The 122,840-nt window shown below is 42.5% G+C and overlaps 2 protein-coding genes and 1 long non-coding RNA gene across 5 annotated transcripts; all 3 read left to right on the top strand.

Moving 5' to 3' along the window:
• The first annotated feature begins 17,747 nt into the window (after positions 1-17,747).
• ERBB3 (erb-b2 receptor tyrosine kinase 3) lies at positions 17,748-91,376 on the top strand. Its single transcript, XM_069970025.1, has 28 exons — positions 17,748-17,945; positions 55,429-55,580; positions 58,280-58,466; positions 59,923-60,048; positions 67,582-67,647; positions 68,607-68,725; positions 68,816-68,954; positions 69,194-69,307; positions 69,535-69,649; positions 69,774-69,847; positions 69,939-70,026; positions 70,586-70,788; positions 70,963-71,095; positions 71,181-71,271; positions 71,363-71,517; positions 72,476-72,532; positions 75,587-75,728; positions 76,091-76,210; positions 80,538-80,636; positions 82,259-82,450; positions 82,923-83,078; positions 84,463-84,538; positions 84,670-84,816; positions 84,910-85,007; positions 85,198-85,374; positions 86,703-86,774; positions 86,892-87,159; positions 87,540-91,376. The coding sequence occupies exons 1-28, from the start codon at positions 17,870-17,872 to the stop codon at positions 88,112-88,114; spliced, it is 4,017 nt and encodes a 1,338-aa protein (XP_069826126.1). The 5' UTR covers positions 17,748-17,869; the 3' UTR covers positions 88,115-91,376.
• Positions 91,377-97,874: 6,498 nt separating this feature from the next.
• PA2G4 (proliferation-associated 2G4) lies at positions 97,875-110,679 on the top strand. The gene is made up of 13 exons (XM_069970026.1): positions 97,875-98,066; positions 102,577-102,705; positions 102,935-103,040; positions 104,759-104,828; positions 105,629-105,721; positions 106,225-106,288; positions 107,051-107,129; positions 107,722-107,800; positions 107,897-108,030; positions 108,152-108,246; positions 108,845-108,972; positions 110,104-110,157; positions 110,359-110,679. Exons 1-13 carry the CDS (start codon positions 97,979-97,981, stop codon positions 110,410-110,412), a joined length of 1,173 nt encoding a protein of 390 aa, XP_069826127.1. The 5' UTR covers positions 97,875-97,978; the 3' UTR covers positions 110,413-110,679.
• Positions 110,680-117,866: 7,187 nt separating this feature from the next.
• Positions 117,867-120,031, top strand: LOC138793520 (uncharacterized). Of its 3 annotated transcripts, XR_011363284.1 has the most exons (4): positions 117,867-117,887; positions 118,002-118,028; positions 118,448-118,470; positions 119,709-120,031. It is a non-coding gene; the product is annotated as an uncharacterized lncRNA (long non-coding RNA). The 3 variants fall into 3 exon arrangements; XR_011363283.1 differs by lacking the exon at positions 117,867-117,887 and having other exon boundaries at positions 117,955-118,028; XR_011363285.1 differs by lacking the exon at positions 117,867-117,887 and having other exon boundaries at positions 118,014-118,028; positions 118,419-118,470.
• The last annotated feature ends 2,809 nt before the right edge of the window (positions 120,032-122,840 follow it).

Here is a 122,840-nt window from a genome sequence, read left to right on the forward strand (position 1 = left end):
GCCCGGCCGGGGCTGGTTCTCCTCTCCTCCTGTACTCCAACTGTCTGGCATACCTGGTGTGAGGAGGAGAGGAAAGAGAGCGTGTGGTGACAGCCCCTCCCCCTTCCTGTACTGTACTGTCTGGCATACCTTGTGTGAGGAGGAGAAGACAGAGAGCATGTGGTGACGGGCTGGAGGGATGCTGCAGGGTTATGGCTGCCAGGGACAGGACTGACAGTGAGTGATTATTGTCAGTGTGTCGGGCTGCTGGAAGTTGTAAGATAGAGGCTGGACTGTGTAAGACTAAGCACAGAGCCCCCACACCCCCCTCTCTGATGCTGTAAGTTTTATTGTAAGTTCATGTTTTTTAGCCAATATCTGTGCTATGGTTGTTTTTATCTTTCTTCTCCCCCTAAGCAGCCACATACAGTACATGTATGCAACCTGTGCAGCCACATACAGTACATGTATGCAACCTGTGCAGCCACATACAGTACATGTATGCAACCTGTGCAGCCACATACAGTACATGTATGCAACCTGTGCAGCCACATACAGTACATGTATCCAACCTGTGCAGCCACATACAGTACATGTATGCAACCTGTGCAGCCACATACAGTACATGTATCCAACCTGTGCAGCCACATACAGTACATGTATGCAACCTGTGCAGCCACATACAGTACATGTATCCAACCTGTGCAGCCACATACAGTACATGTATCCAACCTGTGCAGCCACATACAGTACATGTATCCAACCTGTGCAGCCACATACAGTACATGTATCCAACCTGTGCAGCCATATACAGTACATGTATCCCACCTGTGAAGCCACATACAGTACATTTATCCCACCTATGCCCCAACAGTTAATAAAGGGCCCTTTTGTTCAATCCCCTAATAGTGCTGTTCTGGGGTCACTTCCACACTCTGACCTATATATTCTCATCCCCCACACAGCATCCAGTGTACAATGTACCTAGGACCCTCCAAGTACAACAGCTAACAAACACTACAACCCCCAGCATTTACTGCAGTCCTCAGGATATGCTGGGACTTGAAGTAAAAATGAGCAGACAACTCAAGGGGTTGTCCTCTTGTAAACTACAACTCCCAGCATTCTCTGAGAGGCAGCTGTGGTCACAGATACATCAGACCAAGATGTCTACATGTCGCTTCTGACGGGTTCTTTATTTGGGGGCCCCCATGATCAGTCCTATTGGTGGGCCACAGGTACCCCAGTCCCACACTGGGGCCTGCACAGACTGCAGTACAGTCCTATAGTGGGCCCTGGCATCTGTGCTGTAGGGCTCTCCCGAGAAACCAGGACACATGTACCAGATACCCGGGCTTATATATGTGTGCACTTTTAAGGCAGAAAGGTGGAGAAACGAATAGGTTATGGGGGCCCAAACACATTTTTTGACCAGGGCCCCTTTATCCGCCCCTGTAAAGCAGTGTTTCTCAGCTCTAGTAACCATAGCCACCAACAGGTCATGATTTAAAGGTTTCTTTAGTATGTCACAGGAGATATAATAAGACTCAGTGCATCAGGTATTATCATAGGTGTTTTTTGTATGGGATATCCTGAAAATATGACTTGTTGATGGGCCATGAGGACCAGAGTTGAGAAACACAGATCTAGAGAATAGGGAAGACGTGATTTCCAGTAGATCCAAAATGATTTCTACTTCTACCATCAGGTACATCGCTTTGCGTTTTTTTACATGGATTGGCGCGAGGATTCTGAATGCGGTCCTTTTTTTGAACCGTGGCCTGCCAGCCCCCAGTGTGACTAAACACCCTCCCCTCTGTGATGTGGCTCCATTAAAATGAATAGAGCCACATCACAGAGGGTAGGGGAGATTGTCTCACTGGGGACCAGCAGGACCGCCTGAAGTGCTTCATGCTAAGAACAGTGCCAGTGTATTCCCAAGCACCGTCCCAGCATGAAGTAAGGAAGGCAGGCTGACTGGCCCCCAGTGTGATGATCTACCCTCTGTGACGCGACTCTATTACAATCAATGGAGCTGCATCACAGAGGGGAAGGGGTTTCGTCAAACTGGGGGCCAGCGGGCCCGCTTCCAAGGCTTCATGCTGGGACGGTGCTTGGGAATAGACTGGTGCCATGCCAGGCATAAGGCACTGGAGGCGGGCCCGCTGGCCTCCATTGAGATGACCTCTCCTGATTCTAATGGAGCCACGTCACAGAGGGAAGGGGGTTTGGTCACACTGGGGGCCAGTGGGCCCACCTCTAGTGCTTCATGCCTGGTTGGTGCTCGTTTATAAAACCCCGTCGGCGCCAATCCATTCATGTAAAAAACATAAAGCGAGGTAACTGATGTACATTTGCTTTAAACTAAATACCAAAGTGCCTAATTAGTATCAAAAAAAGTACCCCAATGATTTTAATATATTGATTGATGATTATGATATTCTATCTTTCTTTTAAGTTTTATTTTATTTTTTTCATTTTTTTAAATACAAAATAATAAAAAGAAAAAAAAAGTACCACCTCTGCTACTACTGCGGTGTCCTACCATGGATGTTGCTATTGGTTACACCCTTCGTAATAGCCTGTACTTTTTGAGTGTAAGTGGTGATGTACTAGTTCCAGAGTTTCACCACAAGGTGTCATTGTTGAAAGTATGTATATTTAGTTATTGCACAGCTGTAGTATGCAAGGGGTTAATGGTTGTTTGTGTGTCACATGGCTCTGTATGAAAATGAGAGTGCTTTCCTCTGCTCACCTATCATGTCTCTCTTTACTTCTCTCATCTGCACTCCTTACCCACTCACAGCACACCTGACAGGGGCTGTAGGTAGGAAGTCACATGGGTAGAGGAAGTGTAGTGTCTTTTGTCGCTGGACTCTGTATAGAAAGGACTTTAGCCAGAACGCTTTCTACAGTGGTCTAGTTGGGCCCTGGCTCCTGCCAGGTCCCCAGTTTAAGCTGTGGTCTAGACGCAGAACCCATGTTTCTAGACATCGATACTTCTCAAGCAACCTCACACAACACTATGCAGTGTTAAGCCTTTACTAGAGAGGACAGGTCAGGGATCATCTCAACCCACGTTGTGAACCAGGAGAGACACAGTGCAGGACAGTATCCAAAAAGGAAGTAAAGGAACTGATCCAGATAGAGCAAAGTTGCTAGAAGCCTATGAACTCTCGCAGCGCTGGTGTAAGCAGGGTACCCTCAGCATTCCGCTTATCCCAGGTAAAAAGGTCTGGGGCTTGGGTCCCCCAACACTGGTAGGGCAATAGGTGGTGCAAAGACCAAAGAGTCAAAACACGGGCGCAAGTATTCTCTCTCTTTTCAAGTATTCATATATTTCTACCTCGGAAGTTCCGGCAGATAACAGTACTACTTGGGTTGGGACTCTCTTGACATCCTCCTCTCTACTCTTCTGCCCCGCTCTATTACTTCTCAGTACGCAACCCAGTCGGCACGACTGTACCCTCTATACTCTCAGTACAGATCTGAATCCTAAAGTGTTAAGTGTCTTATCAAGTGTGAAGTGTTATATCAGTGCAAAGCTGTATGACCTGCTGCATACAAGTACCTTCAAAGTAAACCAGATTTTATTTAGGCTAAAGAGACTTTTGTGATTTCTCGTCAGGCACCGACACAGTACACACACACACTCCTTGGGTCATTTCCCCTTTTTGTGGGTGGCAATGCCAATAGTCCGGGTGGGTCACTATTCCACTCCAGACCACCGTGATAAGTACCCAAGGGACCCCGCAACAACCCGGCAGGACACTGTCCACAGGGTAACAAAGTATAGCCAGCCCATTAAAATAAAAGTAGGTGTGCCACTATACCTGTGTGCCCAACCGGCACTGGCATCACGACATAACATCACTGGGCACGGCTATATCTCGGCCAACCACCATATAACTGGTGTCACATCCAACCATCTGGCAAGTAACCAGCCGTACCTCCTCTGCACCACCAAGGGAGGTGAACGCTACCACACTACCACCCTCCCTAACCTTAAAAAGAGAGTCATGTACAGTATAAGGCTCCTTTTAAAGAGACCAAGCCTTGCCTTTATAAGGGGCATGTCAGATTGGGCTTTGACACCCTTGCCAAGCAGGGACCACTGGGTGAGTAGTGTGCTAGTGTTACAAGTAGACACTACTCACCAAAACCTCAGTTTTTTTTTTTCTTTTCCTGGATACTTGCAAAGGGAACGTATTAGGAATCTTGCTTCTCCTTAGTGTAACAAAGAAGTCTTCTTGTCCTGGCAGACGTTCTGCTGTGGTCTATGACTACTACAATTCAGTTTGGGTATAGTGATGGTCTACGCTTCCTTTATGTGGGATGACCTTTCATCCCACTATTGAGTGATGTGTTGCTGCAGGACAAAAAAAAAATAGACAATTTACTTCTGTTCATTAATTAAAAGATCATCCTGCTGAGTAAGGGTTTATTTGCATTACGTTTCAGTAGTTTATTAGGTAGGGATAATGGGCAAAGTAGTGTGGATCAGCTGTGTATACAAGGTAAGGGTGTTCTTCTTCTGCCCTTTTCAACTGCACTGGTGTTCTTAAGGGGTCCAATTTTTGGGGTAAAAAACACTTTAAAATATAGATAAATATTAAAGCTGTGACAGAGCGAGGAGCCATTGGCTGCGGGCAGATACAACCCTATAGTCTTCATAAGGCTGGAGCTGTGCAGGAGCACCAAAACAGAGCAGGAGAGGGTTCCTGATGCTTTGTGTGGGGACAAGGAGAAGTTGATTTTGTGTTATTTCTTTTTTTATGTTGGTACATACCCAGTAGGAGAACCTACCTACCTGCAGCACCACTAGGGGACTTAACTAATGGGGGAAACTACCTAACAGGGGCACCTAACTACCTACTGGTGCTAATACTGGGTTGACGTACCTGATTTCCTATTTAATAATAGCACCTATTTACCAACTGGGAGGGACGTAGCTAAAGGGAGAAACTGCCTACCTACAAGAGGGACTCTGGACCTACCTACTGGCAAATCTCTTAATGGGGAAAATTAACTACCTACTGCGAAAACTTTACTACTTACTGGGGGACTTACCCATGTACTGGGGGGGGGGACCTTACTACCTAAAAGGGTAATTAACCTCAATCTAATGGGAAAATGTCCTTCCTAGTGGAGAGATCAATCTCCCTACTGGGGACCTACCTTTCAACTGGGAGGACCCACCTACCTGTTGGGGAGAACCTACTGACATAATAGGTGAGTGCATACACCTACCTTCTCTCTTAACCCACTTGACTACCCACACTTACTGTATAGGGCAACAAGGGGGGCAATATTACCATTTAGGGCAATATGGGTGGGGAAAAGGTGAGGAGGGTGCTGAAAGGGGAGGATCTTGCAAATATTATAAACAATGTAAACTATCTTGTTAAATCAGCACTCTGGTAAATTTCTTTATTCCTGGGCTACAGTGCACCAGACCATTAGCTTAAAGCTGTATTAGAGGGTTCGTCTGCAAACACTGATTTGCTGGATTGGGGCTCGCTTACAGAGCCTATTATATATATTTATGTGGCCAGGGCTGCACAAACATCGCTAGCAATGTTAGTGTAGCCCTTTCCTTTAATCAGCCGTCGAGCCGGCCATGCATCCCTTATTACACAGGGAGATCTGCGGCCAATGGAAGATTATTTTTTGACAGGTTAAAAGACAGCGATCAACCGACGAGCAACCTGATTATTGGCTCTATTACAAAGGAAGATAGTTGCCCGATTTGGCATATAATCTCTCCATGTAAAAGGACCTTTACTTTCTTTCCTCATTTTCATCCTCCACTTATCCATCCTCATCATGTGACTTGATCTTATTCTCCTTAGCCTTTTGGAAAATCCTTTCTTGTGTAGATGCTGCCACAGCCACAGGGTAAAACGAACTGGGAAAGATGGTGGTCGGACAAAGGGACTGATATCCATGGAACCAAGGATTATGCAAACATCAATAAGTTAATTTACATCAATTTATCATGCTGGCAAACTTCTAGAGAAGAGCTGATTTGCATACTTACTCACTAGGAGCAGGCACAGTGGGCTGGGAAGTGGGAACACAACTTCAGTGCTTATAATGTTGAAATAACACTATACAAATAGTTTCTGTCCCTTCCTGGACCCCACTAGTCAAGACAGTGGTAAAGCACTTAGCCTCTTCTTTACTGTGAACTGGGGGTCCACCATCAATTATATATTGTTAATCAATACAGTGTTGAAGCCCCTTTAGGAACAGCAATGCATGTCCAGTTATGCATATCATATATACATAGGATCATATGAACAACCATGCCTAAAACAGGTTTCTAGTCAAGTCTCTGCTTACAAGCACTATAATATAATATAATATAGGGCTATTCACATATTATGCTAGTGGTTTACCTAGCTAATAGGCAATTGTTAAGTCCCTACAATTCTATTTTCACCTGCTGTACAAAATGCTTTTCTGCAGTCACCTCCTTATTATCCCAGACTGAAGAGCTTAGTTTCAGGCCTAGTTGTTGTGAGACTGCAAGATTTCAGGATTATTTTAAAATATAGATTGTAAAATTGAAAATGTCAAAAAAAAACACCTTAATTTTGAAATGACTTATTCCCTTTAAAAAGACAAATGAAATGTCAGCTCTGTGTAAGTGAAGACTTAAAGGGGTACTCTGGCAAAAATATTTTTCTTTTAAAACAACTGGTTTAAGAAAGGTATATAGATTTGTACCTCCTATTTAAAACTAATAATACTCATCAGCTGCTGTATGTCCTACAGGAAGTTATATATTCTTCCCAGTCTGACACAGTGCCCTCTGCTGCCACCTCTGTCCGAGACAGTAACTGTCCAGAACAGAAGTTTTCTATGGGGATTTGTTACTGCTCTGGACAGTACCTGTCTCGGACAGAGGTGGCAGCAGAGAGCACTGTGTCAGACTGGAAAAAATACACCACTTCCTGCAGGACATACAGCAGCTGATAAGTACTGGAAGACTTGGGATTTTTACAAATTACAAATTTATATGAGTTTCTGAAATCAGTTGATTTGAACGAAAATGATTTTTGCCGGAGTACCCTGGAGGAGTGTATATGATTCGTCGTGCAGAATGTACCAAGCAAAAACTAAACACTAAACTAATATATCAAGAAACATTTTGAATACAAAGAAGAAATATTTTGTAAATAAACTAGATGATGGGATTTCACAAATACATTTTTACCATAGACACTATTCTCATCATGATGGTTCCTGAAACATAACAACACTAATATTTACATGTTGCATTAAACTGATGATCGCACCAAAAATGGTTTCCCCCACTCCCTTAAAGCGACTCTGTACCCACAATCTGACCCCCCCCCCCCCCCCCCAAACCACTTGTACCTTCAGATAGCTGCTTTTAATCCAAGATCTGTCCTGGGGTCCGTGCGGCAGGTGATGCAGTTATTGTCTTAAAAAACAACTTTTAAACTGACAGTTCCGTGCCCTACAAGCGTGGCTTAGAATATCTGTGCCCTAACTTTGCACCACCCCTCCATCCCTCCTCCCCACCCTCTTCATCATTAGGAATGCCACTGGAACATTTTCTTCATGCTGAACATTTGCACAGGTGTCTTAACAATCCATCCAGCCGATGTGCCGGGCTGACACAGGTGATGAATAGTAGACAATCTGCCTGGAGCATTCCTAATGATGAAGAGGGTGGGGAGAAGGGACAGAGAGGTTGTGCCAGCCTAATGCATACACAATCTAGGCCACTCCCGTAGGGAACGGGGCTGCCAGTTTAAAAGTAGTTTTTTTAGGACAATAACTCCATCACCTGCCGAACGGACCCCAGGACAGATCTTGGATTAAAAGCAGCTATCTGAAGGTACAAGCGGTTTGGGGGGGTCAGATTGTGGGTACAGATTTCCTTTAAAGTGGTACTCCGGGCTGAGGTTATTTTTATTATACAGCTGGAGAGGGGGTGGATATAGAAGGCGCCAGTCACTTACCTCCCCGGTTCCAGGGACTGGTCCCAGATCGCAGAGGGTTTTATCACCCTTTATTGTTGCCAATGTATAAATGTAAATTAATAAACGTTATATATTATGAATTTATATAGCTTTATGAAAAACAGGTAAAAAATATTTTTTATTTGCCAGAGTACCCCTTCAATTCTCTCAAAGACATAGACAGTTGTGATCTTCAGGACTTTGACATGGCAGATAGTGATATTAATTGGTTTCATTTTTATTCTTCCGTATGAGCATTCCATTCTTTCAGTTCTTTAGGCTATTACTGTTGATTCTTTTTCAATGAATCACCTTACATATATGAATCACCAGTCTTACAATTCCCATCATGTTCGGACTGCCAAAGTCAAAGCTGTCCAGGCATGATGGGAATTGTAGTTTAGCAACAGCAGGAGGGCCAAGGTTTCCCTACCCCTGGTCTATACAAAATTATTCAAGATGTTCCTCTGATGCTGGTTAAATGCAGTGATACAAAATCATCCACAGATATACACAGAGATTCATTAGATTTTGGGCAAATCTTTACCTGTGTTAATAAATAAGATGGGTGCAAGACTAGACTAATGGATGGGACTGAGAATCTTACGTGGATTACTGTAAATGCCATTTTGATGGGATTTAAACAAATCTCACACATTGTTGTTGGTTTTCCCCATTGCATTAAATGGAGAAGTCGTCTGCATGCAAATCCATTGTGTAATGCTTGAGAATTCAGAGCAAAAATCTGCACGTTCAGATGAAGTAAAAAAAAAAAAGAATACTGCACTAATCTTAGGGTCCTATTCCATGGGCCGATGGGGGCCCATTCAATAATGTAAACGAGCGCGATAATTGTTTAGCGAGGGCTGCAGGGACATCGTTACCGATGTCCTTGCAGCCCTTGTTTAAACACCATACTTTACCTAAACATGTTGCAGGTCTTCTCCTGCGCTCCTTCTTCCTCCCAGTCCCATGCGCAGGAGCAGCTTCAGTGCGGCCTGTCTTAGCTGACAGACCGCTCAGCCAATCACTGGCCCTGGCGGTCCTAGCCAGTGATTAGTTGAGCGGTCTGTCAGCTAAGACAGGCCGCACTGAAGCTGCTGCTGCGCGCCGGGACCGGGAGGAAGAAGGAGCGCAGGTGAAGACCTGCAACATGCTTAGGTAAAGTATGGTGCTTGTGAAATCGTCGGTCGCCGGCCACGCACCGCAGAATAGGACCCTTAGGCCAGGATGACACTGCGCCAGAGGCTTCATTAGGGGCCTTTGTCAGAGAATTTTGTTCTCCTATTAGACTCCTATTAAGCCACATTGAATCTGTCAGGCTGTGTTTGTGTACGTTGGTCCATTCAGCTCTGTTTGCCAGTGATGAACAGAAACTGCGACAGAGCCCCATAAACAGACCCTACAATGCAGTGTGAACCTAGCCCTACAAGTTCCCTTTGGCCTTTTTGCTTTTTGTCTGCAGCAATGACATGGTGTATGAGCACATGACCTCTGCAGCCAATCACAGACTGCAACAGTTACATGTTATAATGCCATGATTGCAAATTGGGTATAAAGAGACTGATGGGGGATCAGGGAAGCGTTGTCACCAAAGTACCTGTATAAATTTTTTTTTTTTATAACTTAACTTTTTATTTAAAAAAAAGGAAAAAAACTCAAGTCTAACAGTACTTATAAGCAGCTGTATGCCCTGCCGGAAGTGGTGTGTTCTATCAAGTCTAGTAACATAGTAACATAGTAACATAGTAAATAAGGTTGAAAGAAGACAAGAGTCCATCAGGTTCAACCTAGGAAAATCCTACTGTGTTGATCCAGGAAGGCGAAAAACCCCTATGGGGCAGAAGACAAACGCCCCACCACAGGGAGAAACTCCCCCCCCCCTCCCCCGACTGCAATGGCAACCAGAACAATCCCCGGATCAACGTATCACCAGAAATCTAATGCCCATAACTTGTAATATTATATTTTTCAAGAAAAGCATCCAGGCCTCCCTTGAACTTATTTACTGAATCAGCCATGACAACATCATGTGGCAGAGAGTTCCACAGTCTTACCGCTCGTACAGTAAAGAACCCGCGTCGATGCTGATGATGAAATCTTCTTTCCTCTAGACGTAGAGGATGCCCCCTTGTCATTGTTACAGACCTAGGAGTAAAAAGACCACTACAAAAATCTCTGTACTGTCCATTCATATATTTGTACATTGTGATCAGATCGCCCCTAAGACGTCTTTTTTCTAGCGTAAATAACCCCAAGCTTGATAACCTGTCCTGGTACTGTAACCCACCCATTCCCTTAATGACCTTTGTTGCCCTCCTCTGCACCCGCTCTAGGTCAGCTGTGTCCTTCTTATATACCGGTGCCCAAAACTGTACACAGTATTCCAAGTGTGGTCGGACCAGTGATTTATAAAGAGGCAAAACTATGTTCTCATCTTTAGCATCTATACCTCTTTTGATGCATCCCATTATTTTATTAGCCTTGGCAGCTGCTGCCTGGCACTGATCACTAAAGTTGAGTTTACTGTCCACCAATACCCCCAGGTCCTTTTCGGAAGTAGTTTTACCCAGTGTTTTATTATTTAGCACATAACTGTACTTATTATTTCTATGGCCCAAATGCATAACCTTACATTTATCCACATTAAACTTCATTTGCCATTTCTCCGCCCAAGCCTCTAGCTTCTCCAAATCCCTCTGTAATATGATATTATCCTCCTCTGTACTGATTACTTTACCCAGTTTAGTATCATCTGCAAAAATGGAGATTCTGCTCTGTAGCCCCTCTACAAGATCATTAATAAAAATATTAAAAAGAAGTGGACCCAACACTGACCCCTGTGGTACCCCACTAGTAACTAAAACCCAATCTGAATATGTTCCATCAATGACCACCCTCTGTTTTCTATCACACAACCAGTTACTTACCCATTTGCATACGTTTTCCCCGAGTCCCAGCATCCTCATTTTGTAGACCAACCTTTCATGCGGCACAGTATCAAATGCCTTTGAAAAGTCCAGATACACAACATCCACAGCCTCCCCCAGGTCCAGTCTATAACTTACCTCTTCATAGAAGCCGATCAGATTAGTCTGACAGGACCGATCCCTCATAAATCCATGCTGGTGCTGAGTCATAAGATTATTTTCATTAAGATACTCCAGTATAGCATCTCTTACAATCCCCTCAAATACTTTACCTACTATAGATGTTAGACTTACGGGCCTGTAGTTTCCAGGATCACTCCTTGACCCCTTCTTGAATATTGGTACCACATTAGCTATGCGCCAGTCCTGTGGAAGAATCCCTGTCGTAATAGAATCTTTAAATAATAGGAATAACGGTCTGTCTAACACAGTATTTAATTCTTGCAAAACTCTAGGATGGATACCTTCTGGGCCCGGTGACTTATGGATTTTAATATTTTTAAGGCGTTTCCCCACTTCTTGTTGTGTTAGGCAGGTGAGATTTATGGGAGGATTAACATTATCCCTAGTCATATCGTCTGTTATGGGATTCTCCTCTGTGAATACAGTAGAGAAGAATGTATTTAGTAGATTGGCCTTTTCCTCTTCCCCCTCCACCATTACACCCAGATTATTTTTGAGGGGACCAACATTTTCGGTTTTAAGTCTTTTGTTATTTATATAGGTGAAGAACATTTTGGGATTTGTTTTACTTTCTTTGGCTATCCTTCTTTCTGTTGCTATTTTTGCTTCTTTTATTTGCGTTTTACACATTCTATTCTTCTGTCTATAGTTGCTCAATGCTTCCCCACTACCTTCTTGTTTTAGTTGTCTGAATGCTTGTTTCTTATCATTTATTGCACCCCTTACAGCTGTAGTTAACCACATTGGATTTCTCTTATTTCTACTACGTTTATTCCCATATGGTACGTGTCGTTCACACGATTTACACAGGATGCTCTTAAATATGTCCCATTTCTCTTGTGTACTTTTATTTCTGAAGGCATTGTCCCAGTCTATGTTCCCAAGGTCCTCTCTTAGTTTTTGGAAATTAGCCTTCCTGAAATTTAATGTTTTTGTAGCCCCTCTGCTAATCATTTTATTGAAGAATAATTGAAAACTTACTATGTTATGGTCACTATTACCTAGGTGACCCCCCACCTCTATTTTTGATATTCTGTCTGGCCTATTGGTTAAGATCAGGTCCAGAAGGGCCCCCCCTCTTGTTGGTTCCTCTACTAGTTGGGAAAGGTAATTATCTTTTACTATTTCCAAAAACACGCTTCCCTTCCTGGAGCTGCAGGTTTCTGCTTTCCAGTTTATATTTGGGTAGTTAAAGTCCCCCATAATAATGACTTCCCCCTGCTTCGCTGCCGCATCTATTTGTCTTATAAGAAGATTTTCTGACTCTTCCACTATACTTGGCGGTTTATAAATCACTCCTATAAGAATTTTATTATTCTTCGTCCCTCCCCTTATTTCTACCCAAAGAGATTCCACATTATCATCACATATATCCTCCCGCAGAATAGGCTTATGACATGATTTAACATATAGACAGACCCCTCCCCCTTTCTTATTTTTACGGTCATTTCTGAATAGACTATAACCCTGGATATTAACGGCCCAGTCATAGGTCTCATCCAGCCATGTCTCGCTTATCCCCACTAAGTCTGACATGATACTCAATGATACTCAATGTTGCCACCTCTGCTCGTGTCAGGAATTGTCCAGAGAACAGTAGCAAATCACACATAGTAAACTGTCTCTTAATCAATCAGGGTCTGGGCATTCAGACCCCTAGTAATCGCAAGAAAACAGGAGAACCGCTTAGCTCTGCCCTTCTCCCTGTCACACTCATCGCTGCACAATATGAGCCCCATAGACTACAGAATGCTTTGTACAAGACCAGGAGGAAGCTTCCTCTGCCTTCCTCTGGGGGTCTGAAAATCCAGACTCCAGCCAATAAAAAAAACTTTTGACTTGTCTCTTTGACAGTGACGATTAATATTTAAATGAGGTTTACAACTTGATCTCACTTGAACATTAAAAGGAGGTGGATAAGCATACAAGAGAACAACTGACTATTTAGGGGAGAATTACAAGACAGGCCCATACCTGATGCAAGTAGACTGCTGCTTGTTTAAAGGGGTTTTCCACTCAAACATAACTTTTGATAGTTGAGACTAACAATTCATTCCATACTTGCTATTATCTATTCAGTCTCCTTACCCCAGCTCTGAGCTGCTGCTGAAGAGTCAAAAATCTGTGTGTACGCTTTTCTCTCTGTCTCCTCCTCCCCCCCTCCCTTCTGACACAGCTGATGTAAATAAGTCCCTGGCAGGCTTTATCTGCAACATTGTAGCTTCTGAGGTCAAGTTGCTGATGAACCCACTGTGATTAACCCTCCCAGCATTGCAAAGAAGCTACAATGTTGCAGATAAAGCCTGCCAGAGACTTGTTTTCATCAGCTGTCTCAGAAGGTAGGGGGGCGGAGGGGTATACAGACAGAAAGGCTTACAGATTTTTGAGTTTTCAGCAGAAAGCTGCAGCTGCGAACTTGGAGAAGAAGACTAAATAGATAATAACAAATATAGTCTCACCATGGGCAGCAACATATCAAAAGTTATGCTTGAGTGGAATACCCCTATTAAGGCTTTCTGGGTTGTTTGTCCGGCCTTTTACTTCTATCATTGTCAGATGCATATTCCCTATTACACAGTGTGATGTGGGTGAAAAGTAGTTTATAAACTTACTTAAAGGGGTTATCCAGTGCTACAAAAACATGGCCACTTTCCCCCTACTGTTGTCTCCAGTTTGGGTGGGGTTTTGAAACTCAGTTCCATTGAAGTAAATGGAGCTTAATTGCAAACCACACCTGAACTGGGGACAACAGTAGAGGGAAAAGTGGCCATGTTTTTGTAGCGCTGGATAACCCCTTTAAAAAGTGTTTGCTCGCTCATCTTCTGATTCCTGCGCCTATCAGCTGACACTCGCCCCATGTAATAAAGCCTTTAGCCATAATTGCTCATAGAATTAAATTCAGCTCCAACAGCCCCAAGCATAAGGGATTCCTTACCATCTTCTTGAAAATCAGGCTCTTCATGGCGGCTAGCATTTTCGAGAAAACCCTAAAGGGATGACATTCTAAATGGTCTATTCATGAGATGTGCAGACAAACAATAGACACTTATCTAACCAATTTACAGGACAAATGCAAGTAAGCAATTCACTCCTGCAGATCTAGTGTGAAATTTGTGACGACTAATTCAGTGAAAGCGGCGTCCCGGCTGATACCGGTCAGATTTCTAACCTGCCTGCTTGGGGTCAGAGCATTGGATCTGTGAGAGCAGATGGGAATTGCTGGTGTAAAGTTGTTCTGTACTAATTTCGAGAGGCGTTCATGTATATAGTAATTTACATGATGTGCTTATTTATATAGGTAGATACTGTAACAGGCAAAGGATGCAATGTACTAAAACAATGGCCTCAGATCAGTATAATAACCTAAATATTGGAGTAACCATTTCGGATGGCTACATAGGTGTTTATAGTAAATCCACCCTAGAACAATAATTTACAGTTTAAATGGACACATTTGGGTCTGGGTGTTCAGACCCCAACCAGCTTTGTGCAGGTGACGGATGAACTCCTAATGTAAAGGGAATGTGTAATTAAAAAAATGATCTATTGTTTAACCTTTTGCCACAATATAACATTCTGGGACGTCATGAAAAGCAGTAAGTTCCCGCATCATGACGTTGGGGCACATCATAATGCGTAGGGGCTATATCAAGTATTTCAGTACTTATCAGCTGCTGTATGTCCTGCAGGAAGTGGGGTATTCTTTTTTTCCGTGATAGGAACTGTCCAAAGAAGTAGCAAATCCCCATAGAAATCCTTTTTTTTTTTGCTCTGGACAGTGGCAGCAGAGAGGACCATGTTAGACTGGAAAGAATAAAACACTTCCTGCAAGACATACAGCAGCTGATAAGTACTAGAAGATTTGAGATTTTTAAATAGAATTATCAACCTATATAACTTTCTGACACCAGTTGATTTGAAAGAACAAAAAAAAAATTGCCGGAGTACCTCTTTAGGCTATTTTCACACATAATATTTCTGTCAGTCATTTGATCAGTATTTTTTTAACCAAAATAAAGAGTGGAACTGACAGGGCAAAATTATTTAATGGAAAGATTTGCCCAGCTTCTGTGTTTTCAACCCACTTCTGGTTGAGAAAAGACTGACAGAAATACTATGTGTGAACATAGCCTTAAGGTGCCTATACACTTTCAATAACTTTCGGCCGAGCAAACATTCAGCCGACAGTTATCTCTCCGTCCTCCTCATACTCATGAACGTTCGGCACAGCCATGTGTTCCTGTAATCTCTTTGGGGAGTGGTAAATTACATCCAGACTTCTCTAGCGGTGGCTTATCTCTCCGAGAACAAAGAGGTCAGGCAGGGAAATTCCATTGCACCATCTTATTGCATACAGGTATAGAATGAATGGACAATATGTATGTATGTGACAATTACTGTGTAATTCTCCAATGTCTGATTCTGTCTGTACATGTACCCTCACAATTGTAAAGGGCTGTGGAATATGTTGGCGCTATATAAATAAAGATTATTATTATAAAAAGAGACTGGAAAAACAACCTTCATTGTGAGTCAAGTATAATGTTGGTAGGTTTTAGGTTTTTCTTCTTTCTCCAAACACAGAAACAGACTCCAATCCTCCTTTTCAGGCATAATTGACCGACCCTTGAAACGGGTACAAGCTTTGCTGGCAACTGGGCAGAGTTACACAAATAAAGAACAATGTCAGACCGAATTCCTTTCCTGTTAATCAATAATCCTTTTGTGTTCACAAATTGGTAACATTAGTCTAGGTAAACAGATGGTTACTGCCTAATGGCTTCACCTTTTCTTATTCGGAGAAGACAGTTTGTACCATTGTCAATCAAACAAGGAGATTCTGATGACTCTATGTTACATGTGTATAACTGTACCTGTATACAATAGAAAACGTGTATGTGATGCTTATACAGTTAGGACCTCCCAATGGTGGCTCTAGGGTAACAAATCGATTTTTTTCACAGTAAAAATCATGGATATCCACTCATTAATAATGCTCCCTGTGCCCCAGTATAATGCGCCCACTATGCCCCAATGCGGTAATAATGCCCCCATGCTCTCTTGCAGTAATATTGCCCCCATACAATAATAGTACCCCCTGTGCCCCATACATTCATACAACGCCCTCCTGTTCCCTCACACAGCTAGGTCTTTAACCTGTGCACTGCAATGATGGGATCCCCCGAGTGAGCTGCAACATCTATGGGTGAACAGCAGAGCAAGGAACTGACAGCAGATCCAGAGGACGCAGATGCAGTAGATGGATGCAGTTGTCTGGACATCTAAGGCATCAGGCTAGCAACGTTTCTGGACAGGAGTTGTAGTTTTGCAATACTTTAAAGTGTCACTGACGTATTTTTTTTTTACTTTATTTTTGGCAGAAATCAATAGTCCAGGCGATTTTAAGAAACTCTGTAATTGGGTTTTATTAGGCAAATATGCCATTATCTGCATTTAAAAAGACTTTCCCCAGGTTCCCTCCCCCCTCCTCTCTCTCTCTCTCTTTTACATAAGTCGAGCCCTGTGTAACTTATGGAGAGGGGAGGGGGGAGGAGGGAGATTAGTCGCCAGCAGAGAGTAGAGAACAAAGGATTACACAGCGGGAACTGTGTGAAAGCTGCTATTCAGAGGTCAGAGAGGTTTGTGCTGACTTCAGAGGAGATAGCCCAGTGATGTAGCTGTAAATTAACTCTTTGTTGTCCTGTTTTGGTGCCTCATCTCCCTCTCTCCATAGAAGAACAATGAAGACAGGGGGGGAGAGCTTCAAACTGGTTTTTCATGATAAAATTGCATTTTTCGGCTAATAAACCCAATAACAAAGTTTCTTAAAATCGCCTGGACCATTGATTTCTGCAAAAAAAAATTAAACAACAGTGACACTTCAAATATAGAATTATTGAACATAAAAGGTTTGAAAATACATTGTATGACCTGTGCTATATTGATCCTATGTGTGTCACTTCCCTTCCCTGTTAGCACAGTGTCAGCTAGTGTAGGGGCAGCATACCCAAGTTACAATGGTTACATAATCATACATTATTGAGAAGACGCACAAGGGGGACAATGCAACTATAGTGATGAGCGAACATCCCGACATTCGGTTCAGATCCCGAACACGAACATAAAAAAAATTATTGTAATCGGTTTGTGTTCGCCGAACATTCATGAACAAATAAGGAACGTACAGTAGAAGGGTATGTTTTGGTCTACGCACATGTGTACAAATTATCAGGTGCAAAGCGTATATATTACGCAGTTGCGTACGTTGGCAAGTTCAAATATTTTCAAAAATGATCGTTATACCCATTCTGATCAAATTGTTAGTAATCGGCGAAGACAAAAAATTTGCGTCATAAAAAATTGCCACGGGGTCCAGCCTTTTCTAGTTATGCCTTCTCCCTCCAGCTTGGTGCCACCGATGTTATTGGCTCTAAGCATGACGTCACGGCTCACGTCATGACCGTTGTGCACAGCATGGGTCCGGCATTCTGTTATTGAGCAATCCAGGCCGCGTGCACCTGGTGACGTCACGCAGGTAGTTCGGGCAGCCGTTCCATAACTCGGAGTTGAAGCCATTGACTGCTCTCAGCCAATCAGGAGCGCGGTGGGCGGGGCCTTGGTAACTTTCTCGTGAATGAGGAATGTGGAGGAGAGCAGCGCTGTCACATAGTGCTGGGACCGGGCGCTGCGCTGTATACGGGGACACTACCGACACACACACGGCTCTGCTGCTCCACGCGTGACATGTCCACTGGTGGCTATTAGCCCTCACTGCCCAGGATGGAGCATTTACCGGGGAGATGGACTGTCCTATGTCTCCTGTGTCTTATGCTGGAACTGGTCTCCGCTCAGAACGGTAAGCGGCTGATAGAGGACGTTACCGCACAGGTGTATACAGTCACCAACACCACCTCTCAGTCCATGCGTGTCATTGGCCGCACAGCGGAGGGCATGGAGGTCCCTAGTGTGGCAGGAGCCCAGGGGCTGTGCCAGGCTGTGGATGGGCACTGCTGGCTGCAGATGGCATGGAGCTGCTCCGGGGAGCTGTGGAACCTGTTCTCTCCTCTCAGCCTTTTGATGCGATTGTTTTCGTAATTTACTCATTCTGACTGACCCGGCATTGAGGCATTGTGTGAAGCAGTTTCGGGAAGGTGTGTCTTAAAGGTGCAGGAGCTAGGTGCTGGGATGTGACAGATACAGGGGGCTGATGAGAGGAGATGATGATGATGATGATGATGATGATGATGAGTACATATAGTTGTGAGCACTCATGTATTAGTGTAATACATGCCATATATACAGGGCGGTAGTGTAATACATGCCATATATACAGGGCGGTAGTGTAATACATGCCATATATACAGGGCGGTAGTGTAATACATGCCATATATACAGGGCGGTAGTGTAATACATGCCATATATACACTGCAGTAGTGTAATACATGCCATATATACAGTGCGGTAGTGTAATACATGCTATATATACAGTGCAGTAGTGTAATACATGCCATATATACAGGGCGGTAGTGTAATACATACCATATATACAGTGGGGTAGTGTAATACATACCATATATACAGGGCGGTAGTGTAATACATACCATATATACAGTGCAGTAGTGTAATACATGCCATATATACAGTGCGGTAGTGTTATACATGCCATATATACAGGGCGGTAGTGTAATACATGCCATATATACAGTGCGGTAGTGTAATACATACCATATATACAGGGCGGTAGTGTAATACATGCCATATATACAGTGGGGTAGTGTAATACATGTTATATATACAGTGCAGTAGTGTAATACATACCATATATACAGTGCAGTAGTGTAATACATGCCATATATACAGGGCGGTAGTGTAATACATGCCATATATACAGTGCAGTAGTGTAATACATGCCATATATACAGTGCAGTAGTGTAATACATGCCATATATACAGTGCAGTAGTGTAATACATGCCATATATACAGGGCGGTAGTGTAATACATGCCATATATACAGGGCGGTAGTGTAATACATGCCATATATACACTGCAGTAGTGTAATACATGCCATATATACAGTGGGGTAGTGTAATACATGCTATATATACAGTGCAGTAGTGTAATACATGCCATATATACAGGGCGGTAGTGTAATACATACCATATATACAGTGGGGTAGTGTAATACATACCATATATACAGGGCGGTAGTGTAATACATGCTATATATACAGTGCAGTAGTGTAATACATGTTATATATACAGTGCAGTAGTGTAATACATACCATATATACAGTGCAGTAGTGTAATACATACCATATATACAGTGGGGTAGTGTAATACATGCCATATATACAGGGCGGTAGTGTAATACATGCCATATATACAGTGCAGTAGTGTAATACATGCCATATATACAGGGCGGTAGTGTAATACATGCCATATATACAGGGCGGTAGTGTAATACATGCCATATATACACTGCAGTAGTGTAATACATGCCATATATACAGTGGGGTAGTGTAATACATGCTATATATACAGTGCAGTAGTGTAATACATGCCATATATACAGGGCGGTAGTGTAATACATACCATATATACAGTGGGGTAGTGTAATACATACCATATATACAGGGCGGTAGTGTAATACATACCATATATACAGTGCAGTAGTGTAATACATGCCATATATACAGTGCGGTAGTGTTATACATGCCATATATACAGGGCGGTAGTGTAATACATGCCATATATACAGTGCGGTAGTGTAATACATACCATATATACAGGGCGGTAGTGTAATACATGCCATATATACAGTGGGGTAGTGTAATACATGTTATATATACAGTGCAGTAGTGTAATACATACCATATATACAGTGCAGTAGTGTAATACATGCCATATATACAGGGCGGTAGTGTAATACATGCCATATATACAGTGCAGTAGTGTAATACATGCCATATATACAGTGCAGTAGTGTAATACATGCCATATATACAGTGCAGTAGTGTAATACATGCCATATATACAGGGCGGTAGTGTAATACATGCCATATATACAGGGCGGTAGTGTAATACATGCCATATATACACTGCAGTAGTGTAATACATGCCATATATACAGTGGGGTAGTGTAATACATGCTATATATACAGTGCAGTAGTGTAATACATGCCATATATACAGGGCGGTAGTGTAATACATACCATATATACAGTGGGGTAGTGTAATACATACCATATATACAGGGCGGTAGTGTAATACATGCTATATATACAGTGCAGTAGTGTAATACATGTTATATATACAGTGCAGTAGTGTAATACATACCATATATACAGTGCAGTAGTGTAATACATACCATATATACAGTGGGGTAGTGTAATACATGCCATATATACAGGGCGGTAGTATAATACATACCATATATACAGTGCAGTAGTGTAATACATGCCATATATACAGTGCAGTAGTGTAATACATGCCATATATACAGGGTGGTAGTGTAATACATGCCATATATACAGGGCGGTAGTGTAATACATACCATATATACAGGGCGGTAGTGTAATACATGCCATATATACAGGGCGGTAGTGTAATACATACCATATATACAGTGGGGTAGTGTAATACATGCCATATATACAGTGCAGTAGTGTAATACATGCCATATATACAGGGCAGTAGTGTAATACATACCATATATACAGTGCAGTAGTGTAATACATGTTATATATACAGTGCAGTAGTGTAATACCATATATACAGTGCGGTAGTGTAATACATACCATATATACAGGGCGGTAGTGTAATACATACCATATATACAGTGCGGTAGTGTAATACATACCATATATACAGGGCGGTAGTGTAATACATACCATATATACAGTGCGGTAGTGTAATACATGCCATATATACAGGGCGGTAGTGTAATACATGCCATATATACAAGGCGGTAGTGTAATACATACCATATATACAGTGCGGTAGTGTAATACATACCATATATACAGTGCGGTAGTGTAATACATGCCATATATACAGGGCGGTAGTGTAATACATGCCATATATACAGGACAGCTAGACAGCTTTGCTTAAAATTATATATGTACCCCCAGAATTGTAAAGCTCTGCAGAATATGTTGGTGTTATATAAATATTATTATTATTATTATTATTATTATTATTATTAGTAGTAGTAGTAGTAGTAGTAGTAGTAGTAGTATTAGTATTATTATTGTTATCATGTGCATCTGCTTGCTGTTACTTGTGGTGCCACACATGTAGGGAAGGGTTTTTAATAAGAGTCTGAACACAAGAACAGGGTGTCACAATCTCAGGTTAGTTGGGGGAAGATCAGAAGCAACATAAGAAAATAGTATTAAATAGTAGTAGATACCTGTAACAAACTTCCAGCAGATGTGGTTGGTAAATCCACAGTAAGTAAGTTTAAAACCTGCCTGGGATAAACCTATATCTATCCTAAGATTATTATTAAGGAAATAATATAAGGGCGGACTAGATGGACCAGGCACTCTTCTATGTTTCTGATTCAATCTGGCTGCCTCAATACCATCTGCATTTGTTCAAATAAATGAAAGTCAGGGAATGCCGCATGAGATGAAAGAGTATGGTTCCACCACTTCCATACATGTGACTATAAGATAAGTCTTCCATGTGTGAACATATACTGATGGATTTCCATGTAGCTGCATCTAGAGCGTGGTTATAATGTGGATGTAGGTAACTAATATGAGATATTTGCAGCACAATCTATTGAAGAATCACTTAAAGCGTCACTTTGTCTCACAGTTTCGATCAGTCAGTGTCTGGATGTTCAGACTCTCACGATCTCTAGATAAAGGTGTCTGGGTGCTTCACTCTCTTGCTCACTTCTCTATGTGACATATTGCAGAAGATGGGCTCAGTAGAGTTACTATAGATCCTGACCTAGGGAGCCGAGGGGCAAATGCTCAGCCACTTTTTAAAGGGGCAGTCATAACATTCCAATTTTCCATATATTAACTTAAAGGGAAACTATCAGCAGATTCGGGTCAGTCTTCTTTTCTTTCTCAGTCCCGCTATCAAAATTGAATAAAAAAGAATTATATAAATGAACATGTTAGGAGCACTGGGCAGGGTTCAATAACAGCACCAATACATTTACCCACTAGGCCACTTGTGCCAGTCAGGTGCTGGCAGCAGCATGGGAGTTAAGGCCCTATTCCACTGGACGATTATCGTTTCGATTATCGTTAAATCATTCGAAATCTCAACGATAATCGTTCGTTTGAATAGCAGTTAACGATTAACGGCTGAACGAGAAATCGTTATAAGACCTGGACCTATTTTTATCGTTGCTTGTTCGCAAAACGTTTGCAAATCATTTGCATTGAATAAGACGTCGTTCGGTCGTTCGCAGTAGATACGAACGCAATAGCGAAGGAAAAAACGATCGCAAATACGATCATAAGTAATGATTATCGTTCCATGGAAATGAGTGAACGTTTTCAGGTATTTCGCAATAGCGGTCGTTTGAGATCGTTAATCGTTAACGATTATGCGAACGATAATCGTCCGGTGGAATAGGGCCCTCACAGCCAAGCTTTATGTGCATTACTGCTGGACACCATTACTAGGGAGGTGCTATTACCTGGATATACCTGTGTGTTTGTTGGGAGATGGTGCTGATGCATTTGGGTGTATTATATGTAACCGAAGAGGCTGCTCTGAGATTTCTTGAAACATCATCTGTTTACCTGTGTATTTCACATGCAAAGCATTTGTAATGCAAATGACTTCTGGTTTAATAGCAGCCAGTCTTCTCAAAGTGACCCCTAACATATTTACTGCAAGGGCAGATTAATCAATATTGATAAATGTTATGCTACGTTTACACGGAGTGATAACCCGCCCAATTGATTGTTTAATGATTTTGAAGCAACGATTTGGGTTTCATAACGATCAGCGTTTAGACAAATAAATCGTTAGAAAAATCGTTTGAAAATTCGTAAGAAAAATCGTTATTGCAATCGTTTTTAAGATCGCTTAAGCCCATCTTTTACATAGGGTCAATCGGCGAAAGACTGTTTACACGAAGCGATCTGCGAATTTTCAGCGAACGACAATTTAAGAATATGTTGAGAGATCAAAATGAACGATTTCTCGCTCGTCGTTTGATCGTTGGCTGTGTTTACACTGTACGATTATCGCTCAAATGCAATTGTTTATGCGAAAATTAAAACGATAATCATTCCGTGTAAACGCAGCATTATGGCACCTTTTCCATAGTCATTAAACTTCCTTTATAAGAAGTGATGTCATAATGCTAGGGTATGATATCACTTCATGGTCAGTGCTGGTTCTAAGCAGGCCCCACCTCTGGGACCCCCGCCAGAGGACAGAAGTGTGGTCCTCCACCAATTACTGGAATGAGGAGACTGCAGAGCTTAAAAATATTCAGAAGTGTTCAGGGTTCTGGACTCTCTCTTTCTTTTTTACACCTGTGATCCATTGATGTTATGTATGATGATAAAAGAAGTTAGAATGGCCTGACCCAGAATTTTTTTTTAAAGAACGTCAGAGTGAAAATGAAAAGGGAAGCCATACTCACCTGCCCTGATGCCCTCGCAGCTTCTCTTCCGACAGCTGCCAGTCACCACACTGTGCTGCTTCCTGGTTCCTGTGACATTTTGACCTCACCAGAACTGCCTTCTCAGTCAGTGAGTATAACAGGTCACCACTGTCTCCAGACAGGCAGTTGTGATGGCGGTTGATGTAGCAGGAACCAGGAAGTAGTACTGTGCAGTGGGGACACGGAGCCCTCAGGCAGTTGCAGGGGATCAGGGCAGGTGAGTATGCCTTCTTTTGTATTTTTAAAAGTTTTTTTTTCTGGGGTTCAACAGCCCTTTTAAATATTGGAGTGTGTGAATACATTTAATACATTTTATTAAAATAGAGTATGTTACCACTAAGGTTTTGATAAGGTGAGATTTGCTTCACAGTTTCACATTTTTTTTACAGTTTTGCCTACAAAGAGTCCATTAGTATAATAATTTATATGTAGGAGGAAGTAGTCTGTATTACCTATTATATAACAAAGGATTCAGAAAATAAAGACCACTAAATTATTGCTAGTGCTAGTATATTCTGTTTTCAACTGTGTTGGATCAACATTAACCAGGATATAGAAGAAAAATCCAAACTAACTGTTCTTCCTTTCAATGTCAGAGAGGACTCAGCAGAATAGTCCATTATTCTTTTCAGCACCACACAATATTGTGAGTTTCAAAGACTGAAGGTCCAGCGAATATTGGGAGCCTTGTTCTACTTTAAAAGCCTCATGTATAATACCGCTCCCTGTCTATCATATGGACTAGGAGCTACTAGAGTTCATCTGGATATTTACACTAATGGTGCGTTTACACAGACAGATTTATCTGACAGGTTTTTGAAGCCAAAGCCAGGAATGGATTTGAAAAGAGGATAGATCCCAGTCTTTCCTTTATGACCTGATCTCTGTTTATAGTCTGTTCCTGGCTTTGGCTTCAAAAATCTGTCAGATAAATCTCTCTGTGTAAACGCACCATAATCATCCATAAAATTAAAACCACCTGCCTTCTATTGGGTAGGTCCCCCCCCCTGTCTGTTGAGGCATAGACTACACCAGACCTCAGAAGGTGTCCTGTGGTATCTGGCACCTAGACATTGGTAGCAGATCTGAATTATTTTGTCATTTTCCTCAAATTATCCGAACAATTCTCTTTATCCTTCTAAAAGAGAACACTGTTATTAGAGAAAACCATTGCCACGAAGGGCTGTATTTGGTCTGTAACAGTGTTTGCAAGTTGGTGGTATGTACCATACATGTAAAGACCCATGGTTTCCCAACAGAAAATTGCCCAGTGCATCACACTGCCTCTGCTAGCTTGCCTTCTGTTTTTTTTATTCGTCCTGGTGCCATCTCTTCCCCCAGATAAGTCTCACACATGCACCTGCCCGTCCATTTAATGTGGAAGAAAAAATAATTACATTGGGCCACTTTCTTCCATTGCTCCATGGTCCAGTTCTGATGCTCATATGTCCACAGCAGTGGACATGGGTCAGCTTGATGCACTATGTGTTCTGACATCTTTCAGTAATTTATGGTACAGTAACTTTTAGGTGGGATCAAGCAGAGACCCTATGCAGATCAGTAAGCCGTGGGCTCCCTATGACCCTGTCCCTGGTTCATCATTTTTGAGAGGTCCTGTTGTACACTAGAAACAGACGACTTGACTTCCCATTTCGGAGACGATTGGACCCATCATGTAGTCATCACAATTTGTCAGAGTAATGGTGCGTTTACACAGACAGATTTATCTGACAGATCTTTGAAGCCAAAACCAGGCACAGACTATAAACAGGGATCAGGTAATAAAGGAAAGACTGGGATTTCTCCTCTTTTCAGATCTGTTCCTGGCTTTGGCTTCCAAAATCTGTCAGATAAATCTTTCTGTGTAAACGCACCCTCATTTCATTACACTTTCCCATTTTCAGGGTATGTCCACACAACGGAATCCCCGCTGTTGAACTCTGCTGGTCCTATAGGCTTCATTCTATGGTTTGACAGATTCCGCCGTCCACCCGAACAATGAACACTCTCATTCTTCGGGTGGACAGCGGAATCTGCCAAACCATAGAATGAAGCCTATGGGACCAGCGGATATGCCAGCAAGCGGGAGCGAGCTGTGGAATCCGCGGAGGGTGATCCGCCATGATTCCGTATTTTGGACATATCCTAACTGCTCCCAACACACCCGCATTAGGCACTGACTACTGTTCCCTTGAGGCCTGATATATCCCATTCCATGACTTGTCAGGAGATGATCATTGTTGCTCACCTTCCCTGTCTGTGCAGTACCATGTAAGCTGACTGTGGAGACAGTGGCCACTTTAGCACTGCTGTTGTGGACTCCTTATGGTTTTATTGCTCTACCTGCAGCATTTCCCCAGTGTATTGTGGGTATGAGGATGGCAGGTTTTATTGCTCTAGAACAGGATTGCTGAGTGATAGTACATTTATACACTTCATTTCCTGATCTCAGCTGCAGCGGTAGAAGGCTGTATGCAGCAGGTGGAACAGGTTTACAGCTTACTAAATGTTTTCTGTCACCTTGGGCAGTATTCTCACTTCTGGTTGATGGGACTCCAGAGACTTAAGGGCTTGTAGACAAAGTATATACTACTATTAAATGTTAGCAGCAGGTGTCTAAGATCAAAACATACTACTTAGGAACCTATGTATGAGGATATGTTGTGTGCCCTTTCTTTAGGTCAGGGATGGGGAACCTTTGGCCCTCCAGCTGTTGCAAAACTACAATTCCCATCATGCATTTGGATTCCCTATCACCTATCCTTTGGTTATAAATGTTCATTATAGGACAACCCTTTTAAGAAATACAGAATATTTGGGTTTGGTTCCTAACGATAGAAGCATAATGTGATGCAATACAGAAATTAAAGTGACTCTGTACCCACAATCTGACCCCCCCCCCCCCCCCCCAAACCACTTGTACCTTCGGATAGCTGCTTTTAATCCAAGATCTGTCCTGGGGTCCGTTCGGCAGGTGATGCAGTTATTGTTTTAAAAACAACTTTTAAACTCGCAGCGCTGTGTCTAACGGCCGGGGCTTACATTTGTATATGCATTAGGCTGGCACACCCTCTCTGTCCTTCCTCCCCACCCTCCTCATCATTAGGAAAGCTCCAGGCAGATTGCTCTCTATTCCCCAGCTTTGTGCGTAATGAACATGGGCTGGGTCGTTAAGACACCTGTGCAAAGCTGAAACAGCAGTAAATGTTCCTGGATCATTCTGAATGCTGAGGAGGGCGGGGTGGAGGGAAGAAGAGGTTGTGCCAGCCTAATGCATATACAAATGTAAGCCCCGGCCGTTAGACACAGCGCTGCCGGATTAAAAGTAGTTTTTAAAACAATAACTGCATCCCCTGCCGAACGGACCTTGGATTAAAAGCAGCTATCCGAAGGTACAAGTGGTTTGGGGGGTCAGATTGTGGGTACAGAGTCGCTTTAAGGTATATGCAGGTATATGGAGTTTGATCATACTATATCATCCGCTAAGTAACAATGAAAGATAGTCAGCCTGTGGGCACATTACTGAGCCGGGGTGGCATGGATACAGGGACACAGTGTATTTTACAACTAGAAAACATGTGAAGTATTTGGTTACATCAATAGATATAAAGCAAACAGCCTGACTTCAATAGAAATTGTAAGGACAAGTAGTACAGCCAACAGGATACTATGCAAATGATGACATTAGAACTAGAATATATATACGCTGCTATGTGTGACTTATAATAAGTGGGGCACTGGGATCACCACATGCTTCCGCTTTGTTCTGATGTGCATGGCACAATGGTGGGAAACACGATATATTCAATATAGAGAAAGACTTTGATCCTTCAGGAAAGTGCTAAATCACATATGCACTGAAGCATTGGAATAAAGGGCTCTTTGGTAACAGTAGTCTCTAATGGGATAACCCACGCGTTTCTGTATCAAGTGTAAAGGAACAACACAGAATCTGGTTAATAATATGGCTCGTGCACTACTTAGATTGGTTTCATACATTTCTGGATTATTACATTCACTTTAGTCTGTACAACTACGAGAATAAAGAATGGAGAAAAACATGTATGTGAAATCTAGAAGTCCAGGATTGATAATGGATTTAGCAGGGTGGCGTTGTGCTACTTCTAAAGTCACGCAATAGTCACGCCCATAGACAGGTCCTGAGTCATAATACTTTGTGGATACTACTCAGCTGCGGGACTGTAGTGATCCTATTGGAGAAGCTTCAATATCTCTATTCTATTAGCAGTGTATTTTTCATATGCATTATTAATATCATTGGACAACTGATCTGTAAATCATCTTGGTATAAAATATGCACTGTCTGGACAGACTTTCTTCTGGGGCAGCGGTTGGGGTTATCCTTAGTTGCACTTACAAGACAGAAAGCTATGCATATTGGTCGTTTGGTATTCTTTTTTTGGTGGAAAACAACGATTTTTGTCTAGAAGCAGGTCATATACTTGTTTCAGCTGAGCAATCCATATAAGATTATTTGTTAGTGATAGAACACATACAGAACTCCATATTACAGTTTATATATTGGAATTCACCGCCGAACAGTTAAGCATTTTGAAATGTTTGGCAGCTCTATAGAGGGCCCCCACGGATCAGCATGTTATCCACAGGATACAGGATACATAATGAAATGGGAATAGCCCCTTAAGCTGGCCAATGTGGCTGATCAGTTGTGTGTATGATAATTTGTATACATGATCCCACCAGCATCATGCCAGATGGCCATTCACTGTGGTTAAAAGAAAAAAAAATCAGCCAATCATTTGCTTAAAATGGCAAATTTGGGCCAGTAATAGAATACATTATGAGGCTATGTTCACACAACGTAAGGTTCATATTAATCACGACCGTTGTTGGCAATTTAAACAACGGCCGTGATTTATACAAACCGTACATTGTGCTTCTGAGGGATCCCGGCCGGAGTGTTTACACTAAGGGGGGATTTACGAAGCGTACGCCACAGGGGTACACCAGGGATAAGGTGCAGACTTGCCCCTTCTCCCTGGCGTACGACTCCCGTACGCCCCGCTCACCCGATGGGCAGGCTGACAGAGCTTGCGGGGGCTTGATGAGGCGGGGAGGAGGCGTGTACTCCTCCTGACCTCATTTATCATTATTTACGCCTGCTTGCAGGCGCAAATCATGACGCAAATCTACACCTGCTGGAAGCAGGTGTAGATTTGGTACGCCGGGCGCAGATTTGTGCACCCAGCCAGCGTTGTGTGCAGTGGGGAGTTCTAATGCAAGCAGCAGGCGCGCATGGATGCGCCCGCATCAGAACTCAGCGGCGCTAAAGATCATCCGTCCGGTACTGCAGTACCGGCCGGGATGATCTTATCTGACACCAGCCGCTCCGCGACCCGGCCGAGTCATGGAACAGCCGGTGTCATACAGCGTCTGAACATAGCCTTAGGCTATGTTCCCACACAGTATTTTGGTCAGTATTTAGGTCACTATTTTTCAACCCAAACCAGGAGTGGATTGAAAACACAGAAAGGCTATGTTCACACACTGTTGACATTTTATAACTACAGCCATTATTTGCCCTTCTTTTTATCCAGTGGGAACATAGCCTGATTGTTACTTTTTCCTTATAGGGCTTTTACACGGTTACATGATAAGAGGGTCCTTTGACACAGTGTGAGCAGCCAGGAGGTGGAGAATATCTTCTCCCATGTCAGGATTAGGCACATTTGGTTAGCTGTGAATGGAGCGGCCACACGTCACCTCTTAAAGTCACAATCACTTCAATGCTCTTTCCATAACAGGTGCAGTGAACTGTAAATGTGGAAATCTGATTCTGATATAGGGGATCCTGGCTCGGAGGGGAAGTGGGAGGCTGTAATGTGTATTAGAGGCTGTAAATTATGGCATTGCTGGCACCTTGAACAGCAACTGAGTTGGCAGACTTTAAAAGAGTAAGTAACTAAACCCCTGTCAGACCTCACATAACCTCCAGCAATACATAGTAGGAGTGTGACAGCCCAGGAATCAAAGTATCACAATTAACAGATGACTCGTATTAGTTCCATAGATGTTATTTAAGGCATGAATGTAAATCTACTATGTGAAATAAATTGCAACCGTATAGCTTTATACACAGATTTGTGCTTCTAAGAATAGGGTAGATCTCGGTCTCCCGCAACAGTTGTTTGTATGTATAAGAACTCTGATTATAGCATGTAGGTCAGGATATGGGTGGAATTCACTCATATAGGTAAGCTGGCTGAGATCATAGGGCACAGTCATACATGAACTCTGTTTTGCAACAAGTCATCTTTATTGGAGGTTTTATGACTCCTATCATTTGTTTGCATCATCCAATAACAGCTGTTAAACGATATGTTGCAAAAGGGATTATTTATTATAAGAAAGAACATTCTAAAAATTCTGGAAATACAAAGGAATGGGAATTCTTTTGCTATTTCTTACTCTCTCTATTTTAGTGGATGGGACTAGAGGTGAGTTTTATGTAAGTAGTACAAACACAGGGCTTCCTTTCCCTTACTTCTCTGGCTAATCAAAGCACTTGCTTTTCAATACTATGAGAAAGTGCACTGGGATAAACAGGATGCTTTGTGCTAGGGGACCATTTACACAGTACACAACTATAAATGGCATATGGAGGAGAAGGGGGTTACTCATGCAATAGGTTTGCAATGTGCAATGTAAGCAGAAAGGAGAGAAACAGCAGCATTTCAGCAAAGGAAGGGTTACACTAAGCACTGAAGGCCTACTGTGTCTACTGCTGCTGCTCAGAAGCTAAAGTTAAGGATGGATCACACTGCCGCTCAGTCAATATACAGCAGGTAATTTACCTTTGAAGATGAGTGTGGATCATCCTTTCAGACAGGACATATAACCTTCCTGTGTTTGGTCCTGCTGTAGCTGTTACTAGAGACAGATTTTCCCTGACCATAATCAGTGGACAGCAGATTGCAGGAAAGGAAAAGACCAAGTCGCTAAGATTTTAGAGCTGTTTTTTCTGGGATAAGGAGTCTTTTTTTGGAGTGATTAACGAATATGTTACTAATCACTAATATCAAATGAACGGAAGTTGTTTATTTAAGGGTTCGGAAAATTTATTGGCAGCATTGTCTGTTTAAGTTTTTGCTACTCAGAGTCCATAATCACATCTTATAACTTGCAGATTTCTGAAATGATCTTCCCGGGGTTTGACCACGATGTGATTGCTGGTAGATACAAAGTTTCAATATGTTAATAATAAAAGTTAACATTTTAGGAAAAGGAAGTCGTAAAGTGATATCCAGTAGCTCGTATTCACTTCAGGTTGATATTCTGATTGCAAGAAGGGAGAACAAACTTTAATTTGATAAATTCTAAGAAAACAATGGTATATATAGCACACACAGAATAGGAAGACATGGGTCAATATTATGAATATGGAAAGGCGAAGAGTATAGAATAATAGGAGGCTCTTGTGCAGCACTTGGGTTGTATATGTCATACCTGCATACATTACAACCAGTGTAAGAAGCATGATTTTTTGGGACTTTTGTGAAGTCAACTAACGTGGGAACTAAGGACACCTCATACCTTCTAGGTACCACATTACATTTCAAAGACAATGCAAGACAACATTCCCACCCACACAGTAGCAAATTTCAATCCAAGCAATGACTCCTTTATATGAGTAATATTGATGGGAGCATTTATAAATAATCAGGAAAAATGTGTTAAAATACAAACCACCCTCTAACACTAGGTGCAGTTGTAGATACGCCCCTGGGACAGTCCACTTTTTCGTTGATTTATGGACCCACATCAACCACATGCCACATATCAAGCTAACAGATACAGATAATTCATTCATTAATGTATCACATTCACTTACAATTAAAGTCAAGAAAGGGAAAAGTCAATGTATTGGAGTTACTATGGCTAGCTGGGTGGCAATCAGTTTCCTCTTTATACACTGTATTATGTCCACGTCTTGCTGATATATACATTCCAAAGAAAAATTCTGTTCAGGGAAGCAATGTATTTTTCACATTATCCTTAATTTTGGACAACACATTTCGAGATAAGATTCTTCCTCTGTACCCGAATGAAAAAAAGATAGATTTTGCCATTACAAAGTAGGTAGTTAGATGGAAATAGTATTGCAGAATATACCTACCTTTCATAAGAATTGTTACTTGGGAGCACAAATGCATGGGCTCACCAAATGTTCACGTTTACATTATAGGAATCTGTTGACTCTTTAAGTTTTAATTTTTTTTTTTATAAGAAAAGAGAACTATAAAATTCATCTATTTATATCTATAAAAAGTATTTTGTTCTAGTTATATTATTGATTCCAATTACAGCTTGTGTAATAGTCCAGAGATGCATTGACAATTCTATGAGCTTCAGAGTTGATTTCTTACAGGATGTCTTAGGGTCCTATTACATGGGCCAATAGCGGTCCAATCAATACTGTAAACGAGCGCCGATCTGCTAGATTGGCGCTTGTTTACTGGGCCTATTACACAGCTTGATAATCATTAATGATGTCCATAAAGCCTTTGCCCAAACAGTAAATACTTCACCTGTCCACACTTCTGGTCTTCTGTGCTCTGTATGCGTCCCGGCATCGCACGCTCCAACTTAAGAGCAGCCACTGGCTGTGGTGGTCCCGGAAAATGATTGGCTGAGCGGCCTGTCAGCTCAGATACGCTGCTATAAAGCCACAGGGCACTGTGCTTGGAAGAGATCAGAAGGTAGGAGAAGACCGGGAGTGTGGACAGGTAAAGTATTAAATGTTTAGGCAATCGTCAGCCGTCGTACGCACCTCTCTATTACACATAGCGATGCACGGTCGGCAGCTGATGATTTTAGGTCCGACCCTAAAGAAGAATCATTTCATCAGCTGATCGTTGTCTCTATTACACAGAGGGATACTCAGCCGAATCGGTTTTACCGATTAGTGCTCCGTGTAATAGGGCCCTTACTGGTTGAACATTGCCTGCAGTATGTCTTGAATTCTAGGAAGTGTAGTCTTTACACCAGTCACTGTACAGTAATATCCCTACGATGCTATGGATTTATCTCATAAGAAGCTCCTTGATTGTTCCTCCTGTCTAAAGGAATATTAGTATAGCTATAAGAGGGCTGTAGCTCAGCACCAGTGCAATATAAGTAATGTAATGTGCTTCATTCCACTTTTGATGTTGATAAGTATTATATCTAATGTCTAATGATCACCACACAAAATCCTTTAACTAGACACCCGTTGCAGCAGGCTGTAAGTTGGAGTTTTATCATTTCCTCTGGACGACTTCAGTTCTTTGTCCAGAAACGTATACATCATCCATGTGATCAGATCTATGACTTAGAGTCGGAAGAATTGCTATATGTTGGACGCGTAACGTCCATGCACAGTCACAATGCATTCACAGAAAACATGAAGGTTTATTGTAGCAATTATGGGATCTGATGAATGACCAGACTTGGGAAGACGATAAGGTTTTCAATCAGCTGTGCTGGCTTTCCACTGTCTGTAGACTTTCAAAGTCACCCCAAGGGGGGCCCCGTTCACTCAAAAGGCACTTTGTAGTAGTGACACATTCTGCATCCTCTTGTCTATTTTTACCCTCCCCGCCACAATGGATCCCTAGCTGAGCCTGTTCACCCTCCCCCTGTCTGTATCTGAATCATTGGTCTTTCATGAAGTCAGGACACAGGCTCGGGATAAGAAGCTGCTTACACCCTGTAAGGATCACAATGTAAAAAAAAAACATGTTTATTAGGGCTTGGATATGCAACAAGGAAATAATTGATTTCAATTGACTTTGGATGCAAAACGTAGACCTCCTGGAAGATTATTGAATAGAGGATGTTACATTCACTGAAGTTCTTTAACCCATTGCTTCTTTTCTTATAACTTCTATGGTAGCATGACTTTCTTATGTACTTAAAGGACAAGTGCCATGAAAAGCTTTTTCCCAGTAATTGAAGCACATTACAAAGTTGTATAACTCTGTAATGTGCTTCAATCACCTATCTGCCTCCCTTCCCTGTCTTTTCCCCCCTCCACCCCCCCACCAGGAAGTGTCCTAACTCACACAGACCTGATTACTGTCGTCACCGTCACCAGGCAGCTCCTTCTTGTGGGGATGAGTCATCAGCAGGAGGGCTGCTCTAGGTCCTGTTACACCAGCCCCCCCTCCCCAGTCCAAGTTATGGCTTGCAGTTGTTCAGCCAATGGGAGCTGAGCAAGCCTGTCACCTGACAAGGCAGGGGAGGGGGGAGGCTAGTGTAACAGGAGAAGGAGCTGAGAGAAGAGCTTGGTGACGGTGAGGACAGTAATCAGGTCTGTGTGAGTCAGGACACTTCCTGGTGGGGGGTGGAGGGGGGAAAAGACAGGGAAGGGAGGCAGATAGGTGATTGAAGCATATTACAGAGTTATATAACTTTGTAATGTGCTTCAATTACTGGGAAAAAGGTTTTCATGGCACTTGTCCTTTAAAAGGATAAGCTTGTTTGCCCCAATCATAAAAGCAATGTAATTATTGTTTTAAGAGTTAGAGGAACAGAATTTTTTACCAGCATGTTTTATATTTATTTGTCCATCCAAATATCACCATTTTGGTGACAGTTTGAAACTTTTTTAAATTTTTGCCATAGCTGATAAATGGCATCCCTTCATACTGCTTAATATGGCCCTGGAGTTTTCTTAATAATGATTGAAGTTATTGATGTCCTGTGAATTATTAAAGGAGAAGTACAGCGAAAATTTTTATTAAAGGATTGTAGTACCCCCACAAGTTATACAAATCACCAATATACACTTGTTACGGGAAATGCACATAAAGTGCTTTTTTCCTGCACTTACTACTGCATCAAGGCTTCACTTCCTGGATAACATGGTGATGTCACTTCCTGGATAACATGGTGATGTCACTTCCTGGATAAAATGGTGATGTCACTTCCTGGATAAAATGGTGATGTCACTTCCTGGATAACATGTGGCTGCTGGAGAGGATGATGGCAGAGGGATGCTCAGTGTCCCTCCAGTGCCCAGTGTCCCTCTACCATCATCCTCTCCAGCAGCCACAGCCCGCACAGCTCTGGGAGTCGGGTCGTGATATCACCATGTTATCCAGGAAGTGACATCACCCTTTTATCCAGGAAGTGAAGCCTTGACGCAGTAGTAAGTGCAGGGAAAAAAAACACTTCATGTGCATTTCCCGTAATAGGTGTATATTGGTGATTTGTATAACTTTTTGGGGGCAATACAATACTTTAATAAAAATTTTCGCCTGACTTCTTTTTTAATCTTATAGAAAAAATGGAGAGTGTGGAACTTGGTTGGTACAGGATATGTTGTTATAAGGATGAGAAACACAATCATCTGGAGAAGTTGAGCTAGGAGCGTCAGGAGCGCCTAAATGCTGTAAGACCAATTGGTCAGTGTACGATCATGGATCGCAGGGGATTAGGAAGCCAAAGTGTATGCTAAGTGGTTTGATGTATGGACCCTTGATTTGGCGCAATCACAAGGTACCAATAAAGTTGACATGTATAGATGATCCCCCTGACAGACACATTCCAGTACCAAGGTTAGTTATGTGTTAAATTAAGAGAATTATCTATCAAGCCCAAGTTTTCTGGTACCCTGTGACTGTGCTGAAGCAAGTCAATGGCATTGTGCAATGTGAAAGGGTGTCTCTACCAGTAATATAGGCAGTAATATCTCCTAGAAAATCTCCTAGAAAACTTTTTTCAAGGTCATTTAATATTAATATGAACAAGTCTCAGGAGGTTTTTCTAACCATTAACAAGGCTATGGGGTAGATCTTCTAGATTTGTTCAGCGAGGGTCACATTCAATGTTCAATGTTGGTGAGCAGTGATTCTGAGGCTACCCGGACAATCCAGGCACTTGTCAGTATGTACAGGAAACAGTAGAAGACCACTTTGAAGATTCAAAGGGATAAAGGGAAGGTTCCCTGTTACCCATCTGACATCATTGCTGGGGGTTTGTACAGTGAGACTCCTACACTCACAAAGTACATGACACACAGGATTGATTGTCGTGATAATGGGGAATCCACCATTGGCGCAACAGTAATATAGAACCAGTACAGTGCAATATAGTATGTACTGGGGCAGCAAGGCTGCAGGTAAGACTGCATACATATAGTCAGACTGCATTCAAGGTGTGAATAGCCCCTTAAAGTAACAGTCTTGTGGGTTATACTAGAGCTGTCACAGTGTATACTCCATTCTGCACAAGTCTGTTACCAGGTAGACCCAAGTGTCCATTGGTCCCTTGAAGAGGTTATATATACCACAAGGCAGCATTGCTTCAAAATGGGGAAAATGACTGACTAGTAGTATGCACTGTGTCTCTAGCCATAATCCTCTTGGGAGGCCAAACTAGCTTTTCTACACAGAGTCAGGGGAGGAGAATGTTTTTCTTATAACACAAAGCGATAGTGCAAAATTCCAGCTGTCATTCATCACAACTTGTGATATGAACACACCTCACCCCCACCCTACTTTGTGGTAGAAATACCCAGACAGCACATTTAATGAATGAGATCATCCCGCACACTGTATAAAAAAAAAGCAGGAACACAGATACAAGATGCCAACTATCCTCAAAATCTGCAACGGGGGTAGAGTTACTGCCTGAAATAACGCTGTGAACTGGAACTCTTTCTACAATGCTGAATGAGTGGTGATGTCATCATTCCAAATAAATATCAATCATATACTGAGAGGCGTCATCAATAATCACAAGTTAGGAAGGTCCAATATATGTTACAGTCCATAAATATTCATCAGTCTCTAATATTAACTTTTTGGCTTAGCAGGTGGTCTGCACCATGCTGGGAGTTGTAGATCTGGTACAGATTTAAAAGGGTTGTTCACAATAAAAATTTCTTTCAAATCAACTGGTCCCTGCAAGTGCCAGAGATTTGTAATTTACTTTTATTTTTGTTTTTGCGTTTTCGTTTTTTCCTCCTTGTGTTTAAAAGGCCATAGCACTTGCATTTTTCCACCTAGAAACCCACATGAGCCCTTATTTTTCACGTCACTAATTGTACTTTGCAATGACAGGCTGAATGGTTTCATAAAGTACACTGCGAAACCAGAAAAAAATTCAATGTGTGGTGAAATTGAACAAAAAACGCATTTCTTTTATTTGGGGGGACTGTGTAATTACGCCATTCGCCCTGGGGTAAAACTGACTTGTTATACATGTTCCTCAAGTCGTTACGATTAAAACGATATATAACATGTATAACTTTTCTTGTATCTGATGGCCTGTAAAAAATTCAAACCATTGTTAAATATACGTTCCTTAAAATCGCTCCATTCCCAGGCTTATAGCGCTTTTATCCTTTGGTCTATGGGGCTGTGTGAGGTGTCAGTTTTTGCGCCATGATGTGTTCTTTCTATCAGTACCTTGATTGCGCATATACGAATTTTTGGTCACTTTTTATTACAATTTTTCTGGATTTGATTCGACCAAAAATGCGCAATTTTGCACTTTGGGATTTTTTTGCGCTGACGCCGTTTACCGTGTGAGATCAGGAATGTGATTAATTAATAGTTCGGGCGATTACGCACGCGGCGATAGCAAACATGTTTATTTATTTACTTTTATTCAAAACATGGGAAAAGGGGGGTGATTCAAACTTTTATTAGGGGAGGGGGCTTTTTACTAACAACAATACTTTTATTTTTTTTTAAACATATACTAGAAGCCCCCCTGGGGTTAGGGTTATCCCCCCTGGGGGACTTCTAGTATATACACTTTGATCTCTCATTGAGATCTTTGCTGCCGGGGTTGGTGCCATCTTGGAGCGGTCCCTGGCCGGCTGCAGACACGGAGATCGCTCCTTTGGGACAACGTCCCGGAGGAGCGATCTCCCCCACTAGACACCAGGGAACGGCTGCCTCCAGTAATCGGAGGCAGCTGTCAACTTTGACAGCTGCCTCCGATTACTTGATTAGCACGGCACCCGGGATCGCGGCGGTTCAGAGCGGGGTCACCGCGCGGCCCCGCTCTGAACACCTCCTGGGGACATATGACGTACGGGTACGTCATATGTCCTTAAGAGGTTAAAAAAAACCTCGTCTTCCAGTACTTATTAGCTGCTGTATGTACTACAGGAAGTGGTCTTCTTTCCATTCTGGAGAGCGGGAGAGGTATTCTAAGGGGATTTGCTACTGCTCTGGACAGTTCCTGACATGGACAGAGGTTACAGTGGAGAGCACCGTGTCAGACTGGAAAGATTACCCCACTTCCTGCAGGACATACAGCAGCTGATATGCACTGGAAGACGAGATTTTTTAATAAAAGTAAATTAAAAATCTCTGGCACTTTCTGGGATCAGTTGATTTGAAATAATTTTTTATTGTGAATAACCCCTTTGAATCTGTACCAGATCTGCAACTCCCAGCATGGTGCAAACCACTTGCTAAGCCAAAAAGTTAATATTAGAGACTGATGAATATTTATGGACTGTAACATATATTGGACCTTCCTAACTTGTGATGATTGATGACGCCTCTCAGTATATGATTGATATTTATTTGGAATGATGACATCACCACTCATTCAGCATTGCAGAAAGAGTTAGTTGACCTTAAAGAAAAAAAGAAAATTGGGTGAACTACCCCTTTAAATATTTGAAAGGCCACTGGGTTTAAATAAGATTGTCCGAATTTCCAAATAATCAACCTGAACACATTTTAAAAATTGGATATATGTTTTTTTTCTCTGTTTCACTGTGCGTGGTTTATAAGTGCACATAGTCCATGGTCGGTTGACAAATAAATACCTTTCTGATCTGATCTTCCCTCTTTGTTATGTTCATTGTTACACTATTTTTGCTACTACATAGCAACAAACATAAGGTTTCTGTTCCGTGACACCCATCACAATGGGCCTGCCTTCATACGTTACTTGTACTTTGACATGTAGACAACTCTCCCGGTAATCTCTGGAGCAGAGTGCGTTGTGGGAACATTAATGAGTAACAAGTTGTTCAGCCAGTCATGTAGACAGATCTCTGCCTGGGATTGATGAGTTTGTTATAGGATCAGTGGAGACATTTTGCCGTGTTGGGTCTCATGCACGGTTTGCACGAAGCTATAATATGGCACCCATGGAGTCAGTATTGTAGTTTGCTATTCTTACTATTTTATGGCAGTTTTCTCAGTTGGATTACATATTAGGGAGTCATACAGTCTCCATGCATACTATAATGCTCAAGTCTATGCCTAGTGTATGAGCCCTTAGTCACTAGTCACATCTATACAACATACCTTCGCATATCTCACCCATAGATTCCAACTTTAAAAACAATGATATTTCTTTGTATAGATTTCTGTAGAATACTCTTTTGGTATACATCCATTCCATTATATTCTATGGATGCATTGGACAAGCCTTAAAGGGGTTATCCAGCGAAAATCTTTTTCTTTCATATCAACTGATATCAGAAAGTTATATAGATTTGTAATCTACTTCTATTAAAAAATCTCCAGTCTTTCAGTACTTATCAGCTAGTGTATGTCATGCAGGAAATGTGTTATTTTCAGTCTGAGACTGTGCTCTCTGCTGAGATCTCTGGCCGAGACAGGAACTCTGTCTCGGTTTTCTATGAATCCTGCTCTGGACAGTTCCTGTCTCGGCCAGAGATGTCAGCAGAGAGCAATGTGTCCGACTGAAAATAAAACATTTCCTGCATGACATACAGAAGCTGATAAGTACTGGAAGACTTGAGAGTTTTTAATAGAAGTAAATTACAAATCTATATAACTTTCTGACACCAGTTGATTTGAAAGAAAAAGATTTTTGCTAAACAACCCCTTTAAAGGGAGTAGGGAGAAACCACTGGAGATTGCCCCATTGACTTGTGGTACAAGCGACATGAAAGTGATAACAGGTTCCTTTTAAAGGGGAACTCCAGCTTTTCTTTTTCTTTCTAATCAACTGGTTTCAGAACATTGTACAGATTTGTAATTTACTTCTATTTCAAAGTCTTCCAGTATGTATCAGCTGCTTTATGTCTTGCAGGAAGTGGTGTATTCTCTCCAGTTTGAAACTGCTCTCTGCTGCCACCTTTGTTCATGTCAGGAACTGTCCAGAGCAGTAGCAAATCCCCAAAGAAAACCTCTCCTGCTCTGGACAATTCCTGTCACAGACTGAGGTGGCAGCGGAGAGCATTGAGTCTGGCTGGAAAGAATACACCTCTTCCTGTAGAACATACAGCAGCTGATAAGTACTGAAAGACTTGAGATTTTGAAATAGAAGTAAAATATAAATCTATATAAGTTTCTGATACCAGTCAATTTGGAATATTTTTTTTTGCTGGAGTACCCCTTTAAATGAGTTGTCCCAAGATAGAGCACCATTCAGCTTCTCTATCAGTCCCCAGAGATTGAATGGAATGGAAACACACAAGCTCCACTGCTGCTCCACTCAAACAGATCCCAGGACCTCTGTTATCATGATCAGTTATAGCACCAACGATCAAGCAGGTGGATAGATAATAAATGTTTGTCATGGGACAACCCATTTAATTGTTCAAAACTCTAGAACTTGTGAGCACAAAAATTTGAGTATCCAGTAATATATTTCCTCTTATAAAAGCTTTTGCCTAGTTATGCACTATATATTTGGCATGGTTCTGAGTCACTACTATGGTACTACTAGCAAACTAAGTGCAACATGCCCTAGAGGTTAACTTTAAGCTTCACTGCCCTGTGCAAAAAATCCCCCTCCTCTAATCGCTTATCTACAAATCAGGTCATGTATTCCCGTATACAGAGTCATTGGTTTTGCTTAAGGGGAAAACAACTCATACAGTTTTATGCTGACACCATAGTATATTCTATATTGGTAAACCTCACCTAAAATAAACAGATCATAGTTTAAATCTAAGATGCATTAAAGGGGTATTCCTCGGCTTGGCTCGGCTGGTTTTTTTTTGGCTTCCAGACCACCCCCCACAATGCAACTTCCCACAAAAGTTGCTTATTTCCGAGTAAATAAGCCATTGCTCAAAAATTTACTGTTAAATTCAAAAAACATTAATAAATGCCCCCTATGTCCATGCGTGTGCCATGTGTAGAGAAATTATACAGTGTGAAGTGAGAAGAAATCTTTTGGCAGTGTTATAGGACTAGGTTCACACACTGTCTTTTTGAACGTCCGTCATTTTGAGGCCAAATAATGCCTGTTATTTTGCAATGATATCTGTGATATAAAATACAGACATTATTTGGCCTCAAAATGAGGGATGTCCAAAAAAAGACCTAGCCTACTGTAAAAAAAAGACCTAGCCTACTGTAAAAAAAAAGACCTAGCCTACTGTAAACAAAAAAACAACAAAAAAAACCTACTGTTTTTTCAACGGCTTTTTATGATTTGTTTTACATTACAGCCATATTATTTAGTTCGTCACTTTCATCTTTAGGGAGGGGCAATTCACTTGTTTTTAATTGACCCGTTAGAACTAGGTAAAAATAAAAATGTGGGAGAAAGTGAAAAAAAACCAAACATTTTTTTTCTTTTTTTTAAGGAAAACAGGTCGTAAATAATGAGGCTATGTTCACACACACAGTAAAATAAAAGCGAAAGAGGTATAAAATGCAGCTGTATTTTGAATTTATTAATGTGCTACATTAAAGTCTATGAAAAAATGTCTGTGCACACTCTGTAAAAAAGATTTATCAAACGTGGTATAAAGTGAAACTGGCTCAGTTGCCCCTAGCAACCAATCAGATTCTACCTTTCATTCCTCACAGACTCTTTGGAAAATAAAAAGTGGAATCTGATTGGTTTCTATGGGCAACCGAGCCAGTTTCACTTTACACCATGTTTGATAAATCTCCCTACATGTTTGATAAATCTCCCCCTTTAAGTGTGCACATACTTCTGTTTTTTTTCCCCATAGACTTAAGGCTATGTTCAAACATTTTAAAGAAGCGCACGTTATTTGGCTGCAGAATAAGAACCATGCAAAAAATGGCCTTTAAACGGCCATAAAAGACAGTGTGTGGTAGTGGCCAATAACAGCATTGATACAAAAATAGCCATTATGGAACGTGCGGTATATACATAAGATAGTTGTATCTGAAAATGACCAAGTTATGGCAGGGAAATTCCCACACCAATTGCCAAGCCTTACTATAGAATTACTTTCTCCCTGAGTCAGATCTCTGTTAGCTGGGCGACATGTGTTTCTCTAATAAGGCCGTTGGCATCTGGGTATGGACGGTATGCGGCAAGAATCTGACCTGACTTCAGGCACAGACTTAGTAGCATAGAGGGGGGGTAGCTAAGAAGGTGGGGGTATATATCCCCAGCATAAAGTCTGATTACTATCTTGGTTGTTAATAAAAAAAAGTCAGCCCAATCAAAATGATTATTTGTCCATTTCCAATATAGATTCCCGGATGACTATGAACTTATGCAACATAAAGTGACAGAGTCCAACTCTCACGGCATTCTCAATGGCTGCCATTGTTACCCAGAGCCCTTAATCAATACAGGCATGTGAATGATTAATGGCCGTGTCATTGGCATTTGCACTGGGGGAATATAAAGGGAATAGAACGCATGCAAACACCAGACATATTCAGAGAAATACAAGACAAAACTGCAGGTGCAGCTCCGATTCTGGGAAGGCGGCTGTGGTTCTTGTGCAGCTTGTTTGTCAGACCATCGATACTATGTGTATTTTACAGTTGTAAAACCTTTTGTTGTTATTTTCATTTTTTCCCTTGAAGCAACAATGTGACAGATGAATATTAAACTTGAAAAGAAGACGTGTTTTTTTGAGCATGTTCCGTGAACCGAATAAGCTACACAACTCATTTGTGCAACCGGGAAAACCAGTATATAGAAGTGTTGTTTTTATACGTCTTGTCCATCCCCTAAGAAATGTTTTCAGTCCTGCCTGAGTGTTATCGCTTCCACTAGTTCGGCATTGTTAGAGCATTTGTAAAACAGGTAAAGGAGCCTTTCTTGTGTAAGGTTATACACAAGGTCACCACACCATGTCTGGTCCTGGGGTCTGCCTTTCTTGTGGAGCTGGTATTATGCCTAAAAACAAGTTTTATTCCGCCAGCATGGCGAAGCGGGGTATCAGTAAGGCGGGGCCTAGAGTATAATACCAGCTGCATGAGAAATACATGGTGTGGTGAAGTCTAGAAAATGGTACTGGAGGTCTCGGTTGGCTGGTGGCCAGTATAGATTTGCTTTAAGAGCGGTATGGGTAGATAATTTTATTCCAAGAGGTGATATTACCAAAACCTTAAAGGGAATCTGTATATTATGCTCAGAGCTGTAGACATAGGCAGGTAGATTATAAGGAGATAAAACAAATAATACCTGTCTCTTAGCTGATGGCTGTTTGCAGAGATATAAAGTCATGTTTTCTGTCAAGTTCAATCACCATAGTGGCTGGGCTGAGCTGCAGTATGCACACTTCCCTCCTCCCTTACCTCTCTCTACCCTGAGGGATTTATGTACACGGCTCAGCGCTAAAAATCAAAGCTTGTACATCAATCATGCAGCACGGAGGCTTGGAGGAGGCATGCATGCTGCAGCTCAGCCCATTCTCTTGCTCTTACAAGGAAAACATGATTTTATAACTCTCCAGTCAGTCATCAGCTAAGAGACAGGTATCATATGTTTTATCTCCTTATCATCTGTCTGTCTGTATGTCTGTATGCATGATATAGAGCTGACAGATTCCCTTACATTTTTTTGGCAATATTCACCGATTGGTATAAAATGATCTTCCCATACAGCCCTTTAAGATAACCTCATACCCAAGAAAGGCTCCTACAACTCTTGGGCTCAGAAAAAAATGATTGATGAAAAAAACATGATTTTAGAACTTTGCAAATAGATGTCAGCTAAGAAACAAGTTTTATTTCTCTCCCTATAATCTATCTGTCCATCTTTGCAGCTCTGAGTATGATATAGAGCTGATAGATTCCCTTAAAGCAGCGTTTCCCAACCGGGGTGCCGCGGCACACTGGTGTGCCGGGAGAACCCACCAGGGGTGCCGCGGGATCCCGGTGGGAAATAAGCGCTGTCGGGATGCACGGAGCACTTTCATGTTCCGCCCGCACTATGAGCGGGCGGAACATTTAAGTAAGCAGATTATAGGAGCAGGAAGTGTCAGCATCCTGCTCCTATATTCACTCCCATAGGCCGCCGGCACTTCATGCCAGCAGCCTATGGGAGGCTGGGACGTGACCTTTCCGGCAGGCGTGATGATGTGACGTCATCAGGCCTACCGGAAGTCCCGTCCCTGCGGCTCGCAAGATGGAGCCAGAAGAGGAGGAGAGCTGCTTCCTGCAGCCACAGCGCGGATTAGGTGAGTAGGATGTTTGTTTTTTTTAAGGGGCAGAGCAGGGGGCATTATTAGTTCATGGGGGGCACCTCTGGGGGCATTATTAGTTCATGGGGGCACCTCTGGGGACATTATTAGTTCATGGGGGAACCTCTGGGGACATTATTAGTATATGGAGCCCACCTCTGGGAGCATTATTAGTTATGGGGGCACCTCTGGGGGAATTATTAGTATATGGGGGCACCTCTGGGGACATTATTAGCTCATGGGGGCACCTCTGGGGGCATTATTAGCTCATGGGGGCACCTCTGGGGGCATTATTAGCTCATAGGGGCACCTCTGGGGGCATTATTAGCTCATGGGGGCACCTCTGGGGCATTATTAGCTCATGGGGGCACCTCTGGGGGCATTATTAGCTCATGGGGGCACCTCTGGGGGCATTATTAGCTCATGGGGGCACCTCTGGGGGCATTATTAGTATATGGAGCCCACCCCTGGGACATTATTAGTATATGGGGGCACCTCTGGGGGCATTATTAGTATATGGAGCCCACCCCTGGGACATTATTAGTATATGGGGGCACCTCTGGGGGCATTATTAGTTCATGGGGGCACCTCTGGGGGCATTATTAGTAAATGGGGGCACCTCTGGGGGCATTATTAGTATATGGAGCCCACCCCTGGGACATTATTAGTTCATAGGGGGCACCTCTGGGGGCATTATTAGCTCATGGGGGCACATCTGGGGGCATTATTAGTTCATGGGGGCACCTCTGGGGGCATTATTCGTTCATAGGGGGCACCTCTGGGGGCATTATTAGTATATGGGTGCACCTCTGGGAGCATTATTAGTTCATGAGGGCACCTCTGGGGGCATTATTAATTCATAGGGGGCACCTCTGGGAGCATTATTAGTTCATGGGGGCACCTCTGGGGGCATTATTAGTTCATGGGGGCACCTCTGGGGGCATTATTAGTTCATGGGGGCAACTCCTGGGGCATTATTAGCTCATGGGGGCACCTCTGGGGACATTATTAGTTCATGGGGGCACAGCAGGGGATCCTACATACAGGGGACATCCCACATTCCTACTCGCTTTACTGCACATAACACCAAACAGCGCAGTTACTTTGGGAGCCTACAGGAAGGAGAAAGGGAAGGAAGTTGCTAGAAATGTGCGGAGCCTAAATTGTTTGTCTCGCAGGTTCTGAAGAGATGAAAAGTAGCTGGAAGAAATCATCATGGCGGATGGAGAGGAAAAGGGAAAGTGACTCCTCAGATCAAAAAAGACGTCACCTGTGAGTCACTGTATGACGGTTTTCTTATTTTGTAGAACATTATTTAGTAGGGGTGCCCCGAGGAAATTTTTTTTTCCGAGGTGGAAAAGGTTGGGAAGCACTGCCTTAAAGCTTTAGCTAACACAATACCCCCTCCCCAAACACACTCTATAAACGGTAAAGTTTATTGCCAGTTATATGAACCTTAATAGCCAGCAGAGAAGGACTGGCTCAGCTTTCTTTTATGAGGATCAAGAGCCCGGTCCAGATCCCCATTGGACCGGCGCTCTGATCCTCAAGATTCCAGACAGACAGAGGAATATGTCAATCAGAAGACTTGCTCAGCTGCAGCAATCAAGTCTAGCAGAGCTCAGTGTAACTCCTGCATTGCCGGAAGCTGAGAAGCAAGCGGGTGTGTCACACAAAAATAGAAACAGGCCCAGTTCACACCGGGCTACTGCACATTCCTGACAGAGCTATTATAAAATATAGATATACTAAACCACAGGTCAGTCTGGAGACTTGTTCTGCAGCCCAGCATTTGAGCATTGACCCTAGAGGTACTGAGTACTGTACAGAATAAAATTACAGTATGAACATTTATTCAGACTTGTGGGATTTGGGCATAATCCTCATGCCAAGATGTCACTCACCCTAATCTATTTACACATACTGTACAAAGACATGAGCTCATAGCGAGACATGTACGTTTGTAGGTGCTAAAGATTTTCTGGGCAGTGGATTTCTGTCCTAGGGTCATGAATGTTTTCCTCTTCCATCTATCTTATATTAGGATGGCTTCCACCCAGGAGAGCCGGAGCACAGACTGCCCTTTGTGGAGCACAGCCCCATTGCCTCAGTTGTGCGTTTGGCTACTGTGCAGAGAAATTAATTAGATGGTAAACCACATCCTACACTGCGTGAGTAACACAAAGATGAAGGCTTTAATCTCTCCTGCTGCTTTCTGCCAGTGCTTAGGAGGCCTGGAAAGTAGACAAGGTCTGCTCTGTTTTCCCTGTCACCTCCATTGGAGGACAAACAGGGACACTGTACAGAGACCCATTCCTTATCTGTTGACCCAGGAATGCCACCAAACCCTTAAAGAGACAGCATGCAATAGAAGAATTTACCTCAGGGCGTGGAGGCCTGGAGTCAAAATCAAAGAACACCCTGAAAACTATTTTGTTAAGTGGTATATAAAAGATTGGTTGGTATTATTATTATTATTATTATTATTATTATTATTATGTAGTTATGAGATGCATACATACAGTATATCCAACAGCTTTAAAACCACTTGCCTGATATCTCTCGTCTGCTATGAGAGGCTCTTAATCAGGCAAAACACATTGGATCAGTCACAACATGTCCATTCAATCAGATCAACAATTCTGCAACATACCAGACCAATGGCAGGTCACTTTCACAGTCAGCTTGCACAATGTGGCAAATAATCAGTTAAATTTAGTCATACCATATACTAATTTGTTATTTTAAGCCCACCATGGCCAAATAATCCATTCCTCAGATAGAAGTCTGTCACTGATGTTAGCAAATTTTTCACAATTTGAGGCTATGCTCCCATTATCAAAATAGGCTATGTTCCCATTACTAATAAAGGATATGTTACCATTATTTAGAGAGGCTATGCTCCCATTATTAATAGAGGCTATGCTCCCATTATTAATAGAGGCTATGCTCCCATTATTAATTGAGGCTATGCTTCCATTAATAGAGGCTATGTTCCCATTACTAATAAAGGTTATGTTACCATTGTTAATAGAGGCTATGCTCCAATTATTAATGGAGGCTATGCTCCCATTATTAATTGAGGCTATGCTCCCATTAATAGAGGCTATGTTCCCATTACTAATAAAGGTTATGTTACCATTGTTAATAGAGGCTATGCTCCAATTATTAATGGAGGCTATGCTCCCATTATTAATTGAGGCTATGCTCCCATTAATAGAGGCTATGTTCCCATTACTAATAAAGGTTATGTTACCATTATTAATAGAGGCTATGCTCCCATTATTAATAGAGGCTATGCTCCTATTATTAATAGAGGCTATGTTCCCATTATTAATGGAGGCTATGCTCACTTTATTATTGGAGGCTATGCTCCCATTATTAATTGAGGCTATGCTCCCATTAATAGAGGCTATGTTCCCATTACTAATAAAGGTTATGTTACCATTATTAATAGAGGCTATGCTCCCATTATTAATAGAGGCTATGCTCCCATTATTAATAGAGGCAGGCTATGTTCCCATAACTAATAGAGGCTATGGGAAAAATTTACCAAGGGCTATTGCACCTATTTTTTGGCGAATAATTGGATTTTTCACCCGTTTTTGGTCTAAGTTCTATTTATGAACCAGTATTTGATGGGCAAATATTTTTTAGATGCAGCTTTTTTTATCTGCCTGTTTTGAGTATTTACCCAAAAGTTCCCATAATCCGGGATTACCACCCAATGTATCATTTGCGACTTTTTAAAAAGTCGCACAAACAGGTGCGGGTCTACGTCTGGTCAGTACCAGGTGAAAATGCTTGTGCAATTTTTGCAATTTTACGACTTTTTGTGCGACATTTTACTTAGATACAGTCACAATGGCAGCGCTACATGTTAATGAATTAGTCAAAAGCTATTGGAACAAAATACACCAATCCTCATTGGAATAGTTGCACACATTAGACTCCTTAGTAAATGTCCCCCTATGTTCCCATTATCAATGGACGGCTGCCTTTTGCTGTAAAATGACGGCCCATTCCTGTAGTGGGAACATAGGGGGAGATTTATCAAACATGGTGTAAAGTGAAACTGGCTCAGTTGCCCCTAGCAACCAATCAGATTCCACCTTTTATTTTCCGAAGAGTCTGTGAGGAATGAAATGTGGAATCTGATTGGTTGCTAGGGGCAACTGAGCCAGTTTCACTTTACACCCCCCATAGCCTATAGGCGATAGCTGAAAAAGCCAAAAGCAGTCACATTCACAGTCAGGTTCCAGTACTAATAATATTATATTGTTATGAAATTTCTAAATTAATCTCCATTGTTATGTAGATTAAGTCACCATCAGGTTCAACCTAAGGATACCCCACTGTGTTAATCCAGGGTGTAGATCTTAATGTGTGTGTTACAACACTTTACAGTCTTATGAAGCTACTATTTGGCTGTAGGATCTAAGGCTAATTGTAAGTAGATTGGAGGTAATCCGTTGTGATCTTTTATATATTAGATAATTCCTATCACATAAGCTGGTCCAGGCATTACGGTGATTTATAAAGTAATGACATAGAATAGGCCTTATGCCGCTGCCTAAAATAATGGTACACAGCAGTCTATGTGAGGAACTGGAGAACAGAACAATGTCATGGCAGCCATGTCTTACATTCCTTACCCCATCTGTCAGCTGTCTCTATGCTTGGGTGGAGGACATTATTTTCAGAGACCTCTAGTATGCCACTCTTCACCAATGTATAGATAGTTTATACAGATTTATATAGTTACCAAGGTTTTCTAGCTTTGAGCCAAAATTACCCATAACAAAGACTGGGGAGGGACAAAAAAGACAAACATACTCTTCTTTTTGCCTCCTATATAGCAATGCTGCTGCCTGCAGTCCCAGGTGAAGGTGCCCTGGCGATGTCATTATACACTGTACACAAGATGCTGCAGCAAATCACTAATCTCAGTGCATGTGATCACTGAGGCCAATGACTGGCTGCAGCATACTGTGCATAGTATACTGTACACACACAATTCCGAGAACGATGCCAAAAATACTATGCATTTCCCCCTGAATGGGACAATAGTACATGATGGAGTAGACCATTCAGCTGTACAGCTGTCAATGCAGTACATAGACACACAAGTAAAAGCCCCTCTATGACGCCATGTGCCCTTAATAGGGCATATAGACAGGGGTTGTCCGTCTTGCGCTACTTTACATACCTTGCACATTATGGATTCTGCTTTGGGCGACAATCAGTATGAATGAAAATAACACTCTCACAGAGGTTGTCACCACAAGGGGGGCTCCTTATAGGCAGGCAGCAGTATGGGAGCAAGGGATGCATCATTGCTCTGCTCTTTAAATGACTCATCAGTAAGCAAGGTGACCTTTTTTCTGTATTTTATAAGTTTAAGAGTTATTTGGTACAATGCAGTCTATAAATCTTTGTGGAAGTGAGGACTAATGTATTGGTCATTGCTTTGTGTTACACTAGTGGATTTAGACTGCTTAAAGGGAGCCTGCCACATTGAAAATGCAGTCAGCATGTTATGGAGCAGGAGAAGCTGAGCAGACTGATATGTAGAGTTGTGGGAAAAGTTCCAGTATTATTTGTAATTATTCATGTAAATCTCTGCTCATTCTGAGCTAAATAGTCATGTGAGCGGTCCTACTCAGTGACTGACAGCTCACTATATACACACAAGCTGCCAGTCACTGGTTAGCACCGCCCACATGACTGTGTAGCTTAGAGTGAGCAGAGATTACATGACAAGTTACACTGAAGCTTTTCCCACAAAACTACATATCAATCTGCTCAGCTCCTTCTGCTCTATAACATGCTGCCCGAAGATTGCATGCTGCATGCTCAATGTGACAGGCCCCCTTTAAGTTTATAGGCAGTGAACACTATAGAGGACATTTATCAAGACTGGTGTACTCGTATGGCGATCTTAAATAAAGCCCCGCCCCCTTTTCACAGTCGGATTTACTAAGAGGCGCAAACCTCTTAGTAAAGCCAGCCGGCCGGCCCTGCGCTTGGCACAGGTATTGTGTGACACATCTACAACTGATCAGGAGCAGGCGTACATTTGTATCGTGATTTTTGCCTGCAAATGGGCATAAATGATGATAAAGCATTTTGTGGGAGAAGGCTACACCTCCTCCCCACCTTGCTGTGCCCCTCTGCTCGCCTGATACTGTTGGTGAACGTCTGGGGGTATCTTACTAACTCTCCCCCTATGAGCCATCCCTCTCTACCTCTAGGTAGAGTATGTTGTAGCTTCTCCTGGGCTTATATTCTTTTGTACACATCTGTTTTTACTAGTTCTTCTCCTCTCACCCAGGCCCTGCTGTCATCACTAGGTAAATCATGACCACATACAGGTTTGGCAGGAAGATCCCCATATCTCATTTTCTTCCGCCCATAGGCACGGCTATTATAGTGCTGACTGGTACTCCTCCCTTCGCTGACTTGCCACTCTTGTAAATCGACCTACACAACAGATGCTTCCAATTTATTTTGGCACTGGGTTCACTACAAGAGAAGGCCTCATTTATCGATGACTATGCCTTGCATGGGTTTCCAATGCTTGCTATGTTTTCTGCAGATTTGGGGGCTTCTTGATTCCAGAAGCAGAATAGTGACTTGTAATTGAATTTGGACTTTTACAAAGGGCTTTTTGTTAAATGTAGTAACTTAGTGATTATGCAGTAGTGATGTATACGCTGTTACCCTGGTGCACTATATGTCCGTAAACAAATGCATTCCCTATGGTGAGAGCTGCATGCATGTTCTTTACATACATAGTGCATAGTACAACAAGCTCTGCATTTAGATGTCCCAATAGATATTCAGAATTTTTGAGTTGTAAGAAATACATTACTGTCTGAATCCAAATCTCCCTCCTTCACAGACCCTGCCCTTAGAGCCCCCCATCAAATTCCAGCCCCAGGCACAATGAGATGCTGTGTCCAGCTGCAGAGAAGGACACATTGTGTCCTGCACAGAGAGAAGCCATTCTCTCCAGGATAGGCAGAGGCGGGGGCAGCATTGCTTGGACGATTGTCACTGCTCTTGGGTTTGTTTGGATCCTTTCTAATGTCTGACCTTTCCCAGTTCTACGTCTGGAGGGGGGGAAATCGCCCCTATCTGTCACTAAGCTTCTCTCATATTTTCAGTATTAACATCAGTAAAGAAAGTGGGGGCCAAATCCAAGGAGGCCGTTTCCAGAATTAGACTGTGTTCCGGTATTGTTCAGGATTGTAAAAAATATTTGTGGGTAAAATGGTACCTTTGTTTTACTTTATAGACCTGCAGCTGAAAAATTTACTATACACAGCTGTGAAAACACAATATGCCGGAACGTTTCTATGCTATATTGTCCTAATGTAGCGGCTGAGTGTCATAGTGGTGCACTTGTACTCCTTGGCATTGACCTTACTCCCTCAGTTGGTTAGTTAACTTCTAGATAGCGCTAAAAGAATTCCCTAACCTGCTTTGTAAAACAGAGGTGACACTTTAGGCTATGTTCACACTACGTAAGTTTCCGGCCGTAGCGCGTTCCGTGAATAAGCGGCCGGAGACTTACGTAGTTTGCGTATAATGGAAAGTATACGAAGTACGGCTGCACAGTTCACACTACGTACGAACCTACGCCCGGATCGTACGCGGCGGCGTAAAAAATGAACCAGACCATTGTTTGCGGACGAAAATGCCGTAACTTACGCCCGTAGCGTTACATGCGGTCCCGTACGTAGTGGTGATTTCTTCATTTTTGCAGCTTTTTGTGCCGATCCAAAAGGTTCTGTGGGGTGTCCAGGGCTAGGCGAAGCTTTCCAAGTAAAAAACCGCTGTCAGATCGCTACGTAGGGCGCTCGGGAAGCGTAAGTAGACTTCGGGCGTAAGTTCGCGGTACGTACGTAGCTGGCCACAAGTAGCGTAAATCTCCGGCCGGAGTTTACCGCGTATATGTCCGGCTGCGAAAATATGCGGCCGGACATATACGCAGTGTGAACATAGCCTAAAAATGTAAATTCTTTCCTTTTTTTTTTTTTTTTTTCTAAACTAATTTAAACATTAAAAAAATTAAAACTATAGGGAGATATGGGTCATGTGACCGTCTACATTTTGCGACAGAAATATTTGTGCAATTCACAACTTTGTTACAGCTGTGATCTGGCCATAAAAATTACCAAATCTTTCATGCAATTTGCAGTCCCAGGCTAGGTTCACACAATGTCTTTTTTTGGCCTTTCAATGCCCATCTTTTTGGACGCCCATCATTTTGAGGCCAAATAACGTCTGTTATTTTTAAAATCACTGACTTCATTGCAAAAGAATGGACGTTATTTGGCCTCAAAATGACAGACAACTAAAAAGACAGATGTCGAATTGCCAAAAAAAAAGAAACGTGAACCTAGACCCATGCAGCCATGCATTGTTTCCAATACTGGCAAAGTCGCATGACTTTAAGTTGACTTAAATTGTGTGTTGCAATATCAGCACATTGACAATCACTAGATATAGTTTCGATGAAACATTGTGATCTTCATGACACGTGATGAAAGTCACCATGTAGTCGTAGCCTAAATTACAACTAGATATTACGATTCTGCTTGCCAAAAGGGTGCGTCACTTCTCACCATGTGGGCAGTGATTGGACAAGGAAGTCTATGTAGGGACACCAACAGTGATTTAGGAAATGGTAATGGTTATCATTTTATTCTCAAATTACCAAGGAGAATTAATGGACGCTGTCACTTTTTTACTTTTCTCAGAGATAAATCAAAAGTCTTGATCAGTCAGTGTCTGGGTGTTCAGAACCCTGGTGATCATTTAGCACTTCACTCCCCTGCCCACTGTCTTTTTCTATCTCGCTGCAAGAGACTGTCTCCATTGCTCAGCTGCATTCTTCTTCCGGCTCTGCCTAACAATCACTGGGGTCTGAACAGTCAGATCCAAACTGATTAAAACTTTTGACATGTCTCTAAGGGTGTTATTACACGGGCCGATGGGGGCCCGATAATAACTGTAAATGAGCGCCGATCTGCTAGATCGACGCTCGTTTACTGGGCCTATTACACGGCCCGATTATCGTTTAACAAGGGCTGCATGGACATCATTACCGATGTCTTTGCAGCCCTTGCTTAAACTTTAAACATTACCTATCCAGGCTGCAGGGCTTCTCTTATGGTCTTCTTCTCCCGGGTCTTGCGCACTCGAACTTTAGAGCGGCCTGTCTCAGCTGACAGGCCGCTCAGCCAATCACTGGCCGTGAAGCGTGCAGGACCTGGAGAGGATAAGCCCGCAAGAGTAGCCCTGCAGCCTGGATAGGTACTGTAAATCGTCAGCCGCCTGCTGCGCACTGCTATTACACGTAGTGAAACACGGTCGGCGCCCGACAATTATAGGTTCAGACCTATATTAACGATCAGCCGATGATCGTTGTCATCAGCTGATCGTTGTATTTATTCCACGGAGCGATAATCGGCCGAATCGGGGCTGTTTAGAGACGTAAGCGAGTAATGATCAGAGAGATCGGTGCCCGCTTGCAGTGCACAATACATCACATGGCCGGGCCACACAAACGATCGTAGTATTGTTCGTGCGGTCATTAACGTTCATTGTTACCAGTCGCACATCTCCTGTTTCCCGCTCGTTGGGTGATTGCTCGTGGTGATTATTGTCCCAATGAGCGTTTCTAGGAAAGCTCATTGCCAATAATCAACCCACGTTAAAAGGGCCTTAAGACATGTCAAAAGTTTTTCTTTAAGTGTCACTTTAAGAAGGAATGGCACAACAAACAAACTTTAATTTAGTATTTAGTAAAACAGACAGGAGACCTGACCAAACTAGTGTTATTTGGCCGATATGTTATGTGTATAGCTGGGTTTACACACACACATGTGACCAGTCACACCAATTTCAGTATCTATAATATCAGAGTCGGGTCTTTACACGCTCAAACAAGAACTAGCTTTCTAGTATCTTCATCTGTCTTCATCTTGGTTAGATCCATTCTGTATGTGGAAAGGCCTGTCCTTAGCAGCACATTGTAAATTACCGCCCTCGGTTTTTCTAACATTTATTGCTTTCTTACAGACTGTAGTTTTTATTTTTTTACTATGCAGCAGACATTTATTATCCCTACTGTAATCCCTCCTGCACACTCCAAAGAGCGCATCCATAAACCACTTGTAAAGCCAACCATTACCTTCAAAGTTAAAGTGTAACTATGGTGTGGTTTATTATATTACATCTTTATATTTCATCTAATATTCTCAGACACATTTTGAGATAGAAGTTACATGATAATGTTTGTTTCTTGTTGGGTTCCTTTTGTATTTTGAAAGTGTGCAACCATTTCTTAAAGGGGTACTCCAGAGAGAAAAAAATTCAAATCAACTAATGTCAGAAAGTTAGAGAGATTTGTAAATTACTTCTTCTTAAAAATCTCAAGCCTTCCAGTACTTATCAGCTGCTGTATGTCCTGCATGAAGTGGTTATTCTTTCCAGTCTGACACAATAATCTCTGCTGCCACCTCTGTTCATGTCAAGAACTGTCCACAGCAGTAATAAATCTCCATAGAAAACCTCTCCTGCTCTGAACAGTTCCTGTGACGGACAGAAGTGGCAGCAAAGAGTACTTTGTCAGACTGGAAAGAAAACACAACTCCCTGCAAAACATACAGTAGCTGATAAGTACTGGAAGATTTTTAAATAGAAGTAATTCACAAATCTGTATTACTTTTTTGTCACTAGTTGGTCACCAATTGTAGAGAATCTACAGTAAATATACATCAAAATATATACAGTACTATTATGCAGAATTTCTGCAAATAACCTGCAGACCACTCCTGAATATGTGTGATTTCCCAGTTTTTCCAACCAATCACAGCTTAACTATCATTTGTCAAATTGCTCATTCACCTGCAGTAGAATCACTGGATTAAAGGCTTCTGCAAATTTACTTGGTCCTATCCTTTTCTTTATGAGTAATATTTACCAGTGAAGGGCTCCAGTGTCAACAGCATCTGGAGGTCCTTCTCAAGTGTTGTCCCCTGAAGAAGCTCCTAGGAGCAAAACATGTTGGGAGACTGTGTGTGAATATTAAATACATACCCATTTTTAAGGTGGATATATAAAAGGGTATTAGTAGGCACAATTTGGATGTTTTTGTGGTTTGATTATACCAAAACCTGGGGTACCCCACCTAAACCTGCAGGACTTTAGTATCCCTAATGAGAAAGGTGCAGTTGGGTCTCTCTGTCCTGGGATGGTTGTAGATAGAACTTTTACACATTTCTCCTTTTCTCTTCCAGTCTGTACTGGCACAATGAATGGGCTGAGTGTAACTGGCGAGGCCGAGTACCAGCATCATACCTTAAAGAACACCTACAACAACTGCCATATTGTGATGGGAAATCTTGAGATTGTGCTTGTGGAGAACAACAAAGATTTATCCTTCTTAAAGGTAATACACACCGGAGAGATCATCGTGGGAGACTGAAATATATATACCAATGTTTTAGTTTTTTTGTTTTTTTTATAAATTGTTGGCGTGCATTGTGCATCAGCAGGCACGCTGAAATAACACGTATCTTGTTATAGTCACTAAACACCTCGATCACAGATGTCATTTTTATATTTCGAATAGTGTGAAATGCAAATGATTTCAATGCTTCTGTCATTGGAATGTGGCTCTAGCCTGTCCTGTTTTACCGGCCTTTTCACCTCAATATTGCACAACTGGTTTCCCCTCCCTGTTCCGCCTACAGAGTTTAGGAGGTGAAGTGGTGCTGTCACTGGGAGAGGCTTCCTGCTGCTTTCAGTGAACATGGCCAACCTTGTCCTACACAGACAGACGGCATTCCAGGGGTTTAGCAGCTGTACACCAGCTAGCAATATATTATGCTTAGGCTATGCTCACACACAGTAAAATAAAAGCAAAATACAACAGTAACAGAGGTATAAAATGCGGTCGTATTTTAAATCCAAAGTTCCATTGAAGTCTATGGAAAAAAGTCAGTCTGTGCACACATTGTACAATTTTTTTTTTACAATGTGTGCACAGACGGCTGTTTTTCCATAGATTTTAATGCAGCTAATTATTAGATTCAAAATACGGCTGCGTTTTATACCTATTTTACTGTTGTTTTTATTGTTCGGTTTGAACATAGCCTCAATATTCTCATGTATAATAAAACATGGTACTTGCTTTTATGCATTGAATGCTATTTTGTGGAGCTAAAGGGGTACTCTGCCCAAAGGTTGTTTTTTTTTTTCTAGCTTCACTTCGTGGATAACATGGTGATGTCACAACCCGACTCCCAGAGCTGTGCGGGCTGTGGCTGCTGGAGAGGATGATGGCAGGGGGACACTGAGGGACACAGGGCACTGGAGGGACACTGAGCATCCCTCTGCCATCATCCTCTCCAGCAGCCACAGCCCGCACAGCTCTGGGAGTCGTGACATCACTATGTTATCCAGGAAGTGAAGCCTTGATGCAGTAGTAAGTGCAGGGAAAAAAGCACTTTATAAGCATTTCCCATAAAACGTGTATATTGGTGATTTGTATAACTTTTGGGGGCAATACAATACTTTAATAAAAATTATCGCTGGACTTCTCCTTTAAGTCCACAGAGACGGCCACAAAATGACAGCATGTGGACATAGCCAGGTATATCCAGGTATCCAGGTATAGATAATTGGCTTCTTTGTGCAAACATAATAAACTTTTTACTATATTTGTTTTACTGTTTAGCTGTCTTCTGATTTATGCAACCTATTATGGTGTATGTGTACTGTAAGTGTAAGTTCACACTGGTAAAAACCTCGCCTTATGGCAGATTGTGTCATGAGGCTCCTAAAGAGTTCAATGTAAAAACGTTGGTGTTTTTTTTAGGTGAAACTTTGCAGAAATCTGTGTGTCAGAATCTATGTAGCTTTTACCTGTGTGAACATATCCCAAAACTATTGCAGGAAGAAAAGCGGCCTATTACATGTCCTTATATACAGGATAAGCGAACGCCGATCTGCTAGATCAGCGCTCGCTTACTAAGCCTATTGCACGGCTTGATAATTGTGCAGCAAGGGCTGTATATATGTCGTTAGCTATGTCCATGCAGCTCTTGCCTTAAAGGGGTTATCCAGCACTACAAAAACATGGCCACTTTTTTCCCGAGACAGCACTACTCTTGACTTCAGTTTGGGTGGGGTTCTGTAACTCAGTTCCATTGAAGTGAATTGCAAACCACATCTGATAAGAGTCATGTTGGCTCTGGAAGAATGTGGCCATGTTTTTGTAGTGCTGGATAACCCCTTTAAGTGTAAAATCAAAAAACTTACCTGTCCATGCTCCACACTGAAACTGGCTCTAAAATTCCAGCGGTGGCTGCCGGCAGAAGCCAGAAGAACACTGAGGAGCGTGGAAAGGTATGTATAAAGTTATGATTTTCCTTACACATTCATCAGCCAATGCCCATTCATCGTTATTACACGTAGCGAAGCGCAGTCGGCGGCCGATGATTTTTCAGCAATTTGGAAGACAGCGATCAGCTGATTGATAATCTTTTCTTCGGCTGATCGTTGTTTTTATTACGCCGATCAATAATCTGGCCTAATTGGCCTGATTGGGCAGATTATCGCTCCATGTTATCGGACCTAAAGACTAGGAGAAATAACATCAGAGAGAACTGGGTATTATATGGTATGGAAACCAGACATTTCCTGGTTGATTCAGAGGAATTACATGGTATTACATGGATGACTTAGCAATGGCCTCTATAATCAATAACCATGCCTGCAACAAGCATTTATTATCTGTGGAAGCACGCCATGCTAATAAGTACAACAGCTTCAGTAGTCATGGTTCCTTATATCTTATTGCTCTCGGGGCCAAATGGCTATACAAAGTGTATTGCTAGTGCACTTAGTTCTCGTCTCCAGATATTTCCTGTTATAAGCCTACTGCTCTGACCCTCCTCCACTTGCCTTTTCTATTAATGCCTGGAAATAAGCTGCCATTCATCACTGGTTACTGATCCATCCACCATGAATGTCAATGGTCGTTTTCTTGCCCATAATGTCTGCTGTTTAGTTAACCTTTTCAGCTTCCATACATTTAGATGTGAATTGTTGGAGGTGACAGGTATTTCTTTGCTTTACTTTCAGTCCATACGTGAAGTGACTGGATATGTGCTGATCGCCCTGAATATTTTTACCTACTTGCCACTAGACAACCTTCGTGTCATTCGAGGACAGAGTCTTTATGAAGACCGGTACTCACTGTACATGATACTTAATAACCAGGTGAACGGCACTCGTGGTATCCAGAAGCTCAGCTTCCACCATCTTACAGGTAAGACAACATGACGTGTAGTTTCTACAAGGATGGGGGGTCTGTGTATGGCAGACATGTGATAATCGATACAAAATACATTAGGTGACACAAATACCTATTGACAATTCACTGTACACAATGAGAAATGACATAATAAAGGTCACCAATATCATGGTGGGTCACTGGAGATGAGCAAACCTTGAGCACGCTCGGCTTTGTCTGAAACCGACTGTGTGGCCTTTGATTACCCGTGCCTGAAGAAGTTGGATGCAGCCCTAGGGAGTCCTGGAAAACATGAATACCGCCTATGGCCACATCCATGTTTTCCAGCCAGTCTATGGGCTGCATCCAATTTCTTCAGCCACTGGTAATTAAATGCTACAATCTCATGCCCAATCTCATTTCTATGGGTCACTTGTTATCCATGTACAGCCCATGGACAAGAGTGGTGCCACTTTTGGTAAAAAGCAAAAACATTTAACAACTCCTTTTTACTTTTCCCTACATATTTACATATTCTATTCCATCAATGTATATAAACCATCACTTTTCATTCAATCTTTCTCATATCTGCTCCAAATAGTCTGCAAAGTCATCATCCCTATCCTATGTAGACAGTGCTTTCAGCGGTCCCACCTCATTAGAAAACGTTTTTCCATGCATTTATTATCCAATGAAATAAAGAAATAACCTATGCAATAGAATGAATGTGTACTGATCTCCATTCAAAGCCAGAGCAGCATTTAGCTTTCCTCTTTAGACTGTAGTTGCATTGAGCGCCCCTTCGTGCATCCATCACTCTCTGTCAATTAGAGTTTGGGAAAATTAAAAGAATTAATTTAACTATTGTGATTTTTTTTGGGGGGGAGAATAAAACAATTGTTGTTTGCAGAATAGAGACTCATTGAGGACACAAGCTGACTTGCCTAGTGGGGAGAGCCTCCTACAATAACCTCTGTCACTGGCGATCAAGTAGTACAGCTTCCTTGTGCCCAGTATTATTAGTCACACAAGCTCTACACCCCCCTATTGTTGACCCCTTTGCATACTCCTTACTCCTTCCCGACTGTGAAACTCCGTGATGGACTTTAGACCTTTGTTACGGTATTCATTGCTTTACTACTAGTGGAGCTCTGCCAACACTATTATGTTTTCTTCCCTATCAGACAAGCACATAAAATAAGAACATGCCTCTTTCTTTGGATAAGCGCACTGGTTATTCAGGTTTAAAACTTTAGCAAACAAAACCTGTTCACAAAAGAGCATACATTTTCCCATATGAACAGAACACATTAAATGTCAATACTTCTGTGTATGGGATCCTGGATACCGACTAGTTTAAAGTACACATGTCATCTGCACGTTACGTCGTTCGGCACCATTTTGTACATTATGTACAAGTGAATATTCAAAATGACAACATTATTATTTCCCTTGAGCGAAGATTATAATTTTCCATTGTGTTTGCTTTCAGAGATTTTAGCTGGAGGTGTTCATATAACGAAGAATGAGCAGCTGTGTTACACCGACACCATTGACTGGAAAGACATCATACGAGATCCAAAGGCGCAAGTGGAAATTAGTGACAATGCTGTAAATTGTGAGTCTCTACATTGTTTCACTTTACATGTATTTGACTTAACAATTGATTCTGTGGAACTTACTGACTTTACTTCCTTCTTTGACATCTATCATTACTCTTGTTTATAAGCGCCATTATTAGACAACACAGGTAAGAATGAAGACGACAACAACAATAACACCCACAAAGAGTCATTCATGTCACAATGACTATTATATCATAAGAAAAGCTTACAAAAATTCAAAAAACAGCCATGAATTTGCGGAGATGTAGGCCCCTAAATTGCCACTGTCCAAGTGACCATAGTATAATAATAAATGTATATGCAATAATAAACAAATACATAAAATTTCAGAAAACATTCACTGGTATGCAAAAGTACCTGCTAAATAGGTATATAAGATGAGAATGAACTTACAAAATTCCCCCAAAAACCTGTATGGAGGTATGGCACAAATCAGGGGCACATCAGACCCCAACACACATTCCACCTGCCCAGCTTTTTCAGGAGGTATGGGGTGTTTTGGGAGGGGGAGGTAGGTACAATAAATGTATATGTAGACCCTCATTTACCTTTTGGAGACTAAAAGTTCTGGCTCCTGTTTTGAATGTATGTGTTGGGTTTGTTGAATAGTGTTACAGATCTCTTCCATTCCGTTCCATTGAGTTAGAAAATTCACCTTTTTTAGCGCAGTGCTTTCTGCTGCCACTGTTGGACATGAACTGTCTAGAACAATAGGAAATCACTATAGAAATAGCAATTCACATGTGGTAGAATTCCATTCACCTGAATGGAAATTGTTGCTTATATGAAAGTAAGAAAAATTTCGGTCGCCTTCCGACAATATGTTCCCATCGTGGGACCATAGCCTAAAAGCCCTTTTTCATGCTGTCATGCGTATCTCGGAGGACACCACATTCAGCAAAATACTCTTGTCTCTGACCGCAGTTATAGCCGTTTGAATATAAGTGGAAACAATACAGACCAGGAGTTTATACACAACACTGAGCCTGTAACTATGCATCCCAGAAGTGTCTGCAGCCATTACTCTTTAGAACTTGGCAGTCTTACTTGGGCCAAGTCCAAATGTCTTATCAATAAGATTAAAACTGGCCGGGTAGAGATTTCAATAGAGGAACGTGCAAATCTTCATATTCAGGGCTAGGTGTAGAGGGAAATAACCTCCGCCCTATATGACTGATTTCAAACAAAAGGTGTATTTGAGTGTCAGGAACCTGGGCAAATGTGTATGAAAATTCACACTCTCTCGTATCTACACACCTCTGTTTACTCTCCTGTATAACATACCTCATTGTCAGAGCTACATCGAGTAGCAGATCGCCGAAATTATATGTCACTAACATATGGTACTCAGCTGTAGTGTTACACCTATGCTTCCCCTGGATCATCCATGGGCTCCAGCTTACATAGTCTTTAGGGCACGAATGACAAAGCCACGGCAAACTGTGGAAGTCCGCTAGCTCTGTAGTTGCCCAGGAACTAAGGAACTTGCAGAATATGCAGAAAAAAATAGCTATACATTGGCCACCAACTTATTGCTTGCAAAGAACACATCATCACTTCTTCATACATAGAGAAAGCTTTGGATTAGGAGTTGTTTTACAGTTATTTACATCTACGATTTTCACTCAACGCATGTGTGGATTGTTGCTATACCATGTCCACAGACTTCACTGGTTTCTTTGGTATTACTTTGGGGTTTATGGGAAGAAAAATATGCAAAGCAGCTCTCTGACGCCACCTCTTAAAGGTAACTTATCTATTAAAGACTATGTTTGACTTATATAAGAAGCCTTAAAACATGACTTGGAATTTAGAAAAAACTACTTAGAAACAGAGGTTACCCATCTATAGATGACTATTATGATTCTCCTTATGTAGAGACTTATAGGCCATTCATGGCCCACTGTGAATTCTGGGAATACAGATATGCAAAGCAGCTTTCTGATGCCACTTTTTAGAGGTAGCTTTCCCTTCAACAGTGTTTGACTCAATTTCATTCTCAATTGTGTTCTTAGGTAGGGATGTGAAACTTTGGCACTCCAACTGTTTCAAAGATTAGCCATCCCTGTTCTAAGGCTTCTTATAAGTCAAACACTGACTTAAAGTAAAAGCTACTTCTAAGGCTATGTTCACACTACGTAAAAAACACGGCCGTATTTCATAACAACGGCCGTATTTGCGCAAACAACGACCGTTATTTTGCAAATAACGTCCGTTGTCTGCGCAAATAGAGCCATTGTTATGAAATATGGCCTTGTTTTTTATGTAGTGTGAACCCGGCCTAAAAGGTGGCATCACGGAGGTGCTTTACATATCCTTCTTCCCAGAATAGCCAGTGAAGCATGAAAAGCCTATAAGTCTCCACACATCCTCAGTGTTTATGCGAGGCCTTGTATTGCCATCCATGGGACCAAGTGTCCGCCATGTACAATCCCTCCTGTGTAAGATGGTCCATGAGTGTATAGTAGATTGTGGGATGAAGGGTTAGGTGATACAGTCTCTGCAATTTTCCTTGCTGTGAAATCAGTCATATGTAATGCACCGATACAGCCTCTGCTCTTTGTATCATGAAAGAGAAGCCTTCCTTTTAGCTTCCATATGACCTGGAAGGGCAAGTGTCCTATGCGGTGGACTGTCTGTAGTAGTCACAGGAAAATGGAGGATGGATGAGATGGAGAAAATTTTATAGAAATATATAAGTGATCCTAAAGTTTGTATTTCTCTAGAACAAGGTTGTATTTTACTTCCTTTTCAATTATGCTATGCTACGCTATGGCAAGCCTTTCACTAAGTAAGGGTATTAATTATCACAGAATGAACATGCAAAGAATAGCATTACTACAAAGCACTGACCCTATCCACTATGACCTGGAACTTAAGGTTATGCTAAGTATATAGGAAACAGGAAAGTGGCTGACAAGAGCCCATGGACGTGACAGAGATCAGCGCTGTAACTATTGTCACAATTGTAACACTGTCATTTGTTACTTCCTCAACAACATTATGATGGATAGGTTATGTAATAATATTATTATAATAATAATTACCTTTATTTATATATTGTGCAGTATTTTCTAATTCAGAATACAGGTATATGTACACACAAAATCAGAGATTACATAGTAACAAACTAAGTATCATCTCTAACAAAAGGAGTCAAGGCCCTGTTCACAAGAGCTTACAATCTATGACGAAATAGGAACACAAAAGGAGTAACGGCCCTGCTCACGAGCTTACAATCTATGACGAAACAAGGACAAAAAAGAGTGACAGCCCTACTCATAAGAGCTTACAATGTATGACAAAACGGGGACACAAAACGAGTGACGGCCCTGCTCACAAAAGCTTACACTCTATGATGAAACAGGGATATCCGTCAGTCCATTGACTTCAATGCATTACACTACGTTGTGTGAACATAGTGTGGTGTCCCACCACTGGTGTTTTTGTCTCTCCTGTGCACCTGTCAAAAAGCCTTTTCTCTCGAGTTAAAGTGGTGATTTGGCATTCTAAAGTTTCACCACTAGGTGTCAGTATTTTCAGTATTGCAGTGCTAAGCACCTTAGAGAGAGAGGTAACCATGAAGTACCCTGACCCACGCCAGGAACACATCAGAACAGAGTAGGGCAGTATCCTGACAAAAGAGGAACTATCCTCGATAGGACAAAGTTACTGTAAAGAAGGTATACATATCCTATCACCCAGACACCTCCCTACACCCAGATAACCACGGCTGGGGCTTGGACTACCCTACTGGGATAGGTTCGACGATACCAGGGGGCAGAAGGTAGTCAGACTATAGTCTATACACAAGTAAGTCTTCACTACAAAGATAATTTCAGGTTCCAGAAAAGTACATTGGTACACTGGGTTGGGGCTCCTCTGGCCAACTCCTCTTCTCTATTCTATTCTACTTCACTCTACCTTACAAGCACCGCTACAACTACCTCTCTTACTTCTTCTAAAGCACCTCCTCATGGCGGTACCAACAGTACAAGTGGGTTAGTTGCCACTAAGGACTGCCGTGACAAGAGCCCAAGGGACCCACAACTACCCGGCAGGTCACCGACCATTTGGGAAACACAGCCAGCCAGTCAAACAAGCAGGTACCAACATCACACCTGTGTGCTGGACAAGCACTGTTGTCACAACATTAAAGGGGTACTCTGGGTGGGGGTTATTTTTAGGGTATGGCCGGGGAAGGGGCGGGAATAGAGGCCGCCGGTCACTTCCCCCCCGGTTCCCGTATCGCGCTGCCCTGTTCCCCCGTCCGGCCTCTGCTACGACCACTGAATGGCTGAGCTGCCTTGAGACGTCACGAGACGAGCGGCGGCCTCTATTTCCACCCCTTCCCTGGCCATACCCTAAAAATAACCCCAGCCCGGAGTACCCCTTTACACCATTGGCTGAGCTGACACAGGCAAACACCTGAGCCATATACCATCTAGCTCCACCACAATAGCCTATTTCTGTATTAATCTTTATTGAAGAATAGCCCATATAACGCAGATATACATGTCTCCCCATTCTGACGGTGAAGTTTCGTTTCCCTCTTTTTGGAATCGAGAGCTGATATCACAAATAGATTTATCACTTGTTTATATCTTCTTTCACCTCAATGTTAGTTGTTCCCTTTACCTGTGACTACCTTTCCTGGAATGCTCCAGATGGTTTCACAATCTTAAGGGTTTGCAGTGGATTAGTATATTGTTAGCCCTAGAGCAGACATGAGCATTTCCTGCTATATACTCAATCCAATGTATGCAGCATGTTCTATACTTATTCCATGATAGCGTGACATCTTTATTTTTGCCAGTGTTCATAATAAGATGTCACTGTTCCTATGTGTACTATGTGTAACTCCCCATATACGTCTGTGGTGACAGTCACAAATTCGTTTCAGGTGCCATATAGTTTAGCTCTACAAACCCTTTTAACAAATATTAGCTCATGCCATTGAGGTGCCAAGATAAACCCTGCTTTGGCAAAACTACTGCCATCCTTATCCTGTTTCTAGAGGCCAGCCGTATTTCTGCGTTCATGTAAACACTTTACAAGACACACAAGAGTCGTTTTTATTATTAAAACCCAGTAATAACCCTAAAAGAAATGTGACTTGCACCAGCTGGTGAGTGTAGTGCTGAAACACTAAGGGCCCTATTCCACCGGACGATTATCGTTCAGATTATCGTTAAATCGTTCGAATCTAAACGATAATCGTTCGGTTGAAATGCAGTTAACGACTAACGACCGAACGAGAAATCGTTGATCGCTTTATAAGATCTGGACCTATTTTTATCGTTGCTCGTTCGCAAAACGCTCGCAAATCGTTCGCATTGAATAAGACATCGTTTGGTCATTCGCAGTAGATACAAACGCAATAGCGAAGAAATAGCGAAGAAAAAACGATCGCAAATACGATCATAAGTAACGATTATCGTTCCATGGAAATGAGTGAACATTTTCAGGTCTTTCGCAATAGCGGTCGTTTGAGATCGTTAATCGTTAACAATTATGCGAACGATAATCGTCCAATGGAATAGGGCCCTAAGTCACCATTTACTGTTGTTTGTATAACTCTATAATGTGCATAACCCAAACAGTTTAGGGATATCCCCAAATAGGTAAGGTTTGGTGCTGTACATTACTCCAGGGCAAATCACCTGCCCGTCCTGTATGGAACAATTATTTGTGCTCATAGCTGAGGGACCGACATTTCTCATTTTAACAGCTTGACCTGTAAACAACACCCTGGTTTGAGTGCCAATTGAGTTGATCGCCACTTGTTAAACAGATCCTTTCCACAGTTTATTGCATGTGAAGAACTGCACGAACCATTGTCTAATGGCTAATGCGACCATTTAGTTAGGGTCCTTTTAGACAAAGCGATGATTAACGATAAACGATTGCAAACGAGAGCTACCTGAAATCGTTTAGCATATTACACAGAACGATGTTAGTTACTATCGCTATTACCGTGTTTCCCCAAAAATGAGACAGCGCCTTATATTAATTTTTGCTCCCAAAGAGGCACTATGTCTTTTTTTCGGGTGATGTCTTATTTCTCTCCCCTCCCCCCCCCCCCCCCCTGGGAAAACTCAGCAACGTCCTCAGTGTGAACAGCAGCGGGACCAAGGGTGTGTAGCGGAACGTGGGTTAGTGACCTCCGGCATGCGTCTGCCCGTGCAACAGAACGTGGGGGCCATGGACCAGTATACCTGTGGTGCCGCCTGTGACGTTCCACAAGGGGATTAAGTGTGTATCGGGTGGCGGGTGGTGGCAGGCAACCTTACTTTCAGGGGTGCCTTAGGTTAGGGTAGGGGTGCCTTTTTTTCGGGGAGATGCCTTATTTTAGGCTAGTTGCTAGGCTAGTTGGGGTGTCTTATTTTAGGAGGATGTCTAATTTTCAGGGAGACACAGTATGATTGTTTACGCCATCTGATCCAAGCAACAATGTGGAATTGCACTGAACGATTAGTGAACCATTAACAATAATCTACGATCAGCGATTTCTCGTTCGTTTGATTGTTACCTGCATTTACACTACACAATTATCGTTTAAATTATAATGATATAACGATATATCGTATGATAATCGTCCCGTGTAATAGGGCCCTTAGATTATTCTCAAAACAGAGATGTGCTTTCGACAATCAGTGATTTACAGGGCCAAATGATCCCAGCGATCAGCATCTGTGGGCTGATCTCTGGGTGTTACAAGGCCAATAACCAGCCTATGCGGCCAATAATCAGCCAGCGTAAAAGGTCCTTTATGGCTTGTTCACATCTGGCAGATTTGATTTAAATTTTTAAAATTCTACTAACGACTACGATGCTATGCACATTATGCTGAATTATCTCCAGTTAGGCTGGGTTCAGTGAATTATTGGAGGCTCCATTGGTCGTCTCCAATGCATGTTCCATCCAAAATGCAGGACAAAGTTAAGCAGCATGCTGCACTATTTTGTTGTGTGAAATGCCAAACACCATGACCCTATTAAAGTCAATGGCATCCATTGGATACAGTTAGTATCCGTTGTGCAGTTGATCCATTGGTGCTGTTTTTCTATTGTTTTTCCTTATCAGAATATTGTTCTGATAAGGAAAAACAATGTAAGAGTGAAAAACAATGGAATGAAAACAGAAGTGTGAACCCAGCCTTAGATATACGGGATGAATTTTCAGCTGCAGACATTTCTGCAGCAAATCTGTTGACCAAATTCTATCAGCATGCGCTACATAATCCTCCATATTGCTATTGCTAAGTGACATCCCACACGGGGGAAGACTTCAATATCGTTATGTATCAGACCTGTATCAGTAAGAAAGGTGTCTTTGTTCCAAGTTTTCTCAGCAAGACATATTTGAAAAACAACACTGATAGGGGGTTAATAGGACCCCCTTTATGCAGAGCTAATTGTAATTGATGAGACCCTAAAATCATTGGGTATTATATGAAATATTTTTTATATGTTCAAATACCAGTTTATTTCTTTTAAAAACGGAACAATTGTTGTTTGCTGCAGGTAAACCTTGTCATCCATCTTGTAATGGGAAGTGTTGGGGACCAGGAGAAGACGACTGTCAGAAATGTGAGTGTTTATATTTTCCATGTCACCCTCATAAGGCAGCAATACCCTTCATTAGTCATCCATATATTATAGCAAATTCATAAAAAGTATATGTATCCATCACCATAATAACATCCTAATATTTAAACAGCAGCGGTGTATGATAATGTTATTCTTTTGTGTTGATATCAAGGAGAAATTGTCAGGAAACCTGACTTGTTAATGACTTATTGGTTGGTAGGGAACTGTAAGGCTATACACTCCCAAAACTATTATATAGTATAATTTTAGTATGGGGGCCTAAAACTCATAAATTCAAGCAAACCATGAGCATGGGCAATCTTGCCATTGTAATGCCCACACAATAGAATTACATGCCAAACTTGCCACATGGTATATTACAAAGTGCCCACACTGTAGTGCTCCACTAAAGTGTGCATAAAGTAGTGCCATATAGTGCACAATGGTTGTTCGTGCAGTAATAGGATACAATGCAGTAGTGGTCACTCATGACTGCCACACATTCCATCTATATAGTAATTTACAAAAAAAAAGTACCCACACAGTCGTTCCATGTAAGTTGTCGCGCATGATAGTTGGGCCTTTCATCTGGTGGTACCCCAACCATAGATAATTTTTTTTTTCTCGGATATATAGTTTTACCATGCATACAGGTTGGCCATGGGCAGCCATGTAACTAAAGAAGCACTCCGGTTTTTTTCTTAGCCATGTAATGCATACCCATCATCACTATTCCTACAGTACCATCTGTTTCATGCCAGCTCAGCTGCATCCATTTCATTACTGTAGCTGGATCATGTGACCAGCAGCCTGATCATCAAATATTACATGACTTTATGTGTCTTGGGAACCTTTCTCTGAGAGCTTATTTAACAAATAAAGTATTGCTACTATGGCATACAGTATGGTTTTAGCCATTACTAAATAGATCTTTGGGAAATATGTATTTTTTGATGCAGTGACAAAGAACATCTGTGCAGAGCAGTGCAATGGACGTTGCTATGGACAGACCCCGGCCGAATGCTGCCATGATGAGTGCGCGGGGGGCTGCACAGGTTCCCTAAACACTCAGTGCTTTGTAAGTAATGATCAGTGAATCGCACTAGAAGCATGACTTGTATCCCACACTCAGCAATTTCCCATATTCATAACCATTTTTTATTTACAGTCATGCCGAAACTTCAATGATAATGGAACCTGCGTCTCACGATGTTCACAGCTGATTTACAACCCTCTGACCGGTCAGATGGAACATGGCCCAGACGCCAAATTCCAGTATGGAGGATCATGTGTGAAGAACTGCCCCCGTAAGTATGGGAAGACATCAGTATTAATGTCTGACCCTTACATTTCATTATATGTATGGATAGTCACAGGGAAGATAAAATAAAATAGGATAAAATCTTCATTATAAAAAAACCCAGCTCCTTATATATCAGTGTCATGTTATATTTTTAGATATATTTTTATTAATTTATTTTCATTAACTGCACAATTATTTTGTTACATCTGTATCCTTCACTAATTATATGCTTCTTCTATTCAGATAATTTTGTGATCGACCAGAACTCTTGTGTCCGTGCTTGTCCCAGCAATAAGATGGAAGTGTCAAAAAACGGAGTGAAGATGTGTGAGCCGTGTTCTGGCCTTTGTCCCAAAGGTGACCTTTAGTTTTTAGGCATGTTACATAGAGGATGTGATGATGTCAGATGGTCTAGAGTATGTTCCAAATGTTTTCATCCTGATTCTTCTTCCCTAATTTAATGCAAATAATATGCAAATAATTCTGCTTTACGAGGAAGAAATGCTGGACTGGAGGGAATATCACACAAACAAGGTTGTGTATGTGTCTACTTCACTTTTTCTATTTCCTCTCTTTTTGTCCAGCATGTGAAGGAACCGGCGGCAAATACCAGACTGTGGATTCTAGTAACATTGATCGATTCATTAACTGCACCAAAATCTTAGGCAATCTGGACTTCCTTACCATTGGACTTGATGGGTAAAGTGAAAACTCTTATTTAGTACATTTACATTCTAATATATAGATTTTAACAACACAACTATAGAAATATATTGCAGGTATTTCTTATCCTTCTATTGTCTGACTATATGTTTTATTCTAGGGATGAGTTTATGAATATCACTGCTCTGGATCCTAACAAACTGAATGTCTTCAGAACAGTGCAAGAAATAACAGGTAGGAGGAAGACCACTAAGATACTGGATAAGTAAGGTATGGGGTATGTTAGTATTAGTTCTTCTAACACTGACCACACTTCTTACCACAGGATACCTAAACATCCAGTCTTGGCCAAAGCACATGAATGACTTCAGCGTCTTCTCCAGCCTTACTACCATTGGTGGTCGGACTCTCATGTTAGTATATGTTGTAATAAAAGCCTGCATACACCATTTTGGTAGTTGTAAACTAAATACATAAGACTTTATAGAGTCTAAATGATGCACGGATTAAGCTTAGGTTTGCTGGCAACATTTAAATTGATATTCCAATCTAAAGACGTTACCCCCTATCCTACGGATCACTGAACTTGGAAATGTTGGTTGGCCCCTTAGAGAATGAACGGGGCACTGGCCATGCATGCAGATTCCCTTTAATTCTGGGGATAATTCTGCCCCTGTTTTTGGAATCTGCGGAGGTCCCAGTGGTTGGCCCCCAACAATCAGTTTCCCTATGCTGCGGATACAAGATAACTTCTTGAGAATGAGCTATAGATGGTTGTCTTCATGCATAATGTACAGTGCCATCCATCACCAGTGGCTTATCTGCTAAATGTCAGTGCTGATTTGTGGTGTCCATAAGGTGTTTTATGTGCATATTACTGTCATAGCGTTGATATTCTGCCCCTATATTACTTCTCCTTTTCTTGTCTGGTGTTTTTGACAAGAGACCTGAGCTCTGACTTATATATTACAGACGTGGGGTGTCACTTCTTGTGATGAAGAACAGCAACGTGACGTCTCTGGGGTTTCGTTCGCTCCGTGACATCAGTGCCGGAAAAGTTTATATTGCAGAAAATGAGAACCTTTGCTATTATAATACAATTAACTGGAAATCCTTATTCCCAACTAAACGGCAGAACTATGACATAAAGAATAACAAGCCTCCAGCCATGTGTGGTAAATCCTTTCTCTTCTGTGCTATCTTAATCATAATGGAGATTATATTTTTATTTGTGATAGTAGACTACTATGCTTTTGCTTCCCGTAGACAAAATGTATACATTTTTTAACCTGGCCAAACAAAGTTCATTTAAAATGAATGACAATGTATACATCTTTTCATTCTTGCAGTAAGTGAAGGAAAAGTATGTGACCCGCTCTGTTCCGATAAGGGCTGCTGGGGTCCTGGAGCGGAGCAGTGTCTGTCTTGCAGGAACTTTAGTCGAGACGGGATCTGTGTACCATACTGTAACCTATACAAAGGGTAATTTAAGAGTCATATTTATAATATTAATGGCTGCATTATATGGCTCCGCAGTGTGACAACCTTTCATTTTTTTTTTTTATAGAGATAGCAGGGAGTTTGCAAAGGATGGTGTTTGCTTGCCATGCCACCCGGAATGTCAGAAGGTGGAGGGTTCACTAACCTGCAATGGAACAGTGAGTCCTGACTGCTGATGTCCCCCGCTTTAAACTATTGCAGACACTCTTCTACATTTGCTCCAAGTCATGTTCTTCTTCCTTCTGTCAGGGTGCAGACTCTTGCACACTTTGTGCCAACTACCGAGATGGAAAACATTGTGTGGACAAATGTCCCCATGGAGTCATGGGAGAAAAAGGACCAGTCTACAAGTACCCTAGTGTGAATAAGATCTGCCTGCCCTGTCATGAGAACTGCACAGAGGGGTGAGTGCATCCTCTCCATGATCATTATATCTCCAGTATACATATAACCTATATAGAATCAAGGGCAGATAGCATAACCCAAGATTCAGCCCCCTAATGTGCTAGATCACTGTTTCCCACACTATTACTAAATAAGCAGTAGACGTTTGTACCTATCAAGTACATTAAAGGGAAACTAACAGCAGGTTCGAAGCATTTGACCTAGTGATCTCCTTAAAGTGCACGGGGTGCTGAGGATGAAGGTAAATTTGTTACCTTCATCCTCTGCACCGTTTCTGTGTAGATAGCAGTTGAATCTTTATACTAATTAGGCAATTTGGTGCCCTTGGGGCGGGACTACCACCTCCATTGCACCAATTTGCTCCTGGCTGGCCTGCCCTCTGTCCGGCCCATTCTGCTGATATAGAAGGAGGATAGGGTAATAGGGGGATGTCAGCAGGTTAGATGCTTCTAACCTGCTGATAGTTTCCCTTTAAATAGCAATAGGAGAAAAACACTTAGGCTTCTCCTGGCTATATCGAGAAGGAGGCGGACGTCAAAGGTGTTTTTTTTTAAATAACAGTAACACTTTGGTAGACATTTATTAAGACGCTTTAATTAGGCCCCGTATCCATTTACCCAGCTGGATTTACTAAGAGCCACAGATAAATTCAGCAGGACCTGTGCCTGACACGCAATGGGCACAGAAATCTACACCTGCTCCTGAACAGTTGTAGATTTCTGCCATGATTTATACCTGCTAGCAGGCCACACCACCTCCCCACCTTGCCATGCATAGAGGGGGGGGGGGCAGTATCACTTTAAGGACTACAGGTTAGAGCCCTACTAATCCTAATGCCATTTTTGGGAGTGAGAAGTTGCCTCTGAGGTAGTCTGGTGTCATGGCATTTATGTGACCTGAATTCCTCCTTTTGCTCTTAGTAATGCAGATAATGACAGTAATCCTCTCTTCTGGCAGGTGCGTAGGCCCAGACATCCAGGACTGCATTAACATTGTTCTGCGTGCAGCTGAAAGGTAAACTTACTAAATAGTGTTTGTTCTTTATCTGAGTCGAAACTATCATGGAATTTATAGCATAGTCCTCCTGAAAGACTAAGAAATAAGATCTCTGTCCATATATAAGGTATATTGCACAAGAATACAAATAGTAAAACAAAAGTAAGAATTAGCAAAAGGGATTTTGTCCAGTGATGACTATTATTTTCTTAGTATCAGAACTGGGCCAGTTAAGAAACTAATGTGACATTGTAGATCTGGACAGGTATAAAAAATATATTTAGCAGGTAGAGGGTCTTTGTTCATAGTAGTAAAAACAGAGATAAACAGAGTTATACTACTGGTGTATAAGTCAGCGTAGAACAATGAAGAATTAAAGTGCCCACATTGTTGAAAGTGTCCTGGTATTTCCCTAATCCACCATGTGGGACAGAGAGAAGTCGCGATCTCTGGCTGGAGTACCAGTCACTGAGAGGGACTGTGAGAACAATCACCCTGTGTTCCCCATACAACCAGCACATGACACGTTCAGCAGACTGAAAGTGTGGTTTGTGGTGCAGGAATTGGGAGCAAAGTAGCATCCATTACCTGAGCCGTCCACCCTTCCTGCCTCTATCATGCTGCTTCAGGCGCCGGCATAGGAACATTACTCATCAAATGACATGACTGTAATTATATTTTCTCCTTTAAGGTGATTGCTTCCCTCAGCTAAACACTTTGACTCCTGTCCCCTAAGGTTAAAGAGTATATGGGCTATACCTACATATCAGCGGCCAAGCAAAGCTCTGTCTATTTTTACAATTCATAGAGTGGACTGATAAGAAAACTTGGTGACTTTGGCCACATAATATTAAGATCACAATGCTGCACTGCTAAATTGCAACTAATGATAGTGAATGTGGATGCACTGCAACCCACAAGCAACTATGACACAACAGTCAGCAGATCCAGACTTGCCAGATTTCACTATCATAAGTTGCAATCTTAGTAGGGCGACAGTGCAATTTTAATTTGCCGCCAAAGTGGCCTTTAAGTCTTAGGGCCCTATTCCACCGGACGATTATCGTTTGCATAATTGTTAACGATTAACAATCTCAAACGACCGGTATTGCGAAAGACCTGAAAACGTTCACTCATTTCCATGGAACGATAATCGTTACTTATGATCGTAATTGCGATCGTTTTTTCTTTGCTATTTATTCGCTATTGCGTTCGTATCTATTGCAAACGACCGAACGATGTCTTATTCAATGCGAATGATTTGTGAACGTTTTGTGAACGAGCAACGATAAAAATAGGTCCAGGTCTTATAAAGCGATCAACGATATCTCGTTCGGTCGTTAATCGTTAACTGCATTTCAACCGAACGATTATCGTTTAGATTCAAACAATTTAATGATAATCTGAACAATAATCATCCGGTGGAATAGGGCCCTTATGGTGCGTTTACACAGAGAGATTTATCTGACAGATTTTTTAAGCCAAAGCCAGGAACAGACTATAAACAGAGAACATGTCATAAAGGAAAGATTGAGATTTCTCCTCTTCTCAAATCCATTCCTGGCTTTGGCTTAAAAAATCTGTCAGATAAATTTCTCTGTGTAAACGCACCATAAGGGCCCTATTACATAGAGAAACAATCTGCCAAATCAGGCCGATTGGGCAGCTCATTGCTTTGTGTAATAAAGACAACGATCAGCCGATGATGGTGCTTAGGGAGAGGAAAGGAATAGCCACTATTGCTTGGGGAGAGGTTAGGAACAGCCACCCTGACTCATTTCATTAATGTTTTCATAGTTTAAGCATGCCAATGTGACATGCAAATAACATACAAAAACTCAAAAAATTAAAAAAAAAAAAAAAAAAAAAGATATCAATATTATAATGTTAACAAACTGTTCTTCCTACAAATGTACACAGAACTGTACAGAATTACTTACGTGCTGGATGAGTTATGATCTGTGGTTTGCTGCCCTCTAGAGGCTGTTAGCATCTTGTCTATACGTTGTACACTTAAAGCTTGAAAAATGTATAGAGCCATTACTCAGCACCATTAACGCCTATGGGCCTTTACTGTACCTTTGTATGCTCATATAGAACCATTTGGATGTCGGTTCTCTAAGGGTATGTTCACATCTTGTTTTTAGCCGCACGTCGGGCTACACGGCAGAAATCAGTGAAAAAAGGATGCTTCCGTGCAGCCTGACGCGCGGCCAACGGCCACATTGACTTTAATGAGCAGGATGGAGTCATTATGTGACTGTGTTCTGCTCATTTGCGGGACGTACACGGCTTTTGTGCAGGACTCAAAAGCGTGGTCGACTACGCTTTTGAGTCCTGTACAAAAGCCGTGTATGTCCCGCAAATGAGCAGAACACAGTCACATAATGACTCCGTCCTGCTCATTAAAGTCAATGTGGCCATCATGTGGCCGTCGGCCGCATCCTTTTTTCACTAATTTCTGCCGTGTAGCCCGACGTGCGGCTAAAAACGAGATGTGAACATACCCTAAGATCCATAAAGAATGAGGCAGTAAGAATGGTACCATGTCCTACTATACTGTATGTCATATCATAGAAAAATACTAGGTGAGAATTAGAGATCGCCAAACCTGATTGCTCTGCATCTGATAGAATTTGGATGCAGCCATAAAGCTGCCTGGAAAACATGGATACAGCCATAGGCCACAGGCAGTATTCATGTCTTCCAGGACATCCAACTTCTAAAACCACCGGCTATCAAATGCAGAGTCTTGGGGTTAGGACCAACTCTAATCTCTAGTGAGAATATCTCTGTAATATGCAGTTGGGAGGCACATAGTGATGGGATATGGCATGGCAGGGCTCCGCACACACAGCTCTCCACATAGCCCAAATCCATCACCAGTACATATTATGCAGTATATATTCAATATATTAGAAAAGCTGCCAACTCATCACAATATATAGTAGTTTCCATAAGGGTTGTCCATGGCCCAATTTTCCTAGAATCCTCAACACTTCACCTCATAGTCCTATCCCTTAACATCATGTACCTAAATGTATAAATAGACTAATTATTTTTTCTTTACAGTAAAACCCAGGCTATGGTGGCAGGAGCGGTGGTGGTGTCCATATTTGTTCTGTGTTGCTGCAGCCTCCTGGCGCTTCTATACTGGAGAGGACTAAGAATCCGAAAGAAGCGAGCTATGAGACGCTACCTGGAGAGAGGCGATGTAAGTATATCTAGTCTGTGGCAATTATATTAAATTCTGACACCTACAGTACAGTTATCATGTGTCTTGTAACAAGCTGCGCATCTATGTGTAAATGATCTTTCTATTCCATGACGGCGAGCAGAGAACTGTAAAGATTGATATTAATTTGCTGAAACTGGAATACAGCTTCTGCTTTATTTATGGGATTTGCTCTATATAAAATCACATGTAGATTTGTATCCATTAGGAGTTAGGAGCTTATAATTCACACTGAAAGATATTAAATCTGAGCATCAAATCTCTGTGGTCAGCTTTAGGCTACAAGGTGAATGCAAGAGGTACAAAGTGGAGATCAAAATGTGATTGCTATTTCTTCTCAGGGTAATGAAATGCTGGATCCATCCGAAAAAGCCAACACTGTGCAGGCTCGAATATTCAAGAGCACCGAGCTGAAGAAACTCAAAGTTCTGGGATCTGGGGTATTTGGCACTGTGCACAAGGTATAATATGTGTTACAGCTACACCTCATGTTAGGGCACATATCCTTAACCTACTTATTACTCTTAAGGGTGCGTTCACACGTACAGGATCTGCAGCAGATTTGATGGCGCTGATTCAAAGCAAATCTGCAGCTTCAAATCTGCGCCATCAAATCTGCTGCAGATCCTGTACGTGTGAACGCACCCTAAGGGTAGCTTCACACACACCGTATCGCAGCGCATTTTCTGGATCGGATCTGCAGCAGATTCGATTTAAATAACTGAACATAACATCAAATTTGCACCATCAAATCTGCTGCAGATCTGCTGTGGATCCTGTATGTATGAATGCACCCTCAGGCTGGATTCACACGCTGTAACTGTGCGGCTGTATTTTTTATGCGGCTGTAAATGTGCGGGTGAAACTCCGGCCGTGGGAAAAAATAGACATGCGGCTCAAAACATACGGTCATTTACTTGGAAATCTGGTTCAACTAAAAATAACAAATAAAATGTTAAGAAAGTGATGGAAACACCTCTGGATGCATCTGGGAAAGCAGGGAACACAGTTTACATGAATCGCTATTACCGGGGTTTGCGATCCTCTGCACTATAGCCGATGTCTCTCATGGTTAATATATTGAATTAATAAAACACATTTTCTGTCTAATAAAGTCCCTTTTATTGTTCAATAATTAAATGTAAACGATTCCATCATTTTGCAATTAAATATACTGTTAAAATAAATATATATATAAATAAATGTATATTTATATATATATTTATTTTTTGACAGTATATTTAATTGCACAATGATGGATTCGTTAGAATTAAATTATTGACCAACGAAACTGAATTTATTTAAACGAAAATTTGTTTTCTTAATTAAATATTAATTAGTACAGGAAACTCCATAAGCCGGTAATTCATATTGCCGGCAATAGAGCATTCTGTACTAATCATCACTTTACTTTAATGAAAACATCAAATGTTTCTTCTAATTATGTTATCACAATAGCATTATTAGAAGAAACATTTAGAATTATATGTGCGCTCAGCTGATTGGCTGTTCGGCTGAGCGCACATATAATTAGCTGGTCCGCAGCACAGTGACTTCATTGTGCTGCGGACCAGCGAAGAGGACACATCGGGGTGAGTATAGAGCTCTCCCCACCCCCTCCCCGGCACTGCACCCCTCCCAGCAAGGAAGGGGGGGTCACTTAACCCCTTCCTTGCTGGGATGGGTGCAGTCTGACATCAGTCTGGCCCCCAGGGGGTTAAGGGGGATACAATACATCCTCCCTTAACCCCTTGGGGGTCAGACTGTAAGCAGCGATCTGTAAAGATGCTGCATACTGTAAGGAGCACAACACCGCTCACAATGATGGGTGTTGTGCTCCTGTTTGTGTGTTTTTTGTGTGTTTCTCCCTTTTTGTTTTTCAGATATCGGTATCCTGTGGATTACGTCGGATTCCGTGGACTACGTCGATGACCAGCGTTTTTTTACTGTTTTTTTTAATAAAATGGTCAATGAGGGGTGTGGGGGTGTTTTTATTTGAATAAAAAAATTTGTAAACTTGTGTCTTGTCTTTATTTCTTTACTTTATAGACTTAGTAGTGGAAGCCGTCTAATAGACGGAATCCATTACTAAGTCGGGGCCTAGTGTTAGCCGGTATAAAATGGCTAACACTAACCCCCTATTATTACCCCAGTACCCAATGCCACCAGGGGTACTGGGAAGAGCCGGGTGCCAGTGGTCCCGGAGCGTCAAAATTGGCGCTCCTGGACCGGGCGGCAGCAGGCTGGTAAGATTTAGGCTGGGGAGGGCCTAAACCAATGGCTCTTCCCACCCTGGTGTTACCAGGCTGCTGTCGTTTGGTTTTTAACCCGGCTGGTTATAAAAATAGGGGGGACCCTATGCGTTTTTTTTTAATTATTTATTTATTTTAAAAAAAAACGCATAGGGTCCCCCCTATTTTTAGAACCAACCGGGTTAAAAACCAAACGACAGCAGCCTGGTAACACCAGGGTGGGAAGAGCCATTGGTTTAGGCCCTCCCCAGCCTAAATCTTACCAGCCTGCTGCCGCCCGGTCCAGGAGCCAGGACCACTGGCACCCGGCTCTTCCCAGTACCCCTGGTGGCATTGGGTACTGGGGTAATAATAGGGGGTTAGTGTTAGCCATTTTATACCGGCTAACACTAGGCCCCGACTTAGTAATGGATTCCGTCTATTAGACGGCTTCCACTACTAAGTCTATAAAGTAAAGAAATAAAGACAAGACACAAGTTTACAATTTTTTTTATTCAAATAAAAACACCCCCACACCCCTCATTGACCATTTTATTAAAAAAAACATTAAAAAAAACGCTGGTCATCGACGTAGTCCACGGAATCCGACGTAATCCCCAGGATACCGATATCTGAAAAACAAAAAGGGAGAAACACACAAAAAACACACAAACAGGAGCACAACACCCATCATTGTGAGCGGTGTTGTGCTCCTTACAGTATGCAGCATCTTTACAGATCGCTGCTTACAGTCTGACCCCCAAGGGGTTAAGGGAGGATGTATTGCATCCCCCTTAACCCCCTGGGGGCCAGACTGATGTCAGACTGCACCCATCCCAGCAAGGAAGGGGTTAAGTGACCCCCCCTTCCTTGCTGGGAGGGGTGCAGTGCCGGGGAGGGGGTGGGGAGAGCTCTATACTCACCCCGATGTGTCCTCTTCGCTGGTCCGCAGCACAATGAAGTCACTGTGCTGCGGACCGGCTTATTATATGTGCGCTCAGCCGAACAGCCAATCAGCTGAGCGCACATATAATTCTAAATGTTTCTTCTAATAATAAGAAACATTTGATGTTTTCATTAAAGTAAAGTGATGATTAGTACAGAATGCTCTTTTGCCGGCATATGAATTAACGGCTTATAGAGCTTCCTGTACTAATTAATATTTAATTAAAAAAACACATTTTCGTTGAAATAAATACAGTTTCGTTGGTCAATAATTTATTTCTAACGAATCCATCATTGTGCAATTCAATATACTGTCAAAAAATAAATATATAGATAAATATACATTTATTTATATATCTATTTTTTTTTACAGTATATTTAATTGCAAAATGATGGATTCGTTAGAAATAAATTATTGATCAACGAAAGTGTCTTGATTACAAAGAAAATGTGTTTGATTAATTTAATATATTAACTATTAGAGGCATCGGCATTCGGCATCATTGCCGGCTATTTTTGAAGTACTCCGTACGGACCGCCTGTCAATCCACGGCCGCATATTCAGCCGCAAACAATGGTCTTGTTCATTTTTTACGGGTCCGTTTACGATAGGGCCGTAGATTCATACATAGTGTGCACTGTGCAGCCGTATATCCTATACTTCCAAGCATACACACGAACCACCAAAAATACCGCCGCACAATTACAGCCGCAAATACAGCCGCACTGTTACAACGTGTGAATCGAGCCCCCGGCTGCGTTCACACTACGTATATTTCAGTCAGTATATGTATATTTCAGTCAGTATATTTCAGTCAGTATTGCAACCAAAACCAGGAGTGGATTAAAAACACAGAAAGGATCTGTTCACACAATGGTGAAATTGAGTGGATGGCCGCCATTTAATGGCAAATATTTGCTGTTATTGTAAAACAACGGCTGTTATATTGAAATAATGGAAGTTATTTACTGTCATATGGCGGCCATCCACTCAGTTTCAACATTGTGTGAACAGATCCATCACAGAGCGTCACACACAGCCGTGGCGCCGAGCAGGTAATCTATGCTCCAGGTCGGGGCTGCGGGCGGGCGGCGGGGGGGTTAAAGGGGCCGGGTGCCATACACGCAGCGGATCCGCTGCGTGTGTGGGAGCCATTCAGCTTTCACAGTACAGGATCCGCAGCGGATTTCGCTGCAAACTCGCAGTGTGAAATCCACTGCGGATCCAGTACATGTGAAGCTACCCTAAAGGAGAGACTAAACATTATTCTATGGGATAACCCCTTAAGGGTGCGTTAACACGTTCAGGAATTGCAGCAGATTTGATTTGCTTTAAATCTGCAGCTTTAAATCTGCGCCATCAAATCTGCGGCAGATCCTGTATGTGTGAACGCACCCTTTAGCTGAATAGAAACAAGATGATTTACACACTGTATGAATGTATCCATCCGTAATGATATTGTTAATATCTTTGATGCTTTGAATGCATTCACATCATTTGTAGTGATCCTTGTAATAGTTCCAAAAAATCTGCCACCTGATGAATGATGTGGTCTTACATCCTCAACATTCTTACCATATTCTCACATACTGTATACTTTCCTCCCTGCAGGGTGTTTGGATCCCAGAAGGTGATTCTGTAAAGATTCCTGTGAGCATCAAAGTGATACAAGACCGCAATGGTGGTCAGACATTCCACGCCGTCACTGACGTAAGTGCAGACAACTTTTTTGCAGACAACTTTAGGATTACATTTGACAGGCAAAAACATTGCAAACGTTTAATATTTTATTAGTTCTAAGCTGTTCTTCTGACTAAACTAAATAATCAGTAGTTTCCGCACTGCAGTGTGTTGTATCTGTATGTTTTTTTTTTGTAGAAATCATTAGTACAGGCTATTTTAAGAAACTTTGTAATTTGGTTTAGTAGGCACATATACCATTTTTTGCATTCAAAAAGACTTTTCCCAGGTCCCCCCCCCCCTGTCCTCTCTCTTATTCACTGCTTATTATCAGGAAATCTCGACTAGTTTACATCAGTCGTGCCCTGTCTAATCTATGGAGAGGGAAGGGGAGAGGAGGGAGATTAGTCGCCAGCAGAGAGCAGAGAGCAAAGGATTACACAGTGGGAGCTGTGTGAAAGCCGATATTCAGAGGTGAAGCAAAAGTAAAAACAGGAGATGGCTGGAAACAGCCGTACCCGAATGAAAACCAGCGCTGCCCAACAAAGTATTCAGGAGTAGAGTGAGAGTAAAAAATGTAAACATTTATTAAATAATGCACATATTACGCGTTTCAAGAGTACTAGGCTCTCTTCATCAGATTGATGCACTCAATCTGATGAAGAGAGCCTAGTACTCTTGAAACGCGTAATATGTGCATTATTTAATAAATGTTTACATTTTTTACTCTCACTCTACTCCTGAATACTTTGTTGGGCAGTGCTGGTTATCATTCGGGTACGGCTCTTTCCAGCCATCTCCTGTTTTTACTTTTGCTTCTCGTCCACACGGGCCCCTCTTTTTGGGAGCATCCCGTTCATGTACCCTCAACTAGCTTATGCAGCCTGACACCGCATCAGAAGGATCCTTGCCTGGACCTACATTTGGATCACCTTTTTACTTACCTACCCTAACATCAGGGTGATACGCACTAAGCCCAAGGGGCAACAAGGTGAGCCTTGCAACTTCCCTTTTCTTATCACCACCAACATTTGCGGTATCACACGAGGCGCCGCCCTCTGCCTGTTTTTTCTCCCTCTTGCTCTAGATATTCAGAGGCCAGAGAGGTCAGTGCTGACTTCAGAGGAGATAGCCAATGATGTAGCTGTAAATTAACTCTTTGTTGTCCTGTTTTGGTGCCTCATCTCCCTCCACCCTCCCCTCCCCTCTCCATACACAATGATGAAAACACGGGGAGAGCTTCAAACTGCTTTTTCATGATTAAAATGCATTTTTCGGCTAATAAACCCAATTACAAAGTTTCTTAAAATCGCCTGTACTCATTTCTGCAAATTCTGCAATATTTAAATGATAGCGACACTTTAAGGTCCTTTTACACACAAAGAGTATCTGACAGATTTTTTAAGCCAAAGCCAGGAACATTCTATAAACTGAGAACAGGCCATTCCTGGCTTTGGCTTAAAAAATCTTTCAGATATCTGTGTATGTAAAAGGGCCCCTAGAGAAGTGAAAGGTTGCAGGAAGCCCATGCTAATACCTGCAAACTTAATGCACATGTAGAACAGGTCCAATGAATCCAATATTTCTTCTATCAAATAATCCTTGTGCCATGACTGAATGATCACTAACAGTATTACCTGTCTACTCCACAGCACATGCTAGCCATGGGGAGCCTGGATCATGCGTGTATCGTACGATTGCTGGGTATTTGTCCTGGAGCACAACTGCAGCTGGTCACACAGCTTCTGCCTATGGGCTCACTACTTCAGTACGTTAGGCAGAACAAGGACACTGGTATCATTGGTCCCCAAATGCTGCTAAACTGGTGTGTGCAGATTGCCCGGGTGAGTCTTGCTATTCTCAAACATAAAAAAATTTCCATTATCCCTAACATATTCAGGTTCTATGTGCATATTAATTCAATAGGCAGCGTACAGACACATCCAACTTTAGGCCGGGTTCACACTCCGTAAAAAACACGGCCGTATTTCATAACAACGGCCATATTCGCACAAACCATGCCATAACGGCTGTTATTTGCGCAAATACAGCTGTTGCTATTAAATACGACCGTGTTTTTTATCTAGTGTGAACATAGCCTTACTAATATAAATATGTTTGGATATTTGGATGAATTGAAAATCCAGCCCCTCAGTGGTAGTGTACCTGCCTTCATGTATATTAGACTGTTAACAGATAATGAGCCAATATGGCCACTAATATGGAACGTGTAACTTCGTATATAGTGTAGAGTCCTATTTATTAGTGTGGGTACTGGTTTTTTTATGATTAGTTAATGTCTTTGTCTCTTTCCAGGGCATGTACTACTTGGAGGAGCATCGCATGGTTCATAGGAACCTTTCAGCTCGCAACGTCCTCATGAAAAATCTCAATCACGTGCAAGTGTCCGATTTTGGCGTGGCAGATCTGTTGTACCCAGATGACAAGAAGTACTGTTACAATGAGATCAAGGTTGTGTTTTTATACGTTCGGCTTCATATCTGCTGTAGAATTATTTCTGAGGATAAAAACTAGTGCAAAGAAAAAGTGGAGGAGATGCCCATAGGAACAGATCATACGCCAGAGGCTTTTGGTAAATCAGAGGCACCAATGTATTTACCACCTCCACCTGTACTCTGTACTAGTTTTGCTTAATCCCTCTGATCAGTTTATACTGTAATAAATCCTTACAAGCATCAATCTACTGTATTATTTTAGAGCGCCAGTGGTAAGCTGCAGATGAGTGCTTTGATCTAGCGGCCAGTCATCACTCCTTATTCAGGGTGGACTGAAATATTATAGTGTGACTTATTGTGAATTGTCCTTCTGTTATGGAAATGAATACACACTGGAAGTCGTACAACACCTGGCTCAGAAAATAACAGGGACTTTAATAAGATCGGGATTTCTCCACACTGGTGTTAATACAAAGTATACTGGAATAAGATATAGCGCTACATGCCTTTTTGTTAACTTTTTTGTAAAGAAATAGTTCTCGTAAAATGTTCTCGGAACCGATTCTATGAAGAATAGAAATTGCAGTGCCTTGTGATGTTTTTCCATGATGTGCTTTTTTACCCATTAATGCCAATAGGGGAAAACACGGTATAAGGCTATGTTCCCATACAGTATTTGGCAACCAAAACCAGGAGTGGATACAAAACACAGCAAGGCCATGTTCACACACTGTTGAAATTGAGTGGATGGTCGTCATTTAATGGCAAATAACGGACGTTATTTCAAAACAACGTCTGTTGTATTAAAATAGCAGCAATTATTTGCCATTAAGTGGTGGCCATCCACTTGATTTCAACAGTGTGTGAACATGGCCTTTCTGTGTTTTCTATCCACTCTTGTTTTTAGTTGTAAAATACTGAGTAAAAATATTGTGTGGGAACATAGCCTAAGGGTGCCATTACACAGAGATTTATCTGACAGATTTTTGAAGCCAAAGCCAGGAACAGACTATAAACAGAGAATAGGTCATAAAGGAGAGACTGAGATTTCTCCTCTTTTCAAATCCACTCCTGGGTTTGGCTTTAAATATCTTGTCAGATAAATCTGAGTGTAAAGGCACCATAACAGTGATGGCCACAGCAGGCCCCAGAAGTTCTGTTCTTGAATTGTAAATCACTTCTTCTCTACTACTACATGTATGATAGACAATAGAACCTTTGTATTTGTCATACGGGTTAAACATTAGACAAGATTTAGTATAGTCATGTGCTTAATAATCTGTATAGTCATATATAAGGGTCATTTGTGACTGGCGTTACATTTGATGTTACTGACTGTGGCTGTGCATGCTTTCATTTTTGCTTCCTTACCGTTGTTTTTTTCCTCGTACTTCATACAGACCCCAATCAAGTGGATGGCTCTGGAAAGTATACACTTTGGAAAATACACTCATCAGAGTGACGTGTGGAGCTACGGTGAGTCTAATGTCTATCAGTGAAATTTCATCTTTGTTTAATCTTTGTCTGTAAAATTTCAACTTCATCACTTTTTATAGGATTATGAATTCCCAACACTAATGTCATGTGCTACTTCTGCTTCCCTCCAGGTGTGACACTGTGGGAAATGATGACATTTGGAGACGAGCCATATCCAGGCATCCGTCTGTCTGAAGTACCAGATCTTCTGGAGAAAGGGGAGCGACTTCCGCAGCCTATGATCTGTACTATTGATGTCTACATGGTCATGGTGAAATGTGAGGATCAGCTTTTGAGTTATCAAGTTCCCTGTTGTCTCTGTTCATCTTCTTCCTGCAGCTCAGCTCTGACATTTCTGACTTCCATCTTAGGTTGGATGATAGATGAGAATGTTCGACCTACATTCAAGGAGCTGGGAAATGAGTTTACCCGTATGGCCAGGGATCCTCCCCGATACCTGGTCATAAAAGTGAGTATTTTGTCATTGTTTTCTGCTTATCAATGACATTCTATCAGTCTTGGATATTGCAGCTACTGTAACCAGTCACATCATGTATTTCATTTAATAATTTGCAGTTTCACATATAATGTCTATATTGGCATCTACCCTGTACTGTCCTGACCTATCACTAAGCTTATCTCTGCCTTCCTTCATGTAGCGAGACAGTGATACTCCTCAGTCACCTCTCCCTGGGGAAGCGCCACAACTGAGCGATAAAGAAGAAGTAGAAGACATTGAACCTGACTTAGGCACAGAAGATGATGAAGATCTGGGACCGCACCCTAAAACTCCAAGCACTGTCTATGCATCCCGACAAAGAATAGACTATTCTAGGGTAAGGGTTTAACCAACACATTTTTAGCCATTAGTCACAATTTCCTTTGGATTATTTGCTCTTTTCCTGCTTTCCCTCTTGTGTGTTATAGTTCTTCAGGTGCTTTAGTTTTCAAACATAAAGTTATCCATACAAATGTGACAGCTGTTGGATGAATGTGACAGCATTGGTTTGGCTAATAGCCATCGTTCCCGGTCCCTTCATACCCTTCATGAACGTTTGGCTAAGCTGGGCATTTATGTATTCTATATCTAGAAGAGAGGCATAACCAACATTCCTGATTCCTCTCTCTCCCTACTTCAGCTGTTGACTGAGAATCGGCCCTGTACATATTGGACACTCAGCCAGTCCTGTAGCAATCCAGTTTGTATGGGGCCTTCAAGACTTTGGCCTTTAAGCATACATTAAGCTATGATTGTTTTTAGTCATCTTATTACCAGTGCCAATATGTAAGGTTCTATGCCAACAGCTTATACTGTTACTTTAGTGGTAGATCATGCTACTTGTGACTCTGCTAAAAAAAGACAATGGGGGAGATTTATCAAACATGGTGTAAAGTAGAATTGTCTTAGTTGCCCCCGGCAACCAATCAGATTCCACCTTTCATTTTTCAAAGACTCTGTGAGGAATGAAAAGTGGAATCTGATTGATTGCTAGGGGCTCTGTGTTGGCCTTGCTCCTAGCACCAGTGATCTGCTAAGCAGGGTGCTCTAATGCCCCTATTCCACTGGTCGTCAGAGGAGCAAACGATCGCTCTCAGCGCTCGTTTGCTCCTCGTTCCCCGAACGCTGCCGCCGCTATTCAGCGCGGCTGCAGCGAGCAGGTGAGTGCGGGAGGGGCGGCGGGGAGCTGCAGGGGGGCTGCCCGGGGGATCGCTAGATCGTCAGGGCAGCCCATAGGATATAGCAGCATCTGCTGCCGACGCTCCTATTCAACGGAGCGACGGCAGCAGATCGCTGCTATATCAGTCGCTTGTTCTTCAACATGTTGAAAAACAAGCGACTGCAACGATCAGCCGACATGAACGATGTCGGCTGATCGTTGCACTCTATTCCACGGGACGATTATCGTCTGTAGCGGCCGATATCGGCCGAATACGAACGATAATCGTTCCGTGGAATAGGGCCTTAAGAAGGTGCAGTGGTATAAGGACCTGAATGTAGGAGGTTCCCATCTTGTATTCAGACACTTACATACTTGGGATATCGCAGTAACACCATTGCTCAGGAGAATGCAGGGAGGACATAAGGATAAGAGACTAAAAAGTTTATTGTGCATGTTATATATTCATCGTAGGAGACCTTATGGCATTTCCATTTGTGTTTTAGAGTCACAGTGTGCAGAGCTCACTTGCTGGATACCTCCCCATGAACCAGAGCATTGGTACCATCAACAAAAAGGTAACTATGGGACTGTGAAGCAAAATATTATGTTGCATTGCAGTATATAACTATAGGTATAAACTGTTTCGTGATGTTACTTGCCATATGTGCAAATGAATTTTCCTTCTGTTTCAGAGTTCAATGCACCGCACTGATCCAGGTCCCAGACGTGTGAATAGGAGGAGGCAGGACTCTTTAGGCCGAACGGTGTCAGAGTCATCTGAGGGCTGTTGTACTCTGTCTGACATGGAAACACCGGAGGAAACATCATTTGGGTTTGGAAGCCTAAGTCGTAGTCCTCGCTCACGTTTAGACAGTGCTTATCGCTCCCAGAGGGAAAGCCTACTTGCCGCTACACCAGATACTGACAGCGAGTACATTATGCCTGAGCTTAGCCAGGGAGGTATGTACATCTAAAATTATATAGAATTAATGTAGCTATAAAAACAGTAGAACAGATATAATATAAACTGTAGAAAGTGTGGCATTCATAAGCAAAGAAAATGAACAAATGTGAATAATTATGGGGAACACCTCCTGTGCTTTTACCGTGTTGGGGAACACCTCCTGGGCTTTAACAGTGTTGGGGAACGCCTCCTGGGCTTTTACCTTGCCGGGGAACACCCCCTGGACTTTTGTGCCTTATTTACATGTTAACAAAAAGGCTTATATGTCAAAGAATGATTTCTCAATGAATTTAATACATTGATTCAAGTGTGCTGTATGAAAGAAAGCTAACTATGCACACATTCATCTTGCATATCTCTTTATATTCTTGCATAGATCTATCAGAGAATGGAACATTGATGTCCCAAGGATCCAGATCACTAACCCCATGCATTGCCAGTGCCACAGAAGATGATGATGATGATGAATATGAGTATATGAACAGGAAGAGGCAGCCGTCAGAGAGGTTGGAGTATGAGTATATGGACATTCGAGGAGCAGGGGATGGAAACAGAGAGCGCACAAGCTCTACACGGCGGGACAGTAAGGATAAGTACTATGAGTATGAAAACAAGGAGGACTATGAGTATATGAATGAGCAGGGAAAACGCAACCAGAGCCAAGAACTAGGTGATCAAGATACAGAGTACACCTACATGAACCGAAGTAGTAGAATCAGGAAGGACAGCAGTTCAGATGACAAACAGGGCTATGAGGATATGAAGTTAATCACAAGCCAGCCAAAGTCCTTGGACAAACCCACAGTGGTTCCACAAACATGCCACAGAGAGGCCTTACAAAGAGCTTACATTCAACCTCTGCGAGAACTGGAGGTAAAAGACTGTGCATTTGATAATCCGGATTACTGGCATAGCCGTCTGTTTGTTAAGAGTGACCTGCAGCTGACATAGAGATGACCGATGTGCCAGGCAGCCCTATTCCTTCTTCACTGTTCACTTCAATGTGCTTAAGTAGCACAACACCCTGATATGTACTGTCTGCTTGTGAAGTCCGCTGCAGGAATATAGTTCTTCATTTCTGAGACAGAAGGGATGTTCCTTGAGCCAAATGCCACTATCAGACTACTGTGGACAGGGAAGATTTATAAGCGTGTTGTTCCAAACAGCAGTCACCTGTCTGGCTGTTCCTAAGTGATCAGATTCCAGTAACGCAAGTTATGAAGGATGTAACATGACAAGAACACTAACAAAGAAGGCCGCTGCTCATAAAAAAAAACAAAAAAACTATAAATGAGTAAAGTGGCATTTCCTTCCTCTAGAATTTGGGATTACAGATAATGCATGAGATTACATGTCAATGGGGATATCGACAGATAAAAACATTTGTCTTCTAAACCAGGACTTTTACCAGCGACGTTATGAAATATTATAAATGGGTAGAACTGGTAGTTGCACAGAAAGTAATGTAATGCATTGTAAGAGGAGCAGGTTCTGTTATATGAAGAGTTCAGCACCCTCCCTGCTGCAGATGACAAGGGATATTGTATGAGAAATTGTCATGACATTCAGAAGTTTTGGAAAGCTGTGTCATGTGTGTGAAAAGCGTAAGCGCCATGGCATTACACCAAGTCACAGGAATCCTCTCTTGGAAGTCCCTAAAGCTTTACCGTCATTTTTAGTAACTTTTGACATGTCCTGAGATACAGCCGGGTGAAATACACAGCAGTGCTCCATGGAGTCAAATGAAGATTTGATTGATGGCAGAGGTAGAACCATGCTGTGGGCACTGCCCCTGGCTGTATCTCTGGATTGCAGAAGATTTCATAAGCGAATCCCAGTGCAATCAGTAACTGCAGGTGCCAGTGACCCTTTAAATCTGTGTTATGAAGATCATCTCAGCTTATACATAACATCAAGTATAACTTATAATTTACGCCATGTTCACACAGCGTATGTTTTACATAAATCACGACCGTTGTTGCAATTGGCAACAACGGCCGTGATTTATGCAAAACATATGTTGCATCTGAATGCCATTTGAATCCCGGCGGGAGCGTATGCACATAGTATACGCTCCGGACGTGATTCCATGCGTCCAAACCAAAAACTGACATGTCAGTTTTCTGTGAACGTTATTCATTGAATAGCAGCCGCAGAGAACCTGTCAGTTTACACAATGGCCGCACGCTCCATTGTGTGCAGCGGTGAAATGGGGTGCGGGCGCATCCCAATTCATCAGAAATAAAGATCATCTGGACGGTACTGCAGTCACAGAACGTCCGGTGTCTTGCGCCATGTGAACATGGCCTAATACTATGTTTTACTTTTGCTTTTTGGGTTCATTGGGTAATGTGTAACCTTGGAGAGACTGCCAAGATGACAGAGAGTCCAAAAGAAACTTTGTCATGCTGCCCTTTGAAGAAGATTCTGGCTTAGCTGAGAATACCTAGTCCATCCCAAGGAGAAAGATTTTTGGCTTCAGACAATGACATATAGAGTAGCTACCTCCAATAGGTGACCCAAAAAAGCAAGCTCCATTTAAAATAAAGGAGAATTACTTACCCATACCCATCTGGATACACTGGAGCCTTGGGTGACCTTCAGGCTCTCAGTCATCCTCATGCCCATTGAAGCACTTATGCTGAGTACTCATTTGTGTGACTATTACCAAGGAAATGCCTATAAGAACAAACACAATAAATTATAATACTGCACTGCCATAGTAAATGAAACTTGACGTGTCCCAACTAGACAATGAAATTTCTACTGTATATAAATCAATTTTCACTGTATATAAAAACTATTTTTTTACTGACTATATCCAATATTACCATGGGTTAAAGACTGGTGGCCCTTAAAAAAATGCTTCTGGAACTGAAACCACAGCTTGTGGTCTCCATTATTCAATTTGTACAGGGACGCCACACCCTCTGCATGCTCTACTACTGCAACACAACTGCAGCGGTAAATGCAGTATGTGTCTATGGGAATTACTCTGTCTCCATTCACTACAATGGCTTCTCTGACCTTCTATGTAATTTGTATAGTGACTGCAGGGACTGATTTGTCCTTTGATAACTTATTTTGCCTATTATGTTGTAAACTATTGGTTTTAGTATATGAGAATAATGTGGACAATGTAGTTATTGTAGAGTATTGGCACACATGAAAAAATGCTGCACATAGTAGATTTCTTCTAGAGTTGACACAGAGTAGTTCATACTTGCACCCTTTTTTTCCACTGACACTTTCTAAGCCAGGGGTAGGAAACCTTGGCTCTCCAGCTGTTGCAAAACTACAACACCCATCATGCCTGGACAGCCTTTGGGTGTTGTAGTTTTGCAACAGCTGGAGAGCCAAGGTTCCCTTCCCCTGTTCTAAGCTAAGCTGATCCTAAGCAAAGGGTTCTACAAAATACAGATTTAGGCTATGTTTACACAACGTACGTTCTGTAGAAATCATGGTTGTGATTACTACAGAACTTACATTGTGCTGCAGCTGAGGGAATCCCGGCTGGAGTGTATACACATAGTATAAACTTTGGCCAGGATTGCTAGCGGCGCAGCAAGAAACTGACTATTCCCTGTCAGTGCACACAATGGATTGTGCTTCTCCGGCCACACGCTCCATTGTGTGCAGCGGGGAATTCGGATGCGGGGGCACACTGATGCGCCCCCATCCGAATTCAGCAGTAGTAAAGATCATCCGGCCGGTACTGCATTACAGGCCAGGATGATCTTCCCTGACACTGGCCGTTCCGTGACCCGGCCGGTGTCTTACGCCATGTGAACATGGCCTTAGGGTAGCTTCACAAACACCATTTCGTAGCAGATTTGATGTAAATAGCTGAACACAGCATCAAATCTGCTGCAGATCCTGTACGTGTGAATGCACCCTTAAACTTACTTGTCTCTTATCCACAGGCTCCTTTGTTACGATCGGAGCCGCGGTTTGGTGGGTGACCCATAGCTCAATTTATTCTCTATGGAGCTATGGGAGAGAGCTGAGTTCTGTACTCGGCTCTGTTCTGTGGCTTCATAGAGAATTAATGGAGCTTCAGGTCATGCGACGAAGCGCAGCTACATTCATAACAATCTTAGCAGGTGCCAATGTTTCTACTGTAAAGGGCCAGTTCACACTGAGCAAGACCGTCGGAATTCCGCGGCAGAGATCTCGGAATCCCGCCGTGCTCAGTGTCCCGCTGTAAGTGAATGAGGGGGCGTGCGCTCGTCCGCTGCCGCCGCTCTCCGCTCGGAAGATCTAACATGTTAGTTCTTTGAGCGGAGAGGAGAGGGAGCGGACGAGCGCGCGCTCTCCCATTCACTTACAGCAGCACACTGAGCATGGCGGGATTCCGACGATCTTGTTTAGTATGAACTGGCCCTTAACTATTGCTATCACTCTGCTGCATCTTAGTATGATGAAAGGAAACAGAACAGTCTGAACATGCTGACATTACCTTCTAGCAGGAGCTTGCGGTTAGCACTGATAATAAACACCACTATAAGCTGTATTTCTGTATCCATTTGACGACAATGTGGATTTTTCCACTGAGATGGACTTGGAATATTGTGTGAACCTACTAATAAGAAATGTTTACTGATAAGAAAAGGAGATATATTCAGCATGTATGCTATTGTTTGCTACCTGGCATTGACAAACTGTACTAATACGTAATGGTGGATACTGTATGCATTTACACACACTAGCAACCATCACCAAAACAGTTAATTTCTTAAAGGGATTATCCCATGAATTTTATTACCGTTTGCAAACTACAGGCATAGGCAAATGGTAGCTGGAGAATCCTCTTACATTACTCTCTTTCACCTCATCATTTTCTGTCCTCCATAGCTGTAATGTGGCTGGCAGACGCTCCATATTATGTGCCTCTTTCTCCACCCAGTAATCCAGTACAGTGCTCCCCCAGGTTATATACAGAATAATATGTTCACATAATTTGGAGGAGCTATAACTTACATAACCCAATCTTTTCTGCTATGCCATTACACTGGCTCAATGTCTCCCGTGACAAGCAGAGATGGAATCAAAGACTATTAACCAACCTCTTCACCAGAACAAAGATCCCTCCACAATGTGAAGAGCTGACAAATAGCACATGATGCACTATAGAGATGAAACACTAGATGGTGCTATAATGCATTTACATATTGTATATATTGTTAATTCAAGTTTTTCTTTTACTTAAAGGGGGAAGATTTATCAAACATGGTGTAAAGTGAAACTGGCTCAGTTGCCCCTAGCAACCAATCAGATTCCACATTTCTTTCCTTACAGTCTCTTTGGAAAATGAAAGGTGGAATCTGATTGGTTGCTAGGGGCAACTGGGCCAGTTTCACTTTACACCATGTTTGATAAATCTGCTCCAAAGTGTCAATGTCACTTTACAAAACTTTTGACATGTCATGGAGACATGTCAAAGGTTTTGATCGGTCCAGGTCTGAGCGTTCAGACACGTACCGATCGGTAGATAGAGCCGGGAGAAGATGTGCTGCAGCGCGTCCTCTCCCGGCTCTGTGTTACATAATCAGTTGAATTGATCAGTCGGGCTACATAGAGCTCTATTATAAATCCGACTGATCACATGACTTCTTCTCGCAGGTCTATCTCCCGATCAGTATGGGTCTGGACCGTCTCTATGACATGTCAAAAGTTTTGTGAAGTGACAGTGACACTTTAAATACAACTCAAGCCTAGAAAACAAATTTTATTCATGGGATAACACCTTTAATACAGTACTTCCTTGTGTCTGTAAAACATTTGCCCCCATGTAGTGCACAGGTGACAGACACACCACATGGCGTCTGCTATAGCTTGCACTTTCCTGTGTATACATTCTAACAAGCTGTCAGCTGGTTTTGTACATGTGTATGAACATTGTTATACAGAGTCTATTTTTGTACATTATTTTTCTACCACTCAAACAGGAATGAGAATATGTAACATTTACATTTGGTGCATACGCCAAGGATCTGTCAGAAGCAGGTGGCCTCGGCGGCAGAAGCAACCAGAGATCACCTTTAGGTTTCTGAATTTCACAGGAAATTGAAACATGGACGCTGGTTGCCATAAGTCACAGGCCGCTTTGTTCCTAACACTTTATAAAGGGAATTGTACAGGAGGGATTACAATTGTAACTGGTCTCTGCCTACCTGTCAGTCTTTTAATGTATAAAGTAAAATTTATCAAATAAAATGTTTTTGTTTTTTTTATAAACAAGAAATTTACTGATTTCCACGTGTTCTTAATTAAGGGCCGCCATACACCATCAATAATTGTTAGAACATCCATGTCACCTCTGTGAGGAGTGGTAGGCCGCCACGGTGAACAGGCCTGGTCTAAACAAGCTTTTGGGGCTGCTTTGTATAAAGAAAAAAAAAAGGCTACTTTTGGGAAGTGAACCTCTTGTTGGGAAATCAGTGACAGCCAGTGTAAGTCAGTGGTGGAGCCAATCTATTCACTGGCCACAAGCACAGGACTAAGGGTGGGTTCACATTAAGGAATTCTCGCGGATAAATTCCGCGGAATTCCGTCGCCTGTACGCGCTCACATCCGCGCGCCTCTCCGCCCGTGCAATAGACACCATTATATGCACGGGCGGAGAGGCGCGCGGATGTGAGCGCGTACAGGCGACGGAATTCCGCGGAATTTATCCGCGAGAATTCCTTAATGTGAACCCGCCCTAACAGTTAGTTATAAGGCTATGTTCACACTTAGTATAACACCATGTTATACTGCTGGACACTGGGCAGCGTTGGGTATGTTCCTGCAGCCGATACCACTGTATGGGCTGCAGGAACATTATTGAATTGCGGACATGCCCAACGGTGCCCGCAATTCAATTGTAAAAAGATAATGTTCCTGCAGCCGATACCACTGTATGGGCTGCAGGAACATTATCTTTTTACAATTGAATTGCGGGCACCGTTGGGCGTGTCCGCAATTCAATTGACCATTGACTACACTGTAAAGTATGGCAGCCGGCCGTACTTTACATTGTGTGAACAGCTATTGTTTCCGGGTTGCTGCATCCAGAAAAAAAAGCCATGTTTATTATTTTAACGTCCATTCTAAAGAATGGACGTTAAAATAATAAAGTGGGTACACAGTGAATTCAATGCAATTCTGCCACTGCAAAAAAGAACGGACGCTGATCTCATTGCAATCAGCGTCCATTCTTTTCTGGAAAAAAAATGTAGTGGGAACATAGTCTTATGGTATAAACACACACACCGTATACGCAACATATACACAGCAGATTAGATCTAAATAACTGAACACTGCATCAAATCTGCTGCGTATCTGCTGCGTATACGGTGTGTGTGTTTGTACCCTTAGGGTACAAACACATACACACCGTATACGCAGCAGATACGCAGCAGATCTGCAGCAGATTTGATGGTGCAGATTTGATGCTGTGCTCAGTTATTTAGATCTATTCTGCTGCGTATTTGCTGCATATCAAAGCAGTAAATACGCTGCTTATACGGTGTGTTTGTACCCTTAGGGTATAAACACACACACCGTATACGCAGCAAATACACAACAAATACGCAGCAGATTAGATCTAAATAACTGAACACAGCATCAAATCTAAACCATCAGATCTGCTGCGTATTTGTTGCGTATCTGCTGCGTATACGGTGTGTGGGTTTGTACCCTTACACAGATTCTGCATAGGTATATTGCGTGGCGAGCTCCACACTCTCTGTGGATTGTAGAAGTTTCCTGTTCAATGCACAGAGATGGAAGCAGCTGTCGCATTAGCATTGATGAGAGCAGCTTGGAGGGGAGGCCCTTAGGGTACAAACTCACTGGGCGGAATCGCAGCGAGTTTCTCGCTGCAAATTCGCAGCGAGACTCGCTGCGGATCCCTGCCCTGTGCCCCCTATGGGCAGACAAATTTGCAGCAGGATGCACATCACACTGCGAGTATGTCCGCAGCCCGCCCTGTTAATCCCCCGGCCGCCTGAGCCTATACGTCACCTGCTCCCCGCTCCGGCTTCGGGGATTCCCGGCAGGTCCCGCTCAGCCAATCAGTACGCTGCCCCGCCGCAGCGCACTGATTGGCAGACCGGGACGTGAAGACACTAGGAGCCCGAAGCAAGCCGGAGCGGGGACCAGGTGACGTATAGACTCCGGTACTTTATTATTACCATTATTAGCATATAGATCGTGGGAAACGGGTGAAAGCTAACCCTAGCATTATTTATAGCTTTTAAATGGACTTTGACCACGGATAGTGAGGCCCAGGAACCCACTTGGTCTGTTTGGTGAGGCCCAGGCATTGCCTTGGTCTGTTGGGCGAGGCTGCTATAGAAAAGGTTTGAGGAGCACTGCTCTATTCTAAATGAAGGTGCCCATGCAGATATGGACCGTTATGGATGTGTTATACATCTGTAGTCTTGTCCACAGCTGCAGATCCGCAGTATGGAAAGAGCTAAGGATGTGTGCATGTGGGGTATTATGGATGCGAAGTCTGTATAGAAGGGGGGGGAGGTGCTTGAAAAGTAAGGAGCCTAAAGTGACAGAAATGGAGAGGAAAAGGGAAAGGGAACGACCTTGATCAGACAAGGTCCAAATTGGCCCCAATGAAGGAGATATTAAACATACATTTATAGAAAGCAACAATGCTAATCATTATCATTGCCTTTCACTGACACACACGGATTCATCAATCTGTCAGAGACAAAAAACTGACCCTTTCTTTATATATAGCAACCAATCACAGCCCATTTTTAGAAATGGAAGCTAAGCTGTGATTTGTTGTTATTTGTCTGAAACTGAATGTTTGAACATCTGGGCTTCTGGGCAGCTTATTTCACTGCCAACGCATAGGATGTGCTACAAGGGGGCCAACTAAGGCACTGTCACCAAAGGGCCTACATAATGCAGACCTCACTCTAATATCCAAGTACACAAATAGGTGGAAATCTATCATTCAGCAGCCAGTAGACAGAGGGAGCATGAGCTCATAAATATCAAGGACTGCTAAGCATCCACTCATGGTGAGAAAGATTACTTCCCAGTGCTTTGGGTTCTGGTTATACTCAGAGATACCATCAAAGAATGATAAACGGGACAACACAAGCTTGGTGACAGTCTTTGGAAAGTGTCCCTGTCACTATAAAAACTTCCCACGCATCATGGTGGCACCACAGAAGTATTGATCATCGGGGAGGCCTCTGCATACCTCCCAACCTTTTGGATGGCCAAAGAGGGACACTTGTGGTTCACTTTAGCACATTTTTTATACTTTTTAATGTCTCCACACCTAAAGGATCTGCCGCAGATTGATGAATACATTTAGTTACATTGATGTCTCCAAATCTGCAGCAGATCCTGTATGTGTGACTGCATCCTTAGGTCCCATTCACACATTTGTAATTACGGACCCACAACTGCGGACAGGATTACAAATATATTTCAGTAACTGCATTTGCAGGGACGCACTGTCATATAGGTGATACGGACGCACAATGGAAAGGGGCCATAATGTCACATGGTTCATCTGTATATAACACATTTTAGCATCCAACATTCACCACATGATGGAATAATATGCAGGTTTGGGTCTATTATACAGTAAGTAATAAGACACTTTCTAGAGCGAGATAAAAAGTTTATTAATGCAAATCTAACTCCTAGGACAAAAAGAGGGACATGTAAGGGACAAAGAGGGATGTGGGTCAAAAGTAGGGACTGTCCCTCCAAAAGAGGGACACTTGGGAGGTATGGCCTCTGTGTTTAGACCATGACGGAGACCTAGAATAAGTGTGGAAAGAAGCGTGTGACCAGGCACTCCTCCCCACTGTGTTCGGGACTGAGATTACATTACACAGAGATGGGAGAGGACCTGCTTAGCGCACACAAACCGATTTTATGTGCCCACAGACAATAGTGAGGTAGACCCCCTATATAGTAAGAGCGGTATTACACGGAACGATTATCGTTCCAAAAATCGTTAAATGGTTCAGATTTGAACGATAATCGTTTAGTGTAATAGCAGACGATTAAACAACCAACAAGAAATCGTTGGTCGTTTAATAGAATTTGGACCTATTTTTAGCGTTGATCGTTCGCGTGTAGTAAGACGTCGTTTGGTCGTTCGCAGTAGCGGCAATAATGATAATAAGTAACGATCATCGTTCCAAGTTATTGGGTGAACAATTATAACTTGTTATAATCATTGGGATCGCCGAAAAATCGATTCATGTAATAGTACCCTAAGTAGGTAAACCCTCTTTAGGTAGACCAACCCCATAGGCCACCTAAGGAAGGTGTGTAGGCAGGTAAGTAGATCCCCCATTGGCCAGGCCAATAATATTAGGTAGTCCCCCATTTTATTTGTAGGTTAGGCTGCTTTTTTCGAGTCCTGCATAATTCCTTAAAAAAAAAATGTTTCCACCTTTAAGAAATTACTGTAAACTCCAACTACCGTACATGTAGTTGTCAGCAGCCCAGAGCCAGGCGGTAGCCGCCTATATAACCTACAGGTCTGATACAAAGCCCCTTCTCTCGGCAGCGCCGCCTATAACGCCGTGCAGGTTTCCCGGCACAGGAGGACTACACCTCCCGGCATTCATTGCGAAGCAAATGTGGGTAGCTCACGTGGTAAGCGCCCATGGCTCCCTCACGTCACAGCGCGGCGGCGAACTACAACTCCCAAAGTGCTTTGCGGCTAACCCGCCTGACCCTCAACCCCACGCCTGCGGTGTGCTCCCGCCTCCTGAGCCCTCGCTCTCTCTGTGGCCGCCGCACGCCTGTGCAGACGGGAGACTGTTGGACGCCAAAATGTCGGGTGACGATGAGCAGCAGGAGCAGACGATCGCCGAGGACCTGGTGGTCACAAAGTACAAGATGGGGGGCGACATCGCCAACAGTGAGTGTCCGGCTGTCAGCGGGAGGTGGGGGGATGGAGCTGTGCCGGGCTCGGGGGGTCACCACGGGAATGCCGGGTCGCTCCATGGCCGGGACACGTGAGGAGGCGGGCGCGGGGTCGGGTACTGCCGGTAACCTCGTGTGCGGAGTGGCGGCCGGTATAAGCAGAACGGCTGTGGGGGAGGGGATCGCACGTGTCCCGCCTGCCATGTGCCTCCCCGGCACCCGTACATCTCCCGGGCACCCACGTGTCTGCCGGGCCCGCTGTACTCTCCGGAGCCCACGTGCTCCCCACGGCCCCTGTGTGAGAGGAGGGCTGCTGCCGCCGCCGCCATAACTCTCTATAGCAGTCTGATCTCCCTCCACTTAAAGGGATTCTCCTAGAATCTGCAGGAAAGGCGCCTGACCTTAGTGATGAGTGATGGGGGCTCTTATCTGCCCTGTAAATGGGGTATAAGGGAGAATCCCTTTAATTCTGCACCTGGAAAGGAAGGATTAAATGAGCCCCCCCTGGTATTATAATGGGTGCTAATATGGCGCAGAAGTGCCCCAGGCTGTCACATGTGATCCCTTATTTATTTGCCATGGCTGTAGATGTCAGACTAAGACTTGTCAGGTTACTCTAATGCAGCGTTTCCAACCTGTGGCCCTTGTATAACTACAACTCCCAGCATGCCCTGGCAGCTTTCAGCAATGTCACCAGCTATTGATGCTCTAGAAGAGATGGGGAACTTTTGGCCCTCCAGCTGTTTCAAAACTACAATTCCCATCATGCCTGGACAGCCAAAGCGAAGCTTTGGCTGTCCAGGCATGATGGGAATTGTAGTTTTGCAACAGCTGGAGGGCCGAAGGTTCCCCATCTCTTCTAGAGAATTGTCCAGCTGTTGGAAGAATCCTGCCAGGGCATGCTGGGAGCTGTAGTGTAGTAACTACTGGAGAGCCACAGGCATCAATGCTCTCTGTGCTGTTCCTTCCGACTCACCAGTGACCTCATGTATGGGTTAGGATTGCACAGTGATTCCTTAAAGGGTCTTTCTCGTTATCTGATGGGGGGGGGGGGGGGGCGGCAGCGAACAGATCATCTTGTAGGGAGAAGAGAAGCAGAAGCTGAATCAATCATTCAGATAGACGGGTCCATAGTGTGGGATACATCCCTAGTGATACTGTCCAAAAATAGTCATCTCACAGATATGTCAATCATTTTGATCAGCACTAGATATAGCTGGGAGACTCCATAGACTTATAATAAACCAGTCTCCTGCAATAAGAGTGAAGCGCACTGCTGCATGCTTCTCCTAACTATATATATATAGAGCCCTGTATGGGTCTCCGCACTGAAACCCTGATTGTCTGTCAAGTGTTTTTTCTGTCAGTAATGCTGTCAGCAGGTTAGACGCATGTAATCTGCTTATATGTCCCTATAGTGCGCAGGGCATTGAGGATGACTGTCATTCCATTGTGACAGGACTGTGTTCTCAGGATTACTGGAGGTTTTAGCAATTGGACTATCACTTTAAAGGTTTTTTTTTTTTGGCAAATACCACTTATCCCCTATAACTCTATATACTATATTACAACAGTCCTTGTTCCCAGAACACAGAAGTTGGGGTGTAAGGGTTGTACAGATCCAGAAAACCAAAAACCAACTGATCTCAGAAAGTGCCAGAGACCTGTAATTTACTCCTATTAAATGTCTTCCAGTACTTATCAGCTGCTGTATGTCCTGCAGGAAGTGGTGTATTTTTTCCCAGTCTGGAGAGCAGGAGAGGTTTTCTATGGGCATTTGCTTCTATTCTGCACAGTTCCTGACACAGACAGAGGTGGCAGCAGAGAGCACTGTCAGACTGGAATAAATTCACCACTTCATGCAGAGCATACCGCAGCTGATAAGTACTGGAAGACTGGAGATTTGTTAATAGAAGTAAATTGCAATTCTCTTGCACTTGCTGGGACCAGTTAATTTGAAAGAAGAAAGTTTTGGTGAACCACCCCTTTAACAGGGCTTATGCATGTGGTTGGTCTTTGAGACAACCTCCTAGAAAGGTTTCTCCACTTTGGACAATCCCAAATATGACCGTAAGCAGATTACAGATAAGCCCCCTGGAGGAAGCCCCTGTGATCAACTCTTCAGGCCCTATTACATGGAATGATTAATCGTCCTGTGTAATAGAAGGCAATGATCAGCCGACATGAACAATGTCGGCTGATCATTGTAGTAGTTTCTTTCAACATGTTGAAAGACAAACAACTCATATAGCAGCGATCTGGTGCCGCCGCCACGTGGAATAGGAGCAGCAGCAGCAGACCGCTGTTATATGCTATGGGCTACATGAGCGATCAAGCGATCACCCGGGCAGCCCCCCGCGCCTCTCCTTGGCCCACCTGGCTCTCACCCGCTCGCTGCTGACGCGTGTAATAGCAGCGAGCGAGGAACAAGGAGCAAACGAGTGCCAACAGCGCTCTATTGCTCCTCAGTCACACCATGTTATAGGGGAGATTTATCAAACTGGTGTAAAGTAGAATGTTCTCAGTTGCCCCTAGCAACCAATCAGATTCCACTTCTCATTTTTCAAAAAATCTGTGAAGAATGAAAGTTGGACTCTGACTGGTTGCTAGGGGCGACTGAGCCAATTTTATTTTACACCAGTTTGATAAATTTCTCCCCTAGTCTTCAGTTTCCCTGCAGCGCCACCACATGGTAAATAAAGAATTACACTGTGCCCTTTCACATTACGGGACTGGTCCTCCATAGCAAGAGCCGCTCTTTACAGCCTCTCTGGCCAAGAGGGGAAGACCTCCGCTTCTGTTAACTTGGAGAGATCCCCATCACATTAACTTTGCTCTAACATTGGCCTATCCATTGCATCGACCTATAAAGCTGCTCTGGACTGAAGACGAGCTCTTTACCTCCAGCCTGTTGCTGTGACATGTCTGAATGTGTCCCATTCCCATGGGTGTTAGAGAACATAAAGCTCCCAACTGGTAGTGTGAGTCCTGGCTGTGAGGGTGTGGTGGGTCATCTGCAAGAAGACAAAGCCTTACTTACCTGAGGAGCACATATGTAATAGGAGCAGTAACTAGTACATGGCTTCACCCATCCTCCGAGCTCGGGGGTACATCTGACCTAGTGTAATACATGAGCCCCCATAAACTGTGGTCTATGAATAACCCTTATGGGAAGTGAGACATCTTATCCTTGGACAATGCCTTTTTCTTTGAAAAACAGGCAGGATCCAACAAAAGTGCTCATTGTCCAAGGCTAAAATGTTAGCCTAAAAGTGGCGACACAGCTGCATAGAGACAGACAGGGCTTAAAGGGGGTTTCCAGGCAAATGTAAAACTTTGCGTACTGCCAAGAACAAGAGGACACAGTGAGAGGTTAGTTGGGGGAAAGATCAGAAGCAACGTGAGAAAATATTACTTTACTGAAAGAGTAGTAGATGCTTGGAACAAACTTCCGGCAGATGTGGTAGGTAAATCTACAATAACGTTATAAACCTGCCTGGCATATACATATATCTATCCTAAGATAATAAGAAGATAAATACTAAAAGGACAGACTAGATGGACCAAGTGGTCTTTTTGGTACTATGCTACTTTGCCATTCTGTGCATTAATACAATAAAGTACATTGCCTCCTCGCTTTCTTGCTGCTCCCACTATGAGATCTTCCGTCACCGACCGAGTTCTTGTTTCTCTTGCTACCCCATTCAGCTTTGTAATTGGCAGAGTGGGAAAACAAGAGTTCAGCTGCGACCGGAAGATCTGATGGTGGGAGCGGCAGGGAAGTGGGGAGGCTATGTATGTGGGCGCTTGTTTATTGTAGTAAGGCACAGAATGGCCATAAAGGAGGTTTTACTTTACCTGGAAGACCCCTTTAAAGTAAAGTTGTGACATGATCTATGCTTCCATATCTGAGTGCAGGTTGTGGCGGAGAGAGAAGCAGAGCTCTGATATATAGGAATAGGGCAGGGTTCCTAGAGAGTATCCTGCTTACCCCATGCCACCTAGTGATTGACAGCTGTCTTTGTAGCCTCTTCAGTGTTCACTACTATTCATCCTCAGTCACCTGTGCTTTTATTGCAGCGGTGCAAGGTACTATAGCATTGCCTACAACAGTCCATTACATTAAAGACTGAAGAAGTCACACTGACATATTGGTAGACAAGGAAACACTACAGGATGTGACAGAAGCCTGTAGGACCCCTGCCTGTTAGCGCTCACAGTAGAGGTGGCTGTTTTGCATATAGGAACCATTGCCAACCTCATTCTATTTATTTATTTTTTTTTTTACCTGCTATATATAAGCCGCTCAGACTACATTGTGCGGGGAGCTGATTACCCAGTGTACACCTCTCCCCTCCATGAAATCGCTCCCTTTGTAGACGCACAATTCAGCTCGCTTTGAATCTCCCACGTAAAAACTGGAATAAACAAGAAACGCTACTGAGAGAACACAGAGAAAAAAAAGCTTCTGGGGCTGATGAATGTTCCCCCTTTGTCTCTTGTAGAGGTCCTGCGTGCACTGGTGGAGGCAGCCACCCCAGACGCTTCTATCCTCAGCCTGTGTGAGAAGGGAGACGCTCTGATCATGGAGGAGACTGGCAAGATCTTTAAAAAAGAAAAAGAAATGAAGAAAGGTCAGTATGGTGGTAAATGTGGGCTCCATTTCTATGTTGTGGACTCAGCTGATTGGTGCCAGTGTATTCCCAGTATGATGAGACCACAGCTGATTCATACTGGAGTTCAATGCCCATGGCTCTATTCAGATGGACACAATGAATTCATCACTTCACGTTGCACCACGTCTCACCAGATTGCAGTTGGAAGGAAGCTCCTTTATTTAGCCTCTTATTTTCTTTCTTGCAGGTATTGCATTTCCAACAAGTATATCTGTTAATAACACTGTGTGTCACTTCTCCCCTCTGAAGAGCGACCAAGATTACCTCCTGAAAAACGGAGATCTAGTTAAGATGTAAGTCTTCCCTTGACGAAGTCCAAGCTTAAGCGATACCTTTTTGTATTTTGACAGAATTGTCCAATGTCAGAGGTGACTGATGGGCGTCCAATTACTAAGATCCCCCACCGATTGCTAAAACAAAGGAGCAGAAGCTCAGCTCAGAGAGTCTGACATAGATATATAGATCTCTCTATCTATTCCTATTATAGCTTTCTAAGCAGACACATGGGGACAGCACACAGCTAAGCACTTCTACCCCTTTGTTTTAGCATTCGGTTGGGGTCTCAAATGGCCCCCACGATCAAAACTTGACATGTCAAAAGTTTGTCAGATTTCTGACCCTTAGGGTGGGTTCACACTATGGAATCTGCACAGATAAGTTCCGGCGGATTCCATCTCTCATATGTACTCACGGTGTCGCGCATCTTCACCTGTCCCATAGACTCAATTCTATGGGCAGGCGATTTCCGCCTTCCACTGAAAGAATTGACGTGTCATTCGCCCACCCATAGGATTAAGTCTATGGGACGGGTGAAGATGCGTGCCGCCGTCAGCAGCTATGAGTGATAGAATCTGCCGGATTCTGTAGTGTGAACACACCCTTATATAGTTGGAAGCACCCAGCAGTAATGATATCATTATCGTCGTCTGTCTTTTACTATAGATCTTTATCTGCTTACAGAAATAGTAAGGATTTTCTGAGCGCTATACAATGCTGTGTATTCATGGATTCAATCTGATCATTCAAGATGGTTAAATACTAACTTCATGCTAGTATCTTGTCCACACATGGTTTTGTAGACCTCCACTCATCCCTTACATAGCCACATGTCCGTTCATTGCTGCAGGATGTTAGGCCCCTCTATATACCATGTTTTGGTGTTTACATCAGCAGCTGTTCAAAATGGCATGCAGACAGGTATGATAACTTTATTGGGCCAAACATAGTCTAAATATCTGTGCAGACATTTAAGCGAATGTACCATTAAGTACATCACATTGAATCTAATGGAGCTGTGTTAGAGGGGAGGGCATATCGTCGCGGCGGCGGGCACAGAGCCCATGCCCTGCCAAAGAACGGTGCCTAGCATGGAAACCGTGTGACTAATTCGCTTTAAGAACATGGCCTATGGGCCAACAGGCTTTATGTTGGCATCCCCTATTGGCAGCTTGGTGACTCATAGTCTGATGTAAACACCAAAAATAGGGTGTGACTGAGGCCTAACATGACTCCTGACCTAGTATCTTTACACACCAGTTGAAATGTAATCATAAATGTCCTGTAATAAATAACAAAACGTGCACCAACATGGAAGATACAAGTAGCTGCTATGACCATTTTGTGAGATGAGCTGACATTTGTTCAGTGTTTGTATCCAGGGGAAGGGATGTTGGTAGGCGAATATTCCTGATAACGCTGCGTTTGTTATCTTGGCTCAGGTTGACCGAGCTGACTCTGAGTTGTTCAGTCCAAGATCAGGACGTACTGCGTATGTTTGCCAAGTCTCTCCAGCAGAACAGACACCTAACCACTTAAGACTTTCACAATGCTACATCAAGTACTGACTGTGGCAGCATCTTTATATCAAGCAGAGCTGTATTTAGAGTTTAATATTTATGGTGATCCTTCAAAGACAATACCGTTCTTGTAACTTAGAATACATAGTAGATATATGAAAATGGTTTTTCTAAACTGGTCATTTCCTTTAATGCTGTTCAATACTGTGTTACAGAGACCTAGGAGTCCACGTAGATGGTTTCATATCTAATGTTGCACACAGCTTTGTTGTTGGTGCTTCCAAGGTAAGACCAAGTTGTGGTTTTTTGTTTTTTTTTTGTTACATCTGACCTTTAAAATGTTATCTAAAATTGCTTTTAACATAGGAAGAGTTTAGGTTAGTCCGGGTGCAAGTAGTACTAAGACCTCCTTCAATTGCAGGGCGCAGTAGTAAGCCTCACTCCCTGGCTAAACGTTTAGTCTGTCTGATTACACAAGATCAGGTCCACGGTCTATAATAGAGCCCACTTCCTATAGTCAGATAAATGAAGTGCTGAGCCAGGACTGAAGTGCATTACTGAGCACCTATAATCAATAACCGATAGGTTGGGATTTTGGTGCCAAGACCCCCTATCTGAGCTTATGATTTGTGAAAGATTTAATTTAAATGCTGTCATTTAAGTTTTTCACCATTAGGGTGTGTCGTACGTCCAAAGAATGAACAGGTTAATTCTTTTAACGGACGACTGAAGCCACCCGTGCATAGAATGGAGTCTATGACACAGGAAGAGACACGCGCACCCGCCACACTCCACGATCGGGTGCGAGCTGCAGAATGCATAACGGGTTTACTATCGCCATTCCGTAGTGTGCACTTACTTTTAAGTTTGAAAGTTTCAATGTGATTCTCTAAAAACTATTTCTATTTACATGTAAGGCTTTTGCCACTGTATTTTTCCCCCTGAGTTTACATCAGTCATAAAGTGATGGCATATCCTAGGGATTTTTAATGAAAGGTGGTAGTATCCCATCAATATATAGATACATTACGATGGCTTACTTCCTTACTTTGTGCTTTGGTTTTTTTTTCTTTTCCATATTTTAGGATTCGCCAGTAACTGGCCGTAAAGCAGATGTTATCAAGGCAGCGCACCTTTGTGCAGAGGCAGCTCTCCGTCTTGTGAAGCCCGGAAACCAGGTGAGAACAGTAGTTACATTAATTTGTATGACTAATCTGACAGTACGCCTACTTTTATTGTGTATTGAAAAATTGCAAAAACCATATAAACACAGCAAAATTTTCCACCACTTAGTGTACTTCCAAAGTTTAGTCCACACCCGATCTTCACATTGTGTGGAGGGACACAGTCCACAGTGGGCAGGAAGTAGTTGTATAATGCCCAGCAAGTTGTGTGCACAAGCCTTATCCTAATAAACAGGACTCGTGCATGGAACTCATAGTGGGTTGGACAGTTGCCCCTAGATCTGTACTGCATTTCTCCATGGTATGGCGGGAGTTAATCTTCGTAGGTACTGTCCAGTGGACAGTCACTTGACAGATATCGGGGCAAAATAGCTAAATTCAGTACCAAAATCCTTTCTTCAGTAGTAAAAGGAAGAATCTGGCCCTATGTGTGTTAAGGTATAATCCGCAATTATTTCCTTATGTGAAGCCTAATGATTCCTTGTATTTCCTCTTAGAACTCACAGGTGACTGAAGCATGGAACAAGATTTCTCCGTCTTTTAACTGTGTACCTATTGAAGGTAGGAGCTTCTTTTACTTTTCTATACTCCAGAGTTTATCCAAAATTATGAAAATACATGTAAGCTCAGATTTAGAAAATTCAAGTTCAAATGAGTCTGCATTTGACCCTATTGATCCCTACAAAGGGATTGAGGGATTGTGTTTCACATGCTAGGTGGCAATTACCCAGTGACCGCTGAGTATGGGAACAGAAGAGTGACAGACCTGTTTTGTGTGTGAAGACTCAGTAATTACCGCACTATCTTACTATCTGGAAATGTCCAAAAGATAGAGAGGAATGGTGGGAACTGTGGTCCACGTTGGTTACATGGCAACATCAAAACCAGAGGGTTATATAGAGCTGGGAAAGGCAAAAAGACTAAAACAAACACATATATAAGCTATGATGGCATCTCCTTAGGGAATGTTCATACAGACTTATGGACTTTATTTGAATGAGCTATAAATAAAAGCCTTTTTCACAGACTTAATTCTTAAACAGGGTTCACATTACAAATGGCTTGGACGTGTCTGAATGCAAATTGTCCAAATGAGATGCCAAAATATAAGTGCGCAGACCGACACAGGCCCCATTGACATGCTGTGCTTGACTTCTAGCTTTGAGCCTTGTATTTCAATTGGTCAAGGCAGAGAGGGGTGGGGAAGGCATGAATGCTGCAGCTCGGTGTCCCCTCCTCCTTGACACTTAAGCTCAGAGTATGATGTAGAGCTGATAGATTCCCTTCTCTAAAACATTTTATTTATTTATTTTCTTCACCCAGGGATGCTTTCTCATCAGTTGAAGCAGCATGTCATCGATGGAGAGAAGACCATTATTCAGAACCCAACTGACCAGCAAAAGTATGTTCATTCTATGTTTAGAAACTGGGACTAAAATGAGATACTGGTATTGAACACCATATGGTTTCCTATTTATTGGCAAATTGTCATACCACCACGATCAGTTCTATTTGTGGTCAGGAAATATATGACCATAACCCGAAATTTCCTAGAAAAAAATGAGAACTTGAATCTCCTTTTAGGATAATTAAAGGCGCTGTCATATGGTTCAGGGAAATTTATACATAAGGGGCCTCTTATGAAAGTGGATGCAAAGTGTCCGTCCCTTGATGTTATATTGTATATTCATATATTATATGAGTCTTTGAGGAATGAATGGACTTAAAGATCTTGTGTTTGAGTGAAGCCATTGAGAATTCTCTGTACATATATTTTTATGACCAATGCAAAATACCAAGCACATTGTATGTGCCTATGTGCCTTCACATGCTCATACCAGTTAGTCCATTCACTGGACCTTATAGCTGTACAGCCTTAGACTCGCTGCTCCCCTTGGTAGTAGCCGGCTTTACTCAGCACTCATGGGTAAAAGGAATTTGTCCTTTTAAATGGAGGAGTACATGACCATAATGGGGTATTTCTTTTATCGCAGGAAGGACCATGAAAAGGCAGAGTTTGAGGTTCATGAGGTTTATGCGGTTGATGTTCTCATCAGCACTGGAGAAGGCAAGGTAATTACCACATTGCACCGCTGCAAAGCTTTGTGGCTTATCTACAGTTTCCTAGTCATCTAATTCTATTTTCTTATTGGGTGGTGATGGGATTAGGCAAAGGATGCCGGCCAGAGGACAACAATCTACAAAAGGGACCCAACAAAGCAGTATGGTCTGAAAATGAAAACCTCCCGTGCCTTTTTCAGTGAAGTTGAGAGACGTTTTGGTGCCATGCCGTTCACTCTCAGGTATGAAGTCGCCGTGTTGTCTTTGCATCTCAATGGAGGCTCCGGCCTACAGCTATAAAACAGTATACATAGTAATAAGGTGACATGAAAGACCACATTTTATTCTGTTCATTTTGTGTAGGGCCTTTGAAGATGAGAAAAAGGCTAGGATGGGTGTAGTGGAATGCGCCAAACATGAGCTCCTCCAGCCTTTCAATGTACTTTATGAAAAGGAAGGTGAGTAGGGTATTGTATGATCTTGGTCCCTGGCAGGCTTGGATAAGTTATTCTGACTTCAGTTTGAAGGTTATTCCTATCTGGCAAAGTTGTCCCCTATCCACAGGATACAGCATACCTAGTTAGTCCCAGGGGGGACCAGTTGCTAAGACCACTCTGTCTTGAGATTGGGGACCCCGGTCTCCCAGTATTCTGCTTTTTCAACATCTCCCATAAAACCTGTTGCTTCACCTAACAGGGGACTGGGGCAATCATTCTCAAGATCGCAGGGGAAGAAGCAATCGGCTACTTATCTCCTGTTGTGTGGACAGGTGGTAACTTTACTAGATGGGAATACCCCTTCAACATTACTCCTCAATTACTGGCATTATGTTGATACCCTGGAGCCTTAGAATTATCCTGACATAACACATTGCTGTGTTGGGTTAAACGGGTTATCCAGGATTCGGAAAGTGCTGCTACTCTTTTGCAAAAACAGCACCACCCCTGTCCTCAAGTTGTGTGTGTGGTATTAAAGTACAGATCCATTCACATTATATTCACATGTTGTGTTTTGTTTTTTTATTATTTTTGACTAAAATTTGTCTTTCTATTTCAGGAGAGTATGTTGCACAGTTTAAGTTCACAGTACTCCTGATGCCTAATGGCCCTATGAGGATAACTAGTGGCCCCTTTGATCCAGATGTGTATAAATCTGAACTTGATGTGCAAGATACAGAACTGAAGGTGAGTAGTGCATTTTTAGTTGTGCAGTGGGATTATGGTCTTTGGTCTTAGGCTTCTTACTGATAACAGAGCAGTGTGCAGGTGCTCCGTGGCTCTGTGCATGTTTTGCTGTTGGCAAAGATGTTGTAAGATTTTTATGGCTTCTCAAGAAGATGTGTGTGTGTGTGTGTGTGTGTGTATGTATTTGTGTAATATATATATATATATATATATATATATATATATATATATATATATATATATATATATATAATTTACACACACACACATATATAAAATATACCTTTTATTTCACACTTTTAAAAAAGATTATATTTGCAAACAAAAATCAACAAAAAAGCCCAAATAAATCAAAATTCATGTGTGCCCTAAATGTCACTCTTCAAGGCCATCATCTTTGTCCACAATCTATTGCTGGGCCCATGTATTGCACTGCTGTCGATTGCACAATGTCTCTATTGCATAATAAACGTTATTGCACCATTTTTCATATTGCACGTATATGCAGTAGTCACTTATTAGCATATTGTCTCTATTGCATTAATGAAGTTATTGCACTTCTATCTTTTTCCCTTATTGAACATAACCTTCTTTTTATTTTATTGCAACAGTCTCTTACAAAGTGCTTATAGTGTTGTGCATAGTCTTCTTTCTGTCATGCATATTTTATTCCTTTTACTGCATAAAAAAAGTATATTAAAAAAAATTTCCCTTTTTAGTTGAGTTTTTGAAGTCCATTCAGACCTGTTGTAGCCTTACGTGCTTCTTGTGCGATTGTTCATCAGGGGCTTGTTTTGCTAGTCAGTCGATAGGACTCTTTGCCAGGATATACATGTGCACAGTTCTGATGAGCACAGTGTCAGACTGGAGAATACACCACTTCCTGCAGGAGATACAGAGGCTGACATACTGAAAGGCTATAGGTTTTTTTTTGTTTTTTACAAATCAATATAAAGATGTCGTCTGTAATAAAACTGGAACGTGACTTGGGGTTTTCCCTATGTTAAGAGTTGCAAACTACACCAAAAGTAAAAAAACATTTGCAGCTTCTAAAATTTTGAGTGCACAGTTTTGCAATGTATTAGATATTTAATTTTCTTTTTAACTGTAATTTTTTTATGGTCATTTTAGGCACTCCTGCAAAGCTCAGCCAGTCGGAAGACCCAGAAAAAGAAGAAAAAGAAGGTAACTGCTCCAGTATGTTATAAACTAGCTGCTCTTTAAAGTCTTAGAGACATGAAAGGCCCTGGTATCTGGTGCACTGATTCCTCTAACAATGATGACTTATAATCTATCAGATAATACTAACTTGGGTGGTTACTGTGCCTGACTTGGGTGTGATAATCTCATTTATGTTATGCTAAAACTTATTTTTCCTCATTGCAGGCTTCAAAGACTGCGGAACAGGCCACTGCTGAGGATAATGAAGGCACAGAGTGAGGATAGCGCCTCCTGGAGGTGCTTGACTTCGACCTGCCAGTTTATTTTTTAGTGTCTGCGTTACTTTTTTGCCTCTTTTCCCCTCTTCCCAAGAAATATTGAAAAACAAAAGCTTCTGCTGGGTGATCTCTCAGAGTGCTAATGGATTCAGGCCTCCCCCCACCCTCTTTACAAAACATGGACATTGAGGGAAAAGTCTTTTTGGAATTTACACCAGACTACTTAACCAAAAATATATATAAACAATAAAATCAGGCATAAAACCAGTCTTAAGGCCCTCTTTCTAAATAAATGTTGATGTTTTGTAGGATTGGAACAAGTCGTCCTTTAACACTTATACTACTGCCGCCACTAAGTCTCTCTCTGCTCTGGGCGGCTCTGTTACTGACTTGCAGGACCGTCCGTTTCTTCCTTTTCCGCTTATGTGACTCTCATGCCGTTTCTGGACAGACACTGCTGAAACCATGACTGTTCAAAGTACAAATGTACTAGTGAGTAGGTTATGATGGGCAATCTGTGCACTTACTAGTTCTTGAGGACTTTGGAAGTACTTTTTGTATTATTGCAGAGCAATGGTTTTTCGATATGTTCCTTTCTCCTTAACGATCCCAAAGCTGACTATAGCTTAAAACATGGTGCATTTATTCTGCCGCCCAGGACACAGATTCACAGGGATGCACTCCTGCTGTTGTAAAGCAAATTATGCCTGGTAGCCAAAAGAATGATAGGGGTTGTAGTTTCCCGACAGCAGGAGAATCAAATGTTTTAAATTAGAGATAAGTGCAGCTTGAATTAGATTGGTCGGCATTTAAATACCGGTGGCTGAAGAAGTTGGATGCAGCTTTAGAGTGTCCTGGAAAACCTGGATACAGTTTATGGTTGTGTCTTTGTTTAACAGGCAGGGCTGCATCAAATTTTTAAAGGGTTTATCCAGTGCTACAAAAACATGGACATTTTATTTCAGAGACAGAACCACTCTTGTCTCCAGTTTGGATATAGGTTTTGTAATTCAAGGTGACAGCAACTTTGAAGGTGTTATCCAGGATTAATAAAAGCACAGCTGCTTCTTGCAAAAAAAACCAGCACCACCCCTGACCACAGGCTGTGTGTGGTATTACAACTCTATTCCTTTCACTAGAACTGAGCTGCAAAACCCACTCCCAAAGTGAGGACAGGAGTGGTGCTGTCCCTGGAAGAAAGTGGCCATGTTTTTCTAAGCATGGAAATCCCCTTTAATGAGTACCTTAGTATCTGCACAGTACTTTGTGCTCTTAGTAGACTGCAATGAGCACAGCATATAGCACTTACTCTTTTCCTACTGGTTTTGTCACTTTCTCATGAATTTGAGACTTAAACTCTGTCCTGTTGTATGTAGATAAATGCACAACCCATTTTTTAATAAACTTGGTAATCATGAAAACACTTAGAAAAACATTCTGTCATGAATAACTCTGCCCCAAAGCAGCTCAACTGGATTTCTTTTCTTTTTGTAAACTCATTAAAAGGGAATTAAAACTGAGCCAGTAATCGTGAACCCTGTGTTGTAACTCTTGTTTAGCCATTACGACAAATAATTTAGTATTTCAGTGACCAGATTTTGTGCTTACACCTTATTTGTATCTGAGCTTTTGTTTAACTTGAGCTATTAGTAAGCTTCAGTGCTGGGGAGTACAGAGGTTCTTTGGCTTTTTGCGAGTCCTTAATCATATCCCATCTTTATAACTTATTTTTGGCCTATGAAGAAGTCCATGTATGTGAGATAAGTCAGATAAATGTAGTCGTTATACACAAATGATCCATAAGGTCGACATGACTCTATGGTCTGCCAAAAGTGTGGTGTTTTTTTTTTTTTTTTGTGAAAATACAAGTATGACATGATCATCTAGATTTGGCTTATCACTGTGGGGGACATTTATAAAGCTGCACACCTTGCATTTTCTAGTGCAGAGGGGCCAGATGCAAATTTATTCGCAGGCACTTGTTTTGCAAATAAGTATTCACATCTGGCCCCTCTATACCAGTCGTGACAGAGGGGTGGAATGGGGGGCATGCGTTCTGCTTCCGCCGGATTTAAAATTTTTCCAGTGGAAAAAATGTTTCAAGAACCTTTTCCAGCTTTGAGCTGGCATAGGTTTCCTTAAAGAGGACCTGTCACCCCCCCACGTGCCGGGGTGACAGGCTCCCGACCCCCCCGTTAGATCCCCCTATACATACCTCATCGCGCCGGGTCCCGCTTCCTGAGCCGGACGGGTGACTGAGATTTCAGCGCCCGAAGCCCGGCGCGCACGCTCACAGGAGAGTCCGATGCTCATAGAGAATGAATGGGGAGTCCGATGCTCCGTCATTGTCTATGGGCATCGGACTCACCTGTGAGTGCACGCGCAGGGCTTCGGGCGCTGAAATCTCAGTCACCCGACCGGCTCGGGAAGCGAGACCCGGCACAATTAGGTGAGTATAGGGGGATCTAACAGAGGGTCGGGAGCCTGTCACCACGGCACGGGGGGTGACAGGTTTCCTTTAAGTCCGCACGGAATTTATGTTTAGGCATTGTGCAGCTACATAAATCCAGGGAGCATCAGCGCTGTGGACATTTTTAAGCCAGACACATGAAATGCCAGACTTAATAAATGTCCCCGATGGGCCAATTTTAGCCTGTGGTCCTGGTGGGATAATTTATACAAATGATCCAGCAGATGACTGATCACACACATTGTGGCCTATCAAAGTCTCCAAGGGGTATGCTGGAGGAATACTTATACTTTTCAGATTGCTCCGGTTAATGAAAAAAAAAAAAAACAACTTGCCTGCCAGTGGTCTGTCTCGCACTTTTAGCGCTTTATGGTCTTTGACATTTAGTAAGTACCTGCTTACCCAATCACTGGACTTAATGGTGACACCCCTCAGCTACTGATTGGCCGAGCAGGCACTTCCTTCATGTCATGTCTCCCCTTCTTCCCCCCCCCCCAAAAAAAAAAAAAAATAATACTCAGAGCAGTTTTTAATCTCCCCAGAACACCCATGCACATCATTGCTAAACATTGTGGTAATAGTTATAACATGTATGGGTATACTACGTTATTGCCAGCATGCTTCCAAATTTCTACTGAACTTTATGTAACTTTTCTACTTGCTGACTCGACCCTTATAAGCCTTTAAAAAAAAAAAAAGTGTCAAATCCATAGATATAGTTTTGATTGAAAGTAGATTAGTCACTAAAACTTTTAATTTAATAGATGCCCTCGTAATGACACTGACCTTGGGGATTGATATGGTACCTATTAGTTACACACTGTATATTATACATTATATTCAACTGTCCTGATTGAGACAGATTGTATGACTCCGGCACCTTTCTTGTACAGGTGCTGTTATTAGATGGTCAGCTCTCTGACCAGTGGTGGTCAAGGTCTCAGAATATCTTTTGTGGTTTGTTGCATTGAACACAGATATTATGTTTAGTTCCCCCCCCCCCCCCCCCCCTTCATATTCCTTTATGCTACTATCTCTGTAGGCTTAGTGCAGTAGAATAGTGACTGTGACCTGCTCTTTTACTGCTGACATCCATCCAACTTCCACACTGTGGAGAAAACGTATATTTTTATATTGTGTAATAAAGATTCACTCCATTGACCTTTTCTTTTCCTAGCTGGGTTATACATGTTACAGGGAATGCAATTTTTGGTTGAAGTTTGCGGTAAGAATATACTGGTTATAAAGGGCCCAAATGACTTAAAGGGAACCTGTCACCCCCCGTGCCGGGGTGACAGGCTCCCGACCCCCCGTTAGGGCCCCCTATACTCACCTAATCCCGCTGGGTCCCGCTTCTGGAGGTGGTCGGGTGATGAAGATCTCAGCCGCTGCAGCCCGGTGCGCGCGCTGAGAGATGAGTCCAACGCTCATAGAGAATGACGGAGCGCTGGACTCTCCGTCATTCTCTGAGTGTTGGACTTATCTCTCAGCGCGCGCACCGGGCTGCAGCGGCTGAGATCTTCATCACCCAACCACCTCCAGAAGCGGGACCTGGCGGGATTAGGTAAGTATATGGGGCTCTAACGGGGGGGTCGGGAGCCTGTCACCCCGGCACGGGGGGTGACAGGTTCCCTTTAAGGTTCATACAGCTGAATGTTGGTGTCATACACCTAGTCAATCCATCCGAAGGAATATGAGGTGAACTACTTGCATTGTGTTTTTTTTCCTTACAGCTTGGCTTTTCCTGTGGGGATAACTTTGGTTTATGGTGGATGATATCACTGTGACTGAAAGAAGATGTTTTTTTTTACTCATTTTTAATACTAAGTATGTATTGCTTGGAAAAAAAAATGCCTAAATAACAGTAATGTCACAGATTTCCCTTGCAATCTGTATATTTTCCCAAATAAAATTGGTATTGACTGACTGGTACATGGTTATCACAGCATTTGTATTGTCACTATTCTTTTTAGTTTCTGGTGTTTGGTTACTCTACTTTTATTTTCACGTTATATAACTTGAAAAAATTGTCATTGTCTAAGTCTAGTTACCATGAGCTGTAAAGGGTCTGGGACTTGCTGAATTGTTCCTCAACCCAGAAAAGCTGCTCTAAAGTCTTGACCATTAGGTGCCTTGCTACATATAGGGGGAAGGAATAGCAGTGCACACACTTAGGGCCCTATTCCACTGGACGATTATCGTTCAGATTATCGTTAAATCGTTCGAATCTAAACGATAATGGTTCAGTTGAAATGCAGTTAACGATTAACGACCGAACAAGAAATCGTTGATTGCTTTAGAAGACCTAGGGGGGGGGGCTACCTCCTGTTGGCCTGCACTCCACCCATGTCCCAAGGCTGCTGTAAAAGAGATCATTTGGCTCCTATCTGCCAGTTGTAGGCTTATTCATCCCAGGAGAGGCCATTGCTAGTGTGAAAATACTAGAGTAGGGACCATGTCTCGAGGACGCCTTAACGTGGCAACATGGTACACTCTGTTTGATCAAATAGTATGCTAAGGTCCTCATTTTTCTAAAAAAAAAATAATTATATTTTAATTTTTAATATCTACAGAGCAGGTGTTTACCGTGTGTACGCTGGGAGGAGTATATACGGTAGGCCCTTGCACCTGTGGGTTGCTGTTGCACCTTTTGTTTTTAACCTGTTAGTGTATGTAAAGGGAACAAGAGGCAGTAGGTACCTCTAGAGAGAGAGAGAGAGCACGCGTGACGGAAGCGGAGTGCGCAAGCCCTTCCATAGACACACTAAGGCAATCGGGATTCTGCCGCTTTTGCTCAGTGTGAACATACCCTTAAAGGGAATATGTAAACTGCAACTCCTGTTCCCATCTGCAGATACCACAGTCCACCCAAAAAATTTACACGTCTATTATTTGGGCAGACGACCGAATTCGCCCGACCATAGAATGGAGTTTGTTGGGTGGGCAAGCGTGAGTGGCGGAATCCACAGTGGGTAATCCGCCTGGATTCCTCAGTGTGAACCCACCCCTAGACATTTTTCAAAGTGCCACAGGCTAACATGCCCCCTCGTTCCCCCTCCTTTCTGTCACTGATGTTAACAGAGCCCTTACTGTCAATCAGGAGACGGAGAGTGAGAAGACGTTCCAGCATGATTTGGAGCCAATCAGATGTCTCCCTTTACACTATTTGGCCCGCACCTGCCTAAAACTTTTGCACAGTTCTGTATCTGGAACAGTTGGTTGCAGTCAAATGGGTTGAAGAAAATGTGTGCCAACATGAGACATGCAAACATTTTTTTAAACCTGTCTACAATGCAGGATGAACATACTAGTCCTGGCTGCGTCAACAGGGTATGAAGAGGGAGCTTGGGACTCAAGATTACTCCATATGTGGCGGCACAAATAACCGGCACAGAGTGATTGGTATGCTGGCTATTTAGCCATGGTCCATGCTATTATGCTGTGGGGGTATATGTCAGGGTATCACCTAATGTATATCCCTATTGGACACTGCAAAACCACGGCGTGCAAAGCAAGACTGCAGAGTTGGTAAGCTGCAGCTCCAACTCCTTCATAAATGGCCAGTCAGACACCAGGGGAGTTATTTATCACACTGGTGTAAAGTATAAGTGGCTCAGCAGCTTCTCCATAATGTCCTACATGATCCTGGGGTGACATCTGAGTGAATAAGGAAAGATATAAAGCAGCTTCTCCTGTGTGTGCAGTGGATGCAGCCAGTCTCCAGCCTCCATGTCCTGAACTACTCACAACTAGACTAGATGGAGCAGGTGGTCTTTTCTGCTGTGTTTCTAACTAAATATTCACCATACACAAAGAAACACTGCTAACAATACAATGCCAGATACCTGTCATATAGAGGTCAGCCATAGTGACACAGAGGGGTCACACATAGTGATATAGAGGGGTCACATAGTGTGATATAGAAGATTCAGCCATAGTGATATAAAGGTCACATGTTGTGATATAGAGGAGTCACACAGTGATATAGATGGGTCAGCCGTAGGCCCAGATTTATTTGCATTCTGTCAGCGTCCATGCTCCTGAATCATCTCGGCCCCATGAGAACTACCTGACTCCACAGCCCTGGTGCAAAGAGCCATAAACTGTGTTCCCATTGAGTAATATGCACCCAAATATGTGCTGAATAATGTGTGAAATGTGCCTGTTTTTTTTTTATTTTATATTTTATTTTATTGAAATTGCCATTCAGATGGTGAACTGTGGCACATCCTTTTTTCCCTTCACACTTCTTCAGACTCTGGGACACGCCATGGCTTTGGAGAGAGCAGCAGAGATACAGGTTGCATTCAAAGATGTAGTTTCAAAAGTAAATGAAAAGAAAAAGCTAGAGAGATCTGAGGCTAAGGCTAGGGTCACATTGCGTTTATGCTGTATATAATAAAAGGGATCTCCACGTATACTGTGGTGTAACATAGCAGGCTAGATTTATTCCAATGGCTCCAATGTAGTCACCTAGTGACTGGGGCACTTCCCATTGCTATGCGCTCATTGAGCAGACGGTAGAACATGCTTTTAAGTCCTGTTAAATTAGCACACAGTAATAAGAAGCGGCCCCAGTCTCTACCAAGTGACTACATTGGGGCCACAGAAATGGGCCTTGCTGCAATATGACAGTGTTCCTCAGCATCCCTTTTATGACAGGATGCTAGTAACCTCCTACATAAAGTCAGTGTAGACCTATCCTCACAGTTACCTCATGTCTCCTTTTAATATTATGTAAATCAGATTATGGATTTTAAAAACGTATTTTATTCTCATTACAGGTGATATATTAGTAGTAAAGATGCAATAATAGTACGTGAGACATAAAGACGGTCGTAATATAATAAACCGCCATTAAAAAGCGTATATCAGACTGGTAAACTACATTTCCCAAAGTCCTACGCGAATTGGCTCCTAAACCGGAAGTGACGTAAACTCGGCCCGTTTAAATAGAGCGGCTCGGCGTAGTGACGTCCTCTTGTCATTGGTGCCATCTTAGGAAGGTAGGAGCGAGAACTGCGGTCCGGGATTGCGGCCTTGTCTTAATCTGTCGCCATCCTCCGCTCTACGGGCTCATCCGCTCGGTTTTCTAATCTTAATCTGTTCTCTTTTCACAGGCTCTTCTTCTCAAGATGAGAGCCAAGGTAAGACGCGATGCGCTGTGTGTGTATGCCGAGGCGGCGCCGCCGGCCATGTTAGCTATTGTTGTCGATGCTTCCTGTGATCGGTGATGGCGTTACTGTACAGCTCCATAGCCTGCGCTTATCCTGTGCTGTGTAATGAGTAGCCTGCGAGGGCTGGATGCCGCACTGTGTGGTCAGAGCCCTGCAGAGCTGTGTATGTATGGCGCCTGTGCTGTGTAGGTGCTAGTGCTGTGCCTGTCTATACTCATGTGCTGTATATGTGCCTGTCTATACTCATGTGCTGTATATGTGCCTGTCTATACTCATGTGCTGTATATGTGCTTGGTGCTGTGCCAGTTACACATGTGCCTAATGTTGCAGTCCTGCTTATGTCTTCTGATCTCTTCCTAGTTTGCTAACTCTTCTGTTCTGTTTTTCAGTGGAGGAAGAAGCGTATGCGCAGGTATGTGGATCCTGAGCTGTTCTATTGCCCTGTAGTCTGGCCTCCTGCATGATACAGTTGGTGGCCCCATCCTGGCCTGCCTGGCCCAGTATTGCTCTGGTTATGTGACACCACCTGGCACATGTTCCTGCTGTGGTATCAGGTGTAAGCGTCACTATGGAGGCTATATATATATATATATATATATATATATATATATATATATATATATATATATATATATATATAAATAATGGACTTTTCCCATTTGGATTTTTCCAGTACATCCACAGGATAGGCTATAGATGAGGTTGAGTGGATCTGTTAAGGTTCACGTTCTGCAATGCTACCAGAATGCTGTTTGATTCATTGTAACTGCAGAATGATCACTAATGCCTTCGCTGATATCTGAGCTTGCATTTTACCTTATAAGCTTGAGTAATGCAGAGACAGCATGTAAGCCTTTTTTCACACCACCCCTGTCTTTACTGAGGTGTGCATGCTGCAGCTCAGCATCACTTCTGTGGCACATCAGCTTCCAAGGGGAAGTGCCATTTCATATCTCTGCAAAGGCATCATCTGTTTTGTGTGCCTAGTACCAGCCTGAAAGATTCCTTTTAAAAATGTAGCTCAGTTGGGTCTTGGTCTGCCCCCCACCAGCTGCTAGAACTGGACGATGCTCATGGCTGTTACATGAGGCTTAGTAGACTTGCTATGGAGCTGGTTTTATGCAATCTGACAGATGGTGAAACACACTTCCATTTCTGTGTAATAGATCAAAACTTCTGACATTGTCTCATACATCTAAAGTTGGAGACAGTAATACTTAAAATAACACTGTCAAGATGACGTGGTTTGAGTGGGGAGGCCCTTGTATAGCACTTCTATTAGGGATGGCATTATCATTGAGTGGCTTGGCCTTTCCGTCCATGCACACATGTGACCACTAGCCCTATTCAGATTTGGTACTACTAAAGCACACCCTTGACTTGTCTTTTGGTCATTGGGTTCTTATGATCTGTTTAAGAAAGTTAGCTATGCTAACAGCATGAAGTCTTCCAAATTGTGTGGGATTTACCCATATATTGACACTTTTGGGGCTTGCATATCTTAAGACTTCAAGTATCAGTGTTACCCCTAATTAGGAAGTCCTGTAAAGTACAGTATACCCTTTATTGTGATCCTTGCCCACCATTGTTATACACTTTAGCCTTTGTTATATTTAAGATGACTAAACACCTTTTTATTTTTTAATATAGACTGAAGCGTAAAAGGAGAAAGATGAGGCAGAGGTCCAAGTAAACGCTTCCTCCATTGCTGTTCACAAGACCTGCAAGCTAAACGGCACTCCAGAAAGGAAGAATCTACAGCCTGTGTGTGATCTTCAACATTCCTTCTATCTTGGGTCTACTGGCTGTCTGCATGAATGTGACCACCCGTCTGGAATCATCAATACTGTAGAAGCTGAACAGCCCTTGGTATCTTGGACTGACATGCGAATGCCCCCTGCTCTGAGGAGTTGGACTTGTTAGTTTAATGGTCATGTGCAGCAAGTGTAATAAACATGTTTTGGTTAAACCAAGTGACCGCTATATTGTATCTTTATACAAGTTCTCAGTCCTTTTACACCACAGGACAAAGCTTAAAATTATTTGCTAATCTAAAGATTATCTAAACTCCTGGCTTTTCTAGTCCCTATAAGACATGAGATGTGCAGGCGATGACTGACTTAAAGAGCTTATCCAGTGCTACAGAAACATGGCCACTTGCAGAGACCACATGACTCTAGTCTCCAGTTCAGGTGCGGTTTGCAATAAAGCTTCATTAACTTCAATGGAACTGACCAGCAAAACCCCACCCAAGCTGGAGATGAGGGGGGCTCTCTAGAAGAAAGTGGCCATGTTTTTGTAGCCCTAGATAACTCCTTTAAGTGGTATCTAAAGGCACTGAAAACAAGTGCTTATCTCACTGGCACTCGTTTAAAGCTGTGCAAAAGGGCCCCAACTACTGAACAGCATGAAGGTTTTTGCATGATGCTGCTTGGACTAAAAAAACAAGGTGCAACAGCAACCCACAGGTGCAAGGGCTTTCTTTATATACTCCTCCCAGTGTACACAAGGTAAACACCTGCTCTGTAGATATTAAAAGTGAGGATCTTGGTAAACTATTTGATCAGAGTGTACCATGTTGCCATGTAACGTGGTGACATAGCAAACTATTTGATTAAACAGTGTACCATGTCGCCACATTACATGGTGACATGGTACACTCTGATCAAATAGTTTGCTAAGAGCCTCACTTTAATATCTACAGAGCAGGTGTTTACCTTGTGTACACTGGGAGAAGTATATACAGTAAGCCCTTGCCACAAGCAGGGTGCACCCTGCAGTGTGAACAGTTGTAGATGTGCTGCCAATTTTTTTTTTTTCTTTTTTTTTTCCTGCTTGGATTAGCCTGGCCTGCTAGGTTAAATCAGACAGTCCTCCTGCAACTATGATAATACAGGACTTGCAGCTAGATGGAAAATGTGCCCAGATGTAAAAGGCACTCTGCCATCCACCCAAAGAATTGATGTCCATTCTTTGGGCCGAGTGAGCGTGACATCCTATTGAATTAATGTAAACAGGACTGTTTTCACTGATTTTTAGCATCACATCACCCCAATAAGTATTCAATACTAGCTGAGGCGCACATGCTGTAGCTATGCTGCATAATAGGCATCTGTTTACCTGGGGTAGGGGGGTGTAGTACATTCTTATATCAGCTGAAGACAAGTAGAAGTACAACGGCAACTCACCAGGATAGAGCGTAATCAGATGCTTTTATTTCAGGGACAGAGCAGTGTACAAACAAGCGGTGCGTTCCACAGAGTAGAGCGACGACGTTTCGCGCTTGCACGCTTCAACTGGCTCACATAATCTACGTCATGCGGCTGGCGCAGCTTTATGCATGCGCTCAAGCCGTTGCATAAAGCTGTGCCAGCCGCATGACTTAGATTATGTGAGCCAGTTGAAGCGTGCAAGCGCGAAACGTCGTCGCTCTAGTCTGTGGAACGCACCGCTTGTTTGTACACTGCTCTGTCCCTGAAATAAAAGCATCTGATTACGCTCTATCCTGGTGAGTTGCCGTTGTACTTCTACTTGTCTTCAGCTGTACATTGGACTCTGGCCTTTAGCAACGAGCACCGCCTGAGCGGCTATGTGTCATATGGAACGCTGAACTGTTGGAGAATGTTAGAAATCGTAGTGCCTGCTTTTCTTCTACTGTTTGCATACAGTCTTATATCTGTTTACTGACTGAACTTTCTAGTTCAAGACTAAGAACATCTATAACACAATATACAGAGCTGTGACGGGTACACTGATGACAAGCAGAGCTACACCACATATTACAAAAACCTAGGCTCGGACATGTGTAAAGGTTCACTTACACAAAGATTTGATGTCAAAGCCAGGAATGGATTTGAAGAGGAGAAATCTCAGACTTTCCTTCATGACTTGTTCCCGGTTTATAGTATGTTCCTGCCTCTGGCTTTAAATCTTTGGCAGATAATCTGTCAGATCTGTTGGTGGAATAGGGCTTTTAGTCTATGACAGCAGCACAGGTGAATGCAGATAATGTCTCCTGGTGATTGGGGTTAGGTTAGCTATTGACTTGGTAACCCAGAGATCACATATCCTGTGACTACAAAGGGAGGGGGGAAGAGGGAGCTGAGCATTGTCAGAGTGCACCCAGGAAGGATTTTAGACATTCGGAGGAAAAAGCAAGGAAAGTGTGCAAGAGGTTATACATGTATACTAGACACAGGGTGGTATTGGGAAGGGAGTTTGTTTAGAATGTTACCTGCATAACCTCTTTAAAAAGTTGAAGGCTTAAATTAAAGTCACTGTCGTATTTTTTTTTTTTTGCAGAAATCAATAGTCCAGGCGATTTTAAGAAACTTTGTAATTGGGTTTATTAGCCAAATCTGCCATTATCTGCATGTAAAAAGCCTTTTCCCAGGTCCCCCCCTCCTTCCTCTTTTTCATCCACTCTGAAAAATCTGAAAATTGTGACTTGTTGCAGGAGACGTCCCCTGTCTGTTCTAGGGAGAGGGGAGGGGGGAGGAGGAAGGAGGGAGTTAGCCGGCAGCAGAAAGCAGATAACAGAGGATTACAGGCACAGAGCTGGGTGACAGCTGTAATCTGAGCTCAGACAGGTCACTGGTGATGGTCAGAACAGATAACGGGTGAGGGATTTGTAGATTAACTCTTTGTTGTCCTGTTTTGGTCTTTTTTTTAGCTCTCTCCATAGGAGAACAATGAAGACGGGGGAGAGCTTCAAACTGCTTTTTCATGATAAAAATGCATTTTTCGGATAATAAACCCAATTACAAAGTTTCTTAAAATCGC

This window comes from Dendropsophus ebraccatus, chromosome 5 (genome assembly GCF_027789765.1).
Source record: "Dendropsophus ebraccatus isolate aDenEbr1 chromosome 5, aDenEbr1.pat, whole genome shotgun sequence".
Taxonomy (NCBI): Eukaryota; Metazoa; Chordata; class Amphibia; order Anura; family Hylidae; genus Dendropsophus; species Dendropsophus ebraccatus.

Excerpts from the sequence above, each read along its gene's own strand:
- ERBB3 (XM_069970025.1), top strand. The coding sequence starts at position 17,870 with ATGGAGCATTTACCGGGGAGATGGACTGTCCTATGTCTCCTGTGTCTT. Across the intron at positions 70,027-70,585 it reads ATTGGTGGTCGGACTCTCAT|ACGTGGGGTGTCACTTCTTG; the intron begins GTTAGTATATGT and ends TATATATTACAG. Across the intron at positions 80,637-82,258 it reads CATTCCACGCCGTCACTGAC|CACATGCTAGCCATGGGGAG; the intron begins GTAAGTGCAGAC and ends TCTACTCCACAG.
- PA2G4 (XM_069970026.1), top strand. The coding sequence starts at position 97,979 with ATGTCGGGTGACGATGAGCAGCAGGAGCAGACGATCGCCGAGGACCTG. Across the intron at positions 98,067-102,576 it reads GGGGGGCGACATCGCCAACA|AGGTCCTGCGTGCACTGGTG; the intron begins GTGAGTGTCCGG and ends TGTCTCTTGTAG. Across the intron at positions 110,158-110,358 it reads AGAAAAAGAAGAAAAAGAAG|GCTTCAAAGACTGCGGAACA; the intron begins GTAACTGCTCCA and ends TCCTCATTGCAG.